This window comes from Lipophrys pholis, assembly GCF_963383615.2.
Source record: "Lipophrys pholis genome assembly, chromosome: 7".
Classification (NCBI taxonomy): domain Eukaryota; kingdom Metazoa; phylum Chordata; class Actinopteri; order Blenniiformes; family Blenniidae; genus Lipophrys; species Lipophrys pholis.
The window spans coordinates 16,105,487-16,247,503 of record NC_137638.1 but is presented as its reverse complement, the minus strand read 5'-3'; the positions used below and the strand labels follow the sequence as shown (position 1 = coordinate 16,247,503).

General features: G+C 40.6%; 8 protein-coding genes across 19 annotated transcripts in view; 4 read left to right on the top strand and 4 right to left on the bottom strand.

Annotated features, from left to right (window-relative positions):
* The window catches only part of LOC308111818 (glial cell line-derived neurotrophic factor-like), a 2,858-nt gene extending 2,197 nt beyond the window's left edge, over positions 1–661 (top strand). The window contains exon 2 of the mRNA XM_080466862.1: positions 1–661. This exon is cut by the window's left edge and continues 1,023 nt beyond it. The gene's annotated coding sequence lies outside the window, so the exon portion shown is untranslated.
* Positions 662–15,611: 14,950 nt separating this feature from the next.
* Positions 15,612–23,296, bottom strand: ndc80 (NDC80 kinetochore complex component). The gene is made up of 17 exons (XM_080467200.1): positions 23,202–23,296; positions 22,151–22,246; positions 21,776–21,859; positions 21,522–21,648; positions 21,241–21,413; positions 20,882–20,984; positions 20,628–20,717; positions 20,364–20,457; positions 20,111–20,211; positions 19,823–19,967; positions 19,276–19,481; positions 18,908–19,057; positions 17,782–17,871; positions 17,595–17,687; positions 17,374–17,504; positions 17,148–17,250; positions 15,612–16,139 (listed from the first exon to the last, which is right to left on the bottom strand). The coding sequence occupies exons 1-17, from the start codon at positions 23,207–23,209 to the stop codon at positions 16,011–16,013; spliced, it is 1,923 nt and encodes a 640-aa protein (XP_080323326.1). The 5' UTR covers positions 23,210–23,296; the 3' UTR covers positions 15,612–16,010.
* A 2,514-nt stretch (positions 23,297–25,810) lies between these two features.
* Positions 25,811–51,110, bottom strand: nipbla (NIPBL cohesin loading factor a). Of its 2 annotated transcripts, none has more exons than XM_080467927.1 (49): positions 50,727–51,110; positions 49,155–49,227; positions 47,653–47,802; positions 47,220–47,385; positions 46,317–46,417; positions 46,095–46,206; positions 45,719–45,882; positions 44,852–45,000; positions 44,444–44,531; positions 43,950–44,171; positions 43,535–43,777; positions 42,682–43,433; positions 40,675–40,888; positions 40,370–40,546; positions 40,042–40,215; positions 39,648–39,809; positions 39,438–39,541; positions 39,265–39,351; positions 38,848–39,079; positions 38,195–38,346; positions 38,018–38,098; positions 37,718–37,818; positions 37,287–37,416; positions 37,087–37,169; positions 36,576–36,708; positions 35,852–35,995; positions 35,587–35,673; positions 35,022–35,242; positions 34,766–34,868; positions 34,588–34,686; positions 34,294–34,440; positions 33,250–33,384; positions 33,039–33,137; positions 32,890–32,943; positions 32,694–32,802; positions 32,407–32,537; positions 32,119–32,259; positions 31,924–32,017; positions 31,566–31,720; positions 31,209–31,299; positions 30,740–30,913; positions 30,317–30,507; positions 30,118–30,225; positions 29,294–29,494; positions 28,788–28,934; positions 28,296–28,681; positions 28,027–28,201; positions 27,271–27,468; positions 25,811–27,104 (listed from the first exon to the last, which is right to left on the bottom strand). In XM_080467927.1, the coding sequence occupies exons 3-49, from the start codon at positions 47,714–47,716 to the stop codon at positions 26,742–26,744; spliced, it is 7,644 nt and encodes a 2,547-aa protein (XP_080324053.1). In that variant the 5' UTR covers positions 47,717–47,802; positions 49,155–49,227; positions 50,727–51,110; the 3' UTR covers positions 25,811–26,741. The 2 variants fall into 2 exon arrangements, with proteins under 2 accessions (XP_080324053.1, XP_080324054.1); XM_080467928.1 differs by having other exon boundaries at positions 43,258–43,433.
* Positions 51,111–53,001: 1,891 nt separating this feature from the next.
* On the bottom strand, positions 53,002–67,765 carry LOC308111902 (excitatory amino acid transporter 1-like). The gene is made up of 10 exons (XM_080467019.1): positions 67,499–67,765; positions 66,608–66,897; positions 65,668–65,805; positions 58,539–58,743; positions 58,191–58,233; positions 56,878–57,146; positions 56,527–56,760; positions 55,970–56,164; positions 55,390–55,524; positions 53,002–54,788 (listed from the first exon to the last, which is right to left on the bottom strand). Exons 2-10 carry the CDS (start codon positions 66,789–66,791, stop codon positions 54,581–54,583), a joined length of 1,611 nt encoding a protein of 536 aa, XP_080323145.1. The 5' UTR covers positions 66,792–66,897; positions 67,499–67,765; the 3' UTR covers positions 53,002–54,580.
* Positions 67,766–78,484: 10,719 nt separating this feature from the next.
* Positions 78,485–88,020, top strand: LOC308111971 (G-protein coupled receptor-associated protein LMBRD2B-like). Of its 3 annotated transcripts, none has more exons than XM_080467132.1 (18): positions 78,485–78,593; positions 79,348–79,565; positions 79,747–79,856; positions 80,843–80,938; positions 81,038–81,205; positions 81,317–81,527; positions 81,690–81,764; positions 81,895–81,999; positions 82,615–82,795; positions 83,947–84,128; positions 84,367–84,500; positions 84,647–84,752; positions 84,908–85,005; positions 86,521–86,624; positions 86,891–86,937; positions 87,091–87,196; positions 87,397–87,490; positions 87,629–88,020. In XM_080467132.1, the coding sequence occupies exons 2-18, from the start codon at positions 79,392–79,394 to the stop codon at positions 87,690–87,692; spliced, it is 2,055 nt and encodes a 684-aa protein (XP_080323258.1). In that variant the 5' UTR covers positions 78,485–78,593; positions 79,348–79,391; the 3' UTR covers positions 87,693–88,020. The 3 variants fall into 3 exon arrangements, with proteins under 3 accessions (XP_080323258.1, XP_080323257.1, XP_080323259.1); XM_080467131.1 differs by having other exon boundaries at positions 87,091–87,199; XM_080467133.1 differs by lacking the exons at positions 86,521–86,624; positions 86,891–86,937; positions 87,091–87,196; positions 87,397–87,490; positions 87,629–88,020 and adding an exon at positions 85,101–85,191.
* A 3,060-nt stretch (positions 88,021–91,080) lies between these two features.
* golm1 (golgi membrane protein 1) lies at positions 91,081–100,401 on the top strand. 9 transcript variants are annotated; one of them, XM_080467450.1, is made up of 12 exons: positions 91,095–91,291; positions 91,795–92,048; positions 93,109–93,250; positions 94,052–94,231; positions 94,386–94,440; positions 94,546–94,648; positions 94,988–95,108; positions 95,342–95,483; positions 95,618–95,779; positions 96,191–96,355; positions 96,635–96,733; positions 97,857–100,401. In XM_080467450.1, the coding sequence occupies exons 3-11, from the start codon at positions 93,122–93,124 to the stop codon at positions 96,730–96,732; spliced, it is 1,155 nt and encodes a 384-aa protein (XP_080323576.1). In that variant the 5' UTR covers positions 91,095–91,291; positions 91,795–92,048; positions 93,109–93,121; the 3' UTR covers position 96,733; positions 97,857–100,401. The 9 variants fall into 9 exon arrangements, with proteins under 9 accessions (XP_080323575.1, XP_080323581.1, XP_080323576.1 ...); XM_080467454.1 differs by having other exon boundaries at positions 91,125–91,291; positions 91,929–91,979; XM_080467452.1 differs by having other exon boundaries at positions 91,125–91,291; positions 91,929–92,048.
* Positions 100,402–101,527: 1,126 nt separating this feature from the next.
* On the bottom strand, positions 101,528–111,200 carry naa35 (N-alpha-acetyltransferase 35, NatC auxiliary subunit). The gene is made up of 23 exons (XM_080467527.1): positions 111,105–111,200; positions 109,359–109,487; positions 109,219–109,252; positions 108,714–108,828; positions 108,478–108,552; positions 107,936–108,103; positions 107,616–107,682; positions 107,477–107,520; positions 107,334–107,384; positions 106,820–106,903; positions 105,517–105,631; positions 104,965–105,143; positions 104,815–104,874; positions 104,271–104,377; positions 104,117–104,183; positions 103,842–103,940; positions 103,451–103,629; positions 103,190–103,326; positions 103,033–103,100; positions 102,812–102,952; positions 102,570–102,692; positions 102,133–102,213; positions 101,528–102,006 (listed from the first exon to the last, which is right to left on the bottom strand). Exons 2-23 carry the CDS (start codon positions 109,477–109,479, stop codon positions 101,947–101,949), a joined length of 2,175 nt encoding a protein of 724 aa, XP_080323653.1. The 5' UTR covers positions 109,480–109,487; positions 111,105–111,200; the 3' UTR covers positions 101,528–101,946.
* Positions 111,201–111,226: 26 nt separating this feature from the next.
* On the top strand, positions 111,227–141,800 carry agtpbp1 (ATP/GTP binding carboxypeptidase 1). Its single transcript, XM_080467528.1, has 27 exons — positions 111,227–111,523; positions 113,755–113,813; positions 115,669–115,799; positions 120,251–120,318; positions 120,675–120,738; positions 120,970–121,116; positions 122,025–122,156; positions 122,300–122,393; positions 122,559–122,596; positions 122,867–123,075; positions 123,177–123,354; positions 123,556–123,597; positions 124,282–124,376; positions 125,689–125,805; positions 125,982–126,760; positions 127,810–127,893; positions 128,137–128,226; positions 128,397–128,545; positions 128,706–128,793; positions 129,480–129,624; positions 130,169–130,319; positions 130,971–131,151; positions 131,436–131,565; positions 132,143–132,274; positions 133,148–133,324; positions 134,744–134,895; positions 139,729–141,800. Exons 2-27 carry the CDS (start codon positions 113,782–113,784, stop codon positions 139,907–139,909), a joined length of 3,786 nt encoding a protein of 1,261 aa, XP_080323654.1. The 5' UTR covers positions 111,227–111,523; positions 113,755–113,781; the 3' UTR covers positions 139,910–141,800.
* Positions 141,801–142,017: the final 217 nt, after the last annotated feature.

The window sequence follows — 142,017 nt, the reverse complement described above, 5'->3', positions numbered from 1 at the left end:
CAAAAGTTTTTTATTGCAGTAAGATCCTTTATACCTTAGCATCACATCTGTGTGTGTGTGTGTGTGTGTGTGTGTGTGTGTGTGTGTGTGTGTGTGTGTGTGTGTGTGTGTGTGTGTGTGTGTGTGTGTGTGTGTGTGTGCTCTTTTTAATAAATGGACTGGAGATATGTTTCTGATGAAATTTATAGAAAAATGGTTCTATCTATGTTGCTTGTATCACACTGTGTACACCATATCGATTACAATAGAGAACTACCAGCACGTCTAGATTTGACTGGTTTGTAAAAAACACTTTTTTTTTAAAAGCAGTAAATCCAGCTGAAAATCATTCTGAAAGCATATGTAACACATAACCAGAAGATACAATGGAAGGACAACCCTCACATATTATGTAACTTTCACAGAAAATGTTCTCATGGCTTTACTGTTGCAGTATTTTTCCATTGGAAAACTCCCTGAAACATCTGAAATGTATAAAAATTCAAAACAGTGGCAGGAATTTCTATCTTGGACTTATCAGGAAACACATGCACGTATTTTGGGCTGTGACACCTGTTACATCCTGTGCTTGGTTTGTTGAGAGGTTTTTGTTTCTGAGCTCCATTCATAGAGAAATAAACCACCAGGGTTTGTTGGCAAACGGACCCGGGCCTTGCTGTTCAAGGGAATCTCGGTTGACTTGTTGGATGTGTATCAGGGTTCAGATGGCAGCGTTAACACTTCTTCATCTGAGCCAGACTAATAAATCTATTGAGCCAAACCTTTCAAGTGTGAACACACCCTGATGTGTTTCCTATGTTGCTTACTTATGAACAGTAACCCTTGAAAACATACTGTGTTTATTCTTCAGGTATGACTAAAGCTGCTTCCATGCAAAAGAATTCATTGCCAAGTGAGGATCACAAGATTATCTGAGACAGAAGGTGTGAAATCCACTTTGGAAAATGGCTCTATAGTAGATTAGTATTATTAATAGGATAACCTACAATGTAGGACATTTTAGTGTTGTTTTACCGTGTGTGTTTTTTTCTCGATTCAATAAGTAAATAAAACAATATAATCAAATATTTTATTGTAACTTTCTCCTTTATATTTTCCTAAATTAGTGTAATTTTTTTTTTCTCAGTTTAACAAAACTAGTTTGGATTTAATCACGTATTTTTGACTAAATTGTCTGTTTTTATTATTATTAAACGTGTGATAAGACAGTGTAGTATACCATGCCATGTGTAAACAGCACTGCTGTGATGAACTTTGAAGATGTCACACAATGCTGGTACATTTTAAACGATTGCCCCAGGTGCTGAAAACAGTCTGGTTACCACTTCTACTCCATATTGCTGTCATAGAACTGTTAAAAAAAATATAGGTTTTTGAGAGAAGGAAACCCTGTACGAACATCACAGCAGGGATTGATCATTGTACTTATGTCACTTTTTGTGCAAAACCTAACAACAGATTCTGGTTGAATTGCATTGGGTTCTGTAAAGGATGAAGAAAAACTAAAGATGAAGAGACACTGGTATTATCAAATGACAGGAAGAAGCATTCCATACTGGGTAGGCTAGGTGATTCACATGTACACCATAGCACCTATAGAGTAGTAAGAAAAGGAAGGTGACACTAATGGATATGCGGAGTTAAAAAATTCAGAAAATAAGAAAAACTTTGAAGAATGGGAAGTGGGGAAGTATTTGTTCAAAGAAATAATGGATTAGTAATTAATATGACTGAAGGTTGGCGGATCTGTGTAGGAGACAATAATGAAGACAAAGATGTGGCAGTCGGAGAGCTTGAGAAAAGAAGATGTGTGTGGTCGATACCTGATCCGCTATGGCTCACTCACATTTCATGGCCTTTCCTCACGCTGTCTCCTGAACTGTGAGTCACTACACCCCGGTTTACCAAGAACACATTTTAGCCTGAATCCCTATTTCAGCAAACACATTCTGTCAGTCTGTGTGAGACATTTTAGAGAAAGGCTCACCAGGCATTCTCAGAGTTGTTTGTTATAGAGTCTGGCGGTCAGGGCTTTTATTGAAACCATCGATCGAGGCATTACAGTAAAATCTTGAGTCATGGAGCATTTTGTCTCGCCTTTGTGACAATTTGACCCGTCAAATTCCAGCATGTCTCCATGTTTAAATTTTTTTTTTTTTTTTAAAAAGATGCAGCTTTAAACTTCTCAATGACATGATTCTAAATTAGAATTTATTTTGGACTATCTCACGTTCTGGTTAGAAAATGCAGCAAAGGCAGTCCCCACTTTCCACAGCTGTGATATTTCCTTTTTCTCCTCATTATTTTAGCTTCCAAGCCACAGATGAACCAGCTGTACCTCATAATCAGAGGCAATTAAAAAAAAAAAAGCCCTTATAAATAAACGTATAACATTTTTTTATAATAACACGCACAGTGCCGATTGCCACAGGTCATACAAACATACCACAGAGTTAACCATGACTGTACCAAACATTAGTTACTGGACTTACTCTTCAGAAGTCTAAATCAGAAGTGTGTCACACAACGCAGAAGCTAATTGGAGATGAATGAGTCAGAAGATAGTGTCATTAGTTGGATGAGTCTTCAGCTCTTTTGTTCACGGTGTCAGAGGAGCTTGTAATGAAGGATAATATTTCACCGGGGTGTAATACAACACAAGTGTTCTCACGATGGTGACCACACGGGTGCTACGTACCAGCGGAGATGCTCACACCTTGAAGGTACGTTCAGGGACTCAAAGGCAGCCTCACATTGACTTACAAGCACTGGTGTTATTAGCATTTCTTTTCTTTCTTTTTTTGGTCCCCATTACATCACCATTAAACTTACATATGGTGATGAATAAATAAAATCCAAAATAATCTAACCACACACAACTTGGTAGGATTACAAAAAAATCTCAAACATTTTAGCAAAGTTTTGCAACATAAAAACCACAGTACACCAAAAAACAAAAAAATCTGAAAATCACGTTGGCCATTATAAAGAACTTTGTAAGTTGCATCTATTTTGTGATATGATGTCTTTACATTTAGAGTGAAATAAGCTCCTGGTGCATGCAAGGCATGAAATGAAAAAAAGAAAGAAAAACTAATTCAAATAAAACAGGGCGGGAAAGGAATTTATCCTCAAACCACAAAGTAAAACAAAAACTACAATATCTTCTGTATGTATGTCAGGTATCACCGATCGGGGAAGCACCCATTAGGCCAAACACTGGCCTTTAATTCACAGCTCGCTTTGGTAGAAGCACTGGGGAAAAGGGAGGCGGAGCAAGCAGCCAACAAAGCTGTGCCATCAAGACAAAAATCCAAACGCAAAGAAAAGCACAGAAATCACACAGACACAACCAGCACTGAAACACAGACAAACAAGACACACGAGAAAAGGCCAATAGATGCCAAAGCCACCAGGTGAAGACAATCACACACTCAGGCACAGGTGAAAGACGTCAGGGAAGCAATCAGCAATCAGACATGAGGAGGGGAAGGCAAGAAGCCTTGAATGAAACACAAGGAACTAAATGTGGAAGATATGTCTTTAAAAAAATGGTAAAAACCACTCATAGTTTATGTTAGGATATTTATAAAACTAATGTAAAACCACAGATCACTTTCATCCCCTCACAGGCCTGCATTACTCTTGACAACATTTCTTCACACAACTTTTCTGCCTTATTATTTCCTCTACAACCATTGAACTCAGATTATAGTTTATGATTAAAACTTGTTTCTATTACACTTAGAATAAATCCAGTTCTACAAATGTGTGTTCCAATAAAACAATCACAAGCTTTACCACTTATTTCGCTCTATTATGATTACTCTTAAAAGATTAATAGCAAAATCGTGCTGAGAAAAGGCATCCCTCTGACCCTCAAGCTCTCCGGCAGCCCCAAGGAGGAACCACCAGTACTTTAAAGTACAGTACATAACGGTAGCTCATATCTGCATATGTTAATGTGAACCATTAAACTTTTTGCATTTTGTAACTTCTAACTTCTGCAGATGGATGAACTCACCGAGAAACGTTTGAGCAGCGGAGCGGTCAAAGCCGGATTGTGGTAGTTATACTGGGGGTGAATGTGAAGCTCGTTTCTCCCCATCATTTCCAAGTCAGAGTGGTGACGCTGCTTTGAGACACCAACTTCTCTGAACCTTGGACAGAAAAGGAAGCTTTCACATTTCACCATGCTGAGATTGTGGTGGTTTCAACGTTCAAATCAGAAGAAATCTCACCACAGTGGCCCAAATTCTCATCCATTCAATCCCGTCTCGGCGAACCAGCTTGTTTACAAAAGGAAGCGATTGTGGGCAAAGCCTTGTGTGCCACTATTGTGCCAGCTGGCGTGAGAAAAGATACAAACGATAAGCGAAATGTAATCGAGGGTATATCAGACATGTCAGGGGTTCAGGGGAGATCTGTCAAACGACAAGAAGCCCTTTGTGCCGATGCTGTGGAATCTGTCAGTATGACTCAGGCTACATGACAGGACGATTGTTAAGACAATCACAAAAGAAGAAAGCGGAGTCATCACAGCTGGAAAAAAAAAATAAAGCCATTAAATTGAGACGCATGACAACGACACAATGCCAATGCTATCGAACGCTGTTTTGTTTTGAGGGTTTTTTTCGATAAAAAAGAAGATCCAAGATGTGACATCTTTGTAACCTCACAACCTTCAGAAATCCTCACTTGACAGACGAGAAACACAAAAGGAAGAGAGAGGTTCACGATTTCAGAATCCGAAATAAGCAGAAATCACCTGTGTTTGTAAAAAAATGTGAGAAACAAGTCTGCCACCTGGTCTGTGCTCAGCACTGCAGGAGACCGCGCTGTCACTGGGAGAGCTGCAACACAAAGCAGAGGCAGAGGGGATTAACGCGGAGCTGTAACCGCACTGCACTGACCATCATCATCCTCATCTTCATCATGGCCTATCGCCAAACCCCAGTCTGGACCACCCGCCGGGGGCTCCCCAACTTTATAACCACACACAGTCGTCACTGTACTACAACTGGATCAATCTGAGAGCCACAGCAGTGAGACAGTCGTCACCGTCCCACAACACAGTAGCATCAGTGTCGTACTGTATGAGTCATATTTTAAAAAGGTCAACTGCTAAGAAATTACTGTGTATTTTTATTTTTTTTTGCTTTTTTAAGCAGTGAAATGTAGCCAAGACGGATTATTTTGCAAAACAGCATCTGTGATTTATCTTCAGCTCACATTGAATGTGATGCAATCATCTGATCAGATGTTAAGAACAAGAGGAAGGAGTAATAATAACTAGTCCAGGGTCGTGGTGCGAATGTAACTCTATCACCTGCAGGCTGTTGTTTGAGACTTGTTCGCACAGCTGTTTAAATATTCAAGGGAAACCTGAGAATGCGCTTTACAACTTTCTTCCTTTGGCTCACACCTCAACTAGCCCATTGCAAATGTTTGAACGCTCCATTTTTTCAGTGGTGGAATATTTTATGCAGTTGTTTATCGCAGAGGGCGAAAAAACTAAAACTATTCAGAGGAGCAAGTTTTCTGTAATCGATAGTCGGTTGTAAAAATATATATTGGAACCCTTGTCACCACTTTTAACCCTGGACAGTGTGTTCATTAATAACTTGGTCAAGTACATGGTTAGCAATCACCTTTTGCAAAAAAAAAAGAAAAAGAAAAGAAAACTAAAATGTACTTTAAATACATTCCCTGCAATCTTAACAAACCAAACTGCTTTAAATAATTGATGATTTCACCGCCTGTATAGCTGATGGGTCATAAGCAAGATTCAACCATAGGATTATCAAGTGAATAACAATTTATTCTGAGTACAAGGATCAGTGTGGATTATTCTTTTAAGCAGCATTTTGAGAGGACATTTATTTCAAATGTTCTGTTCCTGACTTTAAACTACACTTTAGCTGAAGTTAATGAGTGAATCAGGCATGAGACAGAACTACACAGAGCTGAATGCTCAGCTAATATCTCACAGCGATACAGCTAAAGCATCCTAAATAAGATAAACAATTAAATCCATGCACAAGATACTTTTCCAGGTTATTTTATGTTGTGTTTAAGTAATTAGTAATATAACTTTTCAGAAAAGTAACTCTTCCGTGTATCCAATCTCATTTAATCTTTAGTCACCAGTCCAACACTGATAATTACAACAGATCAGTTTCTTCCACTTGCACTGGTCCACATGAGATGGATATCTTTATGGATTTACTGTTTATCTCAAAGGTAGGGACTGAACTGGGAGCACCAAAGGAAAATGAGAAAAGTGTGTAATGTGCTAAAATGAGCGCATGAGATGATCATGAACCACAATCATCAACAAGACCACATGCTGGCCTGATTCCTACAATCGTTTGAAACAAAAAAGGAAAAAAGAAAAAAAAAAAAGAGGTTGTCTCCAATCCTTCACAACTTTCAACCTTTGCTTCTCCTGACAGTGGTCCCTGGAGTTTGTGATTGGAAATCCTTGATTTTACAATGAATGCTCCCACCGTGGGGAGAGCAAGCTGCAGATGTGAAGACAGGCTGGTTTGGTGACGTGTTTCTCCGTCAGCTTCTGTCTCAGTGTGTAAAGATAAGGAGCCGCTCACAGGCAGCAGCCCTGCTTGAGTGGAAGCTGTCTGCTCCGATGTGACACAGCACATCAAGCAAGGTGGCAGCTGCTGACATGATGTAACCGACTCATCCTGACTGACACACACACACACACACACACACACACACACACACACACACACACACACACACACACACACACACACACACACACACACACACACACTTTTAAACTTCAAATAGCATAGGAAAAGTCTCAGGCAATTAGTCTTCTTGAAATGTGCTGTTCTTCTTATTGTTTTCACATTAAAATCTATCTTCTATACCACATCAGCTAATGCAGTCTTGCAAAAGACTGGGGATCCTCCCCCCCTGACCATGGAGGAGAGCCAGTGTACGCCCAGGACACACCACCAGTCCATCGCAGGGCACAAACAATTATTGCAAATTTAGAGACGCCAATTTGAAAAATACATATGCTTGTTTTCAGACATCTAGAGAACCCAGAACAAACAAATACCCGGAGAGGTACTACACCACTGCACAGTCTCATCCATTACCAGTGAGTTGTGTTTCCTGATGTATGACAGATGTTTATTTTGAATAACATGGTAAATCTTTATACACATCCTGCCACAACCACTACAAACAGGTGTTGCAAGATGGCTGATTTTATGATTTGAACAACCTCAGAGCTTTTCCTTCTTCATGATTTCTGGTGTCCACTCAAGTGGGGGCCAGACCTCAGGTTGGTCACCATTCCTCCAAAACTGACCACTCCTTATGTGTATCATATGTGTTTTAAATATCCCGAAACAAAAGAAATAGTGGGAGCAAACCGACCCAGAGCATGTATACAAATCTGCAGAATCATTGGCCGCCTCAAAAAACATGTTAAACCTGCGAAGAACAACAATAAATAACACAAATAGAAACGGCTGTAACCAGGACTTTTTTTTGGTAAAATGAAGTATTTTCCAGGCCATGTTTTTATCACATGAAAAAAAATATGACTTTGGGGTCATAAAGGTTACAAATGTTAAAGAATGCACAAGACATGAATTGCCGATACTTCAGTGTACATTCCTCTCATCGTTTACACATATGGCTCTGAAGCACCTCTGCTATACATTGAGGTACAGAGTGGAACTGCTCTAATCTCCTTTGTAAACACAGTAGTGGTGTGTGTGTACGTGCATGTGTGTCTAAGACCCCAAGAGGCAAACCAGACCCGAAACTCACCATTCATCCTGCCCTCATGAGGAAACAGCAGACCTCACTTTATCCCTTTCCCCCTCCTCACTATTCCTCCATCCTCCCTGCTTCTGTCTCTACCTCCCACATCTCTTCACATCCCCCTCCATTGTGTCCCTCGTAATCACGTTTCCATGCAAGCGGAAGTCCTGAAACTTTATTCATTAATGTCTCCAGGCTCCTGTTCTTCTGTTTTCTTCTTCTTTTTCGACTCCACGGGAATAAACAGAGGACTTGGCTCGCTGACCGGAGCCTCCAGTGTTGGTTCTTGTGTTCGTGTCTGTATACTCCCCAGTGTTAAAGGGAGGAACCGCTCACTTCCTCCATAAACACCTCAGTGGCATGCAAAGGATCTGGAGCGAGGGGCTTCCGACTCTTTCACGCTCTGTAACTTCCTTATAAATGAGACAACAAAAGTTATGGTTGTCATGTTGACGAGTATCTGGGAAAATAGTTCCCCCCCCCGAAAAAAGTAATCATTTATGAATCGGGAAAATATATTTGAAAAGAACAACCGATGTCTAGTTGATCACAGAAGAGGATAAAGAATTCCCCTTTATGCAGTTTCAGTGAAATCATAAGAGACGAAACCCAAACTACGTAATCAATCAATCTTCCGCTTGTCTTCATCCAACACAGGTCTGGAGCCCGGTAGACCATGGACAGGTCAAAAGATCAACATGAACCTCAGGTATTAATTCACCTTATGATAACAGACTTTAGCCCCTTTCACACAAATATCTTGAGCAGACTCCTGTCACTGATATTGAGCTCTTCACATAAAACTGTAGTACCGCTGCCTCCAGGTTTGGGATTTTCAACAGCAACCCACTTTGTGCGACGGAGATGTGGAAGCATCACTCAGTGGCACGTTACCACTTCTGCCAGTGACGAGCAGATTCACATATGAGATGGAAAAAATGTATTATAGCGTCAACCCCGGAATAAACTCTCTGCATAGAGAGCGATATCGAGGCTGTAATAATAATGACAAGAACCGTAAAGAAGTTCCACGTTATGAAGTCAGAATGATGAGGCGACATTAATAGAAATTTGCATTTCCACTCATGAGGAACGGTTAGGAGCGCCTATAAATTCAGACATAGATGTTTTCTCCCCCGTTCACTATTGTGAATAACCAGTAACTTTGGACCCTGAATTTTTTTTTTTCCGCCCGTCTCAAGCGGAGATTTCAGACCTGGGAAGATCATAAATCTACTCAACACAAGTTATTACTAAAATGAGGAAATGTCAAATTACATGTGTCCTGTTCAGCGTCTAACAGACAACAAAACGCTGACACACTCTTATCTCCTAATACAAACCATATTGATACTATAAACTGAACAGAATAACACTGCAGCTTGCCAAAAAATGAACACACCAAGAGACCATGTGTGCCTGCATAAATCCAGCGCTCATCAGGATGATAAAACAATACAGGCTTCCCAAACCTGTTCGCGAGCATTCCTCCGGCATTGCACAAGTGTTTCCTCATATTTGTCTTTACATGAAAAAATACCCAGCATGCAGAGAAGACAGGGACCCCTTTCCACATTAGGAAACATAAATATGTTTTAGCAAACTGGCCCTAATGGTGCACATATTCAGTTTTCATAAAATAGGTGATTATCTGAGTTCTTTGCATAAAACAACATGAGACAAATACATCCTCATAATATTAATTGTGGACACCCATACTGTCACACTGATCCTTGTGAGTGGTACACAGTCAATGTAAGTTCTTCAGACCTTCATTTAAATCCAGAACTGTACGAGAACCATAAAGTGGAATGTAATGAGATGAAACTTTAAAAAGCAAATTAGCACCAAATATTGCCATGTGTCATATCACAAAATTAAAAAGAATAAAACGTTTTTTTTGTTGTTTTTTTAAATAATCCCACCACAAATATTTACAATCCTCTGATCCCCTAACAAACATCTGTTCCCCCCTGAGGTGAATGGACCCTGAAATGGATCCCACCAAGCCAGAAAATGACTCAGAGCAAAAGCAGGGAGCCAACAGTTCAAACTTCTGACTCATGCCCCTTTCATAACCCCCCCCCCCCCCATAACCTTTCATATTCCAAGATGACCCCATTGTGACCCCTCAAAGTGCCTCAATGAACCCTGTCCAGGTCGTGGTGAGTGAGACAAAACCGGGGGAAATTTGATATTCCGGTACTCTCTCGCTCTGTAAGTCGCTCACACACACACCATCAAGCTGTGTCAAAACTTTACATGCAAGGATACGACGCCCTTAAGTAGGCAGACGCTTAACGTGCACTCCCTCATGTGGACGAGGAAACGCACACTGGCCGATGTCTGACGGCCGTAGGTCTGAAATCCATTTCTCTCAGAACGGGGAAAGAACGGGAAGGATAATCTCACGGCATGTTTATTTGCCCTTTGAGTCACTTAAGTTTTGCCACATGGTGGAAAGTGCTCTGCCCCACCGTGGAGTATAGGCACACTTTCGGTGGAACAGGAAATCAAACATTGCCCTCTGTCATGTTATGCTCTGCAACGCACTAACCTTTGAGGGACACGCAATAGCAGAAACAAAACAAAACAGAAAAAGAATAGGAACACCTTGCCCTGGTGCTGGATGGGAAAACCTGAACCTTTCACTCCCACAGGTTAAAGTGGTCACAGGCCAAATGTAGAGGCAAAGTTTTCAATTTCTGCAACATCCTTCAACTAATATTTGTGTATTCCTCCAAACATGAATCTATAGTCACTTTTTGTTTTCTATTTGCAAAAAAAAAAAGTCAAATATTTGAGAACCAGTAAACATAAGAAAATTTACTTCGTCAAGAAGAAACTGCCTCTTTAATAAATGCATTTTGTAAATACAGTCCAGCTCTTTTGTCCAGCCTTATCAAAATGAGAAAATGTCACCAATTAATATCATAAAATCATGAATGGACGTGTTTTCACTCAAGTATTTAGAATTACACTTGTGCTGTATAGATTTTTAGTTGACTATAAAAATATTTGACTTGAATATACATGAAATCTTTTTGTATTTCATTAAGATTAGCTACATGACTGTAAGCCTAAAACAAAAGTACTCTATTCTGCTCCCCCAAACATTTAAGTGGCTTTTAAAACTGCTTTGGTTTTTTTTTCTTTAATGATCTTTACCCTGCCCTATTGTCTTTTTTTCTGGCTAAATCTACAGTGGCTCTTCCGTCCAACCAGTAGCTTCAGACAATACATTTTTCTGAAAGTGAAAAAATAACATTTCAGAATGTTTCTGTATGTTTCATGCCTGAGTTGCATGATGAGCGAGCGGAGATGGAAAAACCTTCCGTGTTGAAACCGCTCACTCAATGAATGTATGATTCAACAAAAGATATCGTGATTGCAGCACTTCATACTGAGTCTGGGCACACGGTGGGCTGTCAACATGCAGTGAAGCACTCACAGGAAGCTGCCTTAATGTCAACACAGCCATCAAAGGAGCCATAACAAGGAGGAAGCACTGGCCTCACACATGCACACGGAGCGGTGGAGCCCCAAGAAGAAAAGCTGTCTGCTCCTGCCATGACACACACCTGTGATGACAGGAGCGAACATCGAATGCTACTTCAGTCTGATGGGCGGCGCATGCCGCCCAGAAAGTCCGTATTCTTTTCTCCTGTCACAAACAAGGTGTGAGGACAGCATTCAAGGTGAAGGCTGATAACTCTCAAGGTTCTATGTTGTTTAGACATCACAGTGTGGTACACTGCCTCACGTGAAAGAAGTTATACGTCCAAAACCGCCGCCTGCATGAGCTTTCACAGTGTCCATGACTGATCGTCTCTACATATGTATTGGCCTTGATGTGAACTTACAAACTGCCCTGGTTCACCCTTGCAGTCATTGCATCACAGTTCAATTCCCTCCCTGAGTCCCTTTCTGGTCGATTCTTGTCTGGATTCGCCCCCCCCCCCCAGTGTTCTCCCCACTAGTGGTATCATGACCATAGACCATCGAGGAGTGGCATGAGCAGCAGAACCCACAGCAACTAAACACACAGTAGTGTATTATTATAACTTCTTGTACGTTCAGTTTTTATTGTGTGTGTGTTACTTAGAATGTCGATTTGTATATTCTATCTAAAATATCCTAAAAATGTTTGTATTCTGTACTGCAGCGTTGATTACCTGAATTATAATGCCAAGAAAGACATTTTTAAAGTTACTTGTGTACCAACATGGAGGATGTTTCTCAAAAATAAAGTTCACAGCCTGTACATAGCAATTTGAAACAAAAACAATGCTCAAAAGTAAAATCAGGTCATGTAATGGGCCTCACAACATGTCTGCCCCTTTAATGTTGACAAGACTTTCCCCAACATGAGCTAACACATCTCATGTAATTTGTTTCTGGATATTTTTAACGTCTGAGCGACATTTCTCCTGTGTCTGCAAGTCATCATTTATAAATCATTTCAAACCATGTAGACAAGCAGACGGTGACTATTCTCCAGGACACGAAGAATAAACTTGAGCTTATTCAACAGCTTTCATGTGGTAAAACCTGCAGAATTCATCTGCTGCCCATTACACAGCAGCTCAGTCAATTACATATTGCAAAAAGGGAATGTACACCGTAAGTCTGATGGTCAGAAAACTAAGTAAAGTGATTCTTGTGATTCTTATTCGCCTTCATGCTGATTATGAAACTTCGCTTTCTCACATCTGAGTCTTACGACAACAGTTCTGCTGAAGCAGGACTCGATTTTCACGTCTAACTCTGGAAAACGATGGCTGTTGGAGGAGAAATCAAAATGCATCAGCGACTCATCATGCGGGTCAAAGGAATACAAATTTCAACGACATAATAGTGTTTTGACATGGAGGCAGCTGAGAAAAAAAGAATAGGCCGGAGCACGTCTGAAATATCTTCCCACATCTGTGGAATGGATCATTGAAGGGGCCAATGGAGGAAATTAACCTCTAATAAGACTCCACATCAACACCTCAAGGCTCTACTGTGTCTGGCTGTCCCAGCTGAGACAAATTAGCTGCTGAAAGCCTCCCGAAACACCACGAGGCAACAACATGCACCTTCTGCGGGTCAGGGGGCAGGGCCCAAGATAACCTTTGCCTCAGCTTTGTTTTTACGAGTGTCATGTACACACATCCATACAGTCACATATACCCTCCTCCTCACCGCCCTCTCGAGAGTTACACCTACACACACTTCAAACGTCAGGCTTTTGCCCTTCACCCGGTCATACCGAACCTCCCCGTGTGAGAACAGGAACATTAGATGTATTAAGAATTCATGGCGAATTGAATGCAACGATCCATGATATAAAAAGAAAGAAAAGGTCTGCACAGGCCAAAAGGCCACGGGCAACAAGGGAGAACTCACACACACACACACACACACACACGCGACTACATGACATGCAAGGGAGCACGAAAAAACAGACAACAACAAGAACACAAACACAAGTTTGTGTAGAAATAAGCACGCAAATTCCTGCGCAAGCAGTCCACACTCACGTTCAGGCCACCAGGTACACGCCTCTGGGGGCGAGGGAAATACACAAATCATGACAGCCATTTTCTCACACATGCAAAGACAGGTCCTGTAAAAGGACTTTTATAGATGCCACCTGTCCATATGGGATGTGATAAACACACCCGGCTCTGTCCTGTTTAGTTGAATTAAGTCTGTGGCTGTTAACACATGGCACCGGCCTCTCTCCCTCCTTTCACCCTCCTGCACAGGCCTCTCTCTCTCTCACACACACACACACACACACACACACACACACACACACACACACACACACACACACACACACACACACACACACACACACACGCGCACACGCACACGCACACACACACACGCACACACGGTCCTGAGTTGTCGAGTACAAGTGGAAGCTATCCATCACATTTTCATTCCCTCTCTCCATGGAGCCCCTCACAGTCACCTCATCTCTCCTCATCACATCTGCCAAAACATTTCTCTCACGCTTGCACCGCTGAAGGTTTTCAAACATTCTCTTGGTTAAAAAAAAAAGAAAAAAAGTGTGTTAAGCTGTACTGTATTGACACACTGTGGACTTTAAGGGTTCAGCCCGGAGCTGGCACACCAGTCTGACTGAACGCTGCATTTCAATAGTTCACCAGCATCTATGAGGGTGGAAGGTTAAGGTGTGTTTGTATTTCCAGTAGAGACGTATTTGGAGGTTATCTCCTGGTTGAGTTCAGTGGTTCCCAGCCTTGTTTTCATTATTAGAGACTTTCTGTTTTTTGTTTTTTTTTCCCAGGAAACATCCACCCTTTCCAATCTCAGATTTGCCAAAACATTACCGTGAAGTCATTTTCTGGTCGACTCACACAATTTCACAAATAACGAAAAGCTGGAGTCGTATAAATAATGGTGCTGAGCAGGTTTCCTGTTCTGCTTTACATCTGAGGAAGCATCTCAGTTAGGTTCTTTGACATGTGCAAATCTGATCCTGAAATAATCAGGTACAGACATCAGTGAGATGAGTCAGTAATGTCAGTAAACACTCACTTTTCTTTGTCGCGCCAGGTTCAGAGGAGTGAAGATTCAAAGCAGCATGGAACTTCTGTTCAGGATGTTTACTGATGACTTTTGCTGCTGCAGCTCATCTAATTTGTCACATTTTCACAATTTCAAAGAAAGAAAAAAAAAGCTGCAACATCAAATCAAAATGAAAGAAATGTCGCAAAATGTAATTGAACAGAGTTAAAGTGTGGTCTAACATAAGGTATAAAAGGTCCTCTTTCAGTGCAACACCACGAGAGAACTGCAGAAAGATGCACTTCCCCGAGATCATAAATTCAACAGTGCAGAGTCCAAGAGAAGCTGAATTAGAAAACAGACGTCTTTGTTTTCATAAATGCCTTCCGGGACTGTGCACCCTTCAAGTTTCACAACTGTTTGACAGCTCTGGATCCGAGCTGATATTTCAGCATACACAGACTCCCAAGGAGATTTTTGAAAATCTGAAGAGAATCAGGACTTTGAATTGTGTGCAGATTTCCACAGGATGTCTGGATTGAGTATAGATGCACAAAGATAAATGAATAAATAAATAACTACTGGACTTCAACAATTCTGTGTTCATTGAAAACAGGTACAATTCTATGTTGACCAAATACCGATGAAAGCGTTACGACTGCGCTACTTCCTGTTTGTCTCCTCACTCTGATCTGTATTTCCTCCTGAAACAGAAAATAAAAAAAACTGCAAAAGTCTAAATGCCACAATTATTAATAAATCTGTTTTAAGGAATTTCAGCTGACACGAGGAACTTTAATACAAACTATACCAGCCATTAGTCAACTTAATCAACTATCACGCCGATGTTGCTTTTTATATAGTCAAGAGATTAAACATGAGAACTGGAACGTCGACTGAAACTAATTTAAATGTCTGCTACAATACAAACCTGTGGTCATGTATCATTTTGAATTGAAAGCAATTCTGCAAAAATATTGTGGAGTCCTGCCTGTGTAAACTTCACTTTTGGCCCCCCTCTGGCTCAAACCAGATATTTAGAAAGAGGCAGGGAAAAAGAAAAACCAATTGATAAAGACTTCTCCTTTTAAAGATGTGATGGATTGCATTTTGGGGCCCACGAACCGACAGAAGGCAGTGATGTTCTTAGTCGCTTTATCCACCACAAAAAAAAGTGATGGGAGCGAATGTTTTTCAGACAGCAATCCGTGGTGTGTGCTGCCCCCTAGTGGCGCAGCTTCATGACTGCAGGTCGGGAACAACATAAGCACACGAAGGAACTTTAAAACGATTTTATTTTTGAAATACTTTGCAAAAAAAGGAAAGTCTTCATTAAAAACGAGCGTGAGTGTGTTGAAACACACTGGAAGGTTGACAACCTCTAAAAGTTTCATTTAAACATTGTTACAGTGAAATAACAGAACACAGAAACTGGACTCTAAATACAAGACAACTACTTACATCAGGATGCAAATCCTTGTAAATTAAAACACGGCTGTAATAGAGGGAGTGGTTACGTACAAGAGAAAAAGCATGTGGATATTGTGTAAAATATCCAAGTTATATAAAATACACTTACATAAATGCGTGAGATAAAAGAAGACAAAAGCTGATTCATTTCTCAATGACAGCTACAAACCGGGTGGAAACTCGAAACGTCCTCTTCCTGCTGCCCTTTATAAATAGTTTGCTTTGGACTTGAAGCTCTTCAAAGTTTCCTGCAGCTTCTGTAGGGCAGCTTTATCGTCTTCAATACTCTTTGAGGAGATCCGCTGCACTCTGCCATGAAGCTCCTCCAGGCAGTTCTGTCACACACCAGGAAGCAAAACACAGCTTGTAGCATCACGAGGGGGAAAACGCACAAGAGACACAATACAGTTGATTTTCAATTAAATAAACTGCTATTTTAGAACAACAGTTTTACTGATTGTTTGTGAACATAGTACATTAAAGCTTCACGATAAACTATTTCTTCATCAGTCTTGTTATGTGTTTTATTTGGGAGGAATGTATTTCCTGTCCATCTGCCTGCTTGATGCTGCCGCTGTGTGGCCGCCTCAGAGAAGTGGACACACAGAGAAAACCAACGTGGGGCTTTTTTTCCCTTTTCTTTTCTTTTTTTAAAACACAGGTCTCTGTTGAATATATAATGATGGCAGATGTTTCACTTGACTTATTTTCAGATCCGTAATTTTTTTCCGGAGAAAGAAAGAAATAATAAATAAAAAGCTTAATCTAAAGTCCATAAAGAATTCCATTCCATTGTTTCTCAGACATCTTAACTATCTATGAGAAACAATGGAAGTTTGCAACAAAAAACAAAACAAAAACAAAATAAAAACCACAAGCAAACAGTGTATTTTAAGTTTCGGTTTCCAGAGAAGTCAAACTCTGTGTTCTCAGTCAAAACCCCTTTGATTTGCTACGGAGAGTTAAAGTAGGTCGATGTTTGGACTATTGAGGAATTCCATTTGACTGTCTTATGGCCTGCGTGGAAAACATGTTCCCTGTTTCTGTTGTCTGGAGCGAATAGGAACACATTCGATTTAGAAAATGCATGGAACATCTCTGAAAGCTGCTATGATGCTTTTTCCATCCATTCCTGCATAAATATGACATCAGTCATGCAAAATTGCTGTTATGAAGAAAAAAAAACAACTAATGAGTTTGTGGGAATGTTTATTATAAAATATGGTTCTTTGTTAGTGAGATTTAGAGTTATTGAGTCTGATGAGCCCATTTCATGCTTTGCGCTCAGGTTTGAGGGTCTACATGTGTGACACTTTGAACCCTAAACAATCGTAGTTGTTTACCTCTGTGATGGACAAGTGGTTCGCAGCTGTAGTGAAGACAGATGCCAGGTTGTTTGCCACTGTTCGTCTCTCTTCATTAGTTTCCTGCAGCACAAGGTGGTACCTTGAAGACGGGGAGAAAAACAAAACTGTAGAGATACTGCATTTGCATACACATACAAAAACAAATTTCTCGATGTACAAGTCAAATTTTTTGCGAAACAGTAAATATACAGTTAGTGCTCACTGTTGTTGTGCTGCTTTGAGTTGCTGCACCGACTCGTCATAACCATAATTCACTTTCTTCTCCAGAAGTTTCCGGTGGTTATCCGCCGACTCCATCTCCTCACCCCAGTCCCGCTCCTCTCGGGCCAGCTCCTGGACACAAAGATGAATATTCCAGATGAAGCGGGAACACGAGCAAAGTGAGGGACCGTATTCTGTCACGACGTACGACGACAACTCTACCTGCATCTCACAATCCAGCCGCTCGTCCAGCTTGCGGATCTGCTCTCTCAGCTGCTTAATATCGTTGGACTTGTCCATGATGTTGGAGTTGACCTGAAAACACAGACAATTATACAAAAAAAATAAAAACATTAAATAATTTGGGAAAGACGCTGTCTAGTAATTTTGTTTTGAAAAGCGTAACGACCTGTTCACTGGATTCTTCCAGACTGAGTCTCATGTTGGTTAAACGACTGTTCTCCTCCTCAACGTCACTGATCAGCTTTCTCAAGAGAATCTACAACACAGGAGGAAAAAAAAAACTACATTATCAGCTTCCACTGATGTGTCAAGGGATCCAATGGGCAGAAGTCACTGCACCTGCAACATAAGAAACATCAACACATTCTCACCAAATGATGCCACAGCGCAATCAAGAGAAATCTGTGACACTAAAAGTACTTTGTTGTTTCCATAAGATGAAGTTTACATGTGTACGGTTGTATTGAGAGCCATAATAAAACTGGATTCTTTTTTTGCTCTTTTTGAAAGCCAGCATTCGATGCAGTTACATTAAAACTGAACCTGAAGTAGAACAGAAAAGCTTCAGAGCAAAGTTTGGGTTCGCCAGTCGGCCTATTTTCACAGGAAGTCAAACTGCGAAATAAGGATTTGACTGTCATAGTTAGAACGTGAAAGTCCGACTGGGAACGCATCACAGCACTGAGGAAGAAAAGATTTAGATTATTTAGAAACAAGAAAGGTATTTATTTAAAATAACTTTTTTAAATGTGTACAATCATTAAACATTTGAAGAATAAAAACTATTTGTAGAGCATTGGTTTTATTTTGTTTACTTTGTGAAAGCAAAAAAAACAAAAAAAACATCATGGTTGTGGATTTGTATTTTACTAACTTACTGTACTGGACCTACAGAGGCACTCAGGTGTGAGTCAAAAACAGTATTGAAATGTGATTATTATTGGGGATTGCACTTAAATGATCATTCCACCAACATTATGAAAACTGTTGTTATAAACCACTTATGAGGCAAACTTTGGATCATTTCTAACCTTTTCTGCCGTGACGTTTTCTGTGTGAAGTAAATCACATAAAAAGATCCCAAAGGTTTTACTCCATGACACGTGAATGTTTGCAATGTACAATCCATCAGACATGACTCTGACAAATGTAACACAATTCTTCTACCCAAACACAAACGCTCTGAACAAATACAGTCGGAATCTGCCAAGACAAAACGAGGATTCAGCAAAACGTTGGGAGTTTCTTCTTAAAGCGACGACAGTTCCACAACGAGGATGGAGGATTAGTACCTGTATCTGAGCTTTATGTTGAACCATGCTGCCGGGCCCACATTCAAAGGGTCTGATCTCAAAATCGTGACCACATGCGTTCTCTGCAGACAGCGGTATCAGCTTCAGTTTGCGTGCCAGCTTGTGGTACTCTGCCAGCTTCAACTCCGCCTGGGATAAAAAGTGCAAAATGACATCAGACACACAGCGGGTAGAAAAGAGAATCAAAAGGCTGAAAGACTCGTCACTACATGACCAATATCAGATGCTGCAGCTCAGGTGGAGGAGCAGCCGTCTCTCAATGGTTTGACTCCCACATTCATATGTCAAACAAAAAAAGTCCAATCACTGGTGGCATTATTAAAAACAGTCGGTGCACGTCGGGGTACCTTCTCTTTCACTTTGGCAAGAGCGATCTCTTCATTCCACTTGTGCTGTTCAGCATCCTCGAGGGACTTGCTCAGGCTGGAGATCGTCTGCTGGAGCTCCCTCTTCTCTCTGTTGATTCTTTCGACATCCGCTGGAGTAAACTTCTGGTTCTGCAGGAGGCGCTGCAGTTCGTTTCTCTCATGCTTCAAAGATTCCAGATGACTCGCTGGAAAAATACCAAGATGATTATGGAAGTGGAGAATCCTTTGGTCTGGTGCGAGGATAAACATCCATTAGGAAGAATCCACATGGTCGTAGTAGTTCTCCATACGGATCAATATTATTATTTATTACAACATGCTTTTTTTAATGTTGCCGTCTGTCTGAAGACCATCAAGACTTCATCCTAAAGTAACCAGAGGCTTCATTCGTTAACCTTTGATCGTTTAAAATGTTTCAGTTTCACTGTCGATTTCATTACCATCAATCCAGCCTCACACAAGATCCAGAGAAAAATAAACGGGTTGACAGAAAGTTTTAGAGAACCAAAATGTGGCTCATGCATACCAGTGTTTTCCCGCTCATCACTGAGTTCTGAATCTTTGTGCTTCAGGTTGACTTCAAAAGATTCCAGGCTGCTTCGATAGCTCTGGAGTTTCTTCAGATCTGCCTGCAGCTTCACCTTTTCCATCCTCTTTGTCATCAGTCGGTCCTGTACAGAAAGAGTTGAGCTTTTCCATTTGCAATCGTGCAAAAGTTTTGAATTCTTTGGACTCAACCAAACTAAATGTAAAACCAGAGGACAGCCGACGTCGAAGCCAATCCCAAGCAGAGGAGGCTGTGCAGAAATCTTACAGTTTGACTGTCCTTCTCCAGTCGTTCAACCTCGTCGCTGACAATCTGATGCTTTTCCTCCATCGTGGCCAGCAGAGCATCGTCAACATTGTAGAGTTTCTCTGCGGAGAGAAACATTCTTTTAATCGATTAATGCTGAAATTCTCCTTTCCCCTAAGAAACCAACATACCGGATGAAAACTCTCCACTCGGTCAACATTATGGTTGATCACTGACAAACGAGAGAAAAGGAAATGAATTCATGTGCGCTTACTAAGTCGAGTGAGGAGGGCCTCATCCTCGTCTTCAAATGTGTCGTCACCCTGCATGAACTTGGAGTATGTCTCAGCTGTGTAGTCTGAGAAGAGCTGCGGGAAAACAACGTGAAAGCAAAGGAAAGTTAAAGAAAGAGTGGGTTTATTGCTCAGCTGTGTAGAGAACACTTGGCAAAAACCTGAAGAAACAATGTACCAGCGAGATCTACACCCTCTGTACATGTTTTAGTTGAGCATACACCTTCAAGAAAAACTATGTGCACCTTGTTATAGTCTGCTCCTTCCTCAATGTTGTCACCGTCTTCACAAAAGTCACTGAAGAGCAGCTCCGGTTTACTCAGACTCCATGTGATCTGATCCAAAGAGACAAGGAATTAATAACAGTGATCATTAATAGATTAAAACAACTGTGGTCGTGTAGTGTTTGCCTTTTCTTCCCGAGTTTGCTTTTCTTTCTGGTAAAGTGATATTCACGGGTCAGTGCAGCTCTCAGTTTGGATAAGTGTTTGTTTCTCACCTTCACATAGTCGATGAGCCACATGAGGGCCCCCAGAGCCTGGGGCCAAGTATGAGGCGCTCCAACAGAATACATTGAAGACTTGGAAAGAACAAACGGATACCTTGATAACAAAACAGAGACGAGTGGTGAAAGTGAGCATGCAACAAAGGCATACAACAAACTGGAATTCACACATCTGTAACATCTACCCTTTTGAAATGACTTCCATATCAATTGTCAAGGCTTTGACTTCGGTGACAATGAAGGTTTAAATAAAAAAAAAATAAAGAATCTAAAGAAAGGGATTTATACGTATAAAGTACGCATGCATTCAAAGTAATTTTCCACGATACGTTTAACTAATCAGACATTCTTACCTCAAGGTCTTTAACATAGCGGGAACCTCCTCTTCAACCTTCGAGTTTGGCATCACAAAGGTTGGATCGAGGTGGGAGTAAATGAACTCAAACATTTTGACAAACTCCTTGGTTGAGGGCGACTGTAAGGTCTTGGCTGCCAAAGGGCCTGGGTACCCCTGCTCCGTCAAAAACTGGAGAAAAAAAATAAAAAATCATATGGGACAGAAATATAAGTTATTGTCTTGTTCACACTGTGTATTTAATATTAAAAAGGAAGGATTTTGTGTATATATATTTACCTCGTGGAGCTGCCTGATGCATTGCTGAACAAACGATTTGTCATGCAGAGGTCTGGAATCTTTGATTTTCTCACTTCCTCCAAACCCGGACATCATGCTATTGCGAGGCATGCCAGCACCGCTTGTCCTGCAGGAAATAGATAGAACATCATCCACATCTCAACGCCTGCCTTAAAGTAAGAGAGAGATACAAAACCAAAATTGAGCAGATTTTTGATTCAATCTGATAATAGCTTCTATTCTACTCCACATACCGAGCACCAAAAAAGCTGGTCCGTTTTTCAGAGGTCATGGACTGCGGCTTGGACATGCTGAGCTTTCCAAACGAAGGCTGTTTACTGTACAGAATCAACACAAATAAATGTATGAATAGGGCGTCTTTAAATTCCACTTCATTTGTTCACATTCAAATGTCAAAAAAGAAAAAAGAAAAATGCAATTAAAAAGACACAGTTGAGATCATAGTGTGAAACGGGACATCCATAGAAGCTGGAGAGTTCACTTAGCGGACCCTGGACACATGCAGGAACGTGTACTGTAGACACAGTCTCAGATTTAATTACAAGTCAGGAGACTGAGCTGTGCTGATCAACAGTAATTTCCAAGTTTGTCAGTTAGGTGAAACCAACCTCTGGGGTGTTGTATACACCATGCTCATCCTGTTGCTGTCCTGCACTCGCATCGGCATCTCAGACGGCCTGGCGCCTGTCCGACTCATCCTTCCCCTTGACACAAAAATGAGACAGATACACGTTAATGACATCATATCGTGATGCATTGTTTCCCTAAAACATCCATCCGTCTTCTATATCACCTTGTCCTGTTCAGGGAAGCAGGGCGCTGGAGCCAAGCCCAGCTAACTATGGGTGATGGCAGGATACATGACACGTTGACGGTCCATCACAAACACAAACACACCAAATAACCCCATAAGCATGTTTTTGAACTGTGGACGAAAAACGAAGTACCCAGGGAGAACATGCACACTCCACACAGAAAGGGCCTGGCTGGTATTTGGGCTCAGGATATTGTAGTTGTGCACCACATGGGTAAATGTACATATTTTCAGATGTTTGAGGAGTTCAAAGAGTTTTTCCCCAAATAGGATGAGTCCAGTTCAAATGGTCTGAATCATTTAACATTTGTCATGAAAAGTAGTATGAAACTAGTTTAAACAGACCTATAGTAGAAGCTGTTGAAGAAAATCAAGTCTAAAGGCTGAAGGACTGTGCTAAAAGTTCTGGGTTTGATGAGTCGCTGTATTTTCGGCTAAACGTCTGTTCGTGTTTATTTGAAAGACTTTAGGCGTCCAGGAGTCTGTCACAACTTTAGAGAGCTTTCGTCCAGGTTCAAGTCAAAAGTCTGTTCAAAAAGACATTTTTTTCCATAGATTTTCTCTTCGACAAGATGACAGACTGTGCTGAATTAACCTCAGCTTATATTATTCTATAGTTTTGAAGGGAGCCAGTGAAACGGGTGGACAAGTTTAAACAAGAGTCGGACTTTCGCTTCGCAGTGACTGAGGGAGGTTCACGTCCGTTGGAAGGAGCGTCGTCAAACCGACGAGCTCAAAGAATATCACAGGAGCATTCAGAGTTATCCTAACCCGCAAACATGGGTGTTTTTCGGAGCTGCAAACAAAGTGAAAAAGGTGTTTTTTTTATAGGAGTTGACACGTACCGCTCCATGTTGTAGACCGATGTTTAAACAGGGAAGCGAACCGACGACTTCCAAACCGACAACAACAAACCGCCAAAAATTAAACAGCGGCGGACAATGACGGCATCACGCTACTACGGCGAGCCGGAGGTTCCAAGAATCATGTTCAGAAACCGTTTTTCTTTTTTTTGAAGAAAAACTAATGCCCGAGGCTCATAATACATTAATTATACAGCCGACCTGTCGTCCCCACTGAGCCAAAACTGGTGTCCAGTTGTGGCTTCAGGGCCACAATTGGACACAAAAAGCCACAATTAGAAATTTATTGTATGAATTTCCTGGACATTGCATGGATGTCTTGCATGGATCCACATTAACGTGCACAAAATAACCTCTGAAATACGTTAACACGCATCAACAAAGCAATATTTGACACCGAACAGGCATGACCATCAGAATTAGAAGAAGAAAAAAAGGTCCAGGCTACAAGAGATCCAGTCCTCAGCACAATCATATACAATTCAACACTGTGCTGAATATTCATGATACAGTTTATCGACATTTCTTTCAGACAGAAGCCTCCACAAAGCTGGATCAGCTTCTGTTGCTGCTCCTCGGAGTCCCCCAGATTATTTTTATAAGGAAATCCGAAATTTACGAGCTTTCCCTATTTGAAATTGAGCGGCTGTATGATTTAAAGCGACGTTTAAGACGAGCGCCCCCACACTTCAGTGGTGAGGAAAGGGATTGCATGCAGGCCGGCAACTTTATTAAAGTGAAAGACTGATGATTCACTCTCATGCACAAATAAAAATCTATAAAAACAGCCTAATTTTACACATGGTCATGGCAAAACTGAAAACAAACAAAAACAAAAAGGAAATGCATAGGGGGAAAAAATCTGCATTTTACCAATATTCTTGAACCCCCCCCAACATTTCACAAATCATGTTTTAAAAATCCAATTGTTTGTTGCACACACGCACTTGTTAACTGACGTTGGAGGCAAAGTTTTTAATGGACGCCTGAAGTGGTGGTTGAACATTCAGACCTGCAGCAGCATCATGCTTGTTTTAAAAGATGCTGCGTCAGAGACTGAACTAGTTACCAGTGCCTCTTGCTGAGATGAGAGTCCGTCTGAGAACATGTGTGCTGGAACTGAAGGACAAGAAACAGAGGAGGAAAGCAATACCAGAAAGTATATGAAACTGGTACGAAACAAGCCCATTTAACAGACCGCGACAACTACAAACTTTTTACAGGATGTAGTTTACCTTCGGTAGAGGCCATTTCACGGTTTCATTGAAAAATAGCTTTATGTTGGCATTGTAGTCATTTTCTGTAGTAATTGTTTCCCTTTGCAAAAATATAGACATTTTTTTATCAGGTATGCTCCGCGCCACTGGCGCCATTTTAACTCTGCCCCCTCAAGATGACACGTGTCTGCATGTGGCCCCTGAACTAACATGTTTGACACCTCTGATGTACAGTGTTCCATTACAGCTGACAAATGCAGTTTAAAGGATGTCAGGAAAATGTGGGGTTATATAAAGGAAGGTTGCAGGTTTCATTCCCATCTCTGCCTGCCTACATGCCAAAGTGTCCTTGGGCAAGATACTGAACTCCAAACTGCCTGTGTGTATGCAGTGTGAGAGTGAGTGGTTGGTGGTGGTCGGAGGAGCCAACGGCGCAGTGTGGCAGCCTCACTTCCATCAGTCTGTCCCAGGGCAGCTGTGGCGACAAACGTAGATTACCACCATCGAGTCTGGAGTGAATGAATAATGTAATGTAAAGCGTCTGAGAGTGTCAAGAAAAGCACTATACAAAACCAATGCATTATTATTATTATTATTAAAGGATATTTTTTCTTGCATTGAAAATTGTAGAATTGCACAATTGTAAAATGCATAGCTATTCTTTGATAGAAGGAATCAGAACTCCCCCTCACATTTATCAGGTCCGTCTTAGCTTTGGGCAAAACGATCTCTAACTGTTTGGACATCATCAGATTCATGTTGTGGTAACAATCTAGGATAGCTGGTTATGACAAAAAAAAAATTGTCCACATTTTGCTCCTTTTGATTTCCACTAGTGGGGCAATAGTTTAAGCAGACAGGAACATCCCAGTAAACAGTTTGGTGAACTACTTTGGCCCTCATTTCACAAAAATAATAATAATACATTTAGTGATACTACTATGTTTCCCTTATAGCTCTAAATGATGTAAAACATTTGTAGAAGGTGTGAAAACCTTAAAAGAAAGATATTTCTTGTGGTTCTCTTGCCCCACAAGCAGAGCACATGCTCCTCCACAAGTCTACATCTTGGACAGAGGCCAGTTGAGCAGGACAGCACCTGGAAAAAGGTGAGCAATTAAGCATTTGGTGCCACAATAAATAAAAAGCAGCAATTAAACGAACTTGTTTTGGACAGACGTGCAAACTACCTACATTTTGTTTATACAAAGCAACATTACGGCAACGTCTCTATGCTTATTTGCAAAAGTAAGAGCGACCATAAGTGCACCCACGGCCCCCGGTGGGAGTCAAAGCATCTGTGAAGGATTTTTCTTTTGACTATGCAGATCCAATAATTGTATTTCCGAAATAAAATGATCAGATTAAGACTTTGAGCAGACAGGTGACAAAGAAGTAGAAAATTTATTGCAGTATTTGTTCCACCAAAAGGGTATAAATCCCTTTTCCTCTTATTACTAGGGTGACCTAATACAACAAAATCTACATTTACAAAATATCCTCCTGCAATAGGCCACATATACTGCATGCGTAGTTCGAAATAGAATAAATTATATTCAGAGGACTCTGCCATTTTACAGCTTGAACAAATAAAAGTGAACAAAAATAAAAATTCTTATTTTTTCATTTTCTTTTTTTCTCTCTCAAATATCTAAAAGCTAAAAGGAAAAAACCATGAGGGTGCTATTAGTATAATAAACTCCAAAAAACACTTTAATAAGAACATCAAAAAGACTAATTTCCAACATTCACTTAAGGTTTTATTCTTTTTTTTACAGCTTTTTTCTTCAGAGATATAAACATTTTAGTTTTTTGTCGTGTTAAACTATGATACAGTGGGAGTAGAAATGAGCGACTAGAATCTGCTGCACAACAGCGAAGGAGCTCCCACAACAATGTTGACAAAACATTTCCCTCCCGGTCTCTGTTCTGATAGCCTTTTAAGGGATAATTTGGGTGAATTATTCCTTTAATGCCTTCAGGATTCTATCCTCTGCACTTGAACACAAACAAAACATGAGAAGTCCCTCTAATATAAGTCTTACGTTTTGTGTCATTTTTGCAAGAATAACTCATGTAAAAGTATGTAGTGTCAAATATTCTTGCCCTCTGGTGTTTTCTTACAAAAATGGAGAGGGGGGAGGGTAGGAATCCAGTGAAGTTTGGCTGTGTCGTCGGAGGTGGCGGGTTGAGGAGGAGCGGGAACAGGGAAGAGGAGGATTTTGATGAAGTAGAAATGGAAACGGGGAACGAAAGAAACAAACAAACAAACAAAAACAAAACAAAAAAAACCACACGGGAGGCATTAGCTAGCCCCTCCTTCCCGCGCTGCATACAATGAGCGTAAAGTCTGTACTACTTTGTTGCTCAGTTTGTGGTTGCTGGTCAAGGCAATCTTCTTGTAAATGATGTCCGACTCCTTAATAGTGTCCACCCAAGGCACCAGTTTGCGACCGTCTCGTTTCTTGGCCTCTGCCCACGGCCCCGAGTAAGAGCCGGCCATCCAGTGGATGCTGTATCCGTTGGAGGTCTTCTGGACGACTCGAGCTATCTGCGGCCGGTCCTTGTATTTGGGACAGCAAAGGGCGATCACATCCATAGCGTCCACCGTCTCGCTCATGCGGCCGGGATCCGAGGAGTCGCCAGCTCGCCTTGACCTCCGAGAGGACTGCAGAAAGACCAGAAGAAGAAAGATGCATTCATTTTTTGGCTCGTTTTAGAAAGTCAATATCGCATTTCTTAAAAAATTATTCCCATCAATTAGCCTCAGTACTGTGAACGTATTACAAAGCTCCGTGACGTTGTGTTGTCCCATTAGAAAGTGAGCGCCTTACCCCTGGAGTCCTTTCGTCGCCTTCGCTATCGTCGTCATCCGTCTCTGGTCCCGCCTGATTGCGCGGACTGGGTCCCAGCAAGGGTCCGGACGCCCCCAGAAGAGCGTTTATGGCTTTATTTCTGATGTTGGCGCTTGCAGATGCTTCTCCCTCCTCATCCTCTTCATCTGGGTCCAGATGTTCCATCAGAACCTTGAACTGTGAGCATTGAAGAAAAGAAAACAAAAAAAAAACCTTAACCCTGCAGCAGTCGGATGAAAAGCAACAATATATTGATGGAACGATAAGAGTGAAATTAGAGCTTCAAGCATTTTAGGCGACATCGGTATGAAGAATTCAGATCATTTCCTGAATTAATAATATACTTCAGTGGGACAGTGTTTCCATACATTAATGGAAAACATTGTTAGAATTACACCGCACCTCAATGTGCTCATGCCATGTTTTAAAAAGAATGTTAAGTATGTGGTGTGATGTGTCTATAAAAGTGCCTCATCCAATCACGTCTTACTGTTCAAGCCTTTTGTTCTTTTCAAATTGTTTACTTGTTAAGTTTGATGATCATTGTGCCGTCTGGTCCTTTGACAAGGAGACCTTTGACTTAGACTAAAGATCTTTCTAGAAAATAAAATATATGTAACGACATTTGAAAAAAACAAATGTAACCCAAAATATAATGCATTATAAAGGGATTGTAACCATTTTAAACAGGCATTTGCAAAAAAAAATAAAAAATCAGATGATTTCAAAACTTACGTCTAGGTACTGTTTGACTATCCGTTTTTTTACATCGTGTGTCAGAGCGGCGTGAGCGATGTTGTTGGAAATGAAGTCGATGGTTTGTCGTGGGTGGAAGAGAACGTTGTTTTTCCTGTTCACCGCCTTGTCGTACACCTTGGCCGACTCGGTCGGAGAGTACTTCTGAATTTTACTGTTGACAAAACATTTGCGTTAGCGAAGTCACGTTTCAGGTTTGAACTGTTCAAATGGTATTGTGTGACGGTTTAAGGATGGCCAGCTCTCACCTGTCTGAGAATCCATATTGGTTCTTCAGGTGCTGCTTGAGCACCAGCAGGAGGAGGATGCCCTGAACAGCGTTGGCAAAGTCCAAGAGACCTGTGGGATTGTCTGGAAGGAGTCTCATCACTTTCTCGGCGTCCTCCACGTCCAAATCCTCCAGGTCGGACTCGGACTCTGAGCTCTCCGGGTTTGCGCGCTTTGACGCCTTTTTGGGCCGCCGTACCACATCTTCACCATCTCTATTTTCATTGTCATCGCTGATGGTGTGGCCTTCACCGTCACTCCTGGGAGAGTTGCAGTTCAACCGTTCCTCTCCGTCCTCCCCGTCCGACGTGTTCTTCCACTCCTTCTTCACCTTCTTCTCCTTGCGCCTCGGTTCCTTTAGCAGGAGCTGAAGTTCAAGGACAGAAAATTGAGAAACCGCTTATTACATTTCTTTCTATTTGAGGAGACGCACAATCTAATGGAACATTTTCAGAAACTAGACGCCGTGTTACCTCTTTAAATGTTTGCAACAGATTGCTGCCAGAGACGGACAGGGTGATGTCTATGTGGTGCATGATGAAGAGAGGCTCCTCCTGGCTCTGGAATGGGAAACAAGCAAGGTTGTCTGCGACAAACAGCAGCATGTTCACCTCCGTCCTCTGCAGAAAGCAAGAAAAGAGGGGAAAAAACAAATTCTCGCGTCAAATGACTGGCACAAACTTCTTTTCCAGTGTTGCAGTGCAAAATCAAAACTGGCCAAGTCATTATAAATCTGCACAATACTTGAATTCTGGATTGAAATCTTTAGAAGTCACCTTATTTTCAGGTTTTTAAAAACTTTTTTTTTTTTTTTTAAAGAAAGCCGCTTTAAATTCTCTACCAGAGCCACATGAAAAATCTCATACCTTTCATTGCATTTTCACACAAGCTGAAATGACTCGCTGTGTTAATGGGAAAATGCTGCCTTAAAAAACACAGCAGGACCAAAGTCTGTAAAGATGGACGCAAGTTATCTTACAGAGCTGTCATCGAAGAGGTTGAGCAGTGAAATGAGGAAAGCCCTCCGGTGCTGCCGGTTCCCTCGGATCATTGTGAAGAGGTGGGAGCAGAGCGCCGAGTGGGTCTCGTCCTGTCTGAAGCCTCTGATGATTGATTTACGAGACGAATTGATGGCTTGTTGCAAACCATATGACATCTTCATCCCGGCGACTGCCTTCATCTGTGATCAGATATGTAGAAAATAAAGAATTACAACTCTCCATTTCAAACTTTTAAAGACTGCTGTTGACAGAGAAAATGCACACCCCAATAACAAGCATGTCTGTAAGACACCAGAAGCTCAGTATATATTGTGATGGAAAAGCTACTGCGTGCATGAATTTGCATTTGTTGTATAAAATGATCACAGTCCTCGATCATGTTCTTTAAGGAGACTATTTATACATAGTCATGATAAAAAATAATCATAATAGGAAGCTGATCATTTTTTAACAGGTTTGAGAAAATAAATAAATAAATAAATAAATGCTGGAATAATAATAATAATAAGCTTCCAGTGGGTTATAAGTTGCATATCAACAATGACATTAACACGTCAGCAGGTGGCAGCAGCTGAAGCGTCATGCTCCTGGAATACTCTCAACGAATCAAAACAAACACATCAAGAGTGAAACTGCTTGTATACGATTTACGAAACGTGTTCTGTGAGGCTTTTGAGATGATTGATTAGAGATCATTCAAAATGTAGCTTTGTATTCAAAGATAACAGATGAAGATGATTGACAATTAAGTAACCCGAGGAGGTCCAATTTTGAAACTAGAAACCTGCGAGCAAATACTCACATGGATGAATCCGGTGTACTTCTTGTCAATCTCCACCAGCTGCTGGTCAGCTTTGTTCCTCATGCTGGGCTCTGGGTCTGTTCCCATTGCAATGAGGTAGGGTACACACTGCACAGGCCGGATGAAAACACATTTTTTTATAGATATATTCCCCTCTTTGGTCATTTTTCGGTATTTACGCACAAAAAGCAGCCGTTACCTGCACAGGGTGGATGAGACCCTGGTTGAGTGTGAGGGCTATGACGTTGAGAGCAAAGTGCCGTACGCTGGATTGGGTGTGGAAGAACGCCTCCAACACTTGTTTCAGATAAAGCTGCATAATGGAGCTGCTCATCCCTGACGAAATGTCTCCCATCTCCTTCAGATCCTCCTGTTTGGACAGTTTCTTCCCTGCAAGGCACAAATTCACAACACATTTATTTTCCACTCCATTAGAATGTGTTCGTCTATTAATCCTACAGAATGGAAAAGCTATTAATGGCAGACCATTTCACATGAAAAACCACCTTTTTAAATTAGGGTAAACTGTAGTTGGTGTCACAAAATCAGCACGTCGTCAGTGGATTTGATACTTAAAAGGAGAATCAAAAAGCTAACACTGCATGAATTCTACTTTTCTTACATTCTCTGTCAGCTTCCTGCATCCGCGTGTCCTCCTCTTGGAGGTACGTCTGGAGGTTTTTGAGGATCTGGATCTTGAGGTTGATGGAAGACGCGTGGTCAGCCAGGATGCCGTTGTACAAGGACTTGACCTCCGGCATAAACATTTGGCTGGGATGCATGATCACAAGGAAACCTGAGAGAAACAGAAGAAAATAAACAAAGACGTGAAAAAGAATCCCCGCCACACTTTCAAAGACAGAATCTTCATCTGCTCGGGTGAAAAAAAAAATAAAAAAATCAGTAAAATGAGTAGCACATCTGGTCCTGGTTGTCGCCAATATTACCGGTGTGCGAACAACTCTAGAACACTAAACTGCCTCTTTACGATGTAAACTCACTGACATTTTGCACATAATGAATCTAACCCCGCTAAAAAGCGTCTTTATTTTTTTTTAACCCCTTACCCTTTTAAAAAGCGTCACTCTTACCTAAGCCGATGATGGCTTTGGTCTTGACCTCCTCGTCTTCATGTTTGGTGAAGTATAGCAGCAGCTCAAGAACTTTCTCCTTGATAACGACCTGCAAACGACACACATGAACACACTGTGAGATGAGTCACGTCCTATTATTCTTTTATAGTGGCAGCAAAACGTTGGCGGGTAATAAGCTTTGAAGATTGACTAATCCTCGTTGTGAGTAAAACTTAATCTGCTGGAATGTTTGTTCTGATAGAGGCCGTTTCGGTCTCATGTCCACAAACACGCAACTTGAATTAAAACTAAAATGAAAATGCCCTCTGGCGTGAGAGGTAAATGTTTTACTTTCGCGCACAACTTTAACCCCACCTTGTTGGTGCCCTTGAACTCTTCCAGGTCAAAGTCGAAATGTCGGGCGAGTGCGCCCACAGTGAAGAGCGATCGCAGCAGGAAAGGCTTGTTTGCTACCAACGTTGTGCTGTTCGGATCTTCCTGGTGCTGAATCTTCAACTTGTTAAGTGCACCTGGGATTAGAAGACAAAACAAAACAAAAACGATTAAAGCGATTACTAAGCAAATCTTTTTTTTAGGATCCTTCCTCCAGCAAAACACTATGTAGACATTCTGAAGTCATACAGCATCATCTTGAAATGTGATTATGGTAGAGAGTTTCTTCCATCCACGCTAAAATGTGCTACCAATGATACCAGAGCTGCGAAAATCTCACCGTAAAATCTGTTGAAGCAGGCCCAAACAAACTTGTAGTTGTGTGTGACTTTGTTGACAACAGCTCCAAGACAGCTTACACAGTGTTGCACCACCTTGACAGAAGAAGGAAAGGTCACTTGGAGCACAAATGGTTTTAACGTTCACATTCTGCAAAGATAGTAAGTAAGTTTCCTATAAAGTCAACGTTGCGCACCGTCATGCCGTATTTGATGATGAGCTTCATGAGGTCTTCTTCAATGGTAGCGAGGAACGTCTCGCTGGGGTGCTCCATTAGAGGCACTACAAGCTCCAAGATCTTCGCCACATTACAGATGACCATGAAATCATTGGCAGTCTGCAGCAGAAATACAAGCTTAAGTAATATTACAACAGAAGTACTGCCATATAAAGCATTTAACAACAACTGATGTTGAACTTCGTATAAATAACGTAAGATGTAATTACACCGATTATTATTTTGATTTTTTTTGGTATTACTCACGTTACACTTTGTGGTCAGGTATGGCTGCATGGTCATGGCGTGTTTGACCATGAGTTGGGCCCTGATCTTGCTGAACAAGTACAAGGTGGTGATACATGCCACTAGCCGTGTGGAGTTAACCCCTTTGTTTTCTACGGAAGAAGAAGTGTAAGTGATCACATAAAGCAATGACTAACATGAGACAACCTCAGTAGTCAGAAAAGTCATATAAACTTGGCAGACAGCTGACTGAAGTAGTAGTCATGCAAATATGCATTTGGCTCGTAGGACATGATAAATGGCCGTACCTGCAAGAGATTCCTCATACTTAAGGATGTGCTCTACCAGATTGTCCACAAGCTGAACACAGGCCTTTTTGGCTGGTTTATATGATGCGTCCTCTTCAGATTTAAGAAGCTATGACAAAGGAAAAAGTGCTCACTGAAAAAGAAATCTTAAAACAAGAACAGTCTCCTCACCTGATGAAGCCACACAAACACTTACATTTTGAAGAAGCTGTTCAAACCAGTCATAGCCGGTGTCTCGACATGCTGCGACCTAAGAACGAAATCACCCAAAAGGATTCATGAAAACTTGATGAAGTCGGTGAAGTTTTCTCCTTCTCTCATATGAGTGCAAACGAGAGAGCTCACCACGTCAGTGATGTTGAGAATCTTTCTGGTCATGGTCTCTTTGTCGTGAGCTGGAGTTGGAGTAAACCACAACTTCTGGAATGTCTCATTCACCAATTTCTGTGAACGACAAAAATCCAGTTTGCATTCATATCTCGGGCAAGTCAGGCAAACTCTCTAATAAAAATAGAAATATAAGGAAAGAAAGACATGAGATGCGGCAAATTGATACCTTGATGCCTTCCTCATCGTTGACCCTGCGGATCATCCTCACACACATCTCAGTGATCTTACTGAAGGTCGGCTGCTCCAGACAAATGTCTCTGAGGATCTTGATCACCCGTTTCCTTACACTGATACCAGTGTCCTGCGGAGGAACAACAATTTAGTTCATAAAGGAAGCAGCGTTTCCCCGCTAATTAGATTTACAAAGAAAACTTCAGTGTGGGCTGCAATAGCATCAGCCTGCCAACAGGTGGCAGCATCAGACCAGAAGAAAAAGTGAACTTCTCATGAACCCTCCTGAACATTTCCATGACAACAGGGACAACAATTCCAAAGTGTTCACCTCCTTGATGCTTAAGTCACACAGCTTTTGTGCTTTGCTGCGTTTTACCACCAATAGCTTGCTTTACTGCAGCACACATCACTGGCATCTATGAAAGCTTTTTGCTCCATACAGCGGCTGCTATTGAACAACTTGATAAACAAAATCTTTACAACTAAACCTCAAATTTTAACAAAGCCATCCACAAATTCACCCGGTAAATGCTTGTTAAAAATATTTTAAGTGTTTAGCAGCAGCACTACTTCCATACTAGTATTTCACTAAATATTGTCAGATAAATATCCAAGTATGCAATTTTAAGATATTGAAATTTGATCAGTTTGGTTTATAAGAGGCTCATGATACATTTCCATTAGAGATATAACATAAGAAGAATATCTGACTTAAATGTGGTTGTGAGGTTCAAGGATAATATCAACAAAACAATGAGACTTTATAATATGTGGTGGAAAAGTCAAAGTATATTCATATCAATGAAGTGCCAAAGGGCTTAAAAGTGTTGTCTTCATTAAAGTGTAATTACAGCATCACAATAGCACCCAGGGTGTGGGCATCCAGATGCGGAGTGGTAATGCCATTTGTGTATGAATCCAACATTGTAGACGGTTGAGAACTTGTCATTTTGAAGGTTGTTTCTCACATGTGGATCAACATGTTTGATGACAACATATAATTCAAAAAAGAAAAGGATGTGGAAGGGCAATTTACCAGTATTCTCTCTATGAGCATGTCATAGTACTGTTCAGTAAGTTGGGGTCTGCTGAGCACAAATCTGCCCAGCAGCTCGACAGCTGCCTCTCTCACACTGGTTGAGTTGTCCATCAAACGACCGTGAACGCCGCGCTGCATGTCGGACTACAGGAACAAGAGAAATTGAGAGCACAGCTCAGGGTGAGAGAGTCTTGATGACAACCCGAGTGAAAACTACACAGACAAACGTTATCAGAGCTATCATATAGCATGACAAATCTGATCTTTCGGGGATTATAAAATAACACGCACCCGTGCAAGTATACTGGGATCCACAGCCACAACCTCGGACAGACATTTCATGGCTTTCGTCCTCACAGCGATGGCACTTTCACCGAGGACTCGTAAGATCTATTAGAAGATGGCAGATGATTAGATGAACTTAAAAGTTAAAGAAACATGGGAGTTTTGCAAAATATGTCAACGTTACCTGTGTTAAATAAATATCAAAGCTCTGAGCGAACGGCCTCATGGAGGCCAAATAACGCACGATCAGACAGGAGTCATCATAGTCCACAGTGTCAGAGTTCATTCTGGAGAAATGAGCAAAGGAGAAAGTTATGGAAACCCGACTGGCAGGGAGACTGACTGACAGGTGGCTGAGAGAACAGACAAAGACAGAAAGGACAGTGCAAACAAGAGGAGAACAAACATGTCTTGTGACTAATGTACAGTGCAATCCTTACTTCAATGTGGCAAAGTGAGCTGGCATGGTCTTGATGATAGTGCGCAGGAACTTCTTGCGCTTTTCAGCTCGCTGCATAATTTCACCAGTCGTTTCAATCTCCTTTGCATGTTGCGGTCCATCTGATGAGTCCTCGTCCTTCGGATTCTGGTTCCGCATGGACTTCTCGGCCTCCGTCGTGGCATCACGGAACCACTGAGCTATGTAAAACTTTCTGGCAAACTACACGACAAGAAGGGTGTCAGGCAATAGGTTACAAGTTATACTGACAAATGCAGTGCTTGTTCATGTAACTTAATATTTTCTTTTGCTTCTAAATGTAGAAATATCATTCAAAACTAAATTACAGATAAAGTTAAACATTGGGAATTTTGTTTTTCAACATATCAGCATCAGCTAATTCACTGAGAAATCATTGGGATGATTAATATTTAATTCTCATCAAACTGGCAGATCGATTTGTTGAGCAGCAAACAGAAATAATTTAGGGCTAAACATTTTTAAAAAGGTTTAACAGTGAGGAAATAGTTAGGAAATGTGTCACAATGAGCCTCATGTAAACTCACCACCAGTGAAGCATCTGTCTCAGCGTTCTCCTCCAAGTAGTCCAGGAGAGCTTTCTGCAGCTGCTGGGTCTCATCACTGCCCGGGGACTTTTTAAAGCAGAAGGAACACAAACATCAGCCCACAGTGAACATAGAAGAATGAATTGAAACTTTGGAGCCAAAACATTACTAAAGTGGAAGACATGCTCTCTACTTGACTTCTTTCCGTAAAATTGCTGCCTTAAAAATAAACTTAAATTCATCAAATGCGATGCTGTCTTTTTACCTGTTGTAGGATACGATCAATCGATCTCTGGTCCATTTTGCTCGTGACTGCATCTTTCCTCAAACGGGCAGCCACAGTGCCCAGGTAGTCCAGAGACGCTACTCTCAAAGCCATCTCTGTCTGCTTATTACTGAACTGGTGCACCTGGTGGAAGCAGGAAAGATCAGGGATTACAGCATGTCAAAGAAATTTGACTTCTGAACATAAATACTTTGTCATTGCATTCGTGTCCTAAACATTTAAATTTCATGACAGAAAACCTGCTGATACCTGTGATCGTACATTAGGAACTATAAAAAAATTTTTTTTTTAATGGCAGCTAGTAAAAAAAAAAAAAAAAAAGATCTATTACCAGGAAGTGATACAGACTGTACTAAATTACACTACAACAGAGCACCTGGACATAGTAGAAATAATGCATGTGATGGAAAAACTGACTCGCATTGTTAAAACTACAAAAAGCTCCATATAAAAACCAAAATATAATGATGAAAATGTAGAAATACCAAAGTTACTGATAGCGCAAATGAATGACTGAAAAAGACAAGAGGACTGTGTGAATGATGAGGGCTCATGCTTTGTTTTGATGTTGGATCGGTTGTATTTATGTGAGTGAACAATAAAAAAGAAAAACAGACTAAAAACCCTGCTGACAGCAGACTGATTAATATATTTGAATTTGGTCCTTGACATTTTAGACAAGGATCCCCGTTTTCATACTCACCAGCAGTCGACCAAGCAGACTGAGCAGCAGCTCAGCAGCCGGCCACTCTGGTTTGTTCACTGTTGAGAGCAGGTCTTGCACAAAGTTTTCGAATAATGGCCGGTAATCTTCCTCTCCCTGCTTGCTGCCACACCTGAAAAAGAAGGGGGGGGAAGAAAAAGAAAGATCAAATTTCCCAGAGCGTCCAAAAAGTCGACCAAAAAAAAAAATGTAAACAGAGAATGCTATTTTTAACACTGAAGAAGCTGGCAGAATAAACCTGCCGAGCCCGGAAAGCAGTGACAACTAGAGGCAGTCACGATTATATTTGTAGCAGCATCAGCATGCACGCTGCCAGAAGTGAGACTAATCCACGATGAAGGTGGCAATGATCCAAAAGCAGCAGCTATAAGGGCCTTTTCCTTGCTCATTGCTCTACACTGCGAGTAAACATACTCCACATTCAAAGTTATGAAATATTATCAAACAAAGCACACTTTGAGAAAGGTACCAAAAATAAAAAGCTCGTTACTTTTTGAGGAAGACCGAGAGGAAATTCTGCGCCGTTCTCATTGCCGTCTCGTAAGAGTTGGTTATCAAAACGTCCTGATCCACCTTGAAGACAGAAAAAGGACATTTCATCAAATTTAACCCACAAATGTGCGCGGACTCCTGAACGTTTCATGCGTGTATGCTTGAGTGGTGGTTTCGTGTGACGTCTCACAGTCTTACCTTAGAGTCGTACTCTTCGAAATTATCCTTGTCGTTGGGGAGGTGGACGACGCACTGGATCAGCTGCAGCACCAGCGCAGTGACCATCTGGATGTACATCGGCTCTCCATCCTGGTCTGAGCTGTTTAGCCTGAGAAACAAGAGATCACAGTGCCACTTAAGTTCCTGTGTGATGGAGTATCAAACAGGCAAAAGTAAGAGTTGGGTGTGGGTTCGGACAAAATACTTTAACATGTCAATGTATTTTTTATCGCCGTTGCTGCATCCTTAAAAGACCAAATGAGCCAACATTTTTTACTCTTTCAGCCCCTTCCTTCAAATGGTCATCGCCTTTTTCTTAATCTAAATATGAATCTGTTCTTACTGACTTTGCTGGTTAAATGAAGGTTAAATTAAATCACTTGCTGTAAAAATAACTGAAGCAAAGTTACCTGAAATTCCTGAGGGAGCGTTTGCTGGTGGGCAGTCTGGCCAAAGAGGTGAAGATCTCCTCCAAGATCAGCTGCCGATGCTTCTCATACCGCGAGAACACCTTGAGACAATAAATAATAGTCTTGAAACTACCTTCATGGTTCAATGGAGACACAACACGGGGGACAGTTTAAAGCCGGAAGGACAGTACTTAACCATCAAAGCTGCACAGAGCAACATTTTAGACCGAGGGACTCGCATCGAAGGCTGCTGGCAGCATCATGAGATAGAAACCGAATTTTCGGTCCAAATGGACTTACCGCTGTAACAAGTTTGATGGCACACAGCTGCAGCTCACTGACATTCTCCACAAAGAATGGAGTGATTCCCATAGACGAAACCTGGAAAGCAAAGGCAGACATGAGCCATCGTCTGATTTGTAATGAGACGTTTGGCGTCACACGGTTGAAACTTTGTCAATGCTTCAGAGTTTTTACCTGGAGGATGGTGGTGTCTGTGAGCAGCTGGATCTCGAGAAGTTCAGAGATGTTGCTGACAATGTCGCACACTTTGTTGTACAACATGACAATGACTCGTTGCTTGTGAGTGGAGCATTTTGCACGCTTTGCCTTGGAGCTCAACATGCCACCTGGAACAAACAAAACAAGAGTTGACCGAAACTTTATTAGGAGATTAATTTGAAATCTGCATCTCAAAATGAGGCACTGATTGGGATGCTTCAGGTTTATATTGGCACATTAATCTGGTTTAAGAAACAATGCGGTATTGATGCATATAGTAAATAGGGGTGAATGGCGGGCAATTTAGAGACAAGGCACATTATTTATATGTTCTATATTACCTGTACTACTTCATGGTGTAGGTTAGATCAGAGGGTAAACATGATGCAATGAAATGTTTTTACATATAGTAACAATAGAAAAATTTGGTCAAACAGAAATAGTTTGAAAAAGTTCTTGAGGGACGCTCAGAAGACGTGGCCTGTATGATTTCTTGAGGTCTGCAGTATTTCTTTCGATTTTTTTCTTCAATCATTTATGATAACCACCTTAATAATAGTGACTTTACACTTTAGCAAAATAAAAACTTGCTCCCCTCCAAAAAAATAAAAGTTTTTTTCTTCTCTTACCTCCATGAGGGTCCACCCTGTACACAGGATCATACTGTGGATAGAGCGTGTTCTGAAGGTGGAACTTGGTATATTGTAACACGCGTTCTATGACGTCCTCGATGTAAACCGCCTTTGGCATGTGGGCTGAGGTCATGATGTTGAGAGCCGTTAGACAGGCGTCTGCAGACTTTGTGACTCTCTCCATGATGAGGTCTCTCCAAAGCTTCTCCTCATCTTCAGCATCAAGGTCCTTAAGAGTAGAGAGGACAAAGACGGTCAATACTTCAAAGCACTTCAATTCATAACAACATCAGAAAAAGTTTTCAGTGTTTCTAGAAGAAAACAAAATGGTAGTTTTTACATAATTGAATCTGCAACAGCGGCAAATGCACCCACATCAGTGATGCACAAAAATAAGAGAGAATTGGCGCTTACGTGATTCATCAGCGTAGAGAGCTTGGACCCGTCTAGAATATTCTTTTCCAGGATGTTCAGGAGCTTCACTAACTTGTCTGATGGGATCTACAACAACAGCGCACCTATTTAGAACTGCACATCAATTCTAACCCAATAAATATTCTTGTATCAAAATTAACATAATACGGTACCCTGCCGGAGATTCCCATGGCCTTAATCTTGGCAGACTCGCTGCCCAGCTCATTCAACTGGTGTTTACCAAGAAGCAATTCCTGAGGTATCTCATCGTCGTCTGCTGCTGGAACACACAAGTCGTCTCAATTAAAAAAGCATTTCAATGTTCCCAACAGCTAATTTCAGAGAGGCGGTTTGACAATTTAAACATCAGCACTGATACTTGCCCATGGTCGTGAAATCCACATCCTCCAGATTCTCTAGTATGTTGTCAATGCTCGTTAAGAAGCGCTTGAATGTGGACGAATCCATCAATTCTTCTTGAGTCAGCTTGGGTTCATATGCTTTCCGTTTCTTCTGCTTCTCTTTCATCTTCATTTTTCTGGCAACTGAGAGGGGGGAGGGGAAGCCGGTTTTGACTTTTGACTTTCTTCCTTTATGCAGACACCAAAAATTTGTTTGCAAGTTCAGACTGTTCGCAAGCACTCTGCCTTGTAGGTTTGACACTGTCACACCAAAAACTAAAATATTGCTTTATGTTTTATTTCATTGAACATGCACGACAACAATAGCATCCATTTTGAGTCCAAGATAAAGACAGACAAATACGTAGATACATACCTTCACTCATGCTGGGAGGCGGCGAATCTTCCTCGGAGGAGTCTCGGTAGCGGCTCCCGGATCCTCGCCGGCTGTCTCGGTTCCCGCTCTTCCGATGTTCCCCAGAGCCCCGTCGTTCCCGATCTTCAATGTCCCAACTTCTGTCTTTGTCTCGTCGCTGCCGCTTTCTTGCAGCTGTAGAAAAGCACATTTCTTTTCATACTGCATACAACAAAAGTCCATCTCAAACAGGTTCTACCTTCATATCAAGCCTGTGGCCTTTTCTATTTAGATGACCAAGTGTGCTAGAAGTGGTAGAGAAGTGACCAGGATTGCGGAAGGCACTTACACTCTCCGTTTGCATCAAAGTCTTCATCAGAGCTGACCTCGGCGTATTTTGGCCGCTCATTTACAGTGCTTCGTTTTCTCTTATTCATCTTCACCCTTTCACACAGAGGCATGGTTGACTCAATCTCTGCCAGCAGCTCTGGAGGCAGTTCTTTTAGGACTGCCGGGTCCATACCGCCTGGAAAAAAACAAAAACAAAATAAACACCACATTTTAGAATTTTTCCAGAAAAGACAAAAACAAAAATCTTTGCATAAAAGCTAAATGGTGCACATCACATGCAGGTGAAAAGAGATTTGTTCTTACTTTTACCAGACTTTCCTGAGGAGATCCTGTTCTTTCCAGTCTTGCTGTGCCGAATGATCCTTTGGATTTGGTCGACAGAAAGCTTTTTCAGAACCACCACAGGTTTGGGTCGCTTCTCAAAATCTTGGACCAGACCAAGCCTCTCCAATTTCACCTTAGGCTGGCCCCAGATTTGAGTTTCAGTTGACCCGCTGCCATCCTTATCACGGTTGATCTGAGTGACGGGGGGGAAAAAAAATGGGATTTTAGGTTAACTTTCTGTGTAATTATATTTTATGATGATTTAACATAAACGTGGTAATTATGAAGAGAAATCAAAAACTTTGTTTACAGAACACCAAGAAAGATAACACGTATACAATGATTGAAGCAGACATGAGTTGAGTGGATCTGATGTTAGTTTGAAGTGTCCAACAGCAAAGATCTAAAGATATATTCCACTGTTTCCCAAACGACACTTTAGGGCTTCGTATGTAGGACCAACGATCAATACTCCAACAGTGCAGTGCCCAGATCACCAATACTTGGGGTGAATAACGATAAATGTGGATCTTTACACATCTCTATGAAGTAGCAACAGTTCACCTGCATTCAGTGAGAATGCTGAAGGTCGTGCGAATGTTAACCACAACCGAACGAGACAATGCATGTACTACCAGTGTTATTCTTTTGTGTGTTATTGATACAGCCTTCAGTAAGTGGATTACTGAAGGCTGTATCAATTACTGACGGAATAAAATAATTTGTTTGTTTGTATGACTTTTAGGACGATTGACTCCAGGTCAAACTTTGGCGGACGTCAAAAATCTCTGATTGCTCTTGTTAAACAATGTGGACGAGTTATCTTCACAAAATTGGAAATGCAGTACAGCGACATAACGAGCTAAGAGCTGCAAGACATAAATCTCCTTTTGGGAAACGGTTGAACAAAAAATCTGATGGACAATAATGATTTTTAACTATCACAACCACAAACTGGCTGCACTGATGAGCCAACAACTGCTGTATGTCTAATTTCTCTTCATACAGCAAGGGAAATAAAAATCAATGTGATCAAAAATAAATCCTAAACACAAATTCACCTCCCATCAATTTTAGCAGACAACAGTCATAACTTGTTATACAATGCCAACACATTGTCACACAGCAGATCTCCACACTTCCAGTAACAGAAAAGCAGGAATGAGGTCTTCATCAAACACACACAATGAAGGAAAACCAGCAGGTCCATCTATTCATTCAGACATTAGACAGCCACAATGTTTCTAACACAACTTCAGCTGAAACCACCAGCAAAACCACCCTTGCAAAAAGACAAGCTTCTTGTTGTTGCAAGGGTTGCCATCAGTCCAAGTATTCCATATTGTGATTGATGATTAACTACCAACATTAGCCTCAACATTCAACACCAAAAAGCTGGCAGTGAATTCTACCTGATCAAAGTTAGGACAAAGTGTTATAATCATCCCTTCTGTAAACGAACCCCTCACAAACGGGCAAAAGTGGCCACTGTATGCAATATGTGTAAGCATGTGATTTGCTATTCCTATGCAAAAAACACAAAGCTAACATGCTGCATGTTGAACGGTGACGTCAAGTGTGCTTCGGGGCACGAGTTGACAATGTGTTGACAGAAAGTGGAAGGTGAAAGTTTGATTTATAAGTCCAGATTTAAGTGCTTTAAGTGATCATTGACCCACATGCCATAGCAGAAAAAGACAGCAGTGGAAGATTTCTTTAAAGTACTTGCATTTGTTTACACACTAACAACTAACAAAATAAAAAAAAAAGAAAGAAAACTTTCCTCCGTTTAACAGATGGTTAGATGTGAATTAATGTGTTAATAGAAATTTCCAACCAAGCCCAGAAATAAACAATGCTTACAAATGGTAAAACAAAAAAAAATAAAGTGAGCAGTGGTGTGATTTGATTTTGTGAGATTGCAGGCAGTGACAACTGAATGATTGATTGGTGGGTAGATGTTTGGCTCGAGTAAGCCCAGATCACCTTAGGGATCTGGAAGTTCTTCAGTGCGCCACTATGCCCTCCAAGGAGCTGAGCAGGAAAAGAATCTGGAAGTTTAGCACCAGAGGCAGACGAGGCTGGTTTGGAACCATCTTGCCTATTGCTGCTCCGACCAGGCTCTCCAGTGGAAGAAGCCCGAAAGCCAGACCTATCTCGATCGCTACGGCAGCGAGAGTCCGGGGACCGCCTGTCTCGGCCGCCAGCCTCGCTCCGATGCCTTCTATCCCTGTCAGAATCGCGGTCCCTGTCTCGTCCGTGATCCCCTCGGTTTGATGACTTTGGCATCTCTCCTCGTCTGTCTGAGGATTTGTCATCATGTCGGTGCTTGGATGACTCCCGACCTTCTCTCCTGCTGTCATGTTTATCGACCCTGTTCTTGATGACTTCTGGCCGTCCATCTGGTTTCAACCTCAACGCGGTGTCGGAACCCTCCACTGCAGCGGGCCCGCTAGCTGGTTCCTCAGGCCAGCGTTGGGCTTCGAGGGCAGGAATAGGGGCAGCCAGACAGGGGTCGAGCTGGCCATCAGCTCGGCCGGCCTGCTGGAGGTCGATGCTCACCATGAGGGGAGGGCGGTTGGCACTGTTCCCAGCTGCAGTGGCTTCTTGTGGGGTCAGTTTGCCAGCATTGCCCCCTCCTGTTGATCCACTGCCTGGGGCACCTGTGGGGCCACCGGGTCCCCCGGCTCCTGGTTCCAGGGGAAAAGAGTCCTGTTTCCTCTTTTTTAGTGGCTTGTCTGAAGAAAAAAAAAAAAAAAAGAAAAGACATCAAATCATTAGATTATTCTGAATCGATTTTTAAATATATCATGATTATATACCGAGATATCCTACACACCTTTGTCTTGCACCTCCTTAGAACACTTTTCACTCGCCGCTTCTCGTTCTATCCTTTCAATTTCAGCAAGGGCATCCAGCTCCGCTTCATCATAAGGAGAACTGGGAGGCTGAAGACCGCTGGCACCACCTGCCTGCTGGGAAATCTGCTGCTGCAGCCTGGCTCCTAGAGTTTTCTGGAGAACAGGTACGTGCTGAAAGCCCAGTTCTGTTTCCATGTTGTCCGAGTTCTGGTCCATGCTCCCTGCAATATGAAGAAGAACCAAAAAAGTTACATGATTGCACTGAAAAATGAAAAAATCCAAGTGCTGCATATCTCTTTTTAGTACAACCAGCCGATCCAATAGCAGTGAACGTGGTTAAGTGCCAGGAAAAAGTGGTCATGAGGACAACACTGAGCTGATTTATAATCTTACCTGCAGGATCAGATTCATCGGACTTGACCCGGGACAACTTGAGGGTGAGTTTAGTTGAGTCCTTGCCTGGAGAGCTAACAATGTCATACATATCCTTCTCCTCTTTCACCGTCGGGGTTTTCTTCCTTTGTTGGAGTTGCTGTTTCTGGTCAGGTCCTCCATCCCTTGGTGAAGGCGCATAGGGAGGAGGCGACTGGAGAATCGGAGGGGGACGAGAACCCGCTGCAAAGAAGGAACACCAGTGAAAGATGATAAAAGCTAAAAGAACGTAAAATCCTGCTAAACAAAGAAGTACCAGGGAAGACTGTGTGAAGAGTTCCAGGTGAAAATAAACAAGCTGCACATTTGAGTTGTATGTAAAAAATCAAATGTTGATACTGTTCCCAAATGTATCCTTAAAAATGTTGAAACAGCTTCTCTCCCTCTTAAAGGACAAAAGGCGAGGGGAGGTCTATGCACTCGTGGTGCCTAGTTTCCTCTCCCAGTGTCCTTACGTTTTGGCGTGCCTTCACTTCCTGCTGGGGAGCAGCCTGAGTGTGGAGACCTCAACGAGAAAGAAGGATTCATGGCAGAGTCGCCCTCCTGGACAAGACACACAGACACACACCAAATGTAAGCCAGCAGGTATGAGCTGTAACACAACTTTCCATTTGGCTCTCCATTTCATTTACACAACTATTGACATGCAAGTAGCAGAGATTTGAAAGATAGATAAAAAATAAATAAATAAATAAATAAAATAAAATAAAAAAATTTTTAATTAAAATTAAAATATAAAAAAACTAAATTAAAACAAAACAAAACAAAAAACAGACCACTGTGGCAATATTATTATCCATGTATTTTTTCTCTCGTTCAAAAGGTAAATAATCCATGTTCTGATGAACTCAATGGCGTCGTACCTCATTGCCCAGTCGGCGTCCGATGTTCAGGTAGTCTTCAGTACCGTGTCTTTCTGAGTGGTGGTTGGGAGCATTGGCCATTTGCCCTGGTACTTTGCCCTCGTGGATATTTCGTATCCCACCGGGCACCATGGGACTGGCTACAGACACTAACAGAAAAAAAAAGGACATTTGAAGCACAGTTAGACAAACTGCAGAGTTTCAAATTTACAAATAAAACTAGAAATCTTGTAAAAACTTCAGAGGTTTCATTAAACCAAAGTGGTACGCATTATAATTTTGACCACTAAAATGAAACAAATGCAATTCTTATAATCCTAAAGAGTCTACACAAAGTGAAAATAAGTATTTTCGGTCAACTGTTTATTACTAGCTCTCGACCTGTTGGAACAGATGGCTGTAAATCATTAAATACTAGAAACTATTTCCTGATTGTACACTTTGCAGATGAGGTAGAAACGTATAATTGAATCCAGGGGAGGCGGTGTTGCAAAAGGAAATTATGATTTCAACCAATTATTGAAATAAAGTGGCTATAATTGTCACAGTTGTCATAAAATTAATCACACTGTCTATTCATCCTAGGAGGACACTGTGTTTTTCTTCTTAAGCAATAAGACTGACTCTGGTGAAAACCCACAAAATACACAGTAAGCCTAACTGCACCAAAAATCAAGCCCGACTAAATGGTCAAATTTTGGACAAATACATAAAGAGGCTTTATACTATTTACTTTAATTGGACATTTTTACAGACCATAAGATGCTTTTCACATTACGACACACTAAAATCAACGATGTGAATAAATGTTTGTGAAATGATGGGGGTTCATAATGGACATGCAAAACACATACGGTCAAGTTTTACCTTGTTGTATCGGTTGGTGTTGGTTATAGCTGGGCGGTTGTTGGTGTGGATACTGCTGTATGTAACCAGTAGCTGGGCTCTGAGGAGTGTAGGGGCTGGGCACTGGACTGTTCTGTTGGCCCATGTACCGGCTACTGGAACCAGGCTGGGGCGGCACAAACCGGCTGGACAAAGTGGACGAGAGGACATGAACCGAGGAGGGGGGGGGGGGGAGAGGAGGATATTAACAAACTGAAGCAAATGAATAATAGGATAAGGCAGTGGAATGTAAACAGGAATATCGTCATCATATGTCTTAATTCCCCAGCTATTGAACTCATACCACTTGTAGAGTTCTGATACATTAGAGTGAGCTCAGTCTTGCTGCCTGACCCACCTTGATGGATTGGGAGAAATTGCAGCTGGCTGGTAGTTTGCAGACTGGGCAGGGCTATGCATGGAATTCTGGGCGATCTTGAATGGTGGTACCATTGGCTGCTGCATGACATCTGAATAAAAACAAAACAAAGCAGATTTTTGTTCAAAAAACATGAACTCATGAAGCTCACTTGTATTACACTTACAACATAATACAGTAATGTGCACAAGGTCTTCATACTTTTCTCCCTGAAGATGCCAGGGTTCCTGGCCAGCATGGTCTGCAGCAACAGTGGTGCATCTCCCTCTGGCTCGTCGCTACCCAGGTTGTCCTTCAGCTCTCTGGAAACACACACAAATGTTTTGTTGTTACAAGACGGTTAAGGAAGATAGGAAAAAAAATCAAGAAGAAAGAATAGAAAATATTGCTCACACATAAATACAAACATGCGCTCCCTTGAAATATGTCAACACAAATCCATTTGAAGCCAAGAGATGAATGTCAACAATAAAGAATAAACTGAATATTGTGTGAAGGCACAAAAGGAAATAAGTAGACTTTTTAGACATGCTTACTTGCTTTAGTCTTTTAAAGATAATGTCAATCAATCATAAATGCATTTTGAGGTCACAGGAATTTTGCACCAAGTTGATGTCTGACATTCACCTGTTCAGCATTCAATACATTGCTCATTACAAACTCACCGAGCACTAAGTACAAAGTGTGAGAGTGCAGTATTGTTCCACACAAGATCAAACAGGTGTTCCTGTCACAATAGATGAAACGGCACAAGCAGTTTTGACCTGGACGAAATGAACCTCTATTGACTCAGTGAAAAGAATGTACTGGAGTTATCACTACTTAAGGTTTTGAAATGTAAAATCTGCAACTGACAATTCTGCTCCCATGAAAGACAAACAATAATCCTACTTTCTGTGTTGAGCATCATATCTCATCTCAGTGCTCCATCTCGACCCATCAACAACAGCATTTCCTCCGCTTCATGATTAGCTTCAAATCAAAGTTTTGAACTGGAAGCTCATGTATTGACTGACCAACCTTTACATGCAAATTGTGTTGCTTCTGACGTTCGTTTAACCACAAACTATTCTGTCACACCGACACGTTTACTTGTATACTTACATGTGCTCTGTGGAGACCTGGTTGAGGCCATGGGCTAACTGGGATGCCAGATTCTCGTCTCGACAACCCAGTAGACAGGTAACTTCCTCTGCAATCCTCCCATTATACAGGAGGCTTTTAGTGGTGGTGGCAGGTAGAGGGGACGGGAGGGGAAGCTGGTTCAGCACTGAGACAAGAGGACACATTTCAGAGGGAGGGACCAAGAAAATCACATGAACTTTTCAAGAAGTGTGCAGAGAGGTGAAGGTAGAAGTTGCAAAAAGAAAGAAAGAAAAAAAAGAATGAAGGAAACGATACAAAAATAATCTAATCACAATTGCAAATTCATATCTACTTAAGCAGAGCATTTCAATTTGGCATTTTACACTGGCAGAAGAGGAGGCGGAACAAACACTGTGAAAATGATTTTGCAAGACAACTGAGTGTCACTCACAGTCTGTGAGGCTAGCGATCCCAGCGAGAGTGGTGATGGGAACATGAGGCATATCCCCATTCATGCTGAAGGTGAGGGTGGGGGAGTGTGTTGATACACAGGTAGATCAGGGGGCCGATGGACGACACCCGTCCTCACATCTCCTGGCACCTGGGAGAGAGAGGAAAACGTAAGCAAGAGAGGGACCAGTGAATACGGCGCGAGGCAGGTTTAGGGACAACCAGATAAAGAGCTGGTGAAGGAGAGAAATAACCGACTTAGAAAATGACACTTATAGACAAACATAAAACAAACTAACAGCCAAAATGCATGCATACCTACACAAGCACAACAAAAGGAAAGATTGATACAGTATGCCTTCCTTCATACTGATTATTTCAGACGATGACAGATCCAGGATACCCGCTGCATCGTCTGCATGCCACGAATAAACCTCTAACAAAATATTCCAAATCAAGATATGAGAGCTTCTTCTTCAGTGTACATCTAATCGTCACATCAATTTGTGCCACACTACAAGTAACAAGGTATTGGATAGCAAGGGAGGAAATGTCAGCAGTCTCTGCAATCAGTTATGTCATTCTGCAAGCACAAGTAGACGGTTGGATGTCTTACTCAAGATAGATAGCACAAAAAGCACAGAGAATTGGGGTCTTAAGGTTACAAAACAAGGTCGCTAGAAGAAAATCCTGTAGTTCAAAAAGCCCTGTGGTTTTATAAAGCTTCTCCTACAGCAACAGTACAATGTTCCCATGTGGGTCTTGTTGCACCTTCTGAAGTTAGTTCAGTCTAAGTATAACTGATGGTTTGTGTGAGTCATTTGAATGTCACGTCAAATTACTCAGCTCTCCCATTATAAACAATGTACACAGATACTAATGCTCGCCATACAAACACAACACAATGCAATCCCTGCATTGTACATGCATTAACACAGAAATGTGAAAAAAGCAGCAGAGAGAGCAACACAGTAAATTTAAAGTTTAGACTAACAAAGTAGTTGTGTCTTCATGTTTTAAAACTTTCTGAAAAACTACACAGCTCTGTGACAATATGCTTGAGACCTGATAGTTCAACTAGAACAGTAAAGACAGTACAATGTCAATATCGCTGTCAATGATGAGTTTCCATCACTTTCAAGTACTTACTACCAATAGTTATTTGAAGTATATCTCATATATGGCTCCTGATGAATTTTAAATGATTTATAGCTTACAAAAGGTCTGCACAAAGTAGGTTTTCATATTAAACTTATTTTAAGTACCTTAAGTTAACATAGAATTCAGATATCAAATAATACTGTGCAACATGGCGAACCGAGACAGAAATGCAGAAATCAATGTTCAGACGACTGAACCCTTACTTGCCCCATTTAGTTCATTCTCTTTTATACCAAAAATACATTAAAATAAGGAACAAATTACATGCATTGTATTCAAAGGCCACCAGCAAGCAATACTGTCAACACAAACAAGAGGGATGTGAATTACTGAAGAAAATACCTTTCCGAAGAACTCTGTGCAGTCGCTGGTGGACTCACTGACATTTCAGAGAAAAAAATTCTACCCCTTCAATCTGTTGAAAGAGAACACAGCTCTGCTTCAGACTCTTTTGGACTGAAGGTGCACACGCAGATCACCAAAAACAGTAATGAAGTAGCAGAGACAACAGGAAAACATACAGCAAGACTTGCATTGCCTATTCACATGCATGCCCCGAGCTTTCACTGCAAAAAAAAAAGTTTGCATATGTAATCCAAGTTCAATGACTTCTAAGAACAACTTTTAGATATCACAGAAGCCAAGTTGAAGCCGCCCCCACTCCACCCCCCAACCCCCCGTTTGACACATCCGTCAAAGAGATGGAGAACTGACGTCTACAGTAAACATGACATTAGCGAGCTGTAGCGTTAACATGCACGGTGTGGTTTCCCTCAGTAGGCAGGGGCTTGGCTGACAGCTGTGAGACTGACAGGCAGGAGGCAGCACAAAGGAACAGATGCACTCTGATGGTGGCGGCAGGAGCGGGGGGCTGCATCCTCCAGAAGCCAACAGCAACCCGCTCTGCTCACTGGCCGAATCGCGGAGCGCGATCAAAACTGTTTGTGTCGGCGCTCCGGAGCGATCTGAGCTAAAAACATTAACCTGAATGCTAAAGTCAGACTCCAAAAGAAACTCCCGCTCGGTCCGTAGTGGGTGCGCACATTTCAAAACATAATCGCGGCTACAAAAAAAACAACACACAACAACAACAACAAAACAACACACACACACAAAAAACGCCGTTTGTCATGCCGATGTTTCTACTAAACTCAACGCGCAGCGTAAAACCTCAAATGACACAAACACAGTGGGAGCGAAACAGCCAGCTAACATCCACAAGCAATTAGCATCCATTCCAATGTTTATCTTGGCACTGTTGCGTACAAAACCATAAACATCACGTTTCCCTGCAAAGAAGTTAGCTGTCTGCTTCTGTCGGGTTCAACAAAAAGCTGTTGCCTCCACTTACGACCGCAGCTCCGATCGGCACCGTTCGCTGCTTTACACTCGCCAACAATAGTCGTGTTTTAATGGCTAACTTGGCGATGCTAACTGGCTGTAACTGTTGTTGGTGAGCCTTTAACGTCGCTCTTCGCTCAAATGAAGGCAAAGCAAACGCGAGAGTACGAGGAAGCGACAGAGAGGAGTTAAAAGGATGTTAGCCGAATTACGCGGAGCTCGAGAAAAACAAAACAAAACAAAAAACCAAAAAAACCCACCAAAAAAAAAGAAGCGTAGAGTTCGTGAGTAGATACGGAGGCAGCGGCACGTATTGTAATCCCGTGGCAGTGGCCCAATCCTCGGGCTCAACAAATGACATCCAGTCCGAGGCCGTGCGCCTCGGCGGAGCAAAAACACACCTAGCTAGCTCGGCGGGCTAGTTCGCTAGCTTCCGTTACCTCCCGGTCAACGATTAACGACGCCGTAGGTGGTCCTGCAAAGGGGAACGCTCGTTCGCGTCATTGGCAATAAATTGCAAATTTTAAAAAAAAGTTGGGTCAAAAATAAAGGCGGACGCGCGATTGTATTTACCTTCGGATGTTGCGTTCAAAGGGAGGGGAATGTTTTAGCCTGGTTTTGGGTCCGTGTCCGTATCTCTAGCTCCCCCTTTCTTCTCGTTCGCAGCTCCTCCAGAAGGAACTCGATTGGCTCGCCAGCTAGCCGCCGAGCTAGCCTGCTAGCTATCAACAATAATCCGGGTCGGACCGATTCGCTCTTCTTCCGTCACCCGAGAGAGAACGTCTCAGCGCACATTCATGGGGAAACATTCGTTCTTCGGAGTTTCAGTCGGACTGCGCCGACGTGAACAGGGAGCGCAGCCAATTTCGACAGTAAACGAGAAATATGACGATTGTTGCGATCATCAAGAGGCTCTCCTCTCGTAGAACAAAATGCCGACCGGAAGTTCTGCCGTCTGACTGACCAAAGATCTCAGGAGTGACTCCCTCCATCGGCGCCAAACAAAATGCCACGCGACGTTCCGCGCGGGGGCCGCCAGGGGGCGCTGCAGGACAGCGTTAATTCTGCACAACAACGCCAACAGTCTGCTTTATTCTGCACGACAACAAACACTCTGCTTTAATATGTACAACTTGAACAGTTTGCTTTTATTATCTTAGGTCTTTTGGGTCTATGGATATACAGTATGCTTCAAATATCTGTAACACGGCAACGCCTCATACATCATGTTTTATCCTGTCAACATTAGCATTTTGTTCAATTTTTAACACTTACACAACAACTGATCAATCTATTGATTGATTTCTTTGACTTTGTGTGTGCAAAAAGTGTCAACATGCGTTTTCCAAAACTTCTGAGATGCACAATTGTGACGTTAGTGAAAGTCTTATACAATAGAACACTAGTCTGTAGTTCTGTTGACTTTTTTATTGGCAAAGGGTTTTGCCCTTTCTTGCTTGTCAATAGATTCAAGATATTTGTTGGCATATGTACAGATAAATAAACATTAACACTGTACAATGAAAAGCTTACTTTGCTGGTCCCCCAGCCTATAATTAACTAGAAGATAAAGACAAAAATAAATACAAATAAAACCAATGAACAGGGCGTGTACAGATAAATAGGTAACTAAAAAAGTTACCAAGAATAAAATAAATCCTAATATTGTTGTGGACTTGAAACCACATAATATCCAAAAATGTGTTCAAAGGGAGGGGAATGTCTTAGCTTGGTTTGGGTCCATGTCGTAATCTCTAGCTCCGTCTTTCCTCTCGTTCGCAGCTCCTGCAGAAGGGACTTGATTATGGCGCAGGTATATATATATATAAGCTCCACAGCCATATTGATATATTGACATATTCTCCACCTTATTTCCTAATAAATATACTTCATTTATAATCCTTATTTGTGACCATATATGGTGTCCATCACTCAAAATTTCAGTTCAGCTCTATCTTAATCATTCAGCATGTTAAGATAAAACAACTGGAAAACTTGCCCAAATGTCCAAAGCCTCATCTGACAGGAATAATCAGATATTTTAAACCGCTTCTGTATTCTTGCCTTGAGACATGAACTGCTGCTTTCAATGAAACAATTTCAGCATACACTCAGTGCTCATCAGTGATCTCACTATGACTTTTGGTCTCTTTTGGACACAGTTTGGTTGTGATGTGGAGTTTTGGTCCGGTGCCTCTGTCAATCAACTTATTGATATTTGTCATTTTAACCTTTGTGACCCCCTTGATTGTATTACATTGGGACTTCTTGAAAACAGATACAGCGTCAAGGGTTAATCCTCTTTGAGAACTTTTTTAATAACTTTTAATTTAATAACGTTTCTTCACAGTCAGAAACTATGACTTGGTGACTAAATCTTCACGAGTAAGGGAGAGTGTGTTTTCATCTCTTGTCTACGACATGTGCAGGATGTATCCTGCCTTCTCCCATCGGTGGATGACACTTGAATCTATTTGAACAATGAAATTAAGTGTGGTGGATGTAAACCCATTGGATGAAAAGAAAAACAAACCTAATTTGACTGAACAATGTTTAACTACAATGTCTTGAACTACCTCAACATGTATTTGATCTGATCAGCATGACTGTTGAAATTTGAGCAGTGCCAGCAAAATCAAGCACATAATGTGATTTTCTGTGTCCTCCAAATCAAAACTTAGTCATGAGGTAGGTATGAATAGCTTAGAGGAATCTGCCTTCACCATGTTCACTGTCGTGTAAGAAGAATTATTAAGACATTCTTATCAAAGATATCAAAGAAATTGTAAAATCTGAGTATAGAATTTGAACATTGTTTTGATTTTGATTGATAAAACGATTGAAGAATGATGAATAAAATGACCATTTTTATTTTTTTATTGGAAAAGATTCATGCAAGATAAATCTACTATTATTCAGTTGTACATGTGTGCATGTATGAATTCAAGCATATCTGAAGAGACACCAGCAACTGTAAACAAAGGAATTACTCCATTTCCTCAAGTAAAAAAGAAAAAGGTCATTGACATTTGCAGAGTTTGGTTTGCAGAAGAACTAGACAAATTGTTAGATTGGTTTGGTAATTGCAATTTTTACAATATCTTCACATGTACAATAGTAAAGTAACTTTCACAATAGAAATCTACATTAATACGCGTATTCTATCTACAATTCTCTATACATGCACACTATATTCAAATGACTCTTCTATACAAAGAAATTACGATGTAAATGTTACATTTGTTATAATATGTCATATAACTAGACATTGAAACAAAACAGCAGATAGCAGAAAAAAAAGACTGAAACGAAACTGAACTGAGCAGACTACAAAACACAATTATACATCGAACCTTCCATTTAATTTGTTTAATGTAAAATAGAAAAATTAAAAGGTACTTGAAGTTGACATGTAAATGTTGTAATCAAAATGTTATAATATGATGCCCATGTTGGTGTGGTACCGCTGTGTTTGCTTATAATTTAACTAAACTACAGAAATTTGGCTCATACATTTGGTGCATTTTTTTTGGTTGAAATGCTCAAAATCTCCACTTATGATAGATTATATTCTCAGCTAAGCCAATTCACAGGTCAGTGTGAGGCTGAGAGAATTTGTCTGTGATTGTTAACATAATTTCAGCGGGAAAAAGGAACTATGAATAAAAGCTTAAGAATTGCCAAAACATAATCATTTTTAAGTTTGACACAAAGGCCCACGTTTTAGCTTTAGTTGCTTTTTGGACAGACAAAAAATGAAGCTGCTTTGGACAGTTCGGGCACACTAATATGTAAGCGTTGAGGTAACTTACAGCATTCTTTGATTCAGGTGAAATATGTTCATCAAAACATGAAGGCTCACAGGTGTCTGCACTCAAATGTTGAATAGCCCTTTTATATATGATATCTACTGTTTTTCAGATGAGATTCAACTTCACTGACTTCTTCCACATACAGAATTGAGAACTCAAAGCAAAGGTAACCTCTTTAAAGCCAGTGACAATGTGTGTGACTTTAGGATTCACGACAACACTGGCCTCTAGTGGTTGAGATTAGCCATCACAGTTCTGAGATGAATTGGACTTGCCCTGCAGACCACAGACCAAGAAGCTTTGTCTTTCATTCTTAATCGTAAACAGCTGCCAGCCTTTGGCATATTGTACTACCAGGAAGTATCTCAGCACAAACTTGAAAAAAACAAACAAAAAAACAATGTGATCCATTTCATGTCCGCAGTGTGTGGTGAGTGAGGCCTCGCACACCAGTGGAACTTATTTGGCAGAATTCTATTGTCTCTGTAGATTCATTTCATTTAAAATTAAAATCTTGTGAGATGGCGGATTGAACATTCAGAAAGGATCATGTGCTTCAAAACAGTGCACTGACTTTCAGAAACCATTGCGCAGCTTTGAGCAAATATCACGGCCTTACATCTTGGTCTCGCTGTTGACAATTTTTTCGTTCTCGTACTCGTTCTCCTGGCAGATGAGCTGGTACGGCTTCTTGTTGGCCTCCTCCACCACCGAGTTGCCTACTTCCGGGTCCTTTTTCCTCAGCTCATGGCGGGACAGGTGTTCCACTATACCAGCGCCGATGGAGTCTCCGAGGACGTTGGTGGTGGTGCGCAATCGATCCCTGAGGAGAGAGACAGGGCCCGTTGAAAACAGAACAACAGAAAAGACATAACCAGAAGAAATGAAACATAAGCACAACAAGATCAATCAACTTCAGTTAAAACATGCCGAATTAAATGCTCAAAGATTTCCCTCTATGTGTTTGCAAAAAAAAAAAGAAAAAAAAAGAAAAATCATTGGGGACACCTGGGGGATACATTTTTAATCGCTCAAAGGGAACCACAATGAACACAGTGAGTAGAGAGGAGGAAGCGGGGCTTTGCACAGCGGTTGGCTGCTGACTGAATAAAAAACAGATGGGTGGAGGGACATGGAATGTGATGGGAGTGTCTCTGGAAGCTGCCCTGTAATCCAGTGAGTGTGAACGGCACAACGAAAAAATGCTGCTGGGATGGAATTTCATTACATTTATACCATGCCGCTACGATTTCCTGAGAATAAAAACCTTTTCTTTTTCACAATAAAATCCCAAATTCTTTCATGTTTGCACACTCAAACATAAAGTGGTGTTATTTGGGGGAAGGAAGTTTAATTTGATGTGTGTGTGTGTATTGTTTTGAACTAAATTAAGGTACCTAGATCAGCACATAGTTTTTACTTACAGAAACCAGTCGACAGCGATGATCAGAGAGATATCATCCGTCGGCAGGCCGACAGACGTGAGCACTATCACCATTGTAACCAGCCCTGCCTGGGGGATTCCAGCTGCTCCAATACTGGCTGCTGTGGCTGTGATACTTCCAAGAAAAAAATGGGAAAAGATGAACACAATTATCAACAGTCACGTTATAGACGTAGAAATGTCCTCATATTGAACTCCTAAATATTCCTTTGTGATACCACTGAAGAATATAATTTATGTTCTTTTCCTTGGCAGCAATACTGACCCCTTTCTATCATTTGCCAAAAACTGAGACTGTTGGAAAGAAGTTTGTACTTGCAGATAAGAGGCCTGGAAATGCTTAACTTGGGTTAAGTTTCTTGCCATAATGAGAGGAAACTGTAATAGGAATATCTTTCTGCGAATCCCTTGCAAATCCAGATTTCAATAAGAGTCAGTTTCTTGAACTAAATCCTCTCGGGAGGATTTGTGTTTCAGCCCTAGAAATAGTGATCTAAGCCATAAAAAGTAAATACTTACACTTTAAAAGTTAAAACACGAGTACCATATGTATCACATACCTGATGGTGAGAATCTGTCCGAAGTTAAGGTCCAAATCATTGACCTGAGCAATAAAAATGGCCGCCAGAGCTTCATAAAGAGCCGTGCCATCCATGTTTATGGTGGCGCCGACAGGGAGCACAAAACGGGTCACACGTTTGTCCACCTTGTTGTTTTCCTCCAGACATTTAAATGTGATTGGCAATGTGGCTGAACTGAGAAGACAGATGAATAGGAAATATATTGGAAAGGCAGAGGTTGCAGCTTATGAACATTTGCCGCCATTATGGAGACAACAAACCAAACACTGAAAACTTTGAACTGTTAGTATGACTATTGCATGACAAAAAAAAATAAATCAAAATTTGAACAAAATATATATATATTATCAAAATCACAGAGAGCAAGTCTATAAAATGAAATTTCTGCCATAATAACAAAGCATTTATAATCATAAATCGTGACATGTCACATAAGATATTTGAAAGAACAGCAACAAGGTTTATTTAATGTGTGTTTTCCTTTTGATATCCTCTTCTCGTGTGATTATTTGTTTTCATCACATGAGTCAGCATACCTTGAGGATGTTCCAAGGGCAGTGATCAGTGCCTGCAACAGCCCAGCGATGAAGACCACGGGGTTCTTCCTGGTGACGATGAAGTACAGCATTGGCAGGACAAAGATGGCGTGAACAAGCAAGCCAGAAACGACTGTCACTGTATACATTCCCAGCTGCCCACCCATGGCGGAGATGTCCTCCATCTCCACAATTTTTCCAGCAATCAGGAACAAGATACCGATCGGGGCATACCTGTGGATCAACGGATAGTTATACAGACATAGTACTTATAGTACATTTCATTCTTTAATACCTTTACCCATGTTAAATTGAATGTGGGGTTGGTTTTTTTTTCTTTCTGTGACTTACCACATTATTATAGCAACAAGCCTCATAATGGCTTCATTGAGGCAGTCAAAAAAGTCCTTTAGTGGTTGACCCTGCTCCTTCATGCTCCCGATGATCAGACCGAAACACATGGAGAACACCACCAGGCCGAGAGCATTGATCCCATTAACTGCCCCGGGCACCGGGATCAGCTCCTCCTTTGTTATGCTCTGGTTGCCGTCGAGTGTGACCATTGAGTCGTTCACCGTCATCGTGATGTGAACTATTCTTTTGGCATATTGCGTCTTGAACTGGATAGTTGAAATGAGAGACACCTTGTTAAATAGCGATAAATTATAGCGGATTTATGATTTCCATAACAAAAGTGACCACTTTTCGGTACCTGCTGTCGTACTATCGACGAATATTGTTCAAAAAAGGATAGGAAGTGATTAAACATCGCAAAATTGAAAAGAGTAAAACCCACTATGGAAGAACTTCTGAGAGAAACAGCATCTTGATTCTTGAATTATAGTCATGGATTTGGTTTTTGAGGTCACAATGACCTTGAAATTCAAACCTTGAAGCCAGAATCGAAATAGTTTAATCTTGTAAATATGTAACATTTTTGCGGTGATCCCACAGGAGGTACGACTAGACTATTAAATATAACATTATGAACATTACTGAAATGAAATCAACTGAAATCCTGACAATGTTGGGAAACAGGGAAACGACAGCGGTACTAAGATAAGAGCCTTAAATCAAAATTGCATGGGTTGGTTGTAAACATGAGCAGGAAAGAATCACTGAAGCAAAAAATGTTTTTGCTTATTTTTGTGGAATATCTAAACTTCCAAAATTAAATGAATTCCCAAAATGGAGATTGTTCCTTTTTTTTTCTTTTTTCGTAAAAAAAAACTCAAAACCACACAATTACAAGATTAAATCAAACAGTGCAGGAGAGACATTTTTTTGAATTCCTCCCCATCAATAAACATTTCTAAATCACAATAATGGAAATAAAAATAACAAAGGATGAAGGAACAACAAGCAGAAAAACAAAGTAAAACATATTTGTGAAGTTTTGATGAGAATTTTATGGTTGACTATCAAATGCTGTCGATAAATCCAAGATATATTTATCCATAGCTGTCGGAATGTTATCAATGAGATGTGGAATAGCCATTTATGTTCGTTTATCTTTGGCTTGACTTCATCATGACCAGCTGCTGGGTCTTTAACTTTAACAATGATGTGTTTTCTATAAGTGTTGGAAGTCAGAGAACAAGCCACAAATATTATCAGAGGTGAGAGCGGCATGAAGAGAAGAGAGTATGCTGTGGGAGAGGTACCTGTTTGGTGCATGCCTCTACGATGTTAGGAGGAAACATGTTTCTAGAGCAAAAAAAAAAGAAAAGAAAAAAGGACCACATTTTGATCAGTTATTCAATTACTTTGTTCTTACGAGTTAGAAATGCATGTCAGCAAATGAATAAATACAAATTCTTGCACTGCTTTTCTGAGGCCTTTTGAAATAATCTACACATTCAGGAGCGCACAAACTTTCAAATCCATCTCCTACATTGAATGACCACAAACAGGGTCAGGTTTGATCAGGATCAAAAGTGGACCAGTCAGTGAGTCAGAGCTTTTTCTTTTTTGTTGATGGAAGAGAAACCACATGGTTCTTGGGAGTATACCTGATAAGATCCAGAAAGGCATCAGCAGCGCTGACCTGCTCTATTTGCTGCTGTTTGGTGAACTGATCTTTTGTTCCTTTTCCCGGGTGAATGATGAGCACCATGACGATACCGATGAACACAGCAATGACGGTCGTTGTGGTGTAGTAGACGACTGCCCGCAGGCCCATTTTACCAGAAGCTCGGCTGTCCAGCGATGCCATCCCTGAGGACAGATTGCACACAGCCAACGAACATACATCAGTACAGCCCCTCTGGGGATTGTGTACATTAGACCTATTACCAGGCAATAAACTATTTCTGTGTCAAGCATTTATTTATTTTCCTGCCTAACACAGTTCAAAACAATTCAAACAATCAATATTTATAATATTTGTATTAAAGAAATGCGTGTATACAATTGGTTTTAGGTGGAAAGAACCAAAGATGCTGCATAACATAACTTAATTTCAAAAAAAAAAAAAAAATATATATATATATATATATATATATATATATATATATATATATATATATATATATATATATATATATATATATTATGAACACACTGAAGTCTAAACGCACTTTGAAAATACAGTGTCCCTACTTTTCTTGTCTATATGAACATTCATCTTGGATATTGCTGCCCAATGACCTCAGTGTTTGTATTGATGTGTCAGTAACCTCTGTCTCTCTAGGCATACAGTCATCCAGGGAAAAGGTGATGTACAGTAATTATATGTGGGATACACCCATCTGGATTATCTGAATTACTATCTGTGACAACAAAGAGCAGGAAACACAATCTGACTCTGACCTTTACCGGCCGAAAAACAACACCTAACTGTGCAACGCACCCAGGGGAAGATCTGACATGCCAGATCTGTTAACATATTGTACATTCATTTGTGGATAACTTTTTAAATTTATGGCTGGATGAACTCTTCAAAAGCTACCTGAAATGTCTCCACTGGTCACGTGGGGCTTTTCCTAGTTGACAGATTACGTTGTGCAAAGTAGAGTTATGTGTACTGACGTTTGTTTGTTGTGAACACAGAGAACAGAGATGTCAGCTACAGTTAAGGTCCATGTTTGAGTAATGGGTAAAAATAAACAAGAAAGATGTGTACCTCTGTCTACTACATGGCGTGAACAGGAAAGCATTCAGAGTAGCTGGGACAAGACAGCATAGAGTGACTTTCTATGGAGAGAAAAATATATATGTTGCAGCAAGAATCAGGGCAAATGTGAAGCTCCAGTTACAAGTAAAAGCTTCACTTCTTCCTGTGACTGGCAGAAAGGTCAGATACTATCAATTTACACGCAACCTATTAAAAACCACTAATCAATTTGTGATTTAAAAAGAAATTGTTTTGGAAAGTGTGGTTTTTCAGTGAAGCACTGATGTTGGAGAAAACTGTTTATTGCTAGTCAATAACAGAGAAGGAGTCCCAGAGCCTGGACGCTCCACCATCTTCCACCGCTTAACAGCATTAAACATACTCTGGTGGACTCATGGTGGCAGAAAGCAAAACAGCCGTTCAGACAACTTGGGTTTAGAAACAGACAAGCTGCCTCAATAGGCATGAAAGTGACAGTGGTGCTATATTTTCACGGTGTCAGGTCCCATTATGGCCATTATCTTCATTTCGGATCCGTACAAGGAAAAGCAGGCTTTGTGTGGTGGGAGAAGACGTATGTCTCTTTCAGATATACTGCGTGTGTGTGTGTGTGTGTGTGTGTGTGTGTGTGTGTGTGTGTGTGTGTGTGTGTGTGTGTGTGTGTGTGTGTGTGTGTGTGTGTGTGTGTGTGTGTGTGTGTGTGTGTGTGTGTGTGTGTGTGTGTGTGTGTGTGTGTGTGAGTGAGTGTGATCCTTAGACATTGAACTTCAACTCGGTTATAAAGTCAATGTTAGATTTTGGCTGATTTTTAACCATCCAGTGTGATGACTAAAGCCTTTGTAACTAATGTGCACAGGTCTTCTCAGCCATAAATTCTACCAGGTGGAAAATTAGACTCAAAATTTCGTTAACAGACCTAATCTTTGGAGAACTGAAGTTTGTGATTCAACCGTAAAACTGTTGGTCTGAGACTCATCATTAGCTCTTTCAGTGAGCATCAGTAACTCTCGGGTCAATTATGAAGTTTAACACTGGCTACTTTAAGAGTTTTCTACTGAGCTGGGTTTTCCTCCTGCAAACTGATTGAGCTGAGAACCAGAACCGAACCAAACGGTTGCCTCACTGAGTCATACTCCTATCTATGATAACATTTAGAAACAGATAAACTGTGTGAAGAAGCTGTTTGTGGAGAGCCGAGAACTGCCAACTCACTGCAGTCAGACTCCATAACGTTTGACCACTTTTCAAATATGATTTACTAATAGTAAATGGTACATGAGAGAAACATTTCCCTGATCAGTATTTACCAACCCGTTTGAGCAAAATCTAACTGTATCTGGCACTTTATCCAGCAATGTCTGCCAAGTTACTCAACTTAGGTAATTATGTTGACAATTGCAATGCAGCACATAGATAGTACTGGGTTTAAGCATTTACGTAACTGGATTGTTTTCAGGAGTATTCTCACTGATTCAGAGCACAGATTATGACATCTTTGGGACACAGGCTTTTTAATGATTACATTTTAACTGCTCACAAGGAAGTGAGAAATTCAGAACCAAGATTTATTATCACATTTTAGAGGGCTCAGGCATACACTTTGTTGATGAGTATCCTTACAATGTGTGCAACTGTACGTTCTGGTGCTCACTGCCCCTGCTATGGCCCTCTTTGGTCCTCTTGTCTCAAACTGCTGAGGACTTAGGCCTTTATCCTGTTTTTTTTATCCTCTTCATCCCCTTGTTCTCATTCCCTCCCTCATTCTCTTCTCCCAAATTCTTTGCCTCTACCCCCATGTCTCAGGGAGCCCCTTATTATTACCTTTGTCCCTCTCCTCCTCTCCTCTTCTCTCACCCTACAGCTCACCTCCCTCATCTTTTTTTTTTCCACGAACACTGATCTTATTGCCGCAATCCTTTTTCAGTGCCACCATCACCCCCTCTCTCCTGCTTTCCGCCCGTTTCCTTTCTGACAACCCTGGGAAAACTTGTTGACTTAGTCAGCCCCACATGCACACAATGATCTCCAGCCTGTTGTCCAGGCAACAACGGATGCAGCCTCACCGATCCCATCTTTTCAAAAGAGTGAAAGAACAGAGATTGAAGGAGAACAAGGAGAATGACTTTCTTTCTCTTTCGGGGAATGTTCATCAAACACAAGCAGGCCCACTTTGGGGGGGAAAGTTGAAACACAGGACACAAGCAGAATGCCCTTCTCTTATGCTTTGACCATCCCTTTTCTGAAACATCTACCCTTATAAGCTGCGTAGTGGTTAGAATACCCGCCTCACAGCGAGAGAACACCTGGTTCAAATCCATGTTTGGCTTCTTAGCTTTTCTGCGTGGAATTTTTCAGCTTTTGCATTCTTCTGCTCCACTGTTTTTTTTTTTAAACATAGTCCAAAACCTTGTATTTGAGGAGGTGCGTCTGGTTTTCTGTCTCTTTGTGTTTGTCTTGCATTGGACTGACAACTTGTCCAGGGTGTACCCTGAGGTCTATAGTTATAGTTAGCTGTCACCTATAGTTAGCTGGCCCCGTGACCCTCAGTTGCAAAAAGAGGTTTAGAAGATGGGACACATGACCTGATCGGTTGATTGATTGGCAACTTGATTTAAAGAAAATAATTATAATTTAAATGGATTGCAAATAATTTTGGAGGTGTTCCATTGACTGTATTTACTGAAGCAAGTATTTCATATCCACTCCAGTGTCCTTAAAAATGCAATCTAACTGAAGATGTGTGGCGCATTTTTCATGCATTATCGGACTATATTTTAACAATGTCAACATTTTGTAATGTTTTCTAATATGAAAAAAGTTTGTGTTTTGAATTAAGAAAATAATTCTGCGGGTGTATATTCTTTTTATTTGCTGACATGCTATTATGTAAAATCAATATCTCTAAGTCACTGTTCCGTATTTTAATGAAATGTTATGGTAGGAGGTCTTGAGTAAGAGTTTACATGTTTGAAAGATATAGAGCCACCTGGACATGCTGACCCTTCTAAATTTGACTTGAAATTGAAATCTCCCTTCCCCAAAAGGTCATTAAAACTTGCCTTGGGGTCACCTCTTCTAATTCCATCCTTTTCCTCTTTTACCGCCTACTTCCCCCGTCTAGTCCCGCCTGACTGCTCTATAAATACACAGGGGCGGACTCTCAGTCTTCACAATGAAATGCCAGAAGGAGATATAGACTTTAAGGCATGTAAATGGTCCGATTGAAGCATTTTTCTGTGAGAGATTGAACTCATGCAATAAGGGTAACAAAGATATTGTGAACCTCAGAGTTATTTGTACTCTCTCCTTCTCACTAAACCCCTCTTTTCATAATCCTTGATCCTCTGGGCTCCTGTCTGCCCTACTGATGGCCTTGCTTTCTGTAATTCTTTACTTTCCTGTATTCAATCTACCTTTCAAGGCTCCCCTGGAGTCTCCGCAAGTTTTCTGTTAATTCAATTTCACTTTTAGAACCCGTCACTTGAAAGGAAAGTCCTTTCCACCCAGGGCCACTGATTTCAAACAGAAGCTCTATTCAGTCTTGGGAGCATGACAGTCATTTTGCAAATGGGGCCACGTGTTCGTAGAAAACAAGTCATAGGAACTCAGCTGTGATGCTCTCATCCTCTAAAACATGATAGACTCAATGTCAGGTATGTAAGGCTCAGTATATAGCACTTACCACAATTACATTAAGGCTGAGGGCCACAGGATAACATGGGAAAGTCAGGAGAAGCAGCCAGTGCCACAGTGTTTCCTACGCAGATAAACACCCAGCTAAGTTTGTCAAACTGTTTTTTTTTCTTATTTGAAGATCCTTTTTTGAATTCTTACGGAGAAAAACACTCAAATGTAATAGAACAGTGGTATTCATTTTAGCAGAAAATCTGGAAAAGGTGAAAACTGTGCTTCAGCTGTATCTAATAAGAATTTCAGTTGCTGTTTTCAAAATGGAAAAATCTTTTCTAGCGCATGTACCAGCATTATACATCTGTGTGCTTTTTACACAGAATAGCACAACACTTTTTATTGCTACTGTTACTATGACTTCCAACTTGTTTTGGATTGTACTGCCGCAGTGAAGTTAAAATTCTGTTGTCACTTTAATACCTCGACAGAACTCAGAAAGCATATTATGCTGCAGCAAACTGGCTTATTTGGGCAGTAGGTTTGACCTTCTGCTTGTAACATGTTATTGGTCATTTTTATCTCTCACAGAAGCAAAACACAAAAAAGATAATCTCACAAAAATGTTTTTTTGAGTTGGATCAGAAACAATAGAGATGCTTTATAGATGGAGATGATGCCATTCACAGAAAATTATTTACTATGGCGGTGAAAGTTCACCACGCTTTACATCAAACAATCATGTAACGATCACAGCTTTGTGCTCGACCAAGTACAGTGCATATGCTTTTTAATGAAGCTGCAGAGTTAAATTGCTGTTAGATGCTGTTTTGTTTTTTTTACTTTAATTGATGGTTATTTCTCTCTTTTACTAAGGTGTAGAAAAATCAATATAAAAATATAGAGCTTGTGGTAATGTAGTAGTTGGCTTTTTCTCATCTTGTCAAGTCCACAGCAAACAACCTAGCATTTAACAACCTGCTTAAGGGCAGATACTGTACACAGTCGACTCTTGACTAACAGAAACGCACTTTGTTGATTTCCACATGCTGTAGCTGTGGTCATGTGACATGATGTCAGAGGATGCTGACGCTACGTCCAACCGCAGCACAAAGCGGGTCATTATCAGACAACACGTCCCTGTCATCCCTTCAGGAGAATGGCCTCTTTCCCCGTCAGTCATTGCTAAGGGACTGGACATTTCCAGCACTGCTGATCCCCGTTTTAAGAAACTCACATGTTCTCTGCATGCACCTAAACAATCCCAACAAGGCAAGACTGCAATCAATAACAAACTGATTTGGCTCCAGAAGGAACGATACTTGTGCGTCTGACCTTGGATTATCAACTGGAAACCTCCAGTGTCGTGTTTTTGTCTTTGTGAACGTAACTCACTTCCAGATATACTGGATCAAAAACAAACACTTCACAAGTTCTATAGTATTTCACTTGAGCTACTTTGGTCCTTGTGTAATTCACTACCATTACCCAACGGGTGACACATGTGGTCGAGATTTGTCAATTAAACTGCAACTCTCTGTCTCTCTGGCCCACAGGGTCATTTTAACCTGCTGCATGACTTCAAAAAAAATAAAACTAACACTGTGTGAACAGCTGGCTCATTGATAATCAATGGAGCCAAATTTAAAAGATAAATAAATATATTTTTAATGAAGTATCGGGAATGTTTTTCATTTATACAGCGCACACTTATCAAAGTTGCTTTATGAACAACTATTGTAGGAGTTGTATTAAAAAAAAAAAAAAAGGTTTTCGCACTTCTACTCCCAGATACTTGAGACACTGTGTCAGGTGATAGTGAAGTAGACTTTATTTAGCAAGGGGTTATTTCTTCAGAGGCTACTATTTCACAAAAGGTGAAGAGAGCCATGGAGCCATGTGGAGCAAACATAGACACATACAGATGTCCAGCAGATGTGTGGGTAAAAGACAATGTTTTGGGAGCTGCAACAACGGTGTGTGTGTGTGTGTGTGTGTGTGTGTGTGTGTGTGTGTGTGTGTGTGTGTGTGTGTGTGTGTGTGTGTGTGTGTGTGTGTGTGTGTGTTCTGATGTAAAATTAGAACAAAACAAGCAACAACTGACAATATGAAGCAAGGGCTAATTTTAGATATTTGATCATATGAAATGCAGAAAGGCAATGACAACTCCTTTTGAAGAACTACCGTGACGAGTAAGTGGGAGTGCTGTGTGCAGGCCGAGTCATGTGAATTTCGAAGCATTATGAATAAATTGTTTTCTTTCACATGAGGGTTGACTAAGTGTGTCCAATTCTCACTGAAAAAATCTGAGTTTGAGACAAAACAGCACCACACAAAATATGATTTTAACAAATGAACCATGCTTTGGATTGCACTTTGAAGTGTGACGCTGTGAATACCTGTGATGAGACTTGAAACCAGCAGAGGCAACACCAGCATCTGAAGCATCCTCATGAGCAGTTCTCCAGGGAAAGAGAAGAACTTTATTTCACGATAGGACATTCTGTAGGGCCGCAGGGAAAAGCCCAGGGCGATACCTGTAGTGTGGAGAGGAGGACATAACACACAAACTTTATCCCAGACATCAGGAGACAAGACCCTGTAGTGACAATTCAGCATGTGTATGATGTAATAATACTATAGAAATACTTTGGAGAAACATAAAGAGTCACAGGGAAGGTGGAGCTTTAGAGTAAGAGGCATCTGACATACAGCATGAGGTGTAAACATGAACAACTGCTGGTATAGAGGGTAGAGGGTTCAACCTAAATGATTTGTGCAATGACCATTACGCCGATCTTAGTTTATTTTTAGATTTGCATTTGGGCATAAAATATGTGTAATTTCTTTCCGTCGGTATCATTAAACACTCTTCATCCAACTGACCCACCAACAGGTCCCGGTGCTGTATTTAGTAGCCTGAAGTTAAAAAATATCCCGATTTAATCTTTTTTTTTCATGGCGTTGTGTAACTTCAGCGGGGCTGCACAAGTGCATTTAGTAGGTGGGCCTGGCCTCTTCCTGCTGAGTAAGATTTAGAGGTTAATGGTAACAGGTCAGAGGTCAGCCGAAGTGCCAGGCGAAGGCCAGGCTGCTCACTTCAGGCTCTTCTGTTTTCCCATCTGGTGAATTGTGTTAGCTTGCTTTTGGCCGCCACAGAGGGTAGGATTTTTAGGGGTGACACAGAAAGTATGTTGAATTGCTTATTAAAGATTTCAATCAAGCTGAATGGTACCTACAATAACATCACATCTGAAATAAAGCACCTGACTTTTAAGAGATTCGTGTCCATACAGGGTCTGAAATACAAACAATTCCCAAGAAGACCTCCACACTTACCAATAATGACAGCAATAATGGTGAGGATCACAAAGGCGTTTTTAATGAAGAATCCCTTCATATCGTCCTTGGTGATGCTCTGCACTTGCTTCCTGGCCTGCAGAGATCGAGCCTGGATCCTGTCGCGGACCCGGTGGAGACCCATCTGAGTCCTCTGCGGGTTCTCCCCATTGCTTTGAGTCATAGCTGCGCTCCCTCCTCACAACAATTACAAACTTGCAGAAACTTGACTCCCAAGTTTTCAATACTCTCTGTCACACTTCTTCTTTGGTCTGAACGTTAAAACCTTCCTGGTTGAGAGGGAGAAAAACGTTTTGTTAGTCAAACAAAACAAATACACAAGGAAAATACCAAAAACACTCCCAATTCAATCAGACAGGTCATGAAATGAAACGGGTCAATTCATTATCTTTTGATTGTAAAACTTTTTTTTTTAAATATATACCCTGCATATCTAAACGTTAAGCATCTGGTGAGAATTTTTTGCTAATTTAGAAAAAAAATAATAAAAAAAAATCTTCTCAATTACACATGAACACCACCAACACACAGTACTTCAATGATTCTGGCAATAAAAGCTTCTTCCTGAGTGAGACCAGTATGTGTTGCTCACAGCTGCGAAGCACTGAACATTTTCTCTGCAACACACACGTGTACAGTTTGGGTTGGAAATCAGATTTCCAGATTTCGTCACGCACAAACACACACACTCTCTCTCTCTCACACACACACACACACACACACACACACACACACACACACACACACACACACACACACACACACACACACACACACACACACACACACACACACACAGACAAACACACACACTGGTCAAATGATCCAATGCATTGCAAAAACCAACAGAAATTGAAGTTGATTCTGTACCTTGAGCCTCGATGAGAAGAGAAGCCCTCCTTTGGAGTAACGCCTGAGGATCTTTCAGGGTGTAAGTTTTGTTCTTTAACAGCTTGAGCAGTGCGAGGAGGACAGATGCGCTCTTTGGCTTTGCGCTGGCTGCCGTGAACAGCCAGCAATGAGGAGCAGGAGAGAAGGAAAGGAAAGGAGCAACAGTGGTCGGAGGGGGACGAGGCCGTGAATGAGCCAGTGAGAGACAGGAGGCGGTGCCACAGCAGGAGAGAGAAACTAGTGACTAGCCCAGCATGAGTTTCTGAGGAGGTGAGGAAATGGAGGGGAGGAGGGGGGGCTGAAGAAGAAGAAGAAGAAGAAAAAAAGAAAGTAAGGGTACAGAGAGGGAGTGCTTTTACAACAGAAAGGGGGGTTTCGTGAATAATGAGCTTTCCAAAGCAGGAAACAGAGAAAGGACCTTCTTGTTTTCACTCTGTCCCTTTCAAATAGGTTTTCACGCTTGGTGGCTTCATCCTGATACATCCAGATTCCTGCAGAGTGGGTCTATACGCAGGAAAAGAAAAAAGCGCCATCCATCAATAAATATAGAAGCAGATTACCCATTCATGCCTTGTTTTTATCTACACACTTCCACTAGTCAGTTTTGGTTTAACTTTTTTGTTCCATTTGAACATATTGCACTGCTTACAAAGTCCACTTGGCTGTGTTTTCTCCCATTGGAAAAAATAAGTTTTTCGTGTTGAGCTAAACAGAGAAGGTAAATATTGACCAAGTGCCAGAAGCAAGATTGGTGCTCAACTTGGCATTATGAAAGAAACAAGTGTGTGCAAGCAGTGGGACGTGTTTGGTAGCCAGCGAGCTGACTCACCATGCAACTGTGACACATTAAACATAATGGCTACATGGCTTTTCACAGGAAAGGTAAGGCCGATAAGAAATGTATTTTGGCTGCACAGTTCAAGGATTTGGTTTGGCCTGTGTCATGGGATTTATACTAAGAAGATAGAATAGAATAGAATAGCACTTTATTGTCACTCTGTAGCAATGTTAAAACACAGTGTGAGCAGCAGTGAAATGTCAAACAGAAACCCCAGTGACAGCAATCAAACCACAAGAGTAAAATACAAAACTGTGGAAACGATGGAATATTAAGTATTAAATGTTGAAAACCAAAACTGGGAAGTACAAACAAAAGTATTTACAAAAGTAGTGCAAAATGATGTATGGCAATGTGTGTGACAACGGGCTGAAGAAGTTCAAAGGGGAGAGGAGAAAAGCTCGAGGCATCCCTTCTGACTCATTGCGAGGGAATCTATGTATGGCAACAGTGTTGTGAAATGTTTCAGCCGTTAGGACATGTGCACGCTCAAAACACACACACAAACTCACACAGATTGTCTCATTCTTTATATGACCACACTGAAATTATATAACCTCTCCGACTCTCTGTTGCTCCAAGAATTTGAAAATAATTCCGCCAATGGTGGACTTTTATTGACAGTAGCTGAAAAAGCTGCATGTCTCTCATGTTACTGCAAATTGTTCAGTATGCAGGAGTTTGGTTTTGCTTAGTTTGGAGCATTTAGAATAGCAGATTGTTTGAGGAATTTGAAGAACTCAGGTCATTCAATCATTCATGCATCTTCTAAACCGCTTCATTTAAATGAGGGTCACAGGAGATATAAGTGAAGAAGACAGGGTGAATACACCCTGGATAGATCACCAGAGACACGGGCAGTGACACTCATTCTCAATCACACCTATTGGCAATATAGGATTTCCAATTTCAATTTGTTTCAAATGTATGCTTTAGCTGTGGGAGGAAACCAGAGTCCTGGGAGGAATAAAGTTTGCATGGATAGAGAGATGGTGCAAACTCAACACAGAATGGCTCCCCTGCCCAGACGTTGACTGTGTGTAGCTTATCTTTGAGACGAGACCACTACAACGAGGGATGGCCAAAGAAATAAGTTCAGGAGAAATGCATTTTGGATATCGACAAGCTTATTACCAGTGAACTATTCATTTTCTCTGTGTATGCTTTGATATAAGAAAGCATCCTAAAGTCTATGTGTTATTTTTAGAACATGTGGGCAGACCCTTTGAATTAGACAATAAGCTGTCACTGCTTTGATCACAGCAACACAAGTGACATCACAGTAATACTGATAAGATTATGGTGGGATAGTTTGTTCTAGCTTGTTAGTTTGTTAATAAAAAAACTTTTGCAAAAAGGTGCACATGCTTCAAACAGTTAAGTCATTCTTCTTCACTTGACTCGGCTGCAAGAACCAGCACATGATCATTAATGAAATGATCAACCTTCCAGGAAGGTAATCATCAGTGAATCTGAATTGTGCTGGTGTTCTCCATGTGTTGTCCCATGGGCCTCAGAAGCACTCTCCACATTTTTAATCACTGCCTGAGTCTGGTGTTGTACGTCAGTATTACATTGGATTCATTATCCGATGTGTAGTTCATTATAATAGGGCAGTGGTTTCCAAGGAATGGAGCAGAATTACCAGAGTAATTCAGGAATGGTGTAGCAGCAGAAAATATTTGGGGGTCCGGGGGAATACCTTTCCCTATATGATTTTGTTTATACAGAAGATAAAATAGATAAATAAAAGAAGCTTTAGTGCAATACCACAAGAGTAACACTTACAGCAGTGGTGGATGATATAGAAAGACTTACCAAATATTTCAGATCCAAAGCGTCGATGCTTTCCAGTAAAAGTCGGTGTGACAAAGGAAAACGTCTGTGCTGGGATTCAGGTTGTCAAAGCTGGTGAGACTTCAGTCAAGGCTTTTGGAGCAAAGTGTTCTGAGTGAAACCAGAAAGGAGTTCTTTGTTCTTTTTACTCCATAATGTTTGTTCAAAATAACAAAGCAAAAGTACAATCCTCCCCTTGAAGTATTCAAACCAAGGAAGAAGTGTTTTGTTAGCAAGTGTTCTTTTACTGTCAACAAAGACCTCAATTCCAGCCAATGCTGGTGGTCTTGTGTGATACACCTGGGTGATAACGGGTCTCTGAGCCAACTATGATGTGGAGCAGGTCCATTATAACAATGGTGTCATACAGCAAGGCTAATATATGAAAACAATTAATATTTCTGGCAGATTTCTTTCCCTGGAGATGGGCTGCCACCATTGGCTCCAGCTCTCTGCAACCAGGTTGGAGAAAACCGCATTTCTAAGGGATTTTACAAAACCAAAATATATAAAATTTTGTTCTGTTTTTTGATTTCAATCTAAAATTCTTGAGTGGAAATGGCGAATGAATGGACAACTTTTCACATCAACATCTCTTTACCATCCTTTACCATGTGTGCCTCACTGTTTCAGGGGGATGATTATGGTCATGTAAAGGGATGTTTTTTAGTAGTACAGTCTGTCCTGCCTATCAAAACATTCTGTATCGCAAGAAACACTCAGTCCCTCTTAGTAGGTGATAAAAATGAAACACTTGAAACAAATTACACTGATGGAAGAACAAGTGTTGGGCATAACATTTTGTGAAAGGAGTTTGTTCATGTCTGTGGCCGGCAGTAACCATTGACATTGAGTGTTGAATTGCCTAATGTGGCCACGTTTCTACTTTACTAAACTGTGTGTGCCAATGGATGACTTAGTTTTCCAGTGAACAGGATTTTTCTAATGAATACAGATGATTTTCATAGAAATATTGCACAATCATCCTTGAGTATAGTGTGCTTGTGTGTGTGAGCATGCATGCATGCGTTTGTGCGTGCGTGTGCCACCAAATCTGAGTCTCTGGTGTTCAAATCATTAAACCTCGGCTCATCTGGAAAGATTTACATCAGCACCCCACCATTCCTCACCCCTCACCGCAGTGACCCACACAACATCCGTCGCACAGCTATCCCCACAAGTAACAAAACACAACAGACTCCTTTGTCTTCAGAGGGCAAACCAAGAGAATCGGCTGATGGGGTCGGCCTCAAAGCAAATGTTGTAAACTGAAGAACAAAAACAAAACAAGAATCATGTTGTTGTTTTTTTTACATGTTCGAAATAAACAAAAGATACCAATATCATAGGTTTGTACCGTAAATACACCAAACTGAGAAAACAGGTAAAACAGAAAAATGTAAACATGGGTCTCGTCTGATTCAGTGTGTTTGTTACTTAATACTATTAATTGGCAGTAACATTACCTGGAGCTGTTGCCTGAAGTGAAAAGGAGCTCTGGTACTTTGTCGCTACACCTTTGTTTATTTATTTATTTATCTTTATTACTCGTAAACTTGACGAGTTATCCTGAGAGCAACATGGAATGTGTTACTGTGAGGTTTTTGTGACTTCAAAAGAAGAGTTGCTTCTGTTTGCATATGTCCAACCATCTCCTGTCATCCAACAACTCAAACAGGGATATTCAAGCAAGACTGTCAACCATTATATCCCTGCACAACACTGCTTGTATAAATTAGTACTTTATTGCAGCTCTTTTGAAAGGACTGCAAACAGTCTGGTCGTAGAGCATCTTCCTTAGATGATCACAGTCATACAGCTACATGTGCTTTTTACTTCCAGTAATCATTAAAGCAGGGTGTCACACATACAGCTTATGAGCCACAACTGTATTAAACCTGCCCCAATAGTGTTAAAGTTTCCAAGTTTAGATTTTTAGAAAAAAAAATGAGGCAGGTAGGATTTCATATATTTCATGGTTTTTGAATGACGTTTCAGGTTGTAGGGGGGAAAAAAAAGTCAGCATTTTCATAAGATCGCCAGATTGTTTTGCACTTTTTGAGCACTCTTTATTATTTTGATTATTATGCTATCTTTCAACTTGTTTGGCACATTTCAAATCAAATTGGATTAGATGAGGCCACTACACTCAAACTGAGTGGAGCGTTAAAACCCCAGAAGTATAGTTATCCTACAATAAACGATTATTTAAGAGATAGTTTATGATGATTATTACATACATTTTATTGAGAAATAAATTAGATAACAAGTCGATATTGTGCAAGTCAAATGGATTGTGTGTCGAATTACACAAATCTCCTTGATTTGGGAGATTCTGCTTCTCAAACAGTTTAGCCTAAATCGTCTGATCGTCAATCTGGTTTCAGCACTGTGAAACAGATTACTGAAAGAATGTGCAACAGAATGAGTTCATCTTATTGCTCCCCGACAGTCTGTTGATTCATTGTTGGCTGTAGGTGGCATGTGTTTTACAGTGATATCATGTCTTTGGCAGGGATGAAAGATGAGAAAAAAAGATTAAAACAAACATTCACACGTTGAATAAAAACAATCTGGACTGACGGGTGAATTAGATCTGCCAAGTCTCCTTCTGTGCCTTAGTCAAGTCTTGCCTGTTTTTATCTCTTCCTGATTTATTTTGATACTCGCCTGTCCATCTAATTGTTGTCAGTATGTTTCACCTTTGTCTTCCCCTGTGTATATAAACGCTTTAGATGACACTGTTTGGATCCCTTCGCCACCTGAAGATTTTAATAAACTCCGTAAACTTTCAGTAATCGTGGCAACACACACACACACACACACCCACACACACACACTCTCTTCTCATTTACAAACAAGCACATTTTATATCCAAACACATCCCCTCAATCTCAACATTAGTGTGTGTAACTTTAACTGTATCTGGCTGCTCTAAGAGGCTGGTAGTTTCAGATGGGAGTGGTCCACTCCCAGGGGGGAGATGTATCCAGGACAGGTTATAAGATCCGAAGTCTACAGTGGCCCTCTGGGGACCAACAGAACTGGGGCCACATTGTTCACCAGCATCATTGTGCACAAGGGTTTCCCATGGATCAAATGTTACAGACTTCAAAACCAGGGGTCTCAGCGCACTCATAGCTGTTCAATGAGCACGATGGGAGACGAAGCTGTTCACACACCGTTCCTCAATGATCTGAATGAGGCCACACTGGATGTCGTCCCAGCGGCTTGTTGTCTGGATGCAGAGCGGGAAAGAAGTGATGATGATGATGAGTCTCCAAAACACCTGGAAACTGCAGAGTTAAAAAAAACAACTAACCAAAACACATGTCATTTTAACAGCGGGCTTTAGTTTTTTGTTTACACATCTTTGTAGCGATGTAAATACATTCCACCTACAGTTTGACTCTGTGGTTGCAGATAGAAAAAGTTATTGGTATTTTTTGCCCCTCTCCATCTCATTTAGTGATCATCATAGAGCATGCTTTTTGGTTTATCTGTGGCTCTTCAAATCTTTATATTTTGCAATTGAGTATAGTGTGTTTTTTTTTTTAATGTGGAAAATAAATGAGTAAGTGAGAATTACTTTGACACGGCCAGTGTCAATTTCTGTCTTAACTTTCAAGCTTGCTTTCACATGGCAAATCAGTTAGAAATGACTATTTATGCTCAAAGAAAGACATTTTCCAAATGATCACAAATATCACAAAATTACTATGACTGTCATTGATGCAAATGAATATAATGATTCATTATTAATATGGAGTGATCCCTGTATTAGTATAAATAGCACCACATGAATAAAAACAAAGAATTAATGTTGTTTTTGTTTTCAGCCTTTATTCTTACACAATATTCACTAATTTTCCTTTTTAGAATTGTTGATTTAACTCTACAAAGTGACAATATTAGCATGTGTTTTTGCTGTGGAGCAGCAAAGACAGAAGAAAGTTTAACAACACAAAAGAGAGAGGAAGTCTGGACCCTCACTGAGCAGCCTCATAAGCATTAGGGTTCGCCACACAGGAAAACAGACTTCCCCTACTTACAAACAAGGAAACATCACTGACATAACTTAAGCTTGTGTTGTATCCAGTCTCTCGTAGGTTTTTTCCAAAATAGTTGTATCAGATGCTGGATGGTTTGGAAAATAGCGAATCTCATGCAGAGTGCAGTAACGATGACCTAAACTAAGCTCATCTATGTATTTGAGTTACTGCAAACTGAATTTACATTTTATACGTATACATTGGTTATCCATATGTTTTGAAACAGAGTTGGAATACTGTGTGTCTGTGCCTATCCCCAACCTATTCACAAAACAAGTAGACATGCCTTTTTAATAACCATGTATGACAATATCATGACATTTAATAATTCTAATATGTAGTTTGCTCTGAATGATATAATTAGGTGAATAACTTAGGTTGCACAATCGTCCTGTTGGAGATTGATGATAAAATTAAAAATAGGAAAATCACAAATAATGACTTCTGATGAGTCGGTGCCTCAGTTCATCATTTTGTCTTCAGGATCAAAGCATGGGAAGTCTGTGTGGAAATCAAATAGGAGTGTACCTATTCATGTCTGCTCATGTGACTATGTGTCACTGGAACAGCTGTCATTTCGACGTTAATGGTTACAGAGTCACAGGACAGGAACACAATAATAGGTTCCACTTAAAAACAGTAATCTCACTCAATATGAGATCCACATCTGTGAAATCATGAAGAAAAGGCTAGGAAGTGATGGAAAAGGAACTTACTTCAAAAGCAATAAGTCTGTGTTTTCCCCAATATCACCATGAAGCATAAACCAGACTTATAGAAGTACAAAAGTAATAATTGTTGGTCTACAATTTCCATACCTGTGGAGGTTCTTGTAGACAAGGAACTTCTACTTGATGAAGCGATATGAACTTCAAATTATAGGTTTAATAATGACCTTTAACAGAATTTGCAAGAAGATACTCCCACCCATTAAAGTCTGTACATAATAAAGAGACGAGGAGGCAATTTTCCATCTATCAACACTGAGACTATTCAAAATAATCTTTATAATCAACAGCAGATATAATAAGGCCATTGTTACAGCCACACTGTACAAAAAAACATCTCAATGAAAGATCTGCAAAGGCGTAAACTATCCTGGGTGACATGTATAAAATTTCACTATAAATCATCTTAGACAGTACAAAGCTTTGATATGAGGTTTGAGTTTCCCCAAATAATCTGTGTACTGTGTGATGCCAAGGGAGTGACCAGAAACCCGACCGGGTCTTTGTGGGGGATATGTCTGAGGTCCTCAAAGATTACAATATGACACCCTCCTATTGATTGTAAACAATCGAGTCAATCTCTCCAAAGGATCAATGTGATTGATGACAATTGTATAAACAAAAAAGGACAATAGCACAAAGTACATATGAACAAGAACAAGAGCATGAACTCATGTGAGCCTTCACCACAGCCATCATTCTTACCTCACAGCAAGAAAATAACAATGGCTTTGGAGCCTTACGGTGTGGAGTTTGCATGTTCACGTTACAAAACGTGGGGTTTCCTTCTACATTTCAAAAGCAAATTACAGAATAATTACAAATTAAAGGTCTGGATGGTTTAGTGGTTGTGTTTCTCTCTGTGTTCTGCCCTATGATGGACTATTAACGGTACTGGAGTATTCTTCTTTGACTCAGTGAACCTAAGTTAGTTTAACTAATATAAAAGGTGGATAATGGATGATTCATTTAATCTCTCTGATCAAATGAATCACAAGTCATAAATTTATGATCAGAGTCAGAGCATTAAAGTTTGGATGATATTGATCAAACTCATCACACTCATCACCCTGATGAGTAGCATGTGTAACTGTGTCACTGTCGACATAATATATATAATTCTCAATCATTTCTAAATTAAACAATTTCAATAGAGCTACACAGTGTTGTAGAGATTTATACTCTTACCCCATAGCAAAAGGATAGTGGACCTGAGTCCAGGACAGGACTATATGAAATGAATTTGACATACTTACTTACTTTCTGAGTGGAGTGCATGTTCTTCTTGAGAGTGGGTTTTCTCTGGGTACACTGGGTTCCTCCCCTCAGTCCAAGCACATGCATTAGAGGTTAATTAATAACACTAAATTGCCTATAGATGTGCATGTGAGTGTGTGGCCATGGATGTTTGGGATGGACAATTTTAATTAATATTTTTTAATTGTATTTCTTTTAATTCCTCTTACATTTGCTCTGGATTAAAACAAAAAAAAAAAAAAGCAAGATTAAATAGCAATGAAGTTGTCATTTTCTTGTTAAAAGGACTGTTTTTCTACCCCGTTTCCACAGCGCTGGTCTGACCTGGGATGGTGAAGACGCTGAAGAGCAAATTCACTGCCCCCCCTAGTGGTGGAAATTGTGAACAACGGCCATTATCAGATGTTCACCAAATCAATAAATAACAGCCCCTACACTGAATTGTAAGCGAATGCATGAACATATTTCATTTACTTTTTTATATGTTATTTTTATATTGCTGTCCTATTTCAAGTCATTACCCGAAAATGAGTCATGAAATTACATTTTTGTTCAATTTACTTTATTACATTTTTCTGACAAGATTCAAATAACCATTTTGAACAGTCACATATCTCGTTAATGTTCACAGATATTCAAAGCCACTTACATATTATATGGTACGGCAACATTCGTCATTTTAACTATTCCTAAAATAAAGGTAGCTTAAGTAATGCCTGTGATAACGACAACCATTGGCTTGCAGTTTAAATCTTTTCATTCATGATTGTTTATGTGCATTTCGGTGTGTTGAAGGGCCACAGTTTGAATCACCATCACAAGTCACAACAAGAAATGCAAGAATTTGATTAATGCAGAGTAGAATCAGAAAGTCATCAAAAGCATGTAACATAATACTTTTTTAGAGGTACATTTTTATTGAGCAATTGAAGATACTCTGCCCGAGACAACAGTTGTTTTTCATGGACCATCCACATTCATTGTTCACTAGTATCCCTGGTGTTGAGAATCCAGCCATCCATCCATCCATCCATCCATCCATCCATTTTAAACAACAACAACAATAATAATAAGAATATAGAAGATACAGAGGAAGAACAATGTAAAAGCTTGCGGTGAATGATAGTTTTAGCGTTTTTGCCATATTCTTTACTGGGAAATATCCTACTTATGTCCCTTCACACTGTAGGTATCCTAAATATTCAGAGAGAGAGAGAGAGAGAGAGAGAGAGAGAGAGAGAGAGAGAGAGAGAGTAGGATAATGTGAGGCTGACAGATGGCCTCACTGAGCACCTGACTGGGGTTTATCTCCACTGTAATGGTTAGGATCAGGTCAGTAAGCTGAGAACTGCAGAAGCAAGACGGAGTCACAGCAGCACAGAAGAGTAATCGAGCCTCTGAATGGACGAATACAGATGCTGTAGATTATTCAACTGGCCTGAGTGAGTGAATATACAGCTGACCGTCTAAGGATTTACCAGATTATCAGAAATGGGGAGCCAAATATACCAATTGGACAATCTTCTGGAGGACTGGCCAGAATCTCTGGATATTTTTGGGTCGGTTTGGATGGAGGCACTGGGTGTGTCCAGAGCAGCTGAAGATTGGACCCTCTGTGTGAATCTTGTGGAACATTTCTTTCTGGATCTGCTGGGACAAATGGACTTTCTTCTGGAGCACCAAGTTGTATGTTTTAACATAATGGGTCCACTATTCGCCGACGACCCCTATCTATGGATGTTCCCCCATATTTGAAATGGACTGAACATGTTTTCAATTGTTTCCTTTTCATATCTCCATTTAATTTTCGTTCAACTTTGACTAGATATCTTTTGGAAAACCAAAATGTTCTTTTCATTTTGCACTGTGCACAATTCCACTGTGAAGTTGCTTCTTGGATAGAATAACTCCTTGTCAAAATGTAGTATGTGTCGATGTAATGCATGCCGCTGTATTGTATAATGCACATGTGAAACACTTACTGGAGTTTGTGTCTGACAACACTTATGAAATGAAGCTTTTTTTTGTTTTTTAGACCAAACTAACCATTCAAAGAGTGTATGTATGACTTGTTTCGTCACAACCCTATTCACCTTTCATTTGTTGTATGCAGTATAACCATGATTTTGTGAATAAATGTGTTAAAGTGCTGAATTTCTGGTATCGGGTTGTTTATTAAAACCGTATCAGTGAAGCTTCCAGTTCGCCTACAATACCCACAATTCCTCGCAGTGCTTGGGGAGCACGTGACGTTATACGTAGGTTTACGTAATCTGTCAAAGGTTGTGTAGATCTCAGCCTGAGGAACATAATGTGACTCTAAACACAGAGAGGACGCCAGCCCGAGAGAAGAGCCTCGAAAGGTAAAGATTTAAATCCACTCTACTAATTATAAATGCCGTTTGTGTGTCGAACCCACAATAACGAGCAGTCTGGTTTCTAAATGTAAATCTCAGACCACCGCATGGCATGTAAACAAACTGTCGCTGGTGTATTATTGGCTTGTAGTGCTCATTAACAAAACGAGTGATCAGATAACGTTCAGTCTGAAAATCAACAAAAGAAAAAAAAACATTTTTTAATTTAATCCGTTTGAATTTATTTGGTGAATTTAAAGTACGGTTAATCCCGTTGTGATGCGATTGCTGCCCTGTTTCAACATATTGTGAATGTGTGATATGTTTAGGGATAAATAAGGAATTCATAAGTCAGATAGTTTCTAACTTTCTGATTTTATGTAGCTGCTGCTTTCATTTTTCCCCCCATTTCATTCTTTTTTAACCTCTTACAAATCAAATCAACAAAATGCTTCAGAGCAGCACCTGTAATAGCCTTAGCATAACAAGGTTATACTGATTACACAATTATGCCTTCTGTGTATTTTCTTTCTAAATGTGTTCCTCTTGTCCAATTTTCCTTATTGTCTTCTCAGCTCTTTGTCCTCCTTAGATCATTCCTAAGTCTGAGTCGTCAGGTCAAGCTGTTTCTCCCTGGTACAGGAGATAACAGCTGATATTCAATCTGTTCCTAGTTTGTCTAATCAACTTTTACCCTCTCTCTCTCTCTCTCTCTCTCTCTCTCTCTCTCTCTCTCTCTCTCTCTCTCTCTCTCTGGCAGGGTTCCATCATGACCTCCTAACTTCTGTGAGATCCATCATCACGATGAGCGGTGCTGCGTTGGCGGTCGTGGTCGTAGTGGTTTTCTTCTTAGCCCTCTACCTCCTGCAGCGTTATGGAGATTTGCGGAAGCAGCAGCGAATGGTCCTGTTGGGGACACTGTTGTCCTGGTACCTCTGTTTCCTCATCGTCTTCATCCTGCCATTAGATGTCAGCACGGTATGAGAGCACCGCTGATGCGTGCATCAACAAAATGTGTTTGTTGTGAGTTCATCTCGGCACAAAGAGATGGTCCAAATGGTGTTCGGTGTGTGTTATTTACTGTGGTGTCTAACCTGTTCGATATTCAATGTTTATTTTCAGTGGGTTGAGCTGACAGTAAACTCTGCTCCTCTTTCAGACAATCTACAAGCAGTGTGTTCTTGACAATTTAAAAGACAATTCACCTCTGATTCAAGCAACACACACGAATCGCACAGAAGCCAGCTCATCTTCTCATCTGTCAGTAAGGTAAGTAAGACATGTCTGATTCATAACAAAACTCCATACACAGTTCGCTCACTTCAAAACAAAGCAAAACAAAGTTTCTCAAGCTCATGCAGACAGATATGAGAGACAATATGCATCTTTTTGCCTCATCTGCAGATAATCACAGAAGCCATGAAAACTATATCTCTAAGATATTTACATTTTCCTTTGACTTAATTCTCTGATCCTTGGGATCAACCCTTTCTATAGTTTTGACAAGAAATGTTGTAGAAAAAATGAGTTACAACACTTTGTGTGGCCTTGTCTGTTCAGTACCTTGACTATTCTATTCCAAAGTAAAACAACAACAACACATGTGCTTTTTAATAAAAATAGCTATTTCCCTAATGAAATATTTTGTCTGAGACTCAACAATCCTCCCTATAGCGGCACTTTAACCTATTTAAGGTGCTGATGTGGTGATCAATTACTCAGCCCACTACTGAGTTCCTCTCATACAACAAATGTTTCCTCCTACACAGTTCAACAACTGTCTGCTCCCCTGTCCAGCACACCTGGCATCAATGACTGGAGGCTTTAGAACCTCCACCTTGCCCTAGCTCCACCTAGTGGGCAAACATAGTATTTGCACATGAGGCAGGTGGACAGGTGAACACAGAAACATGAAGAAGCAAACAATAAAACATAAAATGGCTCCTACACTCCCTAAGAGAATGTGGATGAATATGAGTCTATTTATGGTGCTGAAAGACAATTATAATGTTCCACAGAAACATCCTGTGTTCTCTTTGGCTTCAATTCTATTGAAATGACTTCACTTACAAAAGTGACGTGTGTGTGTGTGTGTGTGTGTGTGTGTGTGTGTGTGTGTGTGTGTGTGTGTGTGTGTGTGTGTGTGTGTGTGTGTGTGTGTGTGTGTGTGTGTGTGTGTGTGTGTGTGTGTGTGTGTGTGTGTGTGTGTGTGTGTGTGTGTGTGTGTGTGTGTGTGTGTGTGTGTGTGTGTACAGTGTACCAAAGTGTGAGGAGCCCTGGAGTTATATCCCAGATGGTGTTCTCCCAGTGTTTTGGAGAGTTGTATACTGGACGTCGCAGTTCCTTACATGGTGAGCTCCTACAAGTGAATAAACCACAGATGCACTGTGGCACTCAGACATTGAATACAAGTGCTGTGATCAACAGTTGTTCTATCTGTGTGCACACAGGCTGCTGTTGCCCTTCATGCAGTCTTATGCACGCACAGGAGCTTTCTCCAGGGTGGGAAAGATGAAAACTGCTCTAATTGAAAATGCTATTTATTATGGCACCTACCTCCTCATCTTCATCTCTTTGCTCATCTACCTGGCTGCTCACCCAAAGTGGAGACTCACATGGTAGGTCAAGAAAAAAGAAATAGCACGATTGACGTTTGTTCTGTGCAGTAAATATGTTTTCTCCAGTGGTGTAACGCCAGTTTATTGATCAGCTTTTTAAAACTTGTGCAGGACAGATCTTCAGACCATCGGTATTACAGCAGCCAATACCTGGGGCCTCTTCCTTTTGGTGCTGTTGCTAGGCTACGGCCTGGTGGAGATCCCACGTTCTTATTGGCTCTCATCCTCCCCTGATTACTTGCTGGCCAAGACGTACTTCAACGCAGCAAAAATGGCTGTAGAGAAAGCAGAGGCCGAAGAGAACTTAGTTGATGTCATGGAGGTGAGGATTCAGAAACAACCACGCACTGTAGGAGCTGAGACTCCAGAATTCAAAGTCTGTCGTTCGGTAGAAGATTTAGCAACTTGCTTTCCATCGTTACTCATTTTAATGAAATTCTACTTTTCTCATTACATATTTGGCTTCAATATTTGTTATTTTCAGGAGGTGGCAGGTGTCCATGAATCCATCAGGTATAACCACTGTCTCAGAAAGTGCGTCGACACCATTTTGACGAAGGTGAGCATCACGTGACGACATATGTTCCTCTGATTGAATTTCACAAATTTACACAATCCTTCTTAAATTGAGTGCTTGTACCCTGTTTGTACGCTGGTCTAGCCTTTAACTGAGTATCATCTCATTTCAGTGTCCAATCAAGTACCAGGAAGAGATCGGACGAAATGTGGAAAACTCTGGAGGAGAGCCCAGTATCATTCCTACGAAAAAAAGCTTAATCAACCTTCACAAAAAAGTAGGTATTCCTAACATTTTAAGGTGTTTTTGTGCCATACAATGCTAAAATGTGACTCTTAAATTTTGTGAGAAAAGCCCAATGGACAATGATAACTGGCCACTGAGTATTATTGAATCTACATGAATGTAGATTCTGACTTTGATGATCTTTTTTGGGGGTCAAAGTTCAGTACATAGCGTTCATGTAGATGGTGGCATAATGCATAAATAAATGTATGTGGTTGATTCGGTAATCAGGCCCCACGGTGGCTTGGGTTTCTTCAAATGGAGAGTTTGCATGCTCAGGTTCCCTTCAATAGTCCTAAAACATGTGTATGAGGCTAATGGGTGATTATAAATTACCCCCGGATGTGAATGCAGTGGTTTTTCTCATGTGTTGGGCTGGTCACCTGTCCTGGGTGTATCCTGTCTTCACCTGTTGTTAGAAGGGATTCGCATTGAAGGATGGATGGATGGATGGATGGATGGTCAGAATTGGGCAACAGATGTAGCAGCCACAGTGCAATATATTGCAGCTGTATTACAATGTGAATTGAACAGTAATCAAAATACATAACAGTTAAATTCTGAGTGTATCCTGCAGTTCCTCCACTTAACAGATTGTGTGTTTTAGGTCATCTCTGCTGTGCAGAGACATGGCCAGACTGAGGTTCAGTGGTCTATCTTGTCAGACCAGGCCTTTCATCTTGAAGATGTTACTAAGAGCCAGAGCAGCCCAACCAGACATTTCACCCACAGCTTTCCTGCAACTCCCAGCAGTCCCATCCGCAGGTTCATCTACACCCCGACTGTAGGTGAGTTCAATGTTACGAGACATGGTCTACTCCAGGGATTTTCAAAGTGGAGAAGTCTTTTTTTGCATTTGTACTTTTTTTTTTTTCCATTTTGGTTCATTTTGATCAAATTAAGAAAAAAACACATCAAAAAATGTTGCTATGGAGTAATTATAAATTTTTACCTTCAACATATTTATTTTTAACATGATGTCTTCTTAAATTTTAAAGGTAAAACAATAAATCATGTCAGGGGAGGCACCCCTCTCTCCTCAAAGCTCTATGGTTCCCCCCAGGGTAGCCCCCCCATACATTTGTTGAGCCCATTCCATTTTAAATAAAAGCTTTAACATTAGTTGGACTGTTTTATTAGCCTGCTACTTTCTTTAACTTAAATATTTAAAATACACCTTCCACCAGTGGTTATAGTTGTAATCTTAAAATGTGCTTTTTATTGTCCTCAATCTTAATAGTCCTGTAATGTGCTTTACTTGAAACATTCAGAACACAATTATAATGCTGTTGACTAATCCCAGTCATAGTACTGTTAAGATACCAGTCATCCTTTGGAGGCATTGGTATGGGTGTCTTTTATAAATAGGGTTATATTTTACTTGTCTGTGATTATTCCATTTCTGATATTTTTTATACTGTTTTATGTATTTGTTTAATGTATTTGTGAATGTTTTTTTATGGACTCCTATGTCTGCAATAAAGAGGATGATGATTCAGTCTATGTTGAGATAGCTAAAGGCCCCCAAATATTTTTTTCCTAACAAGTCTGATCTTGGCAGCAGTTTTTGTTTCAATGTATAATGTAATAAATGATTTGTAAACACAGACCTTTTTTGTGGGGAGTCGTATCATTATGTTTGAAAAGTTACTAAACATAAAAGGTTCTCTGTGTATTAGTCATATTCTGGTGTCAGAATCATAAAAGCTAAATCAACACAATGTAATTGTAATGTTTAAACAAAAAAAGATTATAGTTGTCAGATGTCGTGATCTCGGATAGTATTCAGCATTTTATTTTGAAAAATCTATCTCAGGTGCGTCAGTTCAAGTTGTAGTTATTGTGAGTGGCCTATTTAGTTTTTACCTGTACTACATGTATAACATTGGTTTTGTGTGTGTGCGTGTGCGTGTGCGTGTGCGTGTGCGTGTGTGTTCAGAGTGGTACTGGGAATGTGTTTTCAGGCAGTGGTTCTGCCGGCTCCTGGCTGTGCTCCTTTGTCTCCTCTCTGCAGCAGTCGTGTGGTCTGAGTGCACCTTCTTCAGCACACACCCCGTTCTGTCTCTGTTTGCTGTTTTCATTCAGTCGGCTGAAAACCAATATAACTACATTTGTATTGAGGTAGGAATAAATGTATTGAGAGATAACGCACTTTTCTGTACCTTTATCATCCTTTTTAAAAAGGTTATAATATACTAATCATTGCATGGTAGATGCTGATTATTACATCATTGATTATGGAAATGTATTTGCCGTTCACAAAAAAATTGTAAATATACTATTTTCTGTTCAAATGTATAGGACTATATAAACCTGTGTACTTTCTCTTTCTTTCTGTTGTTTTGTGTCTGTCCTCTAGATGGCCTGCTTTGCCAGCATCCTCTTCATGTGCGTGTGCGTCTACTCCACAGTGTTCAGGATTCGCTTTTTTAATTACTATAACCTGGTGCCCCATCATCAGACGGATGCTTACAGCCTGCAATTCAGTGGCATGTATGTTCACCATCAACTGAGTAGTAGCTTTCACATTATAAAAGGCACATATGATTTAGAATGTGTTTTTTTTTTTTTTTGTCCGTTTGTGTTGAGGGCCCATAGATTGTTATTGGATCTCATCTCTTTACGTTCTTTCCTCTTAGGTTATTTTGTCGTCTGACTCCTCCTTTGTGTCTCAACTTTCTGGGCCTGATTCACATGGACTCTGCAATCTCTCATCAGGATAGAATCCAGACGTCATACACCTCCGTGAGTTCACACACCAGCTTGTACGCAAGTGATAAATGTGTAAATCGCACCTCTTACAGATAAATACCCCGTCAACATGTTTATGAGATTTTGTTTTAAACCATTTTTTTTTTAAACAAATGAAGTAACTTTATATATGTCTTCCCCTGTGTCAGATTATGGGCTCGATGCGTCTGCTGTCTATCATATCTGATGGCTTTTACATCTATTATCCCATGCTGGTGCTGCTGCTCTGCTTCGCCACTTTATACAAGTATGTCCACAACCACTGATGATTAAACTGCAATCTCAAGTCACGTTGGTACAGATACAATATAACACACTTTTTTCCCGGGGTCTAATATGCAGAGTCAGGGGCCTCAGAAACAGGAGAAACATGTCGCATGTTATCAGCAGACATCTTACGAAGTGAAAACGTCGGGTACACACGACATTGTAGGTAACATTGGTTACACAGTGACCATTCGGTGGTGGTGATGAGCAAGATACTGGTACTGGTTGTCCAAAAGCTTTAAAATCTCAAATGCTTTGGATTGCAGTGAGGTTGACATGCTATGGGGGGGGGGGGGGGGGGGGGGGGGGGGGGACAGACACACCCGGAGCGTCAGGGCAGAACCAGTGAAATTTAACACATTAAGATGAAAGTATTCTGAGCACATCTCATCCTGATTTCACATTCAAATACTAACTAATTTGTTAATGGGGTTTAATGTAGCCAGAATCCAAATATATATTTGTGGAAAAGGTGATAAAAAAATTGTCCCTCTAATAATGAGGATGGTATTTTTTTAGCCTTCACAATTATCAATGTTGTCCAAATATAAAAATGTTTGTAACATTTGACAAAGTGTGTGAGCAAGCCAACAGAACAGCTGTATATTTATTATCTTCATTCGAGAAAGTCTAGTTCATTTCTCCTCAAAAACAAGAGTTGATCTGTGAAAACTTTTTTCCCCCCAAAAAAACGAGCCTCATCCGTGTCATCTTCTAATCGCACCAATACAATATATATCGTGTTAACATCATTCAGACCCGTTGGGACGTGTGAAGTAAATAGTTGCTTTGTTGTCTTTGTATTTGGAAGGTTTACAAGGTCATATACCATCTTAATGGAGATTGCTTTCATAAAGTTTAATGTTAAAAAAAAAAAAAAAAGTTTTTTTTTTTGTTACACAGCTGCAATCTTTCAAACAGACTCTAAAATATACAAACACACACAAAATATGTCTTATCCCAGTATGTCACCTGCATGGCACCTTTCGCTGTGGTGCATTTCTGCTGCGCTTCAGACCAAAACCCTCGTTGAGCTCACAGTGTCTCGCTTTGAGAAACATCAGATCTCTTAATAAAAATGGGTTTCATTTGGTGTAGAAAGATACATTTGCTCATTTAACTGAACGTTAAATATACATAGAGATCTGTGCAGCTACTAACTACCCCCCCAAAAAAAAAGAAAACTAATGCTGCTTGAGCAAAATAATTCTTCATTGTAATTCTTTAATTCATAACTGCAATATGAACTGATTTTCTTCATAGATATAGCAAATATATATGTATGTTATATTGATTTAAAAGATTTAAGCTATTGTTGTACCCTCAACACACTTTATCTAGTTGAAAACCAAGCAAAAGTATATTTTGTCTGCTTGGCTCTGTACTGCCCGTGTAGTTCACCTCTGATATGATTCAAGAACGTATTCTCATTGACGCCTGACTTGATGCTCACAAATGAATATTCATTTAACAATATGTTTGTAACCGTTTTTAGACTGGGCTCTCGCTGTTTGAACCTCCTGGGCTTCCATCAGTACATCACTGATGACGACCTGATCGCTGACCTGGTGAATGAAGGCAGGGAACTCATCAGAAGAGGTAAAACAATCTAATAATTCTCAGTAGCTACTTTGTGAGGGATCATTTAAAAAGAAAGTAATTTGCTTCCTAAGTTTGGTTTCATGGCTTCTTCTTATGTGACAGTTTTTCACACAGCCTTACAATATCATTTACTGTTTGCAACAAAGGAGCCTAAATGTGACTTTATACTGTCACTTGCACTACACAAGAAGAAATGTGAAATTTACTCAGAGTTTAGAGCTTTTTTCCAACATTTATATTCTACAATCTTTTTTTTTTTCCAGAGAAGAGGAAAAGACAGAAAGCTGAAGATGGAGACAATCGAAGATTCGTAAGAATCTTTACTTAGTCTAGATGTTTCTCAGATGCCAAATATCCTAAACCAAAGGCCAAAATATGCCAGATATGTTGTCTGACTGGCTCTTCTTGATTGCGTTGAGTGAACTGTCATATTTAAGTTACAGGTTTTTTTTATCTGTTGCAGGTCTGGAGGGAACGGTATGGAGCTCAAAGAGCCGCCGGGCAGTCCAGAGCCAGTTACACTGAGATAAAGGATCACCAGAACAGCCCTGAAACAGAGATCAAGAGAGGTGGTAGGCCCAATTGAAAAACCGTTCCACATTATTTTTTCTGCCGCTTGCAAGTTGTTGGTTTTAACTAAATTATTTTCGGTGGATGAGAATCTTGTGCACTTACCTCATATATTATTCAATATGTAATTTTATTATGGTATTATCATTAGTCTCCATGCTCACAGTGCTTTCTATAAATTTGTTTCTGCCCATGTCAGTTATCACATTTACCAGAGGAGATGGAAATATAGACGACCAGCAGACAAGCTTGCTTCAGGACTACTCCAGTGAGGACGACTCACCCAACAGAAGGTATATTTCTCACCATAGTCTCTAAATATGCTCAGTGTTTTAATTTGAATCCAATTATCTTGAGCCCTGCAGAGTTAAATAATGTTTTGTCAAACATATTTTGTCAATCACTCCCTGTTTCTGTGTTTGATACCTTAGATCCACTGGAGGACGTTACCTTTCTTTGTCGCCTTCTATGACAGGAATATTTAATGATGTTTGAAGAAGAGCTCATACAGAAAGCTCCATTGTGCATTTTGGGGGGGGGGGGGGGATATTTGCTGATTAAATCGACTTTGCTAAGAAAGTGTGAAGCAAAGTGTCCATCTCCCAGGAAGCAATAGTGAATTATTGAGACATGCAAGTCTTACCAGATAAGGGATTCAGATGATAACAATGATAATCGTTCTAATGAAGGGATTTTCTACCACTGCTGGTTTCTGCTGGTTCAATCAGATCAGAATTTGTAAAGGAATATTTTCCCCATCTGCTTTGTAAACAGATTGATAAATGGAATATCTTCATGTCAGAAATGTGTCAGTGTCTGAAAATTTGTTGTTGATACTTGCTTTTTTTTTTTTTTTTTAATAAGATTAAAGAGATGATTTCTAATGCCTGAAATTGTAATTTGTTGAAAATGTATATGTGGACTACATACATGCATACATATTTTACTGAAGGACATAACCTTGTACTACAGTCCCTGGCAAATCTGTCTATAATTGATCAAATAAAGTAGTTTGAGTCGATGTCTAAAAGAAAATCTAATTTGTTCGTAAAAATATGGACTACAATAAAACAGTTCTTTTCTTATACTTTTGTACAAAAGTAATTATCTACTCTGTTTCACGGTAAATCTTGACAAAATGTACATTGGTTATTAAATAACATTCTGAATCCATAAGTAGAAAATACAAACCTGGAAAACCAGGCAGCATGTCACTGAATGCAATTATAATTACCATAATTATTATTATACCATAATTATCCTACTTTTGTCATACAAGTGAAATTCGAGTGAGAGAATTGCATTTATTGAAAATTACGTGTTTTTAAATCTAATTTAGATTACCGTTTCCATTTGCTAGAACACACTTTGCAAACTCGGCTGCTTTTCATCAAAAATACTCACCACAATTTACAAAACCACACACCCAAACTGCAAAATACCTCCTTCATCCTGCAAAATGAAGCACTGCAACCAAAACTACATCCAGCATTTTCACAATCAAACTTCTGCTCCAAATGGCACACACTACATCATTTCCAGTACTCCCTGAAAGCAAAAAAATATATAAAAAATAAAAAATCAGTCAACATGGTGTTATGTAGTACACTGGGGAAACAATGTTGCTTGTAGTGTACTGCAGTCAGTATTGTACTTCCATTTACATGTGGTCATCTGACCACGTGGTCAAAAAAAAAAAAAAAAGCTGCTTTTTTTGTAGTCGTTACTTCCTGATTGAAGTGATGACAATTAACTATTTGACCAGATCTCACACATGTTGGCCAATTAGCTCATGTAGTGTCATTTTAATTTTCACAACATGTGACTTTATGTGAGATTATGTCTTAAGCAGAGAACCCTGTTCAATGCATTTTAAAAAGTTCCATTTTGAATTGCAAAATGTGTGTAAAGCCAGAAAATGTGTTAAATGTTTTGAAGACTTGTGTCTGTTTAAATAATTGTGCTAAGCATGTACAGGACTGTCTCAGAAAATTAGAATATTGTGATAAAGGTCTTTATTTTCTGTCATGCAATTAAAAAAACAAAAATGTCATACATTCTGGAATCATTACACATCAACTGAAATATTGCAAGCCTTTTATTATTTTAATATTGCTGATTATGGCATACAGCTTAAGAAAACTCAAATATCCTATCTCAAAAAATGTGAATATTTCCTCAGACCAAGTAAAAAAAAAAAAAGATTTATAACAGCAAAACAAAATCAAACATTTGAAAATGTCAATTAATGCACTCAGTACTTGGTTGGGAACCCTTTTGCACGGGTTACTGCATCAATGCGGCGTGGCATGGAAGCAATCAGCCTGTGGCATTGCTGAGGTGTTATGGAGGCCCAGGATGCTTCAATAGCGGCCTTTAGCTCATTTGCATTATTGGGTCTGGTGTCTTTCAGCTTCTTCTTCACAATACCCCACAAATTCTCTATGGGGTTCAGGTCAGGGGAGTTGGCAGGCCAATCGAGGACAGTAATGCCATGGTCAGTACACCAGTTACTGGTGGTTTTGGCACTGTGGGCAGGTGCCAGATCATGCTGGAAAATTAAATCATCATCTCCATAGAGCTTTTCAACAGATGGAAGCATGTAGTGCTCTAAAATCTCTTGGTACACAGCTGCATTGACTCTGGACTTGATGAAACACAGTGGACCAACACCAGCAGCTGACATGGCTCCCCAAACCATTGCTGACTGTGGGAACTTCACACTGGATTTCAAGCAACTTGGATTGTGCTCCTCTCCAGCCTTCCTCCAGACTCTAGCGCCTTGACTTCCAAATGAAATACAAAACTTGCTTTCGTCTGAAAACAGGACTCTGGACCACTCTGCAACTGTCCAGTGCTTCTTTTCCATAGCCCAAGTCAGACGCTTCTTCCGTTGTCTTGAGTTCAGGAGTGGCTTGACCATGGGAATACGGCTATTATAGCCCATTTCCCGGACACGTCTGTGAACGGTGGCTTTTGATACCTGGACTCCAGCTTCAGTCCACTGTCTTTGAAGCGCCCCCAAATTCTGGAAGCGGCTCTTCTTCACAATGCTGTTAAGGCTGCGGTCCTCTCTCTTGGTTGTGCAGCGTTTCCTGCCACATTTCCTCCTTCCAACAGACTTTTTGTGAATGTGCTTTGAAACTGCACTCTGTGAACAGCCTGCTCTTTTAGAAATTTCTTTTTGTGTCTTACCCTCCTGATGGAGGGTGTCAATGATGGTCCTCTGGACAGCAGTCAGGTCAGCAGTCTTCCCCATACTTGTGATTTAGTTTACTGAACCAAGCTGAGTGTTTTTAAAGGCTCAGGGAAACCCTTGCAGGTGTTTCGAGTTAATTAGACGATTCAAGTGATTAGTTAAATAGCCTGCTAGTATACTTTTTCATGATATTCTAATATTTTGAGATAGGATATTTGAGTTTTCTTAAGCTGTATGCCATAATCAGCAATATTAAAATGACAAAAGGCTTGCAATATTTCAGTTGATGTGTAATGAATCCAGAATGTATGACATTTTCATGTTTTTAGTTGCATTACAGAAAATAAAGGACTTTAACACAATATTCAAATTTTCTGAGACAGTCCTGTAATTTTAGTGTGTTAGCAATTGGAAAACTGTAATATCCAGTAGAAAGAAATACTCGGGACCGATGATGCATTTCAATGCTGTCGTATTTCTGCCCTTCAATAATCGTCCACAACCAGAACAATCAAATACAAACAGAATGTGTGTAGTCTGGAATGTTGATTGCTTCATCTGAAAAAAAACCTCGCAGTTTTATTAATTTGAATAACTAACTCATTCACGAGCATTTATATGTTAATATTTTCAAATGTGACTATTACTATTGCATTATGGGAAAATTCCGACGTTTCCGTGCAGCACTCGAAGGCAGCACCTGATGGAATCACCACCAGGGAGGACTCAGACCGGCTGAGTTCACGGCAGTAATGGACTGGAAGCGAACCAACGAGTGCTGTTGGGGTTTTAACTGAGCGACATACGGTCTGCGATTGTCGAATATATCACCGCACGTCACATTAGACACTGGATTGAACACCCTTCTTTGATTTCTGACTGTGAAAGATACGAGGTAAGTAGTTCTTCGGCTGTTAGCGATTGCCCGATGCTAAGCTCCGCTAGCGACTGTAGCTTAACGTGGAGCGTCTCCAGACTCCAGCAACGAAACCAGTGAAAACAATGCTGAGTTCAGGTCAATTCTCTACTTTGGTTAGACATTCACGAAGCTCAGCAGCTTGTTTGCTGGGCGTCAGTAGTCCTGACCTGATTGCGAACGATCGATTTTTGCCAGTGACTCTTTATTTTGAAAGATAATATTTGAGGTTTGACAGATTGGTCTTTCTTTGTTTACTAACAAACACCTTTAAGGTGTGACCCACTTCGACACACGAGCAAATAGCATTTGTATATCTCAGTCGTTGATTATTATTCTGGATACCCGTTGCTGTGATATTGCAGTTACTTTCAGGAACATAGAGATTACAGTTCTACTCGCACCCACTCAAAGGTCTGTCACCTTAAATACACTACTCTCAATAAGAAACATTAATTCAGTATCTGATCGACTCATTTCAGTTTATTCGTAAAGGACCGTGCAAAACGTCGCCGTCTGATTGGACTGAAGAGAAAACAATACGGGGAAGACCCCTAAACCACACGAGCAAGCGTAAATGAGAGTGGTGGAGAAAAAACAAACTTCCTTCCTTTAGGCAGGAAGAAACCTGCAGATCAAGAGGTGGAAGCTTTCTGATTGGGTTCAGGTGAATATCACAAAGACACAGAGACAAACAAGTTTGCAGAATCCACTTTGCAAGAGAGGCAGACAAGAGGTAAGGAGCATCACAAGCCAGAAATACTGGCTAGAAGGAATGTCGTATAATGAATGAATAACTCTTCCTCGGTCTGCTTTCATTGATTGGTCATGTGTTCATCTTGCAGTCTGGGAAAATCTGGATGTGATGGATGTGATTAACTTTGTCACGCTTGTGTGGGGATCATACACTGACCAGTACAGCCATCCCGACAGGCTCCCCCGGAACAAACTGCGATGCACTGCTTATTCTGACTCTCTTTTCTGAGAAACAGTATTCACTCATTCAGCAGTTTTAATGACGGTCGCTTGTTCTTTGGATCAGACCACATGAGCCAGCCTTCACTTGGATGCCGACAACCCAGAAGCCTATTTCAACATTTTTTCTTTCTGAGACCACCTTTTACCGACCGCTGCAGACCAGTCCAAGTCTTCCTCACTGAAATCCTTCTGCGCGCCTATTTTTCCTGCATCCAACACATCTAACTTTAAAGATAACATGCTAACTTGCTGCTTAATAAATCTGACCCACTAACATGTGGAATGAGACAAGTATAATCTGTTATTATAATCTGTTATACACTGTGTGGTATGGAGATTGGTGGGTGTGTACTGCTATTGGGTTCGGGAAATGCCCTCCGTTGCCACATATTTTTGAGCTTTCACTTTTAGTCTCACACCTCATTCCGGTTTTGTATTCAGTATTGATATACTGATTGTGAGTAGTTGTATGCTGCAGTGACTCAGTCCTTTTGAAACTTCTGTGTTTATACTGAAATTGATTGAAAAAACAATGAGGTGTCTGTTGAACAGTCGGCATTTCTGCTTCTGCTGAGACCCAGGATTGAGGCCTGGTGTGGCTTTTTGCCTGCCTTAAATAAAAATATGTCACCACCATTTGAAGGGCTGATAACAATTTTAATTGCTTATAATCATCTTGCAAAACTGGCTCTGTCAATGACAGTTCTCACATTATAGGCAACAGCTGTCCTCATGTTCATTACTAGAAATATTTGTTTCAAACGTGTTCCAGAATTATTGTCGTGTGACTATTCTGGTTGTGCTTTTTGTGTATTCAGTTCATCGACAGCTATGGGCGGGCTGGGGAACGGGCGCCGTGTCGGAAGATCACCACCTCTGATGATTGCTGCTCTCGTCGCCTGCATTTTGGTCCTGGGCTTCAACTACTGGATGTCCAGCTCCCGTAACCTAGAGCTCCAGGTGGGTGTATCGACGTGTGTTTTGGAGCAAAGAAACACACAAATGTCCAGAGTCACCAATTCATCTAACATTAAAGTGGATGTTTTTGGACTGTGTGGGGGAACTGCTATATATATATATATATATATATATATATATATATATATGGGGAAACCCCATGTCTGCATAGGGAAAACGTGCAAACTCGCCAAAGGAAGGCCTCCAAACTTGAAAACAAGATGGAGATGCAAACTAAAGCCTCACTGGGGATCTATCAGTCAATTCTTATGTCAACTTGCACACTATTTCTCACCTGGCTTTATTGGTGCAGATTTACAAGGACTATAAAATAGTATAGTTCATTTGGTCCTTAGGCTTTTTTATGGTATTGGTATGTACTTTGTTCACCTCCTCATTTACTGTTTGACTTGCATAAGCCGACTCGGCACAAAGTTGTTTCCCGATGCAAATCACAAACTTAAAGGAGGAATTTGCATACCTGTGCTTTTAGAACAAGGAGGAGTACATTCCGCATTACATTTGGTGTTGTGAAAATATTTTGAGGCCCTATACTTAACATTGTGTACTGTTCTATGTAATAGGTGCATAAAGAAGCTCATGTCAAAAACTTATTTTTTCCAAAAATCAATTTTCTCAGTTATTTGCATACTGGGTTTTTCTTTTCTCTTGATAAATGCTGGTGTCATTGCTGATGTTGTCTCATCCGTTGTCTAAATGGTATCAGAATCTCTGAATGACCTAAAAAAAACAACCAAACCCTGTACCTATTTTAATCCATTTATCTTTACATGTGCGCCGCAGACCAAGCTGTATGAGTTGGAGGGCCAGGTGAGACGCGTAGTAACAGAGCGAGGAGCAGTCGAGTTGAAGAAGAACGAGTTTGAGGACGAAATCCAGAAACAGAAGCAGCAAATCAACCACATTGAAATTGTCTACCAACAAAAGCTGGAAGAAGTCCAGGACTCCTGCAGCCAAGCCAAGGTGCACACAAACACCACGGACAGTTAAAGATAAAGACTTTTGTCTCTGAACGTTCTAACCAAGTTACCAGTTTGATTCACCGGTTTGACTTTGCCTCGCTTCCAAACTGTAAAGCAACTTTAAATGTTGACACTTGCTTTGTCCTTGCTTCTAGTTCACAATGCAGCAGAACATTTCCTCCAGTACAATAACCATCCAGGAACTCAAAGGTAGCTATTAAAATGTAACCTCTCTGCCGGGACACCCGGACACAGCTACTCGCTCTGTATGTTCGATTGAAAGGTCACGTCATCTCACCCTTGTTTGTCTCGCAGGCCAGCTGAACCAGTTGAATGATAACTTGGAGAAGCTTCAAAATGAGCTGCTGGGTTGCCACGGCAACATCGACACTCTGAACGACAAGCTCGCCTATGACATGTGAGAGGCCTGACAATTGTTAATTTTCAACTAATGTTTTTCAGAGCAAGAATGATTAACTCATTTCCATCTGAAGGTACAGTATGTGAGATTTGTTTACTGGGTGGCAACAACGAGTCATTAGCTACACCTAAATCCGCTTTTTGCAGTTGCGATGTGACTCACTGCACCATCAGATGATGTTGCAAGACTGATCAGGCTGTGTGTGGCTGGTCAGTTTGTTTAACTTGTGTGAACCTCTCGGTTTAATTCGGTTGATTACTTCTAAATATAGGGGTATCTTGGAAGTGATTCAGTGTTGACATGTACGTGTGTGTGTGTGTGTTTGTACGTCTGTAGGGCCCACTGTCAATCCCAGGTTCTGTCTCAGAAGGAGCTGTGTGATGAGAGGGTGGCCGCAGCCAAACTAGAAGTTCAGAAGAATATGGAGAAGCTCATTGTTCCTCCTGTTGCTCCACAGGTAAGTTTCCTTTTCAGTGAAAGGTCACCGTATTAATTTAGATTGTCACAAGCCTCTGTGCGGGCGTGTGCTCTTCATTCAACATTTGCAATGTTTAGCGTGTCGAGATTAGAAGAAAAGATCCACTATTGTTGTCGCGTCGGAGCGTCTGAGACTTATCCCGATTGATCCAGTTGTTTTGTCGGTGATATGAAAAAAAAAAAACATTGCGTGAGATGTGCACTATTTTGCAGGGAAATGCAGACACAGGTGTAAAAAACGACGAGGAGCCAGCCAAGACTTTACCTGATGGAGGTAATGCAACATCAGCCCGGTTGGAACAGAAAGAAAATGAAATAGCTGAGCTACTGAGTAATGACATCAACATGGATAAAGGTAACGTGGGTGTACTTACATACTGTATGTCAAGAGTTGTTTTTTTTTGTACTTTCAGCTTTGCTCATTTTGGTCCAGAAGTGCCAACAAGTGCAAACCTTCACAATACGATTTCCTCATTGTTATTCCTCCAGCTGTCAATGTCTCAAAGGACCTGGGTCCTACGAGGGGTCTCTATAAAGCCGACAATCAGCCTGTCACCACTAAAGCGGTCAAGCAGGACATTTTGCCGCCTCTGACTGAGGACAGAGAGATGGAGGGGATGGATGCTCAGGAAGACGACGGTGACACAGAAGGTGGAGTTGTAACTCTAATAACTGATTACAGCCGCAATTGTTTCTTATAAAAAAAACAAAAATGACCTTTCACCCCATCTGATCAAAACTGGGGAAAAAAACTGTTTTATTTTAAAGTAACCCAGATATTTGAACTGGCATTTGAAACGTGCCCTTAAAATGTATGATTAATAATAATTGGAGTTTTTACATTACAATAATGTGCTACATTCTTTTGAAAGGCTGAAATCAAAAGACGGAATAAGCAAGCGGAGAAGCTCTGAATTCAACACAATTGCGCTGCACTAAATATCTAAAAGTATTTGGTCCCCAGCTCCTGACTGCATTTCCAGTGAAATAGATTTTTTTTTGGGGGGGGGGGGGTTAAAAATCAATCAATCAATCAACCTAAACAGTGACTGTGTTTTTCAGAGGACGACCCAGGAATGGAAGGCATGCGGTTTCAAAGGAACGCAGATGAGCCGAACATTGATCCGAAAATTGAGGACCCGGAAGAGTATGATGGAGACGAGCCTGTCGTGGGCGGAGTTGACTTGGAGAAGCAACAAGAGCAGATGAAACCGGCTGACAAAACAGGTGTGTGTGTGTTCTTCGGCACCATATCACTTGTCGGAACAAACTGCCATGAATCCTACATTTCACTAGAGGGAGCCACTTGTGATTGTCCTCTTGTAAAGCTACTAAACATGTGTGCAGCTTTTTGTCAAGAGTCGACAAACACAACGTGTGTGTGTGTGTGTGTCTGTCTGTCTGTCTGTCTGTCTGTCTGTGTCTGTGTCTGTGTCTGTGTCTGTGTCTGTGTCTGTGTCTGTGATCTTGCTTGTCATGTGAATTTAACACTGGACTGTTTGATAGGCAAAGAAATGGAAGAGGAGGCGGCGGACTACAACAGGGATGATGACAACGAGGGAGAGTTTGAAGCGGACAAAGAAGCTGAGCTAAATCGTGTCTGAGGTACACACACAGAGGTGTCTGATGCCCTTTCCTATTCTTGAGATCATTATTATGTGAACACACTGGTGTTGGGATATTAGCTGCAAATCATTCCAAGTGGATCTCCAATACATTTTCTTTGTTAAATGAAACCTGCAGTTGCTTAGAAATCTGACCCCAGAAATGGCCTGTCTTTGTGGAGTTTGCATGTTCTCCCTGTGGTTTCTGTAGCTACTCCATTGAGAAACATGCATTTGGGGTGAATTGGTGAATCCGATGTGGCCTAAAGGAGTGAACGTGTGAGACATTGTGTCTCTGTGTGTGTCTGCTTCGTGTTGTGGGATTTTGTGAGACAGAGTCAAAGACTCAGGAATCAGGGTTTCGACGCTGCACAGCAGGTTTTCTTTTAGGAATGCAAAGGCTACAGACAAGTCGGCTGACTGAGAGTAAGGCTGGTTGGTTATACTAAAAAAGATTGAAAAGAAAATATTTAAGAACCCCAACCTGTCGCTCCCATCGCTTCAGTCATCCCAGTTTATTTAGACTAAAGCCACCAGAATGATATTTGTTGTTCTTCAGATCAGAGCTCTCCGCTTCATCCAGTGTCGGAGCAGTGTGACCTACCCACAGTGTCTCAGGGTGATATGATACTGAAGTCCAGATATTCCGCATCGCTCTGATGGCGCTGGGATCGGCTCCGGCCCCCTGCAACTTTGGCTTGAGCTAAACAACGTGACACAAGATGATCCCGCTTAATTACACCAAAGAGCTGAGAGACTTGCTGTTAAGGATAAAATGCATTGTGAAATGAAAGCCTGAATATTAAGAAAGTTTGAAGTTCTTTAAAAATTTTGACCTGTTTACATTTGAGCTCTATTAGGAACACAATTAAAAAAACAAACAAGTCACAGCCAAATTCGTCATTTTTATCTGAGCAAATCTGATAAATTCACTGTTGTTAAGTTTCAATTCTCTCCATAGTTGCTGCTTTCCATGATAACCCTACAGAAATGGCTTTGTGTCTTTTACAGTTGTTTGTTGTACAATGTTGTCAACATTTAAGAAGATTACAAATATACGTTTCTGTCAGTCTGTTTTTTTCTCTTTTTTTTTTCTCATCATATTGTTTTTTTTTTTCTTTCAGGGCTACAGTTTGATCCTGTGTCACACCTAAGAAAACTGGACCTTTTTGACATCACAGCACAACACCAAACAGGTTAATGCATCCTGGAAAAGACTTTACGCCCAGGACAAAGTGAGGCTCAAGTTTCTCTAGGAAAGATGAACCGGGTGGTTAATTTCAGCTTTTGCATTATTTTCCTGGAAAGTCCTGTTTGTCTTGTCTTTATGTAATTGGTACTTTCTTTTACTTGTGGTTCAGTGCTGTTCGGGAATCAAAATCACAACTTCAGACATAAGTTAGGTTGAAAACCTCTGGGAATCGCTGCATATTGATGTTGGGTTAATGTTCACTCTGAGATGGACCTCATGCAAACATCAAGAGGAAGCGACAAGGTGAAAAACACTGGGAAAGATGTGAGTGGTTGCAATGTCACAACTCCTCCACCAGAGGGCTCTGTTGCACTGCTCTTCTGTCTCTGAGATCCAACGTCTTAAAAATTAAAAAAAAAAAAAATCCTTGTTTGTCTCTTCAACAAAAGTCTCTCACATTAATAGTTTGGACTTTGGCTCTGTGGTGCAGGAGCTGTTAAATATTGGACGGTGAAGGTTTATTTCCATGACTGCAGGTGATAACTAGAACCTGATGTGATTGTCGTTAAACTCCAAACATGTTTTGTTGATGCTAGAAGGAATCTAATTTTCAAGTTCGCGATGCTATTTTAAAAGATAAAGGTCCTCACTACTGGAGAAACCCATGAATAGAATAGAAAATGCTTTATTAATCTCAGAGGGAATTTCTTTCCTTTATTTAAATGTGAATTAGATGCTAAACTTGCCAGGATTTGAATATGTTGTATATTATGGCTGTAACTGGACTTTTGTGTTTAGAGTGCGAGCATTTCTGAAACATTACTGCCGAGTAGTCGCAGTAGCAGCGGGGCATTAATCCTCAACCGTCGGTTCGCGAAGCGGCACAAATCAAACATCGGCTTCATTTTATGTTGAAGGAAAAACCGTTTTAATGATGATAAACGCCATCTCTGGAAACACTTTGATTCTATTCGTACATCATGAGTTTTGACGGATGCCTTACCAGTTGTGCACGCGGTCATTTTCCCCACAGTCGGTCGCCTCCGACACGAGTGGGGCGAGTGTGTGCTGTAAATAGTGGATCCCTCCTATGGTTTGTCGAATCAAGTGTACTTTGTGTTCTGTTGAAAGTGTGGAATTCTTCCGCAGTCGTCCTTTCAAATGCATTTAACTGGAAGTCATTGGGCAGGGTGCAAATGTTAACAGATAGTAATCATCAGATGTAATATAATAGTACTTTCATTTCTGAGGTGGGTTGTATAGTTGCCTTGTTTCACGCTGGACAGATATTCACATATTCTGTAGTCTGGAAATTGACAGAGTACTCAATTAGTAGTTGTAATAGCCATATTTACAATGATTGTTTTTGTGTCATATGTCATCCATTACTGCTTTGGGTTGCAGGTGGAAGTTTTAAACTGAATCTAATTGATTTTACTGTATTGTTTTTTTTAATGCTCTTGGTTTCAAAAGGATGTGAAGGAAAAGAAAAAAACTGGCATTTGATCTCAGAAACGTGTTAATTTGTGCCGATGTCTGGTCTCTCCATGTCCAATGTGCAGGTCAAAAATAATACAACTTTTTTTTAAATTTTTTTTTTAAACCATCAGTGAAGACACATACCGAGTACATGAATGTTTTGTGATGCATATTTTCCTCTGACTTTAAGGCACACAAGAAGTAACTGGAGGGACACGGTCTGCAAAATGTCATCTGAGGTTTCCGCTTCATAACGTCTTAAATAAGCACACTGGTGTCATTAAACTCGTTGAGAAGTCTGTGTGGGCTTCTACAAAGCGTGTCGGCACATATTGAAAATTCTTTAATCTCTAATTAATATTTGATCTTTTGAGCAATGCAAACTGCAAAAAGTGGGGGAACCCACCCAGAGAGAAATCAGCTCAGTGTATCTGTCCCAACCAGAACCAAGGTAACTTATTTTCTTATTTATATGGATTTTTTTTAATTTTAATTTTTTAACTGGTTGAATACAATTTGTATCAGCAAATGCTGAATAGGAGTCAAGTGTAAGACAGAGACAGTTGTGAGGAAAGAAAAAAAAAAAAGTGTCATTTCTTCAGCATCAGACCTGCCAAAGCAGAAAACCTCACAACAGCATGCCTGAAGTTAAACACAAATACTTCTCTTCTACTTTGTCTTTGTCTCAAACATCCTGCAGAGGGCTTCATTCGATGTTTTGTCTTTTCGATGTCATGCTATTGCTGTTATTCATTGTCTGACGCTGTAAAACCTGAAGAGCTTCTGCTTTGTCTGCGTGATTGTGACGCTGGAGTGATTCATTTGAAGACAAACTGTTGTATGATTCTTTTTTTTTTTTTTAAATGGGATTAACATTTTTGTTTTGTTTAAATTGAAATTGTTTTTCAACGGCTGGAGAAATCTGTGAAAGGTTTACATAATCATTGCTTTTGTTGATGATGGGAGAATTAAAAAAAGTTTTTTTTCATTATGACTGTGATATGGTGTCCATTGTTTTATGTCAATGTTGCTTGTTAGACATTCTTGAAACGATAACGGCTGAGCTCGAGGCGTGTGCACAGGCCGGAACGCTGTGTCGGAGTTGATAATGAGATAAAACGGGTTATCTGCAAGCGCGCACACACACACACACACTCTCACCACTGAACCTTCAAACTGCACACTGGAATCACAGCCTTGTGGTTCCAACAAGTAGGACACAGGTCAGGGTTTTTTTTATTCATGACATGACTTTTGCCAGCATTACTACAAATCAATATTCCTGGAATTAGAAAGCAAAATTAGTATTCAGTTTGGAAAAAAAATATATATATACGCTCCAGTATCTTCTGTAAAATGTAAACAAATAGACTACTATAAGTGTCCAATATAGAGCTGCATTAAAACAAATTCTCAATGGTAAAAATGTATTAATGGTGAATAATTACAATATATTACATGTTCCTGGCTAAAATTGCAAGTAAAAGTAGTGTTAAAAAAAAAACAAAAGGTCAAGTGAAAGTACTGTTGTGAAAAACTATTGAAGCTATTGGATATTTCATTTGATTATGTTGGCAAAAAAATGTTTACGGTTCATGTCTTGGAAAACAACTACACAAAGACACTATTATAAACACATCTTTGTTGGAAAAACAATCATTGCCTCCAAGAATGTAGATCAATTGTTGTATTTTATTTCAGCTTGAGGACATCGTAGAGGTTAGCGCTCAAGGACGCCCCCGATTTGGGTTGAACTCAAAGCTAAAAAAATTTACTTTTAGAAGATATATTTAACATAAAACTGAATTCTCTTCTTCAAGAAATTATCAGCTCTTACAAAAAAAAAGAGATCAAATTGTGCAAAAAGCAGATTGAAAGTCGTGTGTGGTAATTGTGCATCCATGCACAGTAACTGTGTGTGAGTGTGTGTGTGTGTGTGTGTGTGTGTGTTAGGTAGAAGCTATTTGTCATTAAAAGGGGTCTTAATCATCAAGATTGAATATATAGTCAAGAATAAATAAAGGTTTTAATAAACATTTCACCAGACATTCTCTTGGATCACAAAAACACTTTTGTAAAAGAAACGTCAGTTATCATATAGACATACAAAATAGTTTTTCTTTTCAATGATTTATTGATATGCACACCCAGTATGATTACAGTATTCTTTTCAGGCCTTCCTGGGACGACTTCCATCAGTTTACATGAAAGCATCTTCTACTGTCTCTCTCACACACACACACACACACACACACACACACACACACACACACACACACACACACACACACACACACACACACACACACACACACACACACACACACACACACACACACACACACACCATTACACATTTAGGCCCAGTTGGGTTTTTCTCTGGTCAGCTTGTCGGTGTTGGATTCCTCAATCAGGAGAAACAGAAAAGATGCAGGTGTTTCAAACATGGCGTGTGTTTTGTGGACAACATTGCTGAGATTCAGACTGGGGGGGTGGGCGGGGGCATTGCACTGTGCTTCAGGTGAAGGTGGTGGTGAGTGAAATCAAATAATCTTGACCACAGGGAAGTATTTATGAGCTGAGAAGTCGAACTCTGGGAGCACCTGGGGATGAAAACATGTGAAGTTTTTTTTTTTTTTTTTTTTTTTTTTAAAACCATTTACAGAACAATAATTTTGCTAATAATTTCTTGCTAATAATACTAATTTCCATAAGCCGTATCTCATTACCTTGGTCTCCTTCTTGTGCCCTCCAGCCAGGAGCTTCATAACTACAATGTTGGGTTTGGCCACCTTCAGGATTCGGTTCACCTGCCATCAATAATTAACAAGTGGTTAGGGAGAGACCATCACAGAGGAAAGGCTGCTGCAGAAAGATATTGTAAATTCATTCTTCAGGATAGTGTTTCTTCATGTTGTAGCCAGGTTGTGAGGAAGCCTCACATTACACATGCTGATAGTAACAGAGGCGGCTTGTCCAGGTCAGACTAGAAACCATTTCAGGAATCAGGTCCTGGATTTGATATTCTCACTCAAGTCATCAGGTGTTGTACTCCCCCTTATTTAATTGCTAAAAAACAACACAAACTGAAAACCTGAATCTTTACAGGATATTCTCCACTGGAAAACATCAAACCGCTGAGTTAAAAGCACAGTGGCTTTCTGACCTCGGGATCTGGGCTGGGTACATTTTCTAGGATGAGTTTGGCCTGCTGAAAGTGTTTGCTGGCCGCCAGGTACAGATCAGCAGAGCCTGGTGGGGGATTGTACTTCTTCAGATCAGACATCTCCTACAACAGACAACAAGAGGAGCAAAGTCAGAGAGAGGACGTACAACAACGGGGGACAGGAGGATTGGACAAATAAAAAGAACTCATGGAGGTTCTCCCGGATGAATCACAAACGGCACCTTGAACTGGATGTAGTGCACAGGAGGAGGGGTGACCACGCTGTTGAAGGGGGCGAAGCGGTGCTCGTAGCGAACCTGCTCGCTGTCCAGTTCAAACTGCGGCTTGCGCACCTTTCCATCCATATCCAGAGCCACCATTGTCTGGCATGGAAAGACAAAAGCAGGGAATTAAGTTTGTGCACCTCAGTGAGATAAAGAAGGAGTGGCTGATGTCTGCCCACCTTATACATGCCGGCGCACATGTTCTGGTAGGCCTGACTCATCGTAATCTCCTTGCTTAGCGGTCGAACTGCAAAAGACATTCCAGACATTGCCAGATACTATCAGGATCTAATGAGCGGACTGGCGATCATTCATAGTCCACAGTAAGAAAAGCACCTTTCTTCTTCTTTTTGGTTTTTTTGCTGCTGCGACCTTTGAGCTGCTCCTCCAGAATGCGCTCCTCCGCCATCTGTGAAGAATCCGCTCTGCTCAGCGTGGACATGAGCCACGCGTAGAGGAACTCCGACAGATACCTGCAGGCACGCCCGAACACATTTCACTTATGGATGTGCACAAGTCAAATTTTGTTTGCCAAATTCCACAGGCAAACACGGGGGAGTCTGTTTGTCCACCAGCTGAAGCCGGAACACGTCTCACCAGTAGATGTAATAGTACTCGTGCATGCTGTAAAGCTCCAGTTCAAAGCCACTGAGCAGGTACTGGATCATGATCCTCAGGTTGTGGTAGAGGATCCAGGTGCCGAGACAGGCGAGATGCTGCCGCTGAGGCTCGAGTTTCATCAGTAGACTATGCAGGGCCGCGTCCACCTTTTCTGCCTGCAGAGCACAAATAAAGACTTTAAGATTAGAAACTAAAATCTAATGAAAACATCCCAGGATGAGTGAGAACCCCCCCCCCCCTCCCCCCCCCTCCCCCAATCCAAAACATTGTACAAAGCGAGTGGTAAATATTTTCCACTTTTTCCAATTTGAATCTATTGTGTAAAACTGGCGGGATTAAAAAAAAGAAGTAAGAAGACGTTGTCCACCTCGTCCTGTAGTGTGGCGAACTCTTCCAGAATGTGTCCCAGTTTGTCTCTCTGCCGAGCTCGATTGTGTCCATGGATCTGGATGAGGCTGCAGAACGGCTGTGGGGAAAAGTGGCAGCAACGAAACACGACAGTCACACATACAAGAAGTCACCGCTTCCAAAATATTCACTTTTAATCGTATTACGAGGAGTCACCGTTTGCTGCAGTGAAACCAATGAGTCTATTCATCTTTACTTTACAGCATCGAATAAAGACAGGCAAAGGTCACAAACCCTGGAGCAGTGTGTAACAAAAGAGTCAATGTAGTCCTTGGCCTGGTGATTGTTGAACAGACAACATCTGGGGGGGGGGGGGGGATCACAAATAAAAGATCACAACTCGTAAAACTTGAACCTAATTTACTCTTTAAATTGATGGCATACGTACTTGTATGAGAGGACCGGCGGGCTGACGAAATATCTTAAAGCGTCTTTAATCATGTCCTGCATCAGGTGAGTGCCGAACACCTTCTTATTATCTATTAGGAATGTTGTCTGAATACAAACAGAGGAATGTTTTTAGAGTTAAAGTCTTGCATTTTAAATGAAAGTGCATTTCATGATTATTTAATGAGTATTATTATGAGTATTTAATTCAGAATGAGAGTATCACAAAAAAAAAGAAACATAGCCCCACAAATAATTATTAAAAGTCCTTATAATTGAACTGAATAAATAAATCTTTATTTAAAAAATGGAAAACAAAGGAAATGTGGCGTTAAAAACAAAGCAAATCTAAAAACACTGATTTCAAAAAGAAATTTGTCAAAGATTTCAAACTAAAACAGCTAAGTACATTTTAAGTCATACAAATTTTAATAAACTGAAAACATTTCACAAGTTAATCATCAGTTATTCCATTCGTTTCAAAGTAAATCATCAAATGAAGCTCTGCACTGCATCAGAAAACAAAACAAAACTTTGTCATCTACCTGAAGAAGAGATCTGGAGAGCACGCAGGGAGACTGCTCGCTGAACTCACAGAAGAAATCCTGGATGAAAAAAGAAGGTTCACGTTAAGCTCACAGCCTTTTCTTTTTCTTTTCCTGATTAGTTCCTGTGAATCCTGAAAAAGAATTTACCAGTATGCCGTGCAGGTTGGTGGTATTGATGACGTCACACACGGTCTTGATGCGCTCGATGAGCTTGCTGAAATACGCCACCATGTCCTCCCTCTTTATGATCTTGGCGTAACGAGGGAATGTGGGCGGCAGCAGCCTCTGATTGACGAGGGGCTCAAAGCCCATCATGATGGGGTGGTCTGCAAAATAATACAATTCAGGTTAACATAGGTCAGAGTTGCTTTTAAAAATAACTACAACAAAAAAAGTAACCTTCCCTGAGAGCTTGTCTGGATTATTGTAGGAGCTTTTCATGTAGACTTCTAACAAGTGACTGGTGTTGAGGATAGATGTGTGTCATAAACACACAAGATACTTCAAGTTTGATATATGAAGTTGGAGAGGCTGTTGCAGAAGTATTTTTAACATATGATACTGTATATGTTTTTTTAAATTCTGCGGTCACAGAATGGCTGTGATAGTGGTTTAAGTTCTGTTAGAAACCTTTCAGCATTAATACGTTAGCAAGCTGTGTGTGTGTGTGTGTGTGTGTGTGTGTGTGTGTGTGTGTACCTCCTTTAGTGGTGTCATTTTGTGACTGGATGCCATGCTGAATACTGGAATGAATGGCCGATAAGAGGTCAGCTGCCTGAGCCACAAGTTTCTGGGCCTCACCCACTGAGCTGGTCTGATGGAGACAAAGCAACAAACCAAAACATGAACAAAAAATATTTCATATAAAAACATACTGAAGTCAAGTCTGCAAATACACACGACACCTGGTGATGGTTTACTGCAAGGTCTTCAATAAGCAGCAGTATACTGCAAATACACGTAGGGTTAGGAATAAAATATAATGTAGATAAAAGCAGATTATAAACAGGTGTTTTTGTACTTGATTACTGCACTTGAGTAATTATTTGAGGTATCTGGATATGTATTATTTTTTCAGATGATTTTTAACTCCGACTCGATGCGTTTGTGCACTAATCTAAATATTGTAAAAGTGATCGACTAAACTGTTGATTAATTATCATATTTTCTGGATTATTGAGCACCTGGATATAAGCCACACCTGCAAAATTTAGAAAAAAAGAAAGTACATATATAGACCGCACTTGACTAAAAGCTGCAGGTGTCCACGTTGTAACAGGACAGGAATTGCTCATATTTTCATCAACTCCCATAAATCTGTCTTTCATAGTGCTGGAAATTCCTGCACACAGCACTGTGTGTGTGTGTGTGTGTGTGTGTGTGTGTGTGTGTGTGTGTGTGTGTGTGTGTGTGAAAGAAAGAGAAAGAGAAAGAGAAAGAGAGAGAGAGAGAGAGAGAGAGAGAGAGAGAGAGAGAGAGAGAGAGAGAGAGAGAGAGAGAAATTCACAATCACAGGGTTGTATCACTGTTGATAAAGTATTTTATCGGTTATTTGCTGATTGTGATTCTGAGGATTTCTCAGCCACGGAGTCCAGCAGGCAGGTTTACGTGATGCACCTGAACGCATCACTCACGGCCGTCAGCTGCTGGATTGCCAGACCACGGAAAGCAGCACAAGACGAGGTCACGAAGAGTTTTGGAGAAGCAGAGGCGCTCAAAACAGCACGTATCTACATGTGGAAGTAGAATCTGGCGGCATGAAGCCAGTTAACCCATAAAAATCCAGGAATTAGCTGCGTCATTTTATAGGCCGCAGGGTTCAAAGCTTGTGAAAAAAGTAGTGGCTTATAGTCCAGAAATTACGGTATTGAAGCTGACAAGACACAGTATTACCATAACAAAGGTTTGTGTGTGTGTGTGTGTGCGTGTGTGTGTGTGTGTGTGTGTGTGTGTGTGTGTGTGTGTGTGTGTGTGTGTGTGTGTGTGTGTGTGTGTGTGTTACCTCTTTCTTGGTAAAGGCGATCAGAGCGGTCAGTAGAAGGCGTGTGAACTTGATCCTGTTGAAAAGTGCCAGGCACTGCTGATGCTGGACGAATTAGGCATGGGACAACATTGCAGAGCTATTAATACACATATTTCCAAACTGGTCTTTGAAGCCTCACAAGGGGAAAAAAAAAAAAAGGTCTTAAAAAGGAGGGAGAATGTTGTTTTTATTTTGACCACCCAGAGAAGTCAATCTTTGGGTCGGATCTTTTTTCTTTTTTTTTTTCTAATTCTTTATTATTGCTACGATAACAGAACAGCTGGAAATTCCAGAGCCTCTAAAGGTCAAATGAGTCCCACAATCTGACAGACAAATGAAAAACTGAGAGGGGGAATTTAAGGTTTAGTTTTGGAACTAAAGTAAATTTGACTGAACTGTGGGCATGGACTGAAACAGGGATTCAAAAATGAAAAATCTTATTAAAAAGAAGTAAATTCCCAAACTGCAGGAGTGACTGAGTGAGCAGACTCACCTCCAGCTCAACCTCAGGGTTTCTCTGCTCACCCTGTCGACTGCGTGTGCTCTGCAGGGGAAGAGGACCAGGAAGACACATTGTCTAAGTATTGGGTATATTTCACTGAAATGCAAAGATTTAAACCGGTCGAGAGAAAATACCTTTACTTTCTTTTGTAACTCGTCTTCAACGTCTTTCAGCATGCCTATGAGATAGTTGACATGACAAACAGTTTATAGATATTCAGCTGTCATTAAAGGGGGGGCCTTGCAGAGTCAAACAAATATTGGTCACTTGTACCTGTGACCCGCAGATCTGTGACATTGTTGGCCATCTTGAAGCCGTAAGTCATGGCCTGGAAATCCTCCTAGAGAATAAATATAGAACAAATATTCATTCAGATGTATTGCATATAAGTCAGAAGAGTTATTCCAATCCTGACTTTCAGCTTTGTTTGCGATTGTCGGAATGTTTCTCAGTCCCCCCTGATTCACACCATTTGGGACATAAGATGTATAAAGTCACAGCAGAGTCAATGGCAGCGGTACAAGAATGATCCTTTTTTTGTCCCCCTTTGAAACTATAAGAACTCAGTACTACGGTATAAAAACACAGCTCACCTCTTCAAACACAGCTGCCTTATTGACTTTCTCTCGGGCAATGTCGCACACTTTCAGCATTCCCAGCGCAAAGGCTTTGAGAGCCGGCTCCTCGATTAGGTCGGGGTTGTGGACGTACAGACAGGTGAAGACAGTTTGGGCCAAGGAATGACCCTCCAGCCATGTTATCTACAAACAAACACATAAACACATAAACAGGTACACATGAGTACTGCCTTTCCTGTTATTTGATAGTTATTCAAGAGGCGAGTTCATATTAAAACTGTTTGTCGCTCAATACAATGCAAACAGGTTTATATCAGTAAATGCAACATAGGAAAATAAAAATCTATGCCAGAAACATATAACGTCAATTCATTTAGTCCCAAAAATCCAGTCTACAGATCATTTTAAACGACCCACTGACCAGTTGCAATTACCAAAGCACTAGTGTCGACAAACATACATTTTGTAGAGCCCCGTACAAGCCTTTCTGTTTCATGGAGTAACGCAAATATTTTATTCATTAAAATATTGTCCAAAATATGCCAAACCAAACTCACCAAGCAGCAGAAGCATGTGTCTATGATCCCGATGAGTTCAGGGAGACTAAGGTCTTTCACCTTGATGGCACCTACCTGTGAAAATAATGAAGGTGACTCAGGGTGAAAAGATCAATTAGATTGCTGTTGATTTAAAACTTGTTTCATAGGCAGACAAACAACAGGCCTTTCTGTCGTTGTTGTCATTGTTTCTAACAATTTCTGTTTCACACTAAAGAACTCTCAGAGATCAGTACCTTGATAGCTTGTTCAAAATTGAGCACTTTTCTGTTGACTTGATTTCCAATCATTCCTGCGTCCATCTTGGGATCCATCATCTCTATCGCTGACATGGCCTCAAAAAGTCCAAACCTGTAACATGACGGAAAGATTAGGCTCTGTCTTGAAAAAATATGAAAAAGCTCAAAAACTATTTCATTATAAAGACTGAAATCATCAATAAGGTTCATTGATAAACCTAAGAGCTCATGTAAATACAAGTAAAGCAGACTTCAAAGATGCTTGTAAAAAAAAAAAAAAAAACCTTCATTATCAATTATTATTTTATTGCAATTATTCTGTCTAATCAGCCTCTGAAACTGTATCCAGATTTTGGGTGACGGGTCGATCAAGCACAATTAAGTCATTTCACCGTGAGACAAAAATGTGTTTTGTTGACTGAATAAACTGAACTTTTTTTTTTTTTTTTTACTTGGATGCATAAAAGCTTTTATTGTGCAAAACAAACACTGTCATACTCACAGTTTGTCATGAAGCAACTCCCCCAGGTTCAACTCTGCATAAACAAAGGACAAAAATGAGGAGGGGGTGACACCTCAGTCCCTTTCGTACCTGAAAACATATGCCGCATGCAGGCACGCGTGCACAAGTACAGCTTTTACCTTTGCAGGATCCTTTGAATTCATGTGTAATGTCAACCCAGTTGGCATTGTTCTTCATCTTTTCTGGGATGCCCAGGCCCCAGCCGGTATCATCATCCTCAACTGAAGACTTCATCACCATTGTTACAACTAAAGTAGAAAAGGAAAACCAGGACAGAGTCAAAATATTGCAAATATCATTTTACAGATATGTTTAAAACAGCTAATCATGATACCGATCGGCGTATCCATAGTAACAAGGCAGTGCGGAGAGCACAGCATTGAAACAAATATACTTAGTGGAATACATAAATAAACACATCTTTGCTCTAAACCAGTGTTGCATTGAAAACATTTCTTTTTAAATCAGGAACAACCACCTTCCTTCAACTGCTACATTTTTTTAACTGGAAATGGCAAAGATGAGGCAGCAAACACCCTGCTCATCAACTTTTAACAGGCACTGTGACCTGGCACCGTCAAACGTTATTCTCTGTCTCTGTTTACAATGAGCAGCTTTATGTTGTCACAACTCCACTACAATAATATTTTCAGGGTAAAGCAATTCGCCTCAAAGATAGAAATCCAATATGAAACTTCAAAATACAAAACATTAAAAACCTCCTACAAGATATGTGTGTTTTACATATTTGTGAAGGAAATATATATAAAAAAAAAAAAGCATGGTAAAATAATCTAGGGCGACAGAGGATTAACATCATGTTCTGTGAACTGACCTGAGAAGCTTAAGTTACCCAAAAAGGTGTAAACTGCACTGCTGAGTGCACAGGCAAATATCAACCCTCAACATGTAAAATATGTCAGTACTGATCCTGTGGGAGAGGAAAAACTACACTTTCATTTATTTGAAATAAATCAAGGATACGTGAATGGATTTAGGAGAGTGCAGGCGAACACGAACAATGTTTTAGATTTCATGGATTTACAGCAAATGAAAAAGTTTAGTTGTTTCAGGTTTTAGTTCACATTAATACAACACACCCCCACAAAACAACCTCAAATGCAAGTAGCATCTATAGATGATCAGAATAAACATATGTGCCCTTACAAAATTTACTGACCTCCTGATTCAACATGCTTTAACGTCAGAGGCTATATTGTCTTTATGCAGTGGCTCTGGTCCACATGCACACACCTTCCTCACCTTTACCTGCCAAGTTCAATTTAATTTGTGATAACATCCATATCAATTCCATTTAAATTAAGGTCAAACAATAAATGACAAACTTATTTGGCATTTTGTGTCTCATGTTTGTTTACCAGTCTCCAAGGGTATGATATAAAATCGCAATGTGAACTATACTTAGTTATTTCGCGGTAGTGTATGATTTCTTCACTAGAAGATGGATGAGGGAGAATCATTTGATACAGACTCCAGTCAGATTATTTCTCATACGTACTCGAAGGGAAGAAAATATGAAACGTAGCTCAATCAGAAAAAGACTAACATTAACGGACCTGCCTACCTGGCTTTTTAAACGTGTTCTCATACTTGTGCACCATTTACTGAAACAAACAAATCCTTCATTAAGCTTACAATGTTTGGAAACATGAGAAGATGAGAGCTGCTTGGAGCTAGCTATCACAGCTTGCATTAGCTCGCTACTCATGTCGTGTGCTAACAAGCTAACACTGTCAACAAAGTACAATTTTGGACAATTCAACTGCTTGTCCAGTTGTATCGGGTAGCGACACCTCAATCGTCGTTATCGGAATGTTGTATTTTCCTGCAGTTACTGCACGTACCTTAGTATTTTGTAATAACCATGTAGCTAATAAAGATCCCTTCGAGGAGCTCGTAGACAGGCGCACACATTTTGCGTCACTCATCGCAGTCAGAATACGTCATGACGTCGCTCCGCAAACCCATACTAAAGAGTTCACAGCTCCAGATCTGACCTGTGCAGAAACAAAGTATTTTTTCTTATTTTTGTTCACTGTGTAATAGCGAAGGCTGCAGGGTGCATTCGCCTGATTAGTGAGCTTTTATGTGGAGGAGCTGAAACCAGAGCGAGCTGCTCTCGCGGCCCCTCTGATGACAGTTGGCTCGGCTCTCATCACAACATCATCATCGGGGCGTTTCAGGCAACAGAAACACAAGCGGCTGCCCTCCTCATCTCGGTGTCGGTCCACCCTGGACGGAACGGCGGCTTCTCTTCATACAGGTCTGTGAAGTCCTGGTTTCTGTCAAGCATTCGCGGGGGGCCGGCTGCCTCCCCAGCCATGTCTGAGTGTGATCTCTTTAGCATGACCGCGTTAGCTGTCTCCTCCGTTAGCCGGCCCGCTGGCTGGCGCAGACAGGCGGCCGTGGAGTAGCGAACCAGCCCAGCAGGTGCAGCGACCACCAGCTTCTCATAGCAGATCTTCAGCTATCTGCTTCAGAGAGCTGCTTACTTTGATTACAACAGCCCCAGCGAAGATCTCCGGCCGGGCTTGTGTAAGGAGAGGTGCGACCGTGCAGTAGATTCAGATTTTGATTATTATTTAAGGCGAGCCCGTTACAATAATAATGCCCATTACAATAATACTGCCCGTTTTTAAAACGTTGATACCATCTTAAAGACAGATTGTAACGTGGTGGGCAGCAGCTTACATGCATCTGTGACCTCTCTTTAGAGCCAAACCAATATCTAATGTTTCTAATGTTAAAGCCAGCTTACTACAAAAACACTGATAACTGGACAGTTGTATCATCTTGACTTTCTTTTTGATTATATTTTGTTTGTTGAGCGAATTTGTTTTTTATAATTCATAATTATGAGTGTAAAAAAAAAAAATCCATGTTAAAATAAGAGAGGGAATACGTACAGATTTTGGTTAGTTAGTTTACAACCCCCAAAGATGTACCTTTAACCATTTAACATGCTGTTATTACTAAGACTTTACAGAATTGCATTTATATAAAGTTCAAAGGTTCAGGGAAAAAAGAATCTGGATAAGTTTAAAGAGACCCAGACATCATGTGTACACTTCAGTCTAGTTGTTTCAAACAGTCCCAAATCTAGTTTTAAGAGTCAGGTTGTTATTTCAAGAATTATTGTTCACGTTTGTAATAACTTATAATAAGTCTGAGAATGATTTTAAAGAGGTCAAGCATAGTCCGTGACTTCACGTCAACTTTAGAGTTGAGCTCTGTGAAGTGTTTTGGTTAGATATTGATGTTTTGCTTTAAGAATTGCTTTTGTCAAGATAATTTGTGGAGCGCTTTGGTCCAAAAATAACTGAGAATGTTCCCAGGTGTGCTTCAGGTAAATGTATGCATAATGGCTAATGGAGAGGCATCATCACTTATTTTTTAACTGTGTTTGTACGTCTGTCTATTTCACGTCAATGAAAACAATTGAAATACTGACAGATATAAACAGAGAAATATATATATATATATAAAATCTTAGACAGTTCTCTCCAGCTGACTGTTTCACTGTTGTTTTGATGTTTATTGTTATTGATGTGTTTTATTGCTATCTTTACCTTTGCTTAATTGTTGTGTGATATCATTTTACATTACGCTCAAAACCTTTCATTTTATTTTATCTGTTCAGTTTCTGTCTGGATCTCTTAAATCGTATCTATCTTATCTAGCCAGCTTAGTTCTAAACATTGTGTTAATTGAAAGGGACTTTAAAAATCTTCTTTTTGTTTCGTAATATTTGTATCTCGGAAATGTGTTTTTAAATCTAGAACATTTCATTCATCTCACATCTGAACAGAATCATAAAACAAATTCCCTGTTGCGGCACAGGTGACATTACACACAGTTTTATGACTCAGCTCATCTCCACCCCATAAATGCTCTTGTATTTATTGTCTGATCTCATTAAAATCCTGTTGGTGACCTTTAAAGATCCACTGAAATAATCCAGACTCCTGCTTGTATTTTTGTTGATGCTGCTCCAATTTTTGGCTTCATATTTGACTTGCTATAGTTGAGCGCAAATTATATTTTTTCAAGCCACGTGGTCAAATTACCTCATCTACGACTCCTTTGTCTCTGGACATCCGAGATCTGCAGCGAGCGGCGCAGCCTTTTGTTTTGAGTAAAATCAGTCAAGAGGTAACGTGTCTCTTATAGTGGTTCTGTCCCGGTTCAGTCAATACGGGCTGTCTGCCTGCAGCTGCAGGTGGTCTCTACCAGTGAGGTAGATTCACACAGGACAGGTCAGTAGTTTGTTACAGGGCTGTCATATAGTTACATTTATGGTCAGTTGGTTTTGTTGTAGTTACAGGGCTGAAGACCGCCTGAGATTACCACAGAGGGAGTCTAGTGGGCGCTGCAGTCACATTGGGCAAAGGCTGATTATGTTTCTAAATTTGTCCTGTATGTTTGTGCTTGTGCTTCTTCTTTTTTTTTCTTTTTTTTCCTTCTCATTGAGGACCTCATTTTCTTTCTCTGCAGACCACATAAAATGTTGATGAGGTGAAGATGAACAAACCCAAAATGGCCACGGAGAAGGGGTGAGTAGCTTTGGTATTTAAAGACTAACAAATGTTCTTGCACAAGAAGATTGTGAAATGTATGAAAAGTACCCGGGTCACAGCTATCTGTTCAGATGCAGAGTTTCCAAAAGTACTCGCACAGATACTTGAGTAAAGACTGGTAAAAGGAAAAGTACCTGTTCATCTTCTTTCCTCAAGTAAAAGTACAAAGTGCAGGTTCTGCTGTGTACATTAATGTTTTATTGGTACACGGTAGGTCATATAAGTACATTGCATAAGTTTATGCCATTTTACTCACACACTCATCATAACTATTGTTATTGTAATATTATGTTTGCCAGTGTGGATAAAGCATCTTAAATATTAGCAAAGACTCAGATCATGATTAAACTTGTATCGTAGTTTTCAGTCAGAAACTAAACTCCTTTCTCATTTCAAAAAAGAGGCTCCCTGTATATAAAACACTACGAACTCCATTTGAAACTTATTTTATAAAGACTTACTCTTGAATGCAGCATTAAGTCCTGGCATTCAGCCATTGTTGTAAATGTATCACTTTTGAATTTGTCATTTCCGACAGCTTCAGGATGAATAACTGCCGCTTTGATCCTTTCACAGCAACCAGAGGCTCTTTTAAGGAGAAGAAAGTACATATATTTGTGTTCAAATGTAGCAAGTAAAAAGGGAAAGTTCAGGAAAAGTATATACTGGTACAATATATACTTAAGTACACTGACAAAGTATAAACACTTTTCTTGACACTCCTGCGTGAAGCTTTCGATCTCTCTCAGTGAGGACAATCATTGACTATGCACACCATTATTTACTGATATTTATTATATTTGTATTTATTTTAATGGGGCTCTACATTTATTCCCTTCTGTTCATAGAATAAAACTACTCTCATTAGGTGCAGTGGGCTGCTGCTGGGGGTCCAGGACCTTGTTCAGGGCCCCACGGTGCTAACCTGTCAGCTGTGGGATTCAAACTTGCAAACCTCTAACACAAACTTGCTTCTCTAACCTCTAGACCACTATTGCCACTTAAATTACTGTTGCACTTTCTAATCTGGCGTGCTTTCTTGAATTGTGTTCATAAATAAGTACTTTTATGAGAAAGATGTTGCAATAAATGGTTAGTTTTTGGTATAAACACAGTTTGGCATTTATAAAAATAACATTCATTCAGCTTTCAAAGTTTTCTGTGGGCTCGGTTCATCCATGTGACTTTTTCAATGTATTTATTTCGGCTCTTCATCCATATTTGTCTTTTCTTGCGATACTGTTTCCCCTCATTCTTCTCATTTTTTTTTCTTTTTCCCTCTCCAGCCCAGACTTTTCACTCTCTTTCTTTATAAGGACATATGAGGAATTTCGCTCCACTGGGTAGAATCTGAGCTTTGATTCGCTCCTCTAATGTTTGACGTTGCTGTCCCGACAGCTGACCTATGACCTTGTGTTTCCAGCTGATTTGCCACTGAGCTAAGACGAAGGGATGAGGATGTTTTTTTTTTACTCCAAATATAGTGAAGCAGTCCGAGATGGCCTAATTTCTCAGCTTTAGTAAAGAACTGAATCTTGAGAAATTATTGCCAGTGCATTGTTGTTGTTCCACTGCAATATGTGACAGTTCATGCATTCAGACTAAGACATGTATGACTCGCTCTCATGACATCATTTTACACAAACAAGTGGATTTGCTTGTGTTTTTTCCAGTGTTGTGCCGAACCCGTTTTTCGGACTCATAATTGATCAAAACAATCTTTCCACTTTTTATAATGCAGTGCACAACAGATCATCTTGTACCGTGGATTTTATTTATTCTAAATAGATTTTACATATGTACCTCCCTGAAGATACAAATGTGTTTCCAGTGTTCCCAGTAACTCCCGGGTGCTGATGCTCCTGGGTCAGCTGGAGAGGATGAATGGAGAGGCCATGATGAGGGATGTCGAAACGGCAAGACAGCTCACGACGAAGATCCTTCATCTCATACAGACACAGGGTGAGAGCGCGCACACACACACACACACACACACACACACACACACACACACACACACACACACACACACACACACACACACACACACACACTGCAATCTACTGTATTATGAAAGACAACGAAAACTCAATTCTGTTTATTTTTGTATGTGTTTAGAGACCAGGAAGTATTATGTGTACTGTGCTATAATAATAAAGTCTCAGATGTCAGAGTTCAGTTTTTTCCTTAAACTTCCCTGCTGACAGTACATCATATGCGCTTACTCATGCACTAAAATGTTCTTGCGAGGAAGTATTCTTATCATTTACAGAGCAAAAATAATACTTTCTGGTACAAAGACACGCAGCAGTTTTCATGAACAATGAAAGAAAGGCTTCTCAATAAACAATTCATATGCAGCTCTGCAGTGCCAGGTCAGACTGTGGTGTCAGATTGCTATCAGGTAAGCAATCTCGCATCAAGGATAGGTCTAATTTAGAAATAGTTAGAATATTTTTTCAAAAGATTTCTCCTCATAACTTTGTTGAACGCTACAGAATCGGAGGCCTCTTTCACTCTTGTGCTTGAAGCTAGTCCCAGTTTTGGGTGATGATAGAGCACACCATCAACAGGTCGAGAGACGGCCTCAAACAAATGTATTAGTACTCTAGAGGGAACATACAGTACTGTACATGCAAACCCTGCACCAAGGGCGAACCAGGTTTCTTCTTCCTACTGAAGCCAGACTGGTGCCAACCGAACTGTGTAAATGACATTGAATACATAGTATTATTTTCCTTATTTTTCAGGATGTAATCAATGCTGGGAGAAGAACTGTATTGTGTACCTTCTTTTCATGGCAAGTTTATTAATTTATCAGAAACCTGTGTGGTGCTTTAGCTGTGTAAGAAGAGATGGGGCGGTACAGCATTAGTCAAGGTGTGGATAGGTTGATACGGCGACTGCCAATTTCTGATTACTCTTTGAAAAGGGAGCAGATAGCAACATCTGAGAGCAGACGAGAAGGGGTATTGTTCCACATCACAGTGTTGAACACAGTGAAACATGAGTGTTTATGTTAGCAGGGAGCCTCTCTGCTCAAATTATTGCACATTACTAATGTGACATTGTTGTTTATGTGCTTCATTTACGACAGATCACTCAAATCACAATTACAAAATTAGTTTTTATCTTCAGATATTTACACTCTGGACACATGGACACCGACGGGTAATTTTGAGGCAATCAACCACTGCATGGTTTTGGACGGCGGGAGAAAACTGGAGTAGCATAGGGAGAACATGCAACCACCACACAGAAAGACTCCCAAGCACTCAGTTCAACTGAGGATTTTCTCAGTGTTTGGCATGTGCATCAACAGTGTGGCCCCATTTACAGAACCTATAAAGTATAAATAATTATTCAGTTCAATATCATATTGACTCATACACATATTTTTAAAGTTTAAAATACAAATGATTGCTCACTAGTAGTGAATATGTTTGATGACGGCAACAAAAATATGAAATAAGCCTGTGATGCGTAAGACTTGGCACTGTTTGTCATGTTTACATACATTCACATGCAGGTACCAGTAGTAGTTCCTGCCACACATGACTTACTTACCTGGGACTTAGTGTCTTGCCCATGGACACTTCAGCACAAGTTCAGAGGGTTTGACTCGCTGTTCATAGAATTTTAACATATCCTGCTTTACTTCGTGAGCTCCATCTGCAGAATACTTGCAATCCATAATTAATCCATTTCTATTTTTGCATTTCACAGTGAAGAAAGCAGGTTGTTGGCATATAAAAACAAACAAGATGTCTCCAGCTGCAGAAAAATTATTCATCAATGTCTTGGATATGACCGCTATCATCTCGTGCAGTAGAGTAACAGTATCCACATCCCACCCAAATAACCCACCGTCACAACTGTGAGTGACTTCTTCATTCCGAAGGCTCTCGATCACTACAGCATGTCCTGTTCTGAACAATGATGAGTGGTATGAAGAAAAACCACCAGAAATGTCAGCAGCCATCTGACTTTTTACTCTGGCTGGTGTCCTGTTGCTACCAACCAGAGGGTGTGAATTATGAGCTCTGCAGCCATGAGATGGCGATGGAGATATTTTTGGATGTGTTTTGATGAAAGCTTCTACCGATCTTCTTGAAATACAGTCAGTGATCCATCCCTTGCAGATGTTTTTTGTGAAGGTGTGGTATGAAGCAAAGAAACCTACTGACTCACTATGTTGCGTCTGCTGCCACACTTTGACCTTAGTCTGAACTCTGCCCCTCGTACTTTTTCTAGAATTTCATCGTTGCTCCTGCCATAATTAGTGGCTTCCTCGCTCTTCAAAGTGAAGCCGTTATTAATCTACCATGATGGATGGGCACGCTGTAAAGGCTTCTGTCACTCACCCTTTCAATCATATATCAGCTGTTCCTCCCTCGTCTGCTGCCCGGCTGCCTGTCACACCCTGCTGCTCGCGGCCTCGACTTCAAGTGTGCATAAGTGTGACGCTGGTTCAGGGGTGTAGCGAGGGGGCTCTGTGACCCTGGTCACAGTAACTATACACCCCTGGGCAGACTTTGCTGTACTCTTGTCTCAAGTTCAGAATCTTAAGAGCTTAAGAGTTAAGAGATACCACATGAGCTGGAACAAGAGCGCGTTCGGGCTTGTAAGAGGAGATGCAACAGATATCTAGTGGAAGGTTTAAAAAAAAATAAAAAAATAACGACAAAATGCCCCACATATAATATTTGCTTCAGCGGAGGAGGTATTCAGTTATACGAGAAGGTCGATATTATTTTGCCTCATATTTGTTGCTCAAAGTTTCCAGTCATTTTTCATGTAAGTGTAAAGCTGTCCCTTCTCAACTTCCACACCGCAGCCCCTCTGAGGAAAGAGAAGCATCTTATACAGTTCTTTTGTATGGCAGCAGCATGTGGTTTGCCCTCTGTTAGCATGTGAGGGGAGGTACTGATCACAATGCTGAGAGAGCCAGTGTGCGGGTAAATCGCTGGAGACAGCAGATGAAGAGCCTGCATCAAGCTTTAGAGATCTAGTGAGCCAGAAGTGAGGATTTACCACTGCATGAAAATCCTGAGATTTGCAATCCATAGAGGACTTCATATTTTATAACTCTGCTGGATTCAAAGTCTGAAGGCTTAGTATGAAATGGAGTATCGCTATACCAGAAGGTACTCTCAGTCTGTGGTCTCCTTGGACCCACCAGGTAGGATCCACACAATGTGAAAAGCTTAGGTCATATCTCGCCTGTCGGAGTCAAAGAAAACCCTTTAATATGAAGATTTTCAAAGTCACATTATGTGTGATTCTGTTGAATTCATTTAGTTGCAACAGTTTGCATAATACGTCAAAAATACTGCTCATTTGTAAATTATATAAATGATGTGTTTTGATTTGAATGAAATAGCGAGATGTCAGTGTGTTGTCCTAATGTGTTTTGTCCTGTACTAACACAGTTTCAGTGTGATTCAATCATCGCTAAATTAAAATGAATTTAGCTTAGTAATAATTGTAATTGATATTTATTACCCAATCATTTATTTTCTTTTTTTGTTATTGAATTCTTTGCGTGCACCACAAATTATTTCGTCTCTGCAGGACGAGTGACATGTTGTTTTTTTAGGAGAGCCTTTGAACGTCCAGCATGACACAAATGTTTCAGGAGGTCACTGCTCTCCAGTGGACTAAAGTCTGTGTGTGTGTGTGTGTGTACGTACTTGTGTGCTCAGTTTCAGATATGTACTTTCTTTTTTTTTGGCGTGTGTGTGTGCGTGGGCGTTGGTTTTTTTTCAAGTTGTGTTCTGTAGTTTAAATTCGACTCGCTTTTGAAGGAGGGATCATAAATCATTTAAGTTACTTCTCATGTCTACATACAGCTGTCACTATGGTGCGTTCTAACTGCAGGTTATAGTGGTAATAATAATAATAAGATAATAATTTAATATAATTTGTCATAAGATATGTCTATGTTCTGCTTATTTGCAGTGACCTTTTCTTTGTTGTATATTTCCCTCCTATATTCTTTACAAATCTTTATTTTAAAAGAATAATTGTTTTTATTTTTGTGCTTGATCTCTAATCCTGGACCTGTGTTTGTTTTCGGAGATTTTGCATTCAGGACATGACCATTGCTATACTTTGCGAGCAGGGATTTGTCAGCTCCTAATTTAAATCGCAACCATGGTTTGGCAAAGGAGGACAAGAGAAAGTAAAATAGGGATAAGTAGAGCTTCTAGAAACACTGGCAGGCCTGGTTGGGTAAGACAGCTTGAAATAAAAAACAAAAAGCACTCATAAAAGAAGCGTAAACTCCTCACCAAACTACTTCCAGCCCATAGTGAATATAGTCGGGCTTCACGTAACATTGATCTCTTATGTTACAGTTCCTGTTTCCATTTCTGACCAGTTTGTGTGTATTTTGTACACTTGTGTTTCAGAGAAGAGTGGAAAAGAGGTGATGTCCAAAGGCTCCAGTGGTATGGAGGTCATCCTGGCTTCATTGGAGGTCAGCTTGCTCATTAACACAAGTTAGATTAGAATAAATTAAAACACTACTGATTTTTTTTAAATTACATAATTAAAAAAAACAACTAAGGGAGGTTTTAAAGTATAAAAAGTTGAACCATCGTGTCCAAACCTCTGACGCCACACTTGATTACACTAAGTGTTAATATGTTCATTAGCTGCAATTGATAAGTAGAAAAAAAACACCACCCCTGCTAGTAGTGCTTCTTTTGAAACATCTGCAAAATCGTTTTCTATATCCTGCCATTGTACTGTTGTGTTTGTATTTCTGATGTCACAGTGTGTTTGATTTGACAGTCGACAGATTATACTGGTACTGTTTGTTACTTTGGACAGAGCTCCAGAGATGTCCAGACGACCCTGAACATCATGTACATTCTCAGTGAGCTGCTGATTGTAGGTGAGAGTCACTCAGCTCATCTCTTACCAGCCGGTAACAACATCTACTTACCTTTTGTGGGTTCATGTACGTTGTTTACTTTCCAGTGAGCGGTAATGTGAAAGCTTCATGACGTCGCCTTGTCACTTGGATTTTCAGCGGTTTAACTCCAGTGTTGAAGGACTTTTTCTTTTTCTTTTTTCTTTTAAATCACATTTGAACACATTTTGTTGTTGTTGCTTTGTGTCTCAGGTCGAGGCCGTAGGGTGGGAGTGTTTGTGTCAAAGGGAGGAACAGGAATATTATTCCAGATTCTGAACACTGCCAATAAAGAGATGCCACCCAGTGAAGAACTCATGCTACAACTCCACTCGCTGCTGGCCAAGGTCGGACCAAAAGGTATGCTTAATGTCACAGACTAAATCGCAGTGAGGACATGAATTATCATTGTAGATGAGCAATGAGCCTAATCTTCTAAACGCATGCTAGAGTTTGCATTTGTCTCTGTTCTCCTAATTACGGCCGCCAAGGACGTCATAACATCGTCGGCGTATGTTTATCTGCCTGTCTGTTCGCAAGATTACGTCAAAACTACTGCACGGATTTTGTCAACATTTTCACCACAGATAGATATTAGGATCTCATTTCATAGGCTTTAAAGGATTACGTCAGAACTATGTGACCGATTTTCAACAAATATTGGCAGATGTCAGAAATCTGTGATTGCTCTTTTTTTGAACATTCTTTCCTCTTACGCACCAAATAAACATATGACATGCTTTAACAATCACACCGGATGCATTTATAATCACTTATAGATGAATTGTACTGTATATGGTATGTGGGACATCACCTACAGCTTGCACATGTTCTTCTTCACTTGCTCTTCTTGCACAGTGCTTCATTTCCTAGCAAATTATCGGTCAAGTGAGCCACAAATATGTTTGCTTTAACATGTGTGCATGATCCCAACGATGTGAGGACTTTTGATGGAGTCTCGTTGAGCTCTTGTGGTCGATGAAAACACACCTTAATTTTGTGTTCACACAGTTGTAACTTACAGAGGTCCTCCTTCCAAATGGGAGCATTCATGTGGCCTTAGATGAAATTATGCTTGTGAAGTCTGTATTATCTAAAAACATGGCTACCATATGAGGCGGGGTAATTATAAATGAAAAGTTAATATATTTCTTCATGACAGTGTACACAGTAATGTCATTTCAAGAAGATCAACAAATTTCTCTGCACTTGTTCAAGAGTGGTGAAGGTTTTGAATCTCTACGGATCATTTCGTCCTCTGTGTACAGACAGGAAGTTTGGAGTGAAAGCCCGTTTGAGTGGAGCTCTGAACGTCACCGTCAACTTGATGAAACAGAACATACAGAATACCAAACTGCTCCTCCCCTGTCTGCAGGTTCTCAGGGCTTACTCTACTAGCTGTAAGTATGTTTCCGCTTCTGTCCGTGGGAAATAGTTTGTTCTAACGGTCAACATGCCGTTACTGTTTATCATTCAGAAGTATTTCATGTCTGTTTGTACTTTTGCCTGATAGTGCCTCATGTCTGTGTCTGTTGATGTACAGCGGTGAACGCAATTTCTTTGGGCAAGAACGGTGTGGTGGAGCTTATGTTCAAGATCGTGGGGCCGTACAGCAAGAAGAACACCAGCCTGCTCAAGTGAGTGCCTGTTAATTAGCCGGCATGAGTGCTGTGTTATAACAAGCAGGTGACATCCACATGCAGTTACTCCTTGGCGTCTTTCCAACAGAGTTTCTTAACATCTGCCACTGACATTAGTCTGAAAAGCCATGTAACCCATCTGCCTTGTTTCTAATTTAACAGGGTAGCTCTGGACGCACTGGGAGCACTGCTCAAATCCAGTGAGTAATTTTCTCTGTAGAATTGAGTTTTTGGTCATATTGTTGCCTGCATAGCTCCTCTCTACCTTCACTCGCCTCCATGTTGTTAACTGTGTCTGTTTTTGACTGCTTGCTTCACTCGTAAACAAATGATATAGTTGACGGTAAAACCTTCATTAAAAACGAGGCATCTCTTGCTTTCCTCTTTTGTAATATATACTGTTACTCACTCTGTCCCTGTTTGTCCCATCCAACAGTTATAAACTTTCTCTTGTATACTTCCCTGTGTAGAAACTAATGCTCGTCGTGCAGTGGACAGCAGTCAAGTGCCCGTCTTGCTTTCTATGTACCTGGACTGGCACCGTAATGACACACGGCATCGCTACATGCTGATTCGCAAAGGGTTCCTGGTTTGCCTCAGGAATATAACCAACATCAAGCTTGGCAGGAAGGCCTTCATAGAGGCCGATGGCATGAGGATCCTCTACAACTCATCCACTGTGAGTGAGAAAATTACATGTAGTTGGTAAATAATAAAGCATGCGGCAAGCACTCTCTGAGTTTCAGCTGCCCTCTACTCTCCACGTGGGTTTGTTTCTAGGAGTGTCTCCCTGTGCGGACCCTCGATCCTCTGGTCAACACTTCAAGCCTCATCATGAGAAAGTGTTTTCCCAAGAACCGACTGCCTCTGCCTACCATCAAATCAGCTTTCCACTATCAGCTGCCACATGTTCCCGCTGCGGGGCCTGTGGCGCAGCTCTACAGTCAGCCTCCTGGAGGTGAGACCACAGGCATGCACAGTGTATGCACATGCTTTGTGTCTGTAATTATAGTAAAGAGACTGTCTGAGTCCAGTAGTAAAGGCAGTAGGGCTCAGTCATCTTTACCACACAGACACACTTGTAATGGTTATATGGGAAGACCAGGTAAAGGGTTGATGGCATCACTCTTGACACTGCTGCACACAATGTACCTTACAGGAAGAGCAAGGCATCAACTCCACAACAAGCCCTTAAAGAAGGGTAAGGCGTGTATAATCCTCAGATACATAGTTTCATCCCTGACTCCTGCACTCATGCTTTGTCATCCACATCAATCATACTCTAACCCCACTGAACTAACACACGACGTGTTAGTGATGAAGATGTTCAGTACACATTGATGCTTGCTTGCGCATCTCTAGACATATTATCAATTTGTATTGTGCTCAATGACTTAGCTTCTTACTTTATGTTTTCAGGCTGTCTGGTGAAATATTTTAGAATATTTTAGTTTTTTTTCACTTTCATCTAATGCAAAAACAAAATCTGAGTCTGGATTTTGTATGCAGGCCTCTTTACATTGTAGTATTTTTTTCTTTTGTCTATTGCTGTATACGTCATAGTTCATCGCAAGAATTGATAACAAGCTTTTCCTTCTTCTTGGTGCTAGACGCTGACTTCTCTAAGTTTCAAAAACACGTCAGTAATGTCCGTAACCCAAACATTTTTTTATTTGGGGGGGGAATACTTCTCTCACTCCTCTGTTCATAATGGCTGCTCAAGTCAATTTGCTAACATTTTCTATTTTCCTGTGAAAGCAAAGAGACTCACTGTCTAAAATCATTGTCTGGTCATATGACAGCCCTATTCATGTTATTGAAGGCAATAAAAGTAAAGTGTAAATATGAGGGGTTTAGCGTCACTGCTTTCGTGTGTTTCACCCAGTGGATGATGTGGTGGATGAGAGTGACGATAACGAGGAGACGGAGGCAGACACAGACACTGAGAACGAAGAGGATGAGAAGGAACATGGCACTCCGGTAATACTCGCTCTCGCACTCGCATGGGTACACCAAATTTCACATGAGAACTTTGTGTTACATGAACTGTTCAAACTGTTTCATATCCCTCCTCTCTATGAGAAGTCAGTCAAAGTTCAAATACAACAGAAAGCATTTTTTGTTCTCGTAATTGAATTCAACCAATAAAAATGTTATTTACTTAAATTCATTACACGCCAACTGAAATATTTGGCTGCATCTTTGTTTTATGCTTTATATTTTTAGCGAGTGACCCTTGAAAATAAAAAAATACAGCATCTGAAAATAGTTTAATACTTTTTAAGACCAGATGTGTTGTTCTGTTTTTTTTTTAACCAGAAGCCATACTTATTGCAATGAGTATTTTTAAACGCTTTACTTTTTTATATGCGTATAGTAGTAACCGGCAAAAATATATATACTTTTTAAAGATATTCTATGTCTTGCACCTGTGCTTGTATAACTATTTGTAATTTCTTATCTTTCAGACACGTACATGTACTGCTTTTCTAGTTATTTCACACACACACACACACACACACACACACACACACACACACACACACACACACACACACACACACACACACACACACACACACACCTATTATAAGTATAGATCAATGCACATCCAAAGCTGTTGCTTAAAATAAGATAATAAATTGGAAATGCTATTAAATACAAAAACATTAATAAAAATCCATTAAATGAAAAAAAGATAATTTCAGACTCTTCGCAGAACCTCTGGAAGGCATAATGATTCTGAAAGTCACAGAGGCGTGATGCTTTCACTTAATGAGAGAAAAAATGGCCAATTTCTGACAAGATTATTAATGAGATAATTAATTATTAATTCAACTATGAAGAATATTTTTTGCCATTGAAACTTTTACTTATAATTCTGAGATAATTATCTCTTTAATTCTTAAGTCTCTGCATGGTTCAACTTTATAAGCATTGTCATGTCCTCTCTCATATGATCTATAATACAGAGGATCATGTTTCCATGAGTAATCAGTTTGAATAAATTCAACATGTCCAGCAGAGGGCAGTCGTAAAACACCAATCACTGCTGACCAGCCAAGACTGATACACAGTTTACAGTAAACTTGACAACTATATACGTCTTTTTAGTCTTCCCCTCAAATATGATATTTATTTTAGGTCATAATAGGTGTATTTTGGTGAATTTGCGCAAAGATTTGTTGTATTTTCCTATTAGCTCTAGCTCTTTTGTTATTTACTTCCACCATCTGGTATTTATTAGACCCTACAGCCAAAATGTTAATGCAGATTTCCTCCTGTCAATCAGAATGATGACATTGAGACGGACCTAAACAAGCTGCATCCCAAAAAGAACCCAAGACGTCCATTTGAGGAGTTGAGGGTCTATGAGAGGTTCTTCTTGGAGTTATCTGAAGACTTTCAGGTCTGTGTACTGACTTTCTTTGTGCTTCTTTCCATCTGTGGGTGTGGAGTTACTGTCATGCCTGAAAAGTATTTTGTTATATCAGAGGCAGTGTTTTCCACCATCAGACTGAAATGGTGTGAGATATTTTTTTTTCAACATGACTGCACTTAATGATATATTCATTGCACCTGCAGGGGTATAACTTTGATTGTTCAAAGAGTGCCTCGACCACTTCATCAGCACTCTCATCCTCATCATCATCCTCGACTCGATCCACGCGTCCAATCATAGTGCCCACAGCTCAAGCCCTCTCCCCAAAGCACAGCCCCAAACCGAGCTCTCCAGAGGACTACAACTCCTTCAGAGGCCAGCACACTGAGCCGTCTCCCTCTGCTCCCGCCCTGTCCCTCCCCGCTCCTCTAACACCCCTCCAACTGGACTCCATCCACCTCACCAAGGACCAAGACCAAAAAGAGGAGGCCAGCATTCCTTTTCCAGATGGACATAAGACCTTGTCCTCCTTCGCCAGGCCTCCCTCTCAAGGGCACGTGATAGAACAGAGCCTGGCACATGCGTTGGAGTGCGTCTCTCTAGAAGAGGAGGGGCGTTTGAATACTGAAGATGTGTTGAAGGGCGTCAAGCAAGACGGATCTCCAGTCAGTGCGACTCGGCACATACAGTCTCCTCTGCTCCTCGGGGGGATCGCCGCACGCCGTGTGGGGGGAGGAGGCAGTAACTGGGGTTCAGATTGTGGCTCAGAGGGTGCAGAGGATGAGTCAGTGGAGGCAGCAGTTCTGGAGGTGCCAGACACAGCCCTGCTCCTCCCGCTGCACGATCCGGACCTGTACGTTGGGATGGTGAAGGGGACAAATTCTGTCCCGCAATACGCCGAAGTGGCCTACCCAGACTACTTCGGCCATATTGCCCCCACATTTAGGGAGCCCCTCATGGACAGAGTTTACGGAGTACAGAGGTGAGATATTTTATGAAACCGGTGCTTTGAAAGCAGTAATTTAGCATGAAATCAAACGTGTACCAGAAGCCACTAAATTAACATTGAGCAATATGAATCTGGTCAAATCTGCAATTTATTTCAGTAAGTCGTTTTATCCAAACGATGCAAATCTCAGAGTTGCAACACAAGCAAACATCTGGTCATAACCTACAGTTATAACAAGGACAATAACTACAAAGTATTCCTAAAGAAAATGGGACAGGCTGTGTTAAAAAAATTTTATATTTAACTTTTCTCATGATGTTTCATAAAAATTTACATAAACCTTAAATGTGGGGCCACAGAGAGGCCTGCAACATGGCAGGGGTGGAAATGACAAAATACAAGCACTCCCATTATTATTATTTAGTGATATTCTTTAGGTACATCTACTTAGTTTGAAGCATATAACTTGGGTACACACACCATGTAATGTACTGCATGTTTTTTTAAAATCACAAGTTTCTACAGAGTACACCTTCAATTTGAAATAATATTAAAATATTTTTCTTTTTCATTTTTGTAGCCAGTTAGTTTATTCTTTTTCACTGCTTTGTAGTTATATTTACAATACTATGTTAGTTTTAATTTTACTTCATTATTTGAGTAGGCAGTGCCATAAAATACTTTTACTAGTTTTTGACATAACTGGACATCAACATTCCTTACTTCAGTATTTCTTAACCACAGTAGCAGAATGGGTTAGGTGTTGTTCTTTAGTGTTGGCAGGATGGAGGGCATCCAGTGTAGAAACTAGCCATGTCTACAGTACAAGCTCCACATTAACCTTACTGCTACTTGGAATTGAGTAGATGCAATTAAATTCATATAACAAAAGTTTTACAGCTCAATTAAACATTGATAATAATCAATCATATAGTTTTAATGTGAAAACCAAATGAACCTTTCAGTCAGTGAGTTCTGAGATATAGTTTGAATACTGCCATGTTGAACTTTGTCTCATGTGATGCAGTGTGGTGGTGTTATTCATCGTATTCATGAGGTTCTTTGTGGATCTGACCTTGCAGGTCAAAGATATTCCAGGACATCGAGAGACTGATTCATCCTAATGACATCCTGGATAAAGTCGTTTACGACCTGGACATTCCTAGGTGAGTTTGTCTCATGAGTCTGTTACCTTCTAATGCGCCATCTCTCAAGGTAAACCCAGCTGTAGTTTAGACTTTTGTAAACATCACCTCAGCATTTGTATTTAACTCACTCAATAATATTGAGAGCTCTGACATTCACCAAGCAGATTACTTTAATTAATCATCCATATGCTGAGAAGGGTAATGACTTTTCCTGAGTGTTGTATTGTCCTCTTGAAATTCTGTTTTTTTTTTATGTTTCAGTTGTCCCGTGATTGAAGATAATGGTGAATCACTGAAGTTCAACTCTCAGTTTGAGTCTGGTAACCTTAGAAAGGCCGTCCAAGTTAGAAAGTAAGCATTTATTGAGCTGCTTCATTGGAGAGAGTAAGAGATCTATACATGCAGAGTTTTAATTACAGCCCAGCTTGTATCACAACAAAAACAGTACACTTGATCTACTTTTAATCTATAAGCAAGATGTTTGGGTTCATGTTAACAGTTGATTTTTGGTATCCCTCCAGATATGAGTATGACCTGGTGCTGAACTCAGACATCAACAGTAATCACTACCACCAGTGGTTTTACTTTGAAGTGAGCGGCATGCGTGTTGGAACGATGTACCGCTTCAACATCATCAACTGTGAGAAGTCAAACAGCCAGTTCAACTATGGTGAGATACAGGGGGGAAAAAAACAACCTCTCAAATAAAGTGGCAGTCTGATTTTTGGAGCATTTGTACAGTTCATAAGAACGACATCAAACAACACACTTTTGAATACAAAGGAACATTAAAAGATGAACAAGTTGTGCGTGTGTGTGTGTGTGTGTAGGCATGCAGGCGCTGATGTACTCTGTGCAGGAGGCGATCAGTGGCAGGCCTCGCTGGGTCAGAACTGGAACAGACCTCTGTTATTACAAGTGGGTTCACTTTGAATGCAGTGTGTGGGGATATTTTAGTAGAGAAATAATCCTGTTTAATAACTTTTACAAAGGTCATATTTTTTTAATGCAACATTGAGCGTTACAGTCTTTGTAGTTTTGAACATTGTACGAAGCGCAGCATGACTCTCTACACTGACAAACCACAAGTGAAAAATATCTGTTTCGACATGCTGCACTGCTTTTCAACAGTATCTTATTGTACTGTGCAGATTTACAATAATAAAGAATACAATTGTTTTCTCAAGCTGTGAGAAACTAGTGGCTAATAACAGAAAGAGGGTTTCACTTTTTTTTTTCTACTCTCACACCAACATGATACACAGTATTTTAAGAACTTGGTGACTCTAGTACAGCTTATCATTGTTTTGCGAGAACAAACAAGCTTCTCTCTTATCAAAATCTACATTTACAATTTTGGATATCAGATTTGTTGATCGTGTTCCACTGAGCCACATAATTACAACAACCACATCAGTCCTTTTCTTTGTGATGTTCAACTATTGATACATTTGTGACAATATGATTAAAATACCCCAAACATTTTCTACTGATTAGTACGTGTCATGCTGGGTTGAATCAATCATTCACATTAAAGGGATGATTAATAGGATTCAGAATGTTTATGCATGTTATTTATACTCTTTGCTCTTTGTTTGGCACAGGAATCATTTTGCCAGGAGTTCCATTGCAGCTGGTGGTCAGAAGGGAAAGTCCTATTATACATTGACCTTCAGCACAAGCTTCAGCCATAAGGACGACGTCTGCTACTTTGCCTATCATTTCCCTTATACATACTCCACACTTAAGGTAGTATTACAGTATCAGTGGTAATCTGACCACTCGTTTGTTTAAAGCCCTTGTAGTTTTTCTGCTTTTAGGATAGTCTCCTCTTAACACAACCTTTGTTGTACTTCTGTCTGTGCCCTCACGATTCGCTGTTGTTTAGGTTCTGTTACAGTACCAAACAAGTACCAGTATTACATTCTCATGTCAATGTCAGTTCTGATTTTATAGTTAGATTCTGATTTGAAAGGAGATTGAAATTTGATTGAAAGCAGAGAATTGCTGTCTGAATCAATCATTTATATGTTGTCAATTATTATTATACCATCGGGAATCCTTGTTAAATGCTGCCACATTTGTAAGAAACATGCATTTGCAGGATGAGCAGTAGAGTTGACTATTTGTGTCACTCCCATGCTAAGTTAGTCGAGTCTTCCTGAATGCCACACATCTTTTCGGTCAGAGTGATACTGACTCTTGTTCTGAGGCTCCTCACCCTTCCGAACAAATTCCGAACAAATTCCTGACATAGCAGAAATAAAGACTGAAGTTTATCATCACCATACAGATGCACCTTTCCAAACTGGAGGCTTTGAGGACACCTGAGATCTACCTGAGACAGGATGTGCTGTGTGAAACCCTGAGTGGAAATGGCTGCCCCCTTCTTACCATCACTGCCATGCCAGAATCCAACTCCAATGATCACATCTGTCAGTTCAGTGAGTAAAATAATGTCGTCTGTGTGCATCCTTGTTACATTTTGTTCAGTTTTTAGTCTTTCTGGGTTTGCCCTGTGATGGACCTGAAACATGTCCAAGGTATATGGTGCTTTCACAGTCCTAACTAGGATAATATCCACCCACATATTGCTTTATGTCATCGTCGCCTGAAACAAACCTCATTGACAGCTATAGCTTGTCATTACAGATTGGAAGTTCCTTCTTGGCTGCTGCCAACTATGAAAAATGTGAAGGTCTAACTCGTCCATAAGCATTTCACTGACTTCCAAAGGAAATTGAGCTTTTTCAGGAAAAGAGCAAGTGGAATGAGTGTTTGATCCACTTTGGATTACTTTGTCAAAAGTAATCTGTCATTAGTTTGTTAAAGCTCCTCTGGGCCCTTTAAAAGAAGAAATAGATCCCCTCCGAAATGACAAAAAATCGTTTATGGGATGAATATTACAACACCAGAACAGCCTTGGGGTATCAGGGCAGACTAGTTTTTTCCCCAAATAGGTTTGCAGTCCACTGTTGTTCAGTGATGTTGTTTCTCAGCTGTAAAAAAAACTTTAAATTAAATCATCTTTTTTTTTTTTCTCATTCCATCTCCCTGTGCTTGTTTTTGTGCTCTCCTTCTTCCTTCCCCCTCAGGGAATCGTCCATTGATCTTCTTATCGGCCCGAGTGCACCCCGGAGAGACCAATGCCAGCTGGGTAATGAAGGGCACACTGGAGTTCCTGATGGGTACGAGTCCGCTGGCAGCCAGCCTAAGGGAGGCCTACATATTCAAGATAGTGCCCATGCTCAACCCCGACGGAGTAGTAAATGGAAAGTGAGTAAAATGAGATGGAACAAAAATTAACACAACGAGCAGTAAGCATGCACACACACACACACACACACACACACACACACACACACACACACACACACACACACACACACACACACACACACACACAGACTGCAGACACACACTTCTGCTGAGCCTGGGCCTGCACGATGTTCACACCTTTATGTTCATTAACACACGTTAAAAGAGTCTTGTCTTGAAGGATTTTCCAGCTGTTGCTCTGTTCTCCTCTACTCTGTATCCTTCCTCCTTTTCTGCTGTAGTCACCGTTGTTCTCTGAGTGGGGAGGATTTGAATCGCCAGTGGCAGAATCCCAATCCTGAGCTCCACCCCACCATCTACCACACTAAGAGCCTGCTGCAGTACCTTGCACACATACAAAGAGCACCGCTGGTACGACCTCTAATTAACTGGACTCAAATTACTCCGGGGGCAATTTGCACTTGGCAACATCATTTTTCATTAAACTTCTATTAATAATGCTGCCGTTTCTTTTTCTGTTCGGCTGTGTACCCTTTTTGGCTGCATGTCCTCTAAATTTTCACAACATTTAATGCCAGTAAATAACCACATTACTTTTACGACGCTAATGCAGTTGTCATAAACAACGAGTTCCGCTGGCCTCTGTGCTCCACGTGGGGTCAGCCAGCAAAAAATGAAAAGAAATTGTTTATACTGCAGATTTATTGCAAAGAAGGCAGTGAATTACAGGCACAAAGCATTATTGGGAAGCATTATTTTTCAGTTCAAATAGATAATCAGTTTTACTTGAAAACAATTTCTTTGTCGTTTCAGTAACTTGTCATTGCACTACTCATTTTTTTAACACAATTGATCAATACTTACTCATTGATTTCTTAGCATCATAAAAAAAGTTTTTTTTTTTTTTTTTTCATTTAATAAACACATACTTAATCTCTTTCCCCTGCATTTGTGTGTGTTGCATGTGTGTATGCGTGTGAATGCGCAGGTGTTCTGTGACTACCACGGTCATTCCAGAAAGAAGAACGTGTTCATGTACGGCTGCAGCGTGAAGGAGACAGTCTGGCAGTCCAATATTAGCGCCACATCGAGCGACTTGCAGGAGGACCTTGGATACAGGGTGAACTCACAAACACACGTACACACACACGCACAACCCACAAATTCTGACACAACAAGAGAAATGAGAAAGCTCACATCGTCTCTCTCCGTCCTCCACTCTGTTTTTCAATGAGACCTAAGTTATTAAGTTATACTCACGCTGCCTTGGAAAAGATGTGCTGTGAGGCAGCTTCTATTTACATCTGCACTAGATAGTATAAAATAAGATCGACTTTCTATGTCCCTGAACAGGATTCAGCACCTCCTCACAAACTAAAATGACTTGTGAGTATTGACGTTGCCTTGGACGTTGATTCACAATTATCCTACCATGTTTCACCTTATTCTGAATTATTTAACGTGTACCTTTTTCTTCATTGCCATTACTTCCGTGTGTAATGTGCAGCTTTTGGTAATCTGCAAATGTGATGACCCTTTCTCCGCTTCATTACGCGATGACCAAACACGCTTGAATTTGCTTCACTTCACTTTACTTTCTCAGTTTTAGTAATTCACCTTGAGTTTCCCTGTGCTGAGGGAAAGTATCGTTTCTTTCCACCAGCGCTACTGGTCACGCCAAGATCAGTTTGTTGTTCCTGTCTGCATTTGGGAATACAAAATAACATATTTCTTGTTGTGTAGAATGCTAATAAAGAAGTCAGTGCACCGCAAGGTTTTTTTTTTTTACTGGACGTGTAGCTTCAGGCTACTAACCCACAACAAAATCTTTGGGTTGTAGTATTCAGTATTCTTCTCTGTGCATGTCAGTTGTTGCTACGCACAGCAATGTTCTTTAAAACTTTTTTCCCTCTCTGGGCTCTGAACTCACACATGCACACACCCACGCAAAAAAAACATTCAGACATCTCAAATATTTTCTTGCGTTTTTCAGACCCTTCCTAAGATCCTGTCCCAGATCGCCCCGGCCTTCAGCATGGCGAGCTGCAGTTTTGTGGTGGAGCGCTCCAAAGAGTCCACGGCTCGCGTTGTTGTTTGGAGAGAGATTGGAGTACAGCGCAGTTACACCATGGAAAGCACGCTCTGTGGCTGTGACCAGGGCAAATATAAGGTAAAGGTGTTTGTATTTGTCCAAACTGAATAAACTGCGAGCGAGGCGAGTACAGGTCAGAACAATAACCACACAGTTACATTTAGCTGTGTGCAGGTGAAACTGTAATGTTTTCCTGAGGTTGTGTCACTATTTTTTCCCACTGTATGTCAAGTCATATCTCAAGGTTTTTAGAAAAGAAGAACAAACACTTTTTTGCAAGCAGGTCACAAAGGCAGGTTATTGGATTTAATGGGATTTTTCTACTTCAAAACCAATGAAAATGGAATGCCATGTAGAGAACGAGTATTCAAGTTGATGTATTGGACTTTCTAAAATTTGATTTCACTTTAAGTGAGATGTGGACATCTTGTTCCTGTGAGCTGTATGTTGATTTCACCGGTGATTGTAGGAGGAACCTCATTTTAACCCCATTTTAACCACACATAAATTAGAAATATTGTATTACTAAATTGATTTGTAGGTGAAAATTATGCAGAGCAATCATGTTGATAAGGGCTTATTGTGCAGACATCCAGTCAATTTCTTGCTGGAAAAGTAGTTCACCATAGTTTTCACAGAGAGCTGGGGAAGTGCTCAGTCAAAACTTGGGTGACACTTTTATGGCGCTCACAATGATTTCAAGTTCAATTCGACGTTAAAGCAAGTGGTGGGCACTGCCAGAACCCTTTTAAATGTCCACCAGGTGGAGCTGTGGGGCTTTGCCCCTCTTAGTGTTTGTTCTCTGTCCTCTCTCCTCCTTCCCTCTTGACCTTGTTACCTCTCTTTCTCATTTCTCGACATGTCTTTTTCATCACAGCTGATTTCCTTCGCAGTGATTTCTGCCAATGTCAACATCCAGCGTATCCAGAGGGGATGCCATTTTGGCTCTGATTTGCACCCCCACTGGTTTGGGGGGAAGTATTTGTCCAGATGTGCAGGAACTAATGTCAACTGAATTGTGGTTGCATATCTCTGTGGCCAGGCCAAGTTTAGATGTTCCGAGCTCTGCCCTGGGGAATGAGGGAACATGAAAGTTTTTTGGTTGAATTGGAGGTTAGCCTTTCGCTGGTGTATACGAGTGTGCGCGTCCCTGTGTGAGTCTGCAGAGTTTGGTAGGGTTGCAGCTGATGTTTGAACGTGTGCCTCCCGAAAATGAAATAAATTATCATGTTTCTACACGAAAAGCTTCCTCACAGAGTGCTATGCAGCATTGAGAATTGAGGCGTTTGAAGGTGGACAATGGCTCCATCCCTGAGCTCCAGAGCAGCTTTAAAAACTCTCAGCAGTCATGTTGAAGGAGATTCCGTTAGAGGCTGCAGTTTATTTTGGAGGCGAGCCGTGTATTGGTTGTAAGTGTATCATTAAGAGAGTTTTGGGGGAAAGGCTTTGTCTCGATTTATTCTGAAGACATTAGCTTCTAGTTTATGTTCTCTGCAGGGACTTCAGATTGGCACCAGGGAGTTGGAGGAGATGGGCGCTCAGTTCTGCATGGCCCTGCTGAGGCTGAAGAGGCTGACGGGCCTCCGCAACCACCAACACCTGCTGGATTTGGAAAGCGATATCATCGGGACACAGTCTAAAGTGGTCAGGTCAGTAATGTGAAACATGCTGCAAATACACACACACACACACACATTCACACACACTGAGTGCTGATGACAGGCTCAAGTGTTACTCTGAAAAAATATTGAGTTTTTATTTGAACAATAAAAAATATGATATGGTTATCTTCTTGGTATCCTCGCCAACATTTTCCAACATTTGTTTTCATTTCTAAAAAGGTTCTTTGTTGCCTTAAACTCCATCTCGAAAGTAGTGAAAATGTTTACAGACTGTTTTCTTTTTTATCTGCACACAACATCCTCATTACTGCCAGCCTCCCCCCCCCCCCCCCCCCAGCACCAACTCTCCACGGTGTGACCGTCACTCCGGCTCTCCTCTTAAGCACTACTCCAGAAACAAATGGAGAGCTGCATTTATGCAGGGCTGCCGTAAGCATCATTGAAATTCTATCAATGATCATGTGTGATGAATATAATGAAAACTGTGGAGTGAGAAGGGAGTGGGTATGAATAATTGCCAACAATGTGATTATTTCTCAAAGACGAAGCATTAAACAACCACAAGGTTTAAAAAAAAAAAAAAAAAAAAACACAGCATAGTGTGTCAAGGCTACATTGAGCAGTGGATTGTACATTGTGGATTAAATACACAGGGGACATGCTAACTGGTCTGCTTCCCTGTCGAGCGGCAATATGTTTGCAAAATATAGGAGGGAAATTCATTAAAGTCAGTGTCAGCGCATGTCCTCGCTCAGTAACGTGTCACTTCTTTCAGGGGGTGGCAGCAATTAATGAGCTCAGCATTCAGCTGGAAAACAAACAACCATCCCTCCCTCCTGTACAGTGTGATGCACTACATCTTTGTATTGTTTACACCTCTCGTCACCGCGTTTGCTTTGTGCAGAAGTGTCAACTGAGATTCGAGCAGCCGTTTATCTTAAGTTGCCTTTGTCTGTATTGATTTTGTTAAAAACAAGCCTCAAACAAACCAACGGTAACTTTATTTTTGTGTCCCTTAGCTTCTAAATCATACTGAACATTATAATGATCATGATGACGATGATGATAATAACATGGAAAACCAATGATTATCCACATCACATTACTTCTAAAAAGAAAAGCGGATTGCTTTATTTTCTGTGAAGAAATGATAGTTTTAGAGTTTTACTGTACTAAGGCATTACATGTAAGTAAAGGCGGGGTACTTCCTGGACAGGTCAAGTGATCCGTTATGGTTGATTAAAGCCCGGTACTATTAATGGCTGCTCGAATCCATAAACTATATAAAATACAATTAACTCTTCTTCTGCGAGTTAAAAAGCCCTTTTTCCCGAAGTCTTTCAGGAGAACTTATTTTATAGTTCAAAATCATCGCCAGCATTCTTACTAAAAATCCAGTCATTTAAAAAAAAAAAAAAGTATTTTGTCAAAGAAATTTGTTTTGTGATTTATTAAACCGTCCCCCTGAACCTTTGAGATTTAAGAAGAACTGGCATAAACTATAAATAATTATGAACAATTACCAATGAAAATAATGGAAATTACATATTGCATAAATAGCAATAAACCGGAGTCAATGAATGGCATACAGACTTGTAAATCTACCAGAATGAGGAGCTACAAATGCTAAATATATTCTCATTTCATCTGAAACAAAGATAAGAAATTCAGTTAATTTAGAAATGTATTGATTCTTTGGTTTTTACCTTTGTATGTAACATGTTTGTTTCTTTGTACTATTCATATTGCTTTCACAAGGTTCTTTTAAGTCATCAATATTGTTTTAAACTGTAAGCATAATCTTGTGACATTTTAAAGAAGAATTAAAGAGTGACTAAATAAAGTAGCTGATACAATATTCAAATCTGAAATTGCCTGATCGTGGTTTTAGTTTGATATTTGTCAATTTCGCTGTTTTCGTGGTTTTAAAGCACAAATGTAAAAGCTATTGAAGTTGTAATACTCCCCCACATTCTAAAATTAGTAAAACCCTCTTGTAAGTCTTTTTTTTTTTTTTTAAGATGTTAGGTGGAACCCAGAAATACAAGGCTGAAAATGCAAAAGTGCTTTCAAGTCTTAACTTAGGAACCACATCTAAAAACAGACACGTGCAAAAGTGGTGGCTGCACTTCAGTATTTTGAGTCTTCATTCATATTTTAAGAAGTGACATCAGCCAGTGAGTCAGCAATGCAGCTCTACGCTGTACAAACACTAGATTCTAGAAGTGTCGAAGCGCCTCGGTTGAAATGACTTTTCCAGAAGTACAAGTTGCACAGATCAGATTGTATTGAGTTCAGCCCTGCCAATAAATTATTAAACTTGTTCAAACTCCAACTGTGACCACCAAGGTTCTCTTAATTTTTATTTATTTTTTATTTTTTTTAAAGAATGTCAGCGGTGCCTCCTCCAAAGATTTGTTCAAGCTGTTGATTCAGAAGAATGGCTTTATGCTCAAAACCACTTAATGCTCACGTCTCTTTCTCTCTGCCTCTCCCTGTCTCCCCCCTCGTACTCACCTCCCCTACTCTCATATTGATATATTCATTCATCATTTATGTGTCTGATCATTAAGGGACTCCAAAAGTGTGTGTGTGTGTGTGTGTGTGTGTGTGTGTGTGTGTGTGTGTGTGTGTGTGTGTGTGTGTGTGTGTGTGTGTGTGTGTGTGTGTGTGTGTGTGTGTGTGTGTGTGTGTGTGTGTGTGTGTGTGTGTGTGTGTGTGTGTGTGTGTGTGTCCTTTGGGATTTGTTGCTCTCATTTTGCCTTTATGGTTTTATGCGTGGGGCTTGGTATGGTACCACTTACCATTTAATAGGTCATCACAACAATGATATTGTGGCTTCTGGGAGGCGTCTGCCGATAAACTGGGTGTCTCGCTGTGGGTAAATGGATGGAATGCGAGTTTGCTTTTGTGTAAAGTGTGTAAGAGACGCATAAGGTTTTGGATGTTTACGTATACGTGACTGGAGGTAAGTGGGGTTTCAGTCTGCAGGCGTGTAGAAGGACTTCATATGGAGATGACTTTAGGATGGAGATGCAGAAAATGTGACCCAACGAAAGAAAACACTGGATTTGGTAATTGTGTAATGGCCTGTAATGGTTGCTACACACAACTTTCATTAATCGTTTTAATGTCTGCACACACACACACACACACACACACACACACACACACACACACACACACACACACACACACACACACACCATTACTGTACATATACTGACGCATTATTTCTCTGTCTCTCTCATGCACTCACATTCGGACGAGCTTGGTGGGAGATCATTGTCTGAGCCCCCTGATCGACTGTCTCCCTGGGATCACATTTCAGACCATTAACACCATTAAAAACCCACTAAAGCCACTAAAACCTCAAAGAACCAGCAACCATTTTACCATTAGGACCCATAGGGGGAAAAAAAAAAAACCCTTGCTCTACTCAGAGTACTGCCACACTGTTAGTTTGCAGCCATTATTTTGTTAGTATTTTAAAATACATGTCAATATCTATGACCGTGCTGTAAATTCATTGCTACTGTTATATAATCTGAAAGCTTTTGTAGAGTATTTGTTTTTGGTTTGGATATTTTATGCTTTTTCGACACATATTTACTGAATAAGTATGATGACTAATTACTCCAAGTTTTCATGACTAATTACTTGTATACAACCTGTTCAAGCATACTTGCCTAAGTATACTTGAACACAATCTAATTATGGGGCCCAAAAATACTACAGACACCTTTAAACCCAATGCAGTTCAGCTCAACGCGACCGCAAGCTGCCGCCTCGGAATTGAACTTGTACTCAAATTAAAACCTCTCTTCTGATCTCAAGCTAAACTGATCATTATCATTGTTGTAAAGACAGAATTTATGGCTGAGCTGTTGTAGTGGATCACGCTGATGCAAGCGTACCTAATGAAGTGGCTGTTGAGTCTATATCTGCTATTTAGAGTTGAAGCAATTACCCTGTTGGATAAAAAAACAAAACAACCTGCAGCTACTTCGATGGTCGTTCAGTCGTCTAAGTCATTTACTGGCTGTTTTCACCTTCTCAGAAATCAAGTTTCTGTCTTTTCCTTCTGTGAACAGAAAATTCTGCTAAGAATTATTGATTTATTTGAGTACATAATCAATGCATCAATCAGTGTTAGAAATGAATCAGCGGCTTGATTATTATCTGCTATCATACTATTGTTATTTCCAACCCAGGGGCCACACGATGATGAGAGGTTTGGACTCTCGCCTCAGGCATGGCAGGACATTCCTCGGTTTGAGTCTGGGTTGGCCTGTGTGTTTCCTCTGGTTTCCTCCCACATGTATCTGACATGAACTGCTGACCTGTGTGTGTGTGTGTGTGTGTGTGTGTGTGTGTGTGTGTGTGTGTGTGTGTGTGTGTGTGTGTGTGTGTGTGTGTGTGTGTGTGTGTGTGTGTGTGTGTGTGTGTGTGTGTGTGTGTGTGTGTGTGTGTGTGTGTGTGTGTGTGTGTGTGTGTGTGTGTGTGTGTGTGTGTGTGTGTGTGTGTGTGTGTGTGTGTGTGTGTGTGTGTGTGTGTGTGTGTGTGTGTGTGTGTGTGTGTGTGTGTGTGTGTGTGTGTGCACACTCAAGATGGATTGGTTTCCAACACAACATGAAGATTTCAGTTTTTTTTTTTATCCAAAGTAACCAGATCTCGATGGTCCTTGTTTTTCATAACAAATGCTCCTGACATGTTTGGCTTGTATCTCGGTGCTTATAAGACCTGTGCGTCACTGCTGCTCATTTTCAAGGACGCTCTGTTCACACCATTAACCTACAGTAAAACGTTTGTTATCCGTGACAGCTGTCTTAATGACTATTATATTTTGTTATCCAGCAGCTGCCCAACCACCTATGTGATGGAGGAGGATGAGCCGTCCTTTATGGAGGCGATAGACTACAGCGCAGAGAGCAACGACGAGGACGCGGAGCCAGAAAACGAACACGCCGGCGAAGTCCACGACAATCCGGATCACATCGAGCAGCTGTCTGACTCTGAGAATAATCACAAAGTAGAGTAGAGTAGAGTAGAGTTGTCCCTCCCTGGCAGTGGAGCTTTCATCCAGCCGATGAAGGATTAAAGATTGCGCAGGTGAATTCGTCCAAAGCCTTTTCACTTTGACTCGTGGAGAAATAGCCGAGATTTACCCCTGATCCTGTTGTATTGACACTGTCTGATGGTATGTTGGCACCCTTCAGCAGCTCCCCTCCTTTTCTCGGCCCGCTGGAGGCAACTTGTTGCTTCTTAAGGGGCCCACTTCACCCGGTTTTCACCTCAAAGTGAAATCCGCCACAGTAACAATCATAATGGTTTCCAGTGAATGTTTTCACTTCTTACCACCACACTATAACCTTGATGACGTATAACCCTTGATCTCAGACACCATATATAGCCTGTGAGATTCACATATATCTAACAGCTGCAGTCCGCAGGCACCGTTGATGCTCTACTTGAACCCTTAATTTTTCCTTTTTTTTTAAATCACAGCCACTGTTAAAGTGACGCTCCTTGATATGGCTGTGGTAGTGGAATGTTTGAAACGCCTCTCTCCTATGGTACTGTGTTTGATTGAAATTCACTGCTGCAGGTGATGAGGGGCCCTGGATCTCCCAGACCGCAGACCAGCTTAGAGATCCAGCCTGCCTGCCTGCCTTCTTATTTCCTTGTCGTTTCCTCAGTCTTACCTGGCACTTTAACTTGTTACTCCTTCACTTGGTTTCAAGGCCTTCCTCAGACATCACCTGAGCTGTGACTTCACGCCCCCCTTCTTTGTACCCTAATTCGCCACAGCGCACATCAGCCGTGTCCTCGTTGCCTTGCTTTAGCCAAGACTGAAACTATTTATACCACACACACACACACACACGTTGAATGTTCACGTCTTTATATAGACAAACCTTGTACAATACATGAAATGCTGATGTAAACATCACAGGCTCGTAACACACTGAAGAGTAAAGGTCACACTCGGGAGTAAATGAAGTAGACGAAATGTATAATAATCGCAGGCACTGTTGGTGTTTTCATTGTTTTTAATTAAAGAACAGTATTACAGAGCAGAAACGAACAAGACGCATGAGCTGCTAAGAGCTGAACACCCAGCTGCACTTTGGATACTCGCTACAAACGCAGTTTCCAAATCTCATCTACCGTCGCCTCATTAGTTTGAAGTTCTCGGAGCTCAACCCAAAGCTGATTGTAACATTTCTTATTGTTTTAAAGACTTATACTGGAGATATGTTTCCGTTTTTTATCCTCACATCCTGTGTGTATATTTGATGGATTTGCTCAGCAGAGAGACAGACGGTGCTGCGTATCAACAACACAAAGTCATTTCTTGTATTTTCTTCATAAGAGGTATGATTCTATTGCATTTGTACAGATAGCGCATGGCAATTTTTTTTATTAGTATTCAAGTAATTTATTAAGTGTTTTTGTTGAGGATGCATCCAGTATGTATAGGAGCCATTTTTTTTGTGTGTGTGAGCAGATGTTTTAAGTTATTCCGTCGCAGCTGATGTTCTTAAAGTGTATTTCTTCCTCCGGTTTGGTTGCCCACCCTCGCTTCTATAACTTTCTTTCTTTCTTTTTTCCAAACCTCCATCACTCTATTTAGTTTTTCTCCTTGGCTTCCATTACTTTCACCTTCAGCTTGCAAACATCCTACACAACGCGAGGTTAATATATGCTCATGTCCGTGTGTAAAAGAATATACAACGTGAACTGTGTTGGTACAGTGGGAGAATCCTTTCCGTGCTATTAGTTTTGTGTCTGTAGCAGTTCATGTCAACATGATGCCGAGCTTCTTTTCCTTATTTGTTTGGAGGTAAACAGTTACAAATAGCTGCTCATTTTATGTGGTCTGTAAAGCAGAAGAGTTGAAGACATGGGAAATAAAAATGTGAACATGGTACGCTCGCCCTTTTGTTTTTATTTGTCATACCTGAGCTCCACATTTCTGAAAATGACCTTACGGTTCTGTTCCGACGCTGCAACATGTTCCCATGAGCCGGCATGAGGACTGGAGGCTTTCCTCATGAAGAAATTTCTCTTTAATCTTGGCCGTGCCGTGGTAATGGATCCTAACTGAATAAGGGGAGAAGTGCTGTGATTAGCGAGCCTGGCCTG

Coding starts and splice junctions, on each gene's coding strand:
- ndc80 (XM_080467200.1), bottom strand. Junction 21,860..22,150: donor GTGTATACAACACCCCAGAG/GTTGGTTTCACC, acceptor GATTCTGTACAG/TAAACAGCCTTCGTTTGGAA. Junction 19,482..19,822: donor TGATGAGCGGGAAAACACTG/GTATGCATGAGC, acceptor GTATTTTTCCAG/CGAGTCATCTGGAATCTTTG.
- nipbla (XM_080467927.1), bottom strand. CDS start 47,716: ATGAATGGGGATATGCCTCATGTTCCCATCACCACTCTCGCTGGGATC. Junction 43,434..43,534: donor TAAGGAGGTGCAAGACAAAG/GTGTGTAGGATA, acceptor TTTTTTCTTCAG/ACAAGCCACTAAAAAAGAGG. Junction 40,889..42,681: donor AGAACTTCCAGATCCCTAAG/GTGATCTGGGCT, acceptor CCCGTCACTCAG/ATCAACCGTGATAAGGATGG.
- LOC308111902 (XM_080467019.1), bottom strand. CDS start 66,791: ATGACTCAAAGCAATGGGGAGAACCCGCAGAGGACTCAGATGGGTCTC. Junction 56,761..56,877: donor CTTGTTGCTATAATAATGTG/GTAAGTCACAGA, acceptor GTTGATCCACAG/GTATGCCCCGATCGGTATCT. Junction 54,789..55,389: donor ATCGCTGTCGACTGGTTTCT/GTAAGTAAAAAC, acceptor CTCTCTCCTCAG/GGATCGATTGCGCACCACCA.
- LOC308111971 (XM_080467131.1), top strand. CDS start 79,392: ATGAGCGGTGCTGCGTTGGCGGTCGTGGTCGTAGTGGTTTTCTTCTTA. Junction 86,625..86,890: donor CAGGGAACTCATCAGAAGAG/GTAAAACAATCT, acceptor TTTTTTTTCCAG/AGAAGAGGAAAAGACAGAAA. Junction 87,200..87,396: donor AACAGAGATCAAGAGAGGTG/GTAGGCCCAATT, acceptor TGCCCATGTCAG/TTATCACATTTACCAGAGGA.
- golm1 (XM_080467453.1), top strand. CDS start 93,023: ATGTTCATTACTAGAAATATTTGTTTCAAACGTGTTCCAGAATTATTG. Junction 94,232..94,385: donor ACTCCTGCAGCCAAGCCAAG/GTGCACACAAAC, acceptor CCTTGCTTCTAG/TTCACAATGCAGCAGAACAT. Junction 95,780..96,190: donor AGACGACGGTGACACAGAAG/GTGGAGTTGTAA, acceptor TGTGTTTTTCAG/AGGACGACCCAGGAATGGAA.
- naa35 (XM_080467527.1), bottom strand. CDS start 109,479: ATGGTGATGAAGTCTTCAGTTGAGGATGATGATACCGGCTGGGGCCTG. Junction 109,253..109,358: donor ATTCAAAGGATCCTGCAAAG/GTAAAAGCTGTA, acceptor TTGTTTATGCAG/AGTTGAACCTGGGGGAGTTG. Junction 107,385..107,476: donor AGTTACAAAAGAAAGTAAAG/GTATTTTCTCTC, acceptor CTTCCCCTGCAG/AGCACACGCAGTCGACAGGG.
- agtpbp1 (XM_080467528.1), top strand. CDS start 113,782: ATGAACAAACCCAAAATGGCCACGGAGAAGGG. Junction 128,794..129,479: donor ACAGACCTCTGTTATTACAA/GTGGGTTCACTT, acceptor TGTTTGGCACAG/GAATCATTTTGCCAGGAGTT. Junction 131,566..132,142: donor ACATACAAAGAGCACCGCTG/GTACGACCTCTA, acceptor GTGAATGCGCAG/GTGTTCTGTGACTACCACGG.